The 119,454-nt window shown below is 50.5% G+C and overlaps 2 protein-coding genes across 4 annotated transcripts; one reads left to right on the top strand and one right to left on the bottom strand.

Moving 5' to 3' along the window:
- Positions 1–24,980: 24,980 nt before the first annotated feature.
- Pald1 (phosphatase domain containing paladin 1) lies at positions 24,981–86,245 on the top strand. 3 transcript variants are annotated; one of them, XM_041656494.1, is made up of 20 exons: positions 24,981–25,119; positions 51,139–51,352; positions 54,363–54,465; positions 55,901–56,080; positions 57,176–57,340; positions 58,197–58,357; positions 58,505–58,580; positions 59,337–59,488; positions 59,748–59,847; positions 59,999–60,103; positions 62,654–62,749; positions 63,109–63,237; positions 63,628–63,744; positions 63,828–63,983; positions 64,284–64,466; positions 65,476–65,616; positions 65,784–65,855; positions 69,793–69,933; positions 82,390–82,545; positions 84,752–86,245. In XM_041656494.1, exons 2-20 carry the CDS (start codon positions 51,168–51,170, stop codon positions 84,902–84,904), a joined length of 2,571 nt encoding a protein of 856 aa, XP_041512428.1. In that variant the 5' UTR covers positions 24,981–25,119; positions 51,139–51,167; the 3' UTR covers positions 84,905–86,245. The 3 variants fall into 3 exon arrangements, with proteins under 3 accessions (XP_041512428.1, XP_041512427.1, XP_041512430.1); XM_041656493.1 differs by lacking the exon at positions 24,981–25,119 and adding an exon at positions 25,355–25,457; XM_041656496.1 differs by lacking the exon at positions 24,981–25,119 and adding an exon at positions 42,135–42,154.
- Positions 86,246–98,357: 12,112 nt separating this feature from the next.
- Positions 98,358–105,184, bottom strand: Prf1 (perforin 1). Its single transcript, XM_041656334.1, has 3 exons — positions 105,144–105,184; positions 102,526–103,097; positions 98,358–99,948 (listed from the first exon to the last, which is right to left on the bottom strand). The coding sequence occupies exons 2-3, from the start codon at positions 103,059–103,061 to the stop codon at positions 98,820–98,822; spliced, it is 1,665 nt and encodes a 554-aa protein (XP_041512268.1). The 5' UTR covers positions 103,062–103,097; positions 105,144–105,184; the 3' UTR covers positions 98,358–98,819.
- Between the last annotated feature and the right edge of the window lie 14,270 nt (positions 105,185–119,454).

Below are 119,454 nucleotides of genomic sequence, written 5' to 3' on the forward strand. Positions count from 1 at the left end.
ACCTGCTACGAATTGTGCTTCGCTGAGCTGGAGGTGTTTTGGAGCCCTGGCTTCAAGCCCAGAATTACAACAATGGCTTCCCTACCTTGCCTCTTCTGGACCCCTGGCGGCCCTCTCCTTCTAGCTCATCCAAAAGCAGGTAGGGAGTGCTGGGGTGGGGGGCGGGGCTCTGTTCTGGGCACCAGGCCAGCCAGGGGTACAGCCTTCATTGGCAAGTACTGGGTACTGGGAATTTGCAAGAACAGAGGAAGGCCCATGGTGACAAATGTCAGTTTCAAATACCAAAGCGCCCTCCTGAGGAGCAGAGGAAGACCCAGCTACAGCTAATCCAGGTGTTTTGGGTGGTGACACAGGCTCTTCCCTGCTTGCTAGGGGAGTTTTCGAAGAGGAAAGGAAAATCTGGGGCCTGCTGGCTGTATCTCCTGCCAACAGTGGCAGGGCGCCCTGCGAGGTCTTAAGACCATTGCTCCATCTCACCTTGTCTGCCCAAGATGGAATTAAATGACTTGTGCTTTCTCAATCAGTCGTATATGTTTGCGCAGAATAAATATGTTATATCCATGAGGAGTGTAATTTATATTATTTATCTTAATGACTGAATCTTTTTTTTTCCACCACACAAATGACTGAATTCGTAGGAATGGAGTCATTAAGAAGAGAATCTTGGGAATGGAAAGATCCTAGGCTTTGTGTTCTCAAAAGGAAAGGCGGGATCAGAATTACCTTTTAAAGAAATGTAAATTCCTGTCCCAATGTCCGTCTGCCTCCTGTTTTCCACCGCTATTGCTGGCTTTCACCTTAGCTGCTCCCCACCCCCACCTTTTAAAGCTTCCAACTAGCATGTTAGCAGCTGGCTAACATTTACTGAACACCTACTACGTGCTGACGACTTTACACACTCTTTCACAGGCTGGGAGGTGAGCAGGTGTTAGGATGGGGCAGAGACTCCCTGGGGCCCGTAGACCTGCCTGATCTTGTTCTAACCAGCTGGACCGAGGCTCGGGTTGCAGGCTGCCGCAGGTCCTGATGCACATTCGCTGGCTTTTCCTGACCTCCCCACTCGATATCATTTGTCTGACCCAGGCATTTTGTTTTTCCCCAAGCGGTCTCATGTAGCCCAGGCTAGCCTTGAACTCATTTTGTAGCCGAGGATGACCTCAAAATTTTATCCTCTTGCCTCCACCTCCTAAGTATTCAGATTACATTTACAGGTGCCCTGGTTTACGTGGTACTGGGACTGAAGTCTCGCGTGAACTCGATAGGCACTGAGCTTCACTTCTAACCCCAACTTCAGACCCAGGGTACGGAGGAGCATCAAGTCTGGACTTGCCTGAGGGTGTTTGTTAAACCCAGGCCTCCACACTTCCCTCCGGACCTCGGAATTAGAATTCAGAGAGAGAGGGCGCGGCGATCTGCATATTCAACGAGCACCCCCAGTGGTTCTTATCTGAAGGTTTTGGAAACCTGGGTGGCCAGGTAACAGTTTGTAGGATGTGTCCCAAATAAAACAGCTGGAGAGATCTCCGCCTAAGCACTTAAAACTAAGCGCTTGAAGGGCTCTAAACTCCTTTGAAAGGATTATACATCTGGCTGGGTATTGCTGTTCTTGAGCAATGTTACTTGGTGGTGTTAGGAGCTCCTTCCCTGGGCAACAGACCCCTCTCCAAAGGCAGACAGCACTGGCAAGGTTACACAGTGAGATTTTGCCGTGTCTGGGTTTTATGGTCTTTTCTACCTTCAGCTAGAAGCGTCTCCTAATGGTTAAGCTTTTGGCCTTTGTGCTTCTTGCACTGTGTGGCACATAGGAAGTGTAAGAACTGAGTTGGAGGTGGTGGTGGTGTACACCTTTAATCCCAGCACCAGAGAGGGAGAGGAAGGCAGATCTCTGAGTATGAGGGCAGCCTGGTCTACAGAGTGAGTTCCAGGGCAGCCAAAGCTACACAGAGAAACCAAACAAACTGAGTTGAAGTTAATGATAGTAACAATGGCAAATTATTGAGAGGCATGTGCAATGCGCATTCTGCTAACTTTCATTGATTTCATTTCTACCCCGTGGCCAAGACATGGCAGGAAGGCAAAATGGAAGCTCGTGAGACTGGGATGTCCTGGCCCCAAAATACACAAGGGTGAGCCAGCGGGAGAGGAAGGTCACCTGCCACACACATCCATGTTTTAACTCTTGGTGCTTTCCCATAAGAGAGGTAAGAAAAGGAGGAGAAGGAGGAAAAAAAGCTGCTGGGGACTGGAGAGATGACTCAGCGGTTAAGAGCCCTGGCTGCTCTTCCAGAGGTCCTGAGTTCAATTCCCAGCACCCACATGGTGGCTTGCAACCATCTATAATGAGATCTGGTATCTTCTTCTGGTGTACAGGCATACAGACAGAACACTGTATACATAATAAATAAATAAATCTTAAAATTAAAAAAAAAAAAAAAAAGGAAAAGAAAGAGAAGGTGAGATGGCCCAGTGAGGAAAAGCATTTGCCACCAAACCTGGTGACCTGAGTTCCGTCCCTGTGACTCATATAGTGAAAGGAGTTTGACTCCTGAAGGTTGTCCTCTCCCGTGGCACAACACATAAATATATAAATAAATAAAAATAAATGTTTTTTTAAATTGTTTATAAATCTCTCTTTCTCTCTACCTCTCTCCCTCTGGTTTTTTTGAGACAGGGTTTCTTTGTGTAGTCCTGGCTGTCCTGGAACTCACAACCTAGACCAGGTTGGCCTTGAACTCACAGAGCTCTACCTGCAGCTGCCTCCTAAGTTTGTGCACTGCCATGCCCAGCCACATGAAAAAGAAAGTTATAGGGGATAAAAAGAAAAGAAAATGCAGTCAATATTTATAATCCTGGGGAATGGAGGCAGAAAAATTTTCAGTTCGAGGTTAGCCTCAGCTACATAGTAATTAAACTAAATGAAATAAATGAGATCATGTGTCACAAACAAACAAACAAAAACCAAAGAAACACTGTTGTGATGGTTATTCTTGGCTGCCAACTTGGTTAATATATCTGGAATGAACTGTAATACAGAAATGTGGAGGGCACACTTGTGATCCAGATCTTTTTTTTTTTTTTTTCCAGGCAGGGTTTCTCTGTATAGTTTTGGAGCCTGTCCTGGCACTTGCTCTGTAGACCAGGCTGGCCTCAAATTTACAAAGATCTGCCTGCCTCTGCCTTCCGAGTGCTGGGATTAGTAATCTAGATTTTGAGGCTGAAAGATACACCTTTAATCCAGGCCACACCTTCTGCTGGAAGCCTGTAGAAGGACGTGGAAGAAGGACAGGTTATTTCTTTACCTGCTTGCCTTGCCCTCGCCTTGCCTGTACACCCATTCCAGCTGAGACATCCAGCCTCCTCATGGGATTGAGCAGCCACTAGATTCTTGAACTTCCATTCACATTAGCCATTGTTGGACTGCAGCCTGTGAACCATTCCAATAAATTCCCACATATATATATATATATGTGGGAATTTATTGGGATGATATATATGAAGAGAGAGATTCATTCCATAAGTTCTGTGACTCTAGAGAACCCTGACCAATACAGTTGTGCAAATGTCTTGTAGTAAATGGTTTTTCTTAGACTTCCCAAGTCTTGCCCTCATGTGACCTGGGCTGCAGACAGAGCTCATTTCTTGTGTGTATTGGCCCCCAGCTGCCTGGGGATCTGGGCTTTCTCCTAGACTGTCTGACAAAGCTCGTCCATCTCCAACATTCTCTTGCTCCTCAGGAGGAGGACCCAGGTCTTCGCAGGCTCTTCAGGACACAGGCCAGTCAAGCCACCCTCCTCCCTTAATTAGGGGCATTAGTTAGTCCCAGGATTGTTTCCTGAGGCAGAGGGTGACACTCTCTCACTTCCCCAGACAGTCTGACCTGAATGATAACCTCAGAGGCCACACCGCTGGGGGTGGGGGGTGGGGGGGTGGGCAAAGTCTTTTCTCACAGCTGTCCTGGCTCTCTCCTGACTGGAGCACTAGGATTGCTCTAGGCCCCTTAAATCATTGAATAAATCTGGTCATCCCATGAGTTCACACCCTGTTAACCTAGACATGATTCTTTGGGAGTCAAAGACATGTTTACTATATATTGTTACTTTTTTGTTTGTTTTTAAGATTTGTTTTCATTTTATGAGTATAGTTGTTTTGCCTGCTTGTATATCTGTGTACCATATGTATGCCTGGGACCTTTGGAGTTCAGAATACTGGGTAAGATCCCTTGGAATTGGAGTCACTGGCAGTTGTGAGCTGCCACCTGGGTGCTGGGATCGAATCCAAGTCCTCTGGAAGAGCATGCAGTGCTCTTAACCTCTGAGCCAATGCCCTGGTTTTGGTTTTTTGAGACAAAATTTCTTCTACAAGAGACTGGTCTCAAACTTATTATGTAGCTGAGGTTGGTCTTGGATTCCTGATTCTTCTGCCCCCACCTTCCGAGTGCTGGGATTACAGGCACACAACAACAGTATTAGTGACCTTTACCTATCTGCCAAGTTGTTGTTGTTTTTGTTATGAGACAAGGTCTCCTCATGTATCCCTGGCTGGCCTGGAATCACTATATAGATCAGGCTGGCCTCAAACTCACATAGATCCACCTGCCTCCATTATGGACTAAAGATGGATGCCCCAATGTTACAGAAGAACTTTGGGTGACTGTCCAGGCGGCAAGATGTCTCTGTCGATTTTAGAGTTTTGGAAGTTGCTTACAATGCACTTCCTGTTAACTTAGGTAATAATATATCCTTCTGGGGTCTTTGGTGGAGTTGAAGACAGGTAGTTATAGTTACAGTTTTCCTTAGTTATGATAAAAGATAAATTAGATATGAAACTTTCCAGATACAAATAGACTAAATATTGTAATTCTTGCTTGATACAGGTTTTGCTATATGTAATTTTACTATGTTAAAGCTAAAATCTTCTTTTTTATTTAGACAGAAAAGAGGAGATGATGTGGGATTCCCCTCTGTATAAAACTGTGAATATGTTTTATTGGCCTATGGCAGGGCAGAATACAGCCAGGCTGGAAGAGATATATAGAGAGAGTAGGTGGAGTCAAGGAGACGCCATTTAGCTGCCAAAGGAGGAAGACACTGGGTCCTTATGGGTAAGCCACAGCCTCATGATGATACACAGATGAATAGAAATGGGTTAATTTAAGATATAAGAGTTAGTTAATAAGAAGCCTGAGCTAATAGGCCAAGCAGTAATGTAATTAATATAGTTTCTATGGCAGGGTAGCCGGAAAATGAATGCGCAGTCTCCGCCTACAGAACTCTTCATGGCTACCTCTGGACGACTGTTTGTATCAGCATGCAGAAGCCACAAGAAAGAATTCAATAGCGAGTTCTCTGTGAAGCTGAGAACATCTGCCTTCTTGCCGCACTCCAGCGCCTGGTGCAGCATTCAGTTACCGTTCTTGCCAGCTGACGCGATGGGCTCAGAAAGCAAGGCCCCAGAACGCTTGCCCTTTGGTTGTTTTCACTGCATCTCCTCAGTGAACCCCAACTCATCTAATAATACAGATGCAAAGTCCCCTCCAGGAGGTGGGGCTTAAAGCCTGTTAATACCACCTACTCAAGGCCTGGCTGGGCCACTCAGTGCGAGGCCCTGTCTCAAAATTTTTTTTTAAATATTTTTATTTATTATGTATACAATATTCTGTCTGCCTGTATGTCTGCAGGCCAGAAGAGGGCACCAGACCCCATTACAGTTGGCTGAGTCCCCATGTGGTTGCTGGGAATTGAACTCAGGACCTTTGGAAGAGTAGGCAATGCTCTTAACCTCTGAGCCATCATCTCTCCAGCCCCTGTCTCAAAATTTAAAGCAGAAAAAGGATTGGGGATGTGGATCAATAGTAGAGTGCTTGCTTAGCTTAGTGTGTGCGAGGACTTAGGGTCCCCCCAATACTGGGAGGACAGGCAGGAATAATCCTCTTCTCTCTACAGCCTCCAGCAATACAGTAAAGCTCCTAAATAAAACATTACCCAGCAAGCATGGCGGCAGGTGCCTTTAATCCCAGCATTCAGGAGGCCGACCCGGCAGATCTGAGTTCCAGGTCTGCCAGGTCTACACAGTCAGACCCTGTCTCAACAATACATACATGAGCCGGGCGACGGTGGCACACGCCTTTAATCCCAGCACTCCGGAGGCAGAGGAGTTAGAGGCCAGCCTGGTCTACAAGAACTAGTTCCAGGACCGCTAGGACTGTTACCCAGAGAAACCCTGTCTCAAAAAACCGAAAACCAAAGAAAACAAACACACAAAAACCAAACAAAACAAATCCACAAATGAGTGAAACAAGCATTGTGTAGCAGTTGCCCGTGTGTCCATGCCAGTAACCAGATGGAGTTCTCAAGAAACAGGACCATTTCTGACTCCTTTCTGTGACCTGAAATAGAGGAACTCCGTGAGTGGCAGTGGGGGGCGGGGCAGGGTCCCAACAAGTTTCTTGCCTGGCATGTTCAGTATGTCCCACCCATCTGTTTCCCACACCACTGCTCTGACACCCAGAGTGGAGGAGAGGTTCTATCTAGGCCCCTGCTGTGCTCAGGTGGCTCTTTGAGTTCTTGAGGTATTAACAGCTCCCGTGCTCCAGCCTGTAGCTCCCAGCCTCCTCTCCAGCCTCCCACCTCTCCCGAAGTGACACCTCAGAAACACCTGCTCTTTCCTGATGTTCACAGCTTCTTTTTTTTTTTTCCTGAAGATAACTTTGCCTCTTTATGTACACAAAACATTGCTGATGGGGACGCCAAGCAATGATCTCAGTTATTAAGAAGGCTGGCAAAGTGGGGAGGTGATCTGAGCCCACAAGTCCTTGAGACAAGCCTAGGTGACACAGTGAGACCTCTTGTCAAAATGAATACGTAGGGCTGAGGGCGCAGTTCAGTTGGTAAGAGCTCGCCTGTCCTACGTGAAGCCCTGGATTCAATCCCCAAGACCACTTCAACCAGGTTTAGTATGATCACAGCACTCAGGAGGTGGAAGTGTGTGGCTGAGAAGTTCAAGGTCATCCTCAGCTTACAAAGGGAATTCGAAACCAGCTTGGGTTCTGGTGAGCCCTGTCTTTATTAGTTAGTTGAATAAATAGGTGCAGTGGTTCACACCTGTAATTTCGGGACTTGGGAGGTTGAAACAGGAGGATCGTTATGAGTTCAAGGATGGCCTGAGAAACCTAGCAAGATTCTGCCTAAAAAAAACCAAAGTGAAGGCTAAAATAGATGTCTCCTATTAGTCCTTGGAAGTAATGGGACATTGACTTCCATATTATAGACAGAGAAACAGACTCAGAAGGCTTAACAGCTCACTTAAGGGAGAGTCCCTAAGTCCTCCAGAGTTGTAAACACAGGCCAGGTGCTGGCATGTCTCCACAGAGTCCCAGGGAGGCCTTCATTCATTCACCCCAGCTAAGGAACTTCCTGTATGCTAGCGTTCTCCTCATCATCTCCAGGGCACCTCCAGAGCAGAACTGAACTCATTTTGTATGTTGTCATTTGGTCATTTTCAACTGTCCCCTCTTCGGCCCCCCAGCCCAATTCATTAATAGCCCTTGGCCTACTTCCGTTACACATAAGGAATCAGGATGTGTTTGTTGAATGAATACATGTTACCCAATGCCTGCACTGGGGGTTGGCAGTGGGGAGACAAAATGGGAAAGGGTGAAGACTGGGCAGGTGCTTTTCAGTGCTGTGGCTGCCAACAGGACAGGAGCCACAGGCCACAACTCTCCTCACTCTTCCCTGCACACGACAGGGGACATCCATCGTGATATGCCAGTGTCTGGACTCATGGCTCATTACTGTGCCTTCTATAAACACCATTCACTCAGTGCCCACCTTTCAGGAGCCTAATGGAAGCTGTGTCCTGGACTGGGCTGACATCACCTTAGCCTGAGAGATTGGATGGAGCTGGTCCAGCCCTAGGACCCAAGCGGACCTTAAGTTCCTGAAACTCCTCATCCTGGGCCCTCTCCAGCAGGAGCCCAGCTGAGTGCTTCTCACAGGGTCAGGAGGTGAAACCTCCCTTGGCCTGGGAACCCTGGGGAGTGGAAGGATTCTGTGAAACAAACACCTAGACCACCAGGGGGAAGGCTTCTCCTCCCACTCTGGAGCTCCCCGAGATTCCCACAGTCTCTGTCTCCTGCTTCCCACCTCCTCTTGTCCCTGGGAGGAAGTCACCGTGCTGAGTCAGCTCTGAGCCCTGGGCGGAGAAATGCTTCCCTCCCGCTCTCTCTGGTGTCTGTGTGTCTGGGTAGGGGATGGAATAACAGCAGAACTGTTTTCTGGGTGCAGAGGTGCTGACTGTCCCCCAAAATACTTTACAGTAACAGAGTGGGAGGAGAAGAAAAGACTTGCTTCATTTTTACTTATGTGAATGAGTGAGTCTTGTATGTGGTATGTTCATGCGTGTCCAGGTGCCTGCAGCAGATCCCTTGGGGGTGAAATTATAGGCTGCTGTGAGTTGTGTGACATGGATGTGAGGCCTTGACCCAAGTCCTCTGCGAGAGCACCGAGCCAGTATTCTGGATTTCTCTGTGCAGCAATCCTGGCTGTCTTAGAACTCACTTTGTAGACCAGGCTGGCCTTGAACTCACAGACATCTCCCTGTCTCTGTCTCCTGAGTGCTACACCACCACTGCCTGGCTGATTTTTTTTTTTTTTTTAAAGCTGGTCCTGGGGATTGAACCAGTGTCTCACGAGTTCCAGTTTAGCACATTACTGCTGAGCTACTGCCCCAGTCCAGTAATTTTGTTTTTAAATTATTTCTATGTGTGTGTATATGTGTTTGGAGATGCGTGTGCTATGGTACAATCATGGTAGTCAGACGACAATTGGGAGGTAGAGGCAGGAGGATTGCTGCAAGTTTGAGGTCAACCAGGACTGCACAGCAAGATGCTATTCGAAAACAGACAAAAACAAAACAAAAAACCCAAAAAAATCAACCAACCAAAGAAATCAATAAAACTGGACATGGTAGCTCTTGTTTCTAATTCCAGCCCTTGGCAGACAGAGACAGGCTCACCACAAGTTCAAGGCCAGCTGGTCTCTATAGCAAGTCCCAGGACATTTAGGGCTCTCTCAAAAAAAAGAAGGAAAGAAAAAAAAGCCAGACAAAATTAAACAAACAAGTTCAAATAATTAAAAATGATGCTCTTTGTATGTGTGTTTATAATTCTGAAAGAAAAACATGGTTAGGAGAATATTTTGATCAAAGCTTAGAATATTTTGATCAGACCTTAAACCTCTAAGGTCTTTGGAAGGCTGTCTCATTTTGGGACTGCGGGGAAGATTTGTCTTTCTGAGAGTTTTGCTCTTTATCAGGTGAGGTGAGATGTGATATCTCTCTCTCTCTCTCTCTCTCTCTCTCTCTCTCTCTCTCACCCAGTAGATGTTTCTATGTTTCTATAGTTTTTTTTTTTTTTTTTTGGAAGGCTCACCGGCTGGGTAAGTCACGTGGGTTGTGGGCTGCTACTGGGAGCTCTTGTGTTCAGCTCCCTGACTCCAAAGCCTCACCTCAGGCAGGGAGAGAGCACTTGCAACTCAGGCTCCCAGAGCCCTCGCTCTGAAGACCATTGACCACAGGGGTCACAGGATCTCCCGGCAGGCGCAGCCCCCACTCACATCCATTCACATCAAAGGGCCCTGGACTTCAAAGGCATCTTGGAGAGGTGCGCATACCAAGCCAAGAATGCCGGGAAACCCAGGGGAGCTAATACGATTAACCAGAGGCTCTGGATGGGGCAGGAAGTACCTTAGAGAACAGCTAATTCCCTGGAAGTGAGAATTTATTCTCACCCCAACCACGCTAGGAGTCCTTTATTCTGGGACTGGTATCTGCTTCTGGATTCTTGGGGATTAGGGTGAGAGGGGGCTGTGCCAAATCTGCGTCCGTTCCAAGCGTGACTAAAGAAAAATTTGTGCTGTGGGGGCTCGCAGCTTTAAACCCAGAATTCAGAAGGCAGAGGCGGGAGGATCTCTGAGAGTTCAGGGCCAGCCTGGTCTAATGTAGCGAGCTCCAGGGAGTTATTATATACAGTCAAACTCTCACACAACAACAACGAAGTCCCGCTGTGTCAATTCCAAGTCAGATGCTTGGGACCCATGCCTCGTTCTCATCCTGACCCTTGTGAAAGGAAACAGTGCTCGCTGGAGGTGTACGTAAGAGGATTAAAAAAATGAAAGACAAAGCGGGTACCTTTAGTGGGGGGGGGGTGGCACCAACGTATGCCACTAAGAAAACACACCACCTGCAACAGAGTTAGCGGAAGAGTATTATTGGGGGAGGGAGAAAGCGAAAGAGCGAAAAGCTGTGTCAGATTGGGGACATGAGAGAGACATCCTAGAATCATAATACTTGGGAGGCAGAGACAGGAGAATCAGGAGTTCAGAGTTACCCCTGTCCACATAGCAAGTTCGAAGCCAGACTGAACCACATGAGACTTTGTTTAAAACACACACACACACCATACACCACACACACACAACACTAAGCTCTGTAGCCTGCAGCATAGATGAACCAAGGAGCCTTCCTCACAAGAAAAGGGGACGTAGCAGATGGCTTGTCACCTCCTGGCCCCGTGCCTCTTGTACCCTGTGCCTTTGACTTGGGACAGTTGCCTTGGCAACAGGTGACTGGCGTTGGCTGGAGCTCTTTGTTTTCTTTTTGAAGGGAGTGGGTTTCTGCCAAGGCCCAACCTCCTGTTGCTCAGCTGCCTGCCCCGCCACCCCTAGAGCCCATAATGGGGCATTGACCCTAAGAACTCAGATGGAGCCGGTCCTGAGTATACCCTGGGCAAGGTCCCTCACCCTTTCCTCCCCTGCCCCATGGTGCACCCCTCAAGGCTTCAGATTGTCCATGCACATAGTAGGTCTCTTTTGAATGTTTTTTTTGGGGGAGGGGACCAAAAAAAACCCAAATATTGAACTCCTTGTCACCCCAGGAGAGTGCGGTTTTGATGATACTCTGGTGACGGCCTACTCATTCATGCTAGTCAAGATGCTCTACTTCTGCATATGACGCTTTTTACTGTTTATTTTGAGGAGAAGAGTCTTACCAAGGTGCCTGAGTTGAGCTTTCAACTCACTCTATAGCCCAGGCTTGTCCTTAAACTAGTCATCTTTCTGCCTCATCCTGGAGAGTGGATGAGATGACAGGCCTGGACCACTAGAGGGCGCTGAATGCACGAATGGAATCTTACAGTTCCAGCTCCCTTAGTCCCTGCGTTTCATAGCTATTAGCTCAGGCCTCTGTAGCCCCTGCCTGGACCACTCTGAAGAACATTCCAGCACTCCAGAAGTTCACTGATGCCGCCTTAGCCAGTTTTATCCTTACACATGAGTGGGTGACCTTTCTCATGGTCTTGATTCTAGCAGTCCGCTGTATTGGAGTCTTCCACATCTGCCATCTGTGACTCTTCTATCACCATTCTGTGATTTTACATTTCAGATGCCCCTGTTCAGTAACTTTATTATTATTATTTTAAATCATTTTTAAACTCGCTATGTAGACCAGGTTGGCCTCCAACTCACAGAGATTCGCCTGCCTCTGCCACTTGAGTGCTGGCACTACAAGTGTACGCCTCCTTGCCCAGCCTTGTGTTTTTTTGACACCCGGTCTCATACAACCCAGGCTGGCCTCTGCTCTAGGTAGCTGAAACATCCGATAGTTGTGTGCATGCATTTTACAGTGGGAGAAACTGAGGGCCCCGAGAAGGCACCGCGTTCACCGCAGTTACCCGAAGAGTTAGTGGCTGAGTAGCGGGGCACACTCCTGGTTCACTGAGAAGTGGAAGAGAAGCCAGGCGGTGGTGACACACGCCTTTAATCCCAGCACTCAGGGGGCAGAGAGACAGGCGGATCTTTGTGAGTTCGCGGCCAGCTTGGTGTACAAGAGCTAGTTCCAGGACAGCCAGGGTTGTTATGTAGAGAAATCCTGCCTCAAACCGCCCCCCAAAGAATGAATGAATGAATGAAATGGAAGAGAAAGACCATCTAATAAACACGTACTCCAAGCTGACCTCCATCAACTATGTCATTTGCTGTGATCCTCGATGTAACTCAAGATAGGCCCTATTGTACCCTTTCTATAGATGAGGGGATGAGTATAAGAAACGGAATTACGGGCTACAGTCGCCTGCCTGTCAGACTCCAACGCAAGAGGCCCTACACAAGCTCACCCTGCATCCAAAGGAGGGGCTAAGGACCACACACCTGGCTTTAGAGGCCAGATGAAAAGGTAGGTTCGAGGTGGGCCCTGTAGGATGGGGTCCCTGAAGGATTGGAGAGCAGCAGGAGAGAAGGGTTGGCGCGCGCTGAAACGCCGCCAGGCTCCCACTGGCCTACCCATCCTGCCGAGGGGCAATCCCTGGGGCCCTGGTACCAGCTTTGAGGCCATACTGCTCTCGGCACCACCCCCACAGTCTAGCTCTGGTCTCTTGTGTTGGTGCTGAGATCAGGGTTTCTTGGCTTTCACGGGCCTGCCTCCGGCCCCAGGGTTGCTATGGGGGCAGCTGGGAGTGAGCAGCTGGAGGACTTTGAGAATCCCCCGGCTTTCCCACGCTGTGTGGGGTCTCCACCTCAGCCAGTCTGCCTGACTCAGAGCCAGCCCTCAGGACCCCTGGGGCTTCTTTTGAGGGAGGTTTTTTTCTTTTTTGACAATTATTTTCTCCCAATTTGTGGGTTGTCTTTTTTGTTTGTTTATTTCCAATTGTGGTAAAAGATGTGTAACAGGGCTGGAGGTGTAGCTCAGTGACAGAATGAACGATTTTGGGGGGATAGTAGGGGAGCTGAGATAGGATTTCTCCTAGGATCCCTGGCCGTCCCGGAACTTACTGGTGAACCAGGCTAGTCTTGAGCTCAGAGCTCTGCCTGCCTCTGCCTCCCTAGAGCTGGGATTAAAGGCCTGCACCACTGCACATGGCTGATGCTTTCCTATTTTTAATTTTGAAATTTTATTCTATTTGTGTGTGTGTGTGTGTGTGTGCACGTAATTTGTGTGTGTGTGAATCGGATGTCCTCTTCTGGCCTCTGTGGGCACCCGGAGGGTACACACACACGGTGTATAGGTATGTATACAGGCAGAACACCCATACATTTTTTTTAAAATCTCAGAAAGCTAGAAAAGCATTGTGATGTGGTAAAACAAACAAAGAAACAAAAACTAAGTAGAAAAGTGTAGACATGTATATAGTACACACACACACACACACACACACACACTAAAATGAAAGGGATTAGGCCAGGCACAGTGGCATGAGTCTTTATTTCTCTGAGTCAGTGGTTGCGCTGTGAGTTTGAGGCCAGCCAGTGCTGCACAGTGAGACCCTTGTATGTGTGGGGTTGGGGTGGGGTCTGGAGGGAGAATTGGACTAAAATAAAATAAAATAAAAATAAATCAATGGAAAAATTTAAGACAATAAAATAAAATAAAACAAAACATAAAGGCCAGTTCTGTAAGTATTTGTTGGCTGGTTTCTGACATAGAGTCTTACATGTAGCCTGGCACTTGCAGTTCTCCTCCCTCAGTTTTCTGAACGCTGGGATTGTAGGTGAATGCTACTAAGCGTGTGTGTGCACGCACACACACACACACACACACATTCTTTTTTTTTTTTTTTAAGACAGGGTCTCACTTTATAGCTTTAGCTGTCCTAGAACTCACTCTATAGATCAGACTGGCTTCCAGCTCACAGAGATCCGCTGCCTCTGACTCTCAATTGCTGGAATTAAAGGTGTGGGACACCACGCCCAGATATATATTGAGACAGGGTTTCCCATAGCCCCAACTGCCCTCAAACTGTCTTGTAACTGAGGATGACCTTGAACTTCTGATCCTCCACCTCTACCTCCCAAGTACTGGAATTAAAAGTGTCCATACATACTCATTTTTGTTCTGTTTTGGGGATTGATCCCAGCTCTTAGATAAGCACTCTACCAACCGAGCTACATCTATATCCCCAACCACCAACTAAGCATGTGTCTATTGAGACAGGATCTCACATTACCTGAGCTGACCTTGAACTTACTGTGTAGTTGAGAATGATCTCAAAATCCTGGCCCTCCTGCCTTTGTCGCTCAGCTGCTGGAATTACAGGTGTACACTTACATATCTGACTTCCAATAAGTATTATCTATCTATCTATCTATCTATCTGTCTATTTAATTTTGAGACAGGGTTTCTCTGTGTGGCCCTGACTGTCCTGGAACTGGCTCTGCAGACCAGGCTGGTTTTGAACTCACAGAGATCCGCCTGTCTCTGCCTCCGAGGGCTGGGATGAAAGGCATGTGCCACCACTGCCCGGCCCCTTCCAGTATTTTAACTGATTCATACAATAGCACTAACTGCATTTCTCAGGCTCGTCGCTGGCCATTGTCCAGAAGCCTATTGTCCTCTCAAATGGAAATCCCATAGGCATCATATGGGGAGACTTTGTAGGGTGGGGAGGTGGCCTAGGAGAGGAAGTGAGAGAACTTACCCTCTGCATGCCTATAAGGCCGCAGAGCAGGAAGCTCTCAGACCTGCTGGGGTTCCATCCCTCCTCCTAGGCTTCCTACTTGCAGGAACTTAGTGTTGTCCCCTCCCCAAATCAGAAGCTCACGGGGGGGGGGGTAACAGGTGACAGGCTGTGAGGCAGGTGAGGGGGGCTCAGAATCTAACCACGATTTCTTTCTTTCCTTTTTTTATATTTGTTTTTATTTTATGTACACACTTGTCTGTGTGAGGGTGGTCCCCTGGAACTGGAGTTATAGACAGTTGTGAGCTGCCCTGTAGGTGCTGGGAATTGAACTTGGGTCCTCTGGAAGAACAGTCAGTGCTTTTAACCATTGAGTCATCTCTCCAGCTCTCAACCACAATTTCTTAACGCAAAGTGTCAGTTAGGTGCAAAGTGAGAGCCAGCCCAGTTGAGTGGGAGGGGAGGGGTAGGGAGACAAAGGCCCCTTTCTTGACCATCTTGGGAAAGCATCCCACAGGGGAGGTAGGAAAAGAACTCAGAACTCAAGTTTCCCAAGGTTCCCACAGTTTTTAAAGCCAGGGTGTTTAGCTGGGGCGTCTGGGGGCGGGGCAGATATGGTATGGTATTGCTCAAATATTTGAAAGCTAATTTTCTGAGTGAGACTCCTGGCATTGGTGGTGCTGGTGGTGTGGTGTGTGAGAAAGAGAGAGAGGAGAGTTGGAAGTGGCTGTAAAATTCATTGAGAGGACAGATGAAAGCCATCTTGATATCTTCAGTCCTGCGGCAAAGAGGGCTGCTTTCCAGGGCATGAATTCCAGTCGCTAGGAGGAACCAAATCAGGCAGAATTTGTGTGGCTGAACATAAGGGCACCAGTGGACTGGGAGATGTGGGACAAATTCCTCAACTGGCTGTTATCTCAATTTATGCATTTGTATAATGAAGACAGTAATGGAGTTGGCCTTAAGATGGAAATGGCCACAATAAAGTAAGTCTACCACCCAGGGAAGGCAGGCACAGCATCTCAAGGGGATAGGGATTTTGAGATGATGTGGGGATACCTTCTCCAACTGTCCTCCTGGTCCAAGGTTCCATGGAAGTGGACCCCAGGGCCCATTCCAACAATGCCTCTAAGTCACCTGAAGTTTGTCACCTGCCATCAAATGGGTATCTGCCTCCTCCCCTCCTTTCATAACCAGAGTGGAGAAGAGCACAAGGCAAAGATGATCTTGTCTATTGCACAGATAAGCAATCTGAGGCCAGGTTCCCTGATCTGCCCAGCCTAGTTCCAGAGAGGCAGGGATTGGACTGGAACTTGGGCCTCTAGAAGCCTGGTCATGGCTCTTTCAAGCCTGGCCCCATTTCCCCCTCAGTGGAGGGAGGAGAGCTGAAGGCATGACTGAAAGGAAGGCAAAGATAGGTTCTGTTCCTCTGGAGCCCGGCTACGGAGCTCTCTTCCCTGACTTTGTCCCTAGAGGAGCCCAGGATCATCATGGAGCTGGAAGGGACAGTAGGTTCTCTCTCTCTCTCTCTCTCTCTCTCTCTCTCTCTCTCTCTCTCTCTCTCTCTCTGTGTGTGTGTGTGTGTGTGTGTGTATGTGGTGGTGGTGGGGGGTAGAGGAGTAGGCAGAGGCATGGGGAACTCACTGTGCCATGTTTTCCACATGTGCCTTTTCATGGAGGCCCCATGAGGCAAGATGTCCATTGTCTTCTTTCAGAAGACAGGGAAACTAAGGTTCAGGAGGTGAACTAACTGACCTGTTTCAGGGTGTCTTCACAATCCCTGCTCCCTGCTGGGGGGGGGGGGGAGAGGTGCAGTCAGAAGCCATGTGTCAGAACTGGGAAGCTCTCTGAGCTTTGGCCAGGGCAGCCTTAGGCTCAGAGGAGCTGGTGTAGTCCCTATCCCTTCCAGTGAATGCAAACCAACACACCTGGGGGGGGGGGGCGGGGGGCTGGTACTGGGGGAGGCGCTGTAATCCTCTTCAGGCTGTATCCAGCTTCTATAGCTTCGTCACACCATCCCCACCAACCCTGGAAGGGTACCCATGGCTTCTGGTAATGACCAAGACCAGAACTCCTGCTGACTCCTTCCTGCAGAACTGAGAGAGTGCCTATGGAGGTCTGCTTTGAAGACAGTATTCCAGCAGGGCCCTGGTGGCAGTGGATAGGAATGAGGGAAGGGGTTTGTAGTGCAACTGAGGTTGTCTGGGGGATGAACAGGCCTGGGAGTTGTCTCTGCCTCTGTGAGATGTCTGCAAGCTGGCAAAGCGGTAGGAAGCCTAGTCTCTTCAAGAACGTAGCTTCCAGTCATGGGACTGACTTGGGAAAGCCAGGTGTGTTGGGCCCATCCCTGTAATCCCAGCACCTGGGAGATGGAGGCAGGGGTGGTTAGCCTGGGCTCAAGAAGACTGTTTCTCAAAAGAAGGGAGAGGAGAGGAGAGGAGAGGAGAGGAGAGGAGAAAAGAGGAGAGGAGAGGACAGGAGAAAAGAGGAGAGAGATAGGGAGAGAGAGAGAGGGAGAGAGAAATTTCTGGTAATGATTTGCTGTTAACAGTCATGAAGGGAGTAGGTGATACCCCTCTAGGGAACTTAGTCTAGGGTCAAGGTCAAATCTGGTGGGACGCACTGGCTGCCCTCTTACACTCTGTTTTTGGGATGGTGTGTGTCACATCCCTCACAGTTTGATGTGGGGTCTGTGAGCTGCTGTGAGGTCTATGGTTGTTTTCAGACACTCCAACAGAAACCCCAATGGGAACTAGGCATGGTGGTGCAAGTCTGTAATCCTAGCACTTGGCAAGGGGAGGCAAGCGAATTGTTACAAGTTTGAGGCTCTCTGCCCTGACTCCAAAGACAGACAGACAACAACAACAGCAAAAAACAAATCAAAAATTAAAACCAAAAAACCTCTAAAACAAAAAACCCAAACAACTACAACAAAACAGACACACATACACTTCAAACCAATAGAAAGAGAAAAGGAAAGATTGCAAAGAAATTATGAAAGATAAAATTATATATATACATATAATATTTATACACACACGCACACACATATATATAATTCTGTTTTGTTTCAAGACAGGGTTCCTCTGTGTAGTCCTGGCTGTCCTGGAACTCATTGTAGACCAAAGTGGTCTTGAACTCAGAGACCCATCTGCCTCTGTGCTGGGATTAGGTGTGTACCATCATGCCCAGGCAAGACATGAATTTTTCGTTTGTTTGTTTTTAAGATTTGTTTATTTATTTATTTATCTATCAACTTTATGTATATGAGTGCTCTAACTGCATGTAATGCCAGAAGAAGGCATCAGATCTCACTATAGATGGTTGTGAGCCACCATGAGGTTGCTGGGATTTGAACTCAGGAAGAGCAGCCAGTTCTCTTAACCACTAAGCCACCTCTCCAGTCCAGAGATGAAATTTAAAAATATATTCTATTTTTTATGGGGATGTGTATGTGCCTGAGTGTATATCTGTGTACCGTGTGTGTGCGTAGGAGCCTGCAGAAGTCAAAAGAAGGTGTCCCCAAGGCATGGGGTTACAGGTCATCACGTGGGTGTTGGGAATCAAATCTGGATCTTATGCAAGAGGAGTAAGTGCTCTTAACCACTGGGAACCATCTCTCCAGCTCCCAGAGGCAAAAGCTTGACAGCCATCATATATGGACAATGGCCTGGAGAATTAATTATGTTGTTTTGCATCTGTACATATATGGAAATGATTAAAATTTAAAATGACTTAATAATTAAAATTTGTCATAAATGCATGAGGTAAAAATAGTTCATCTGCATGAAAGGAGTGTAAAAGGAAATCCTGATTCCTGCCCCCAGATGCAGCTCCCCTTCTAGGGCTTAACTGTCATGACATCCACTTCTGGAGCCTTCCAAAGGCTTACCGTGGCATATGCCTTTAATCCTAGCACTTAAGAGGCAGAGGCAGAAGCAGGCAGTTCTCTGTGAGTTCAAGGCCAGCCTGCCCTACAAATTGAGTTCCAGGACAGCCAGGGCTGATACACAGAGAAACCCTGTCTCAAAAAAACAAAATAAATAAATAGTAATGAAAAAAATTATGGGGTTGAACATGGTGGTATATGACTGTAGACACGCACACACATGCACACACACATATACATACATACACATATACATACATACACATATACATGCACACACACACACAAACATATATACCATATACCAGTGGTAGAGTGCTAATCTAGCATGCAGAAAGCCCTGGCTTTCTCCCAGCACTGCAGAGAACAAAAGTGTCATCCTGTGTACAGATGTTGTTTGTCTATACTGTTGGTGCTGTCCGTTGTGTTCCATAGTTAGTGTATGTAACTTCACACCTGACCCTTATCCCTGGATACGGTTATTTCCAAGCTTATTCCAGCCTCTAATCTATGTATGCAGCTGCCTGGGTGAGCTGGGCATGATCTGTAGTTGGGATCAGTTTCTCTACAGACAAGGCCTTGACCGCTTCCGGGATGCCACCACCACAGTCCACACCACCCTTGTCCCTGTCCCTGTCCACCTCCAGGCTTCGTTCCCACTCTAGAGATACTCCCCTCTCTACATCCATCTGCCTCCTGTTTTAAAATACCTGCATGTGGGCTGGAGAAGGCTCAGTGCTTAGGAGTTTTTATTGCTCTTCCACAAGATAGGAGTTTGGTTCCCAGAACCCATATCAGGTGACTCACAGCCTCCTGTACCTCTGCTCCAGGGGATCTGATACCTTCTTCTGGCCTCCTCAGATACCCGAATACATACACACACACACCTTAAGAAATAAAATAGCTGGACCAGAGAGATGGCTCAATGGTTAAGAATACAGACTACTTTTCCAGACGACCAGAGATAAATTACCAGCACCCACATCGTGATTCACAACTGTCTGTAACTTCAGCTTCAGGGCAATCAGTGTCCTCTCTGGCCTCTGAAGGCACCAGGCAGATACTTGGTATTTATACACACATGCAGACAAAACACTCATGCACATAAAATAAAATTTAAAAAATGAAATAAAATAACTACACATGTTCCGTGCTCAAGTTAGCCAGCCCATTAGCTCCCTGTCTGTAGACCCTTTCGTTTTCCAAACTCACGCCATGAAAGACTCTGACCAGCCTCGTTCATAGCAATTTGCAGGTTTGCAGCCACAGCCGTACATCTCTAGGCCCGTCTCTGGGGCAGAGGGTCTCTTCCTGTCTCATTTGGACACATACCGACTAAAGGTATGACAGCGTCTCTTCTAACTCCTTCTGATTGCTCTTTTCCGGCATTGGGGTTCTTTGAGGCTCGAGGGTCAGAGGCCCTGCTGGAATAACCAGCCCCCAAGTGTCAGTAAAGAGGCTGGGCGGCAGGGGGCTGAACCCAGCTGACCTTCCTAAGCTCCTGCCCAGGGTCCTGCATGTCTCAAGTTCCCAATGTCCTGGACAATGTCCATCCCCATAAGTCTGTGTTCCTCTGCCTCCCTGACATTTTTCAGGCAAGAAGAGACATTCATGGTGCCTTTGATTCAGGGAGATACCGTCCCCCTAGGAGTTCTGTTTCTAGAAATGGGGACTTTGTTACAAGAGTGCTCCTGGGAGGCAATGTCAGGCCTCCCTGGGTCCTGTGACCTCCTCCAGTTCCCTGCTTCCCCTGCAGTATCTTCATAAATGGCACCGCCATTCTTAGACATCCTTGGAAGCCTGGACTGGGCTGCTTGGAGACAACCAGGCAACAGAGCTGGGCTATTTAAGGGAGAGAATGGGTGGGAGGGAAGGAATGACAGTTCATTCAGGGATGGATGGTCTCTCTGCTGCAGGGTGATGGCCCCTCCCTGTGCCCATTATTCCTAGTGTCCAGGGACTGGGATTCTGCACTGAGGCCCAGCAGAAAGCCACTTGGAACCCTGCCTGACAGCAGCAGGGGCTGGACAGTTTTGCATGTTCTGAAGGGGTTTGGAGTGAGTGCCGGCTAGGGAACTCTGGAGGGGAGGGGGATGAATAACATGCCAGAGAACCTTCTAGTGCTGAAGACGACCACGACTCTTTCTGTTCAGAACTTCTTCTGAAAAAACAAAAGACAAAAACAAAATAATAATAATAATAAAGCTGGGCATGGTGGTGCACTCAGGAGGCAGAGGCCGTCGGAGCTCTGAGTTCGAGACCAGCCCGGTCTACAAAGTGAGTTCCAGGACAGCCAGCAACTCAGAGAGACACAGAGAGACCCTATCTCGAAAAAAACAAAACAGAACTTAAGCTGGACTTGCTGTTGGTTAAGGGATTTATATTTGCTTAGTCTCAGGATAATACCAGGGTAGGTATGGCTATTTTATAGATGTGGAAATGGTAACTTAGAGGAGTTAAATAGCCTGCCCGAAGTCACACAGATAAATGGCAGAAGCTGATTGAAAACTCAGACCTGTTTCCTGCAGATGACTGAACAAGTTACCCTCCACATTGCTGGAGCTGGCAGGGTCCTTGCAACCATCTTCTTCCGCTGAAGTCGGCCCAGAGAGCTGGGTGTCCTTGCTTGGCCAAGGTCATCCTCCTTGCTTTTCCATTACTCAGGTCCCATCCCTCCCTCACAGGAACAAATTGCTCAGAGATGACCAGTCAGTTTGTTGGATTATTCATCTCTCCCATAGGTGCTCAGGGTTAGGCATGGAGAAGATGCTTGAAGAACGATGCTGTACGCCTGGCATGGCAGGCTCTCTAGGTTCCATCCTGAGTATCACATAGCATGCTCATCCTCAGCTGTTATCCCAGTCATATGGAAGAAGATGCTGGAGGAGCTGAACTTCAGTGGTATCCTCAACAACACAGGGACTTTGAAGCCAGTCAGGGTGCCATTTTGTCAAAATAAATAAATAAATAAATAAATAAAAGATAAAAGTCAAACTACAAAACAAAACAAAAAAAGAGACAACCAGAAGAAAGTATTTACTCTGAGTCTTGGTTTTAAACATACTGAGGGTTTGGGGCTGTATCTCAGTAGTAGAGCCTTGCCTCACTCAAGGCCCTGGGATCCAGCCCCAGCATCAGAAAAGGAAAGAAATAAGTTGAATTTAAACTTTGAACACTTCAATTTAGGGGGTGGCCTACAGGTTGTGGTGCGAGTGTGAATTCTGGTGGTTCTGAGGCTGTCAGTCACTGACAGTACCTACAGTCCAGGGGACGTGCTTGGGTCCCACAGCGTTTCAGGGCTAGCACGAGGCACAGCCCAGAGCCCACAAACCTAGTGGGTGCACCAGGGAGGGAAACCAAGGAGGACTGGGCTTCTGAACTCAGCCAGGCGAAGCTCTGTGTCCTGTTATGTCCAGGCTGGGTTCTCGGTGTGAGCTCTGGTGGCAATAACAATGAGAGTGATGGTTGTCACCAGTGAGGGCTGGCACCCCTTTCATCCTCCAGGCGGTCTCAGGAAGCAAGAACTGCTGGAGACCTGTGGTGACTGGGAGGCAGGTTAGGTAATGTGGAAGGGGCGCCCAAGGCGCTCTCCAGGCCTGTGTCCTCCTGGTTCAAAGCCAGTGTCTTCTACACATGGACCGCTGCACATAGTAGGACTCGGTCATCTAGGGGTTGGATCCTGAGACAGGGCGAAGGGCCTGCGAGGGAAGTCACAGCAGCCTGTGACTGATTGGGTTGGGGGTCAGTAACTGTCCCAGAGATCACCACGCTTGGGGGAAGCTGCTGACACCTGCCCCGGAGTGCTGTGATAGTACTGTGGTCACCAAGAGCAAGGACAGGTTGACTTCATCATCTATGTCCTGTGTCCCCAGGCTTGCAGGGCCTGACAGAAGCTGAGAGGAACAGTGGGGCCTGCTTCTTATCCCTTGTCAAGTGTCACCTTTGGTTACGATTCAGGGCCCCTGCCTTCCGGACAGTCATTTGTGCCTGTCAGAAAACAACTTGCGGCTTGAGTGTTCCCACAAGGGAGGCTGAGTTCCCACAGCTTCTGCTCAAGGACTGGATGTGAGAGCTCTCTTTCTAGAGCGCTGAAACCTGGCTAGGGCTGAGTGGTCCTGGGGCCCCACAAGCTACCCTCCTGAGATGCTTTTACAGCAGCAGCTGGCTGACTGGGGTGCCGTGCTACATGTGTTCTATGTGCATTTTCATTCACGTGCATGCACAGACATGCATGTGCACACATGCACACTCACATGCATGTATACATACATACACACACTTGCATGCTCATACTCCCACTGAAGCCTTACACACACACACACACACACACACACACACACACACACACACACACGATACCTTCTTCACATCCCTGCAGAGGAGCAGCACAAGCCCTGGCTGTCCACATGTGTTCAACACAAATACATCTGTACAGGGCACCCTACTCCTTGGGTCTTTCAAGGTGTTACACAGTGTCTTATGTGGGTTGCTGGGGGTGTGGGGGTGTATCCTGAACCCTCTGCTTTCTCAGATTCCATTCTGTGACCCATGGGTCCTTTCTTAGGAGAACTGGATTTCGCTCTGAGCTTCTGGCTGGCATTGTAGACACTTACACAGTGGCTGAGAGGTTCCAGACTGGCTCAGCTGGAAGAGCCGTTTCTTGGTCCTTGATTTCTCCTGGGCCTGGAGAGAGTACAACGTGTCTGCTCGTGGTGCCCTAGGCTGTTCTGTGGCTTCTCTCCCCATCTCAGGCCCAAGTGGGGGGTCTTTCTGGTTCTCAAGGCCTGACTTTAGTTCTTGTGGCTCTCGGGATTTCCCTTGCTCCAGCCCATGGCTGAAGAGCTGAATTCTCAGAGCAGGAGCTTGGGTTGGGACTGGTAAGGCCTAAGGCTGGGCACTGAGGTTTGCACAGTCTGTGGCCTGTCCCTGAGGCACCTCCAAGTCTCTGAGTCCCTGCTCCTGAAGCCTTTCCACCGAGCTGTGAGGTTGTCGGTTAGAGTCAGAAGGCTTGTGATTACAGCTGTTTCTTTGCAGGCCTCCACACAGGGTTTCTCTGCTGGATTCAACAACAGTAGAGACGTGTGTGAGGGATGTATATTCACTAGGTGGAGATGTGCCAAGCATATGCTGGGGACCAAAGACAAGTCACACATGCTCTGACATTCCCAGGCACTGTCTTGAGGTAGACAGCCAAGGGTTCAGTTTCTTATGGACAGTGAGGGGCACTGTGCATGTTTGTGTATGTATGCATTCTATACTATGTGTTTGCACCAGCCTGGCTATGGGGCCTTGAGGGCACACGGTCCTGAAACATGTCCTCAGGCCTGTAGGGACACCATTTGGTACTTGGGGAGGGGGGACAGGACATGGAGCAGTGACAGAGAAGTGAGCAAGGATACTGTGACCAGGATGGAACCTGAGAGCATACCACACACTGTCCTTGGGTCTCAGGTCCCTAGTTCAATGACTCCCCAAATACCTCTCCCAAATGTGAAGACGGTGGAGATCAGAGAGCTTAGTTTACTTTCCTTGGGCCACAAAGCACAGCTTAGAAAGTGCAGGCTAATCTGAGCAAAGTTTGGCCGGAGTCAAGATGGGGTGTCCTTCTCAGGTGACTCTTCGGGCTTTCTCTTTCTTCTCTTTCTCACACACACTGGGAGGGCATGAGGGAGGCTGAAATAGAGGGCAGGTCATCCCTGGACCTCAGTTTCCCCATGCCTTCACATAGGGATAGTGAGGGCTGGGGATATTGGTAGAGTGCTTGCTTGCCTAGTATGCAGGGATACCTGGGTTTGATTCCCAGCATTGCAGAAGCCAGAACAATGGCACATGCCTATAATCCCAGAATTCAGGAGGAGGATCAGAATTTCCAGGTTATTCTTAGATAAATATGGAACAAGGGCAGTTTGGGATATATGAGACCCTGAGTCAAAACCGTTAGGAACAGTGATAGGTACCTTCTAAGATTAGACAGATGAGACACCACAACAGATGTGCTGGATATCTGGCCAGATCACCCTCAATGAATCCTTTTAGGGCTGTAAGTCCTCTGGCTTGACTGTGGAGGGAGGCCACAGTTGTCTTCATCCTGGTCACAACTTCCTGCCTAGTGCGCCAAGGACCCTTATAATTTTAGACTGGCCAAGGGAGGTAGAGGCAGGGCCTCCTGAGACAGAAGCAGAGGTGAGCAACCGCACTAAGGTGACTCCAGGCCAAGGGTCAGGTAGCCTGCCCAGGTCTGAACCCAGAGCTCATCAGAGCTACCCACCACTTGGAGGCATTGGGTAGGGGCAGTGGGGCCCCTCCTCTTTCAAAGACTGGGGGCTGTAGTTTTCCTAAGGCACCGTCAAACTAACAACCTGCTTTTAAAGGGGCCCCGTCCTTGGACATCTCGAGAGGCTGAAACCCAGAGACGTCAGTCCCCTATCTCAAGTTGCACAGGAGAAAGGCCTTTTCTGGAGCCCAGGTGTTCGGCACGGTCTGGAGAAGCAGAGAGGGCAGGTGGAAGCCAGGGACTACCGATATCTGGGGACCTGGAGTTGGTGAGGGGGTGTGGCGCCACCAGCCTGTGACGCTTTCTCCAGCCAAGGAGGTTGGAAGCCAGCCTTGGGTATCTTCCAGAAGGAGCGGAGCCGACAAGGAAAGAGGAACTGGCTTCGCGGGCAGTGTTTCCCGCCCCCGACTTTTTCTCCAGGAGCAAAAGACAGACGGAAGAAGCTGGCCCGGAACGGAGTTTTCTGGAAGTTGCCCTGAGGCCGGGGGATGCCTATAGGGACGCGGTGGGGTGAGTGTGTCTTTAAGTTTGCGCCCCCTCCCCGTGGGGCGGAGGCCGAAGCTGCGGCTGGACGGGCTGGGAAGAGAATGACGGGTCCCGCCCGGGCGTTGGGGTGGGGTGGGGAATCCGGATTCGGGGCGGGGCTCCGGGGTTGATCCGGGGTTTGGTGGCCGCAGGCTGATGGGGTCTGCCCTCCCTGGACTCTGCGGGAGCTGCCTCCGCCCCCGGATGGGCCGGGAGGGTGGGCGGAGCTAGCTGGAGCCCGCGCGGGCGCGCCCGCAGCTCGCCTCGGCGCCGGCAGTCCCCGGCCGCAAAGCGCGACGCTCCCCCGGGGCTGCGGCTACCAGGTAAGCAAGCGTGGGCTGTGCCGAGGGCAGATCGGGGTCCCTTGACTTGGGGCGGAGGCGTCCGGGATACCCAGGCCTGCCCCAGGCCGGCGCCACCGTGCTCTCCCAAAGCCCGTGCTGCTCCTGGGTCGAGCGCAGGTCAATCCCGGGTTCAGCTCTGTACCCTGGCTTTCCCCGGAGCGGAGACAACGTGGTCTGGCAATACCCTCTCCTCACTGCCGGGCCTGGAAGTCCTCCCTGCCAGCTGGACTTCCTAAGAAGTTAGGAGACATAACCGGATCGCGATCCTGTTATGGGGTCCCCGGACTTATTTTCTGGGCCCTTGAGGCCCAGGGACAAGGGAGCAAACTCAGGGGCCTGGCAGGCACAGGCTTTGATTCTCTGCTCTATTTGGTCTCTTCTGAGTCTGGGTGCGAGCGTGTGCACGCAGAGTGTGTGTTTTCATCTATCTGTGCATGTGTGGTGTGTGTCCATCTGTCCTCCTCTCATCAAGCTTCAGAGGAACCCCTGGAAGGACATGGACTCTTCTGAAAAGGTACAGCGCACGGGAGACTGACTGTTCCAGGCTCTTGTAGTGGCCAGAGTGCTCTTGTTTTGGAAGACAGACGCTGCAAAAGCCTCCCGGTCCGGGCAGGCTTGAGGCATCTCTGCTCTGGCAGCCACAGCCCCCGCCAGTCCTTGGCTGCTCTCAGCCAGTGGCAGAGCACCTGTGAGTTGTGGGCTCTGAGCCATACCCAGACAGTGTGGGAGGTGGGAGGACTTGGAAGGACTCTGTCCTCGCGTGGCTCTGCCCTGGAAGGGAAGACGAGACAGAAACACACTGGCCAGTTCTCCGATCGGGAGTTTGATAGCGGCCCTGAGCTGGTAGCAGTAGAAGAAAATGCCAAGAGGCTACTCATGGGAATTACAAAACACCAGTACTGCAAGGGTACTGGCTGGGCTGTCCTGAGACTTTGCACACAGATGTGTTTCAGGGTCCTGGTGGAGTCAGTCCTGCCCTCCTTGTTAGCGATACCAAATGAATCAGGACCTCTTTCCACCTCAGGGGCCGGCAAGTGTAGGAGGGCCTGCAAGACTTCCTGCTTCTGTGTGTCCACCCCCACCCCAGATTTTGTTTGCTTTGGGGGTCTAAGGACCCATTTGTTTTCTCCACTCAAATGGAGCACAGGTCTGGGGCTGCTCCTTACCGGAGGAAACCCTGACTTCCTTTTTGAAGAGCCTCCATCGTGGGGACTGGAGGGGAGGGTGGGAGGCCTTGGCCAGACGCGGTTTCCTGTGAGGGCAGACAGGCCTGAGGTGGCCCACTTTGCTCCTTTCTCCAGTATTGGAGTGGACAGGGTGAGGCCTGGGGCAACTCTGACCCTACCTGTGAGACCCTGCAGTGTCTGGGACTCTGCTCAGTCCCTATTGTCCCTTATAGACCTCTGCTTTCCTACAAGACTTTGGGGAGGTGGCAGTGTACCAGTGTCCAAGGCCTTGGTGCTGTCCTTCTAGTGAGAGCTTCTCAGTCACAGGTGGGAGGGCACATGTGGACCGTGTGCTCATAGTCAGGTGTATAACATCTGGGCAGACACAGGGAAGAACTGGGCATGTTTACCTGAGAACAGGCACAAAAAGTCATGGGCACCTGAGGGGACAGGTGTGTGTGAGCATGTCCTGGAGGACTAGCCACAGACACACTTATAGACAGGCTTGTCCTCCTGGGATTGCAGGTGTGTGAATGGCAGACAGGTGGGCTCACTGAAGAACAGACATGAATTGGAACGGACGTTTGTAGATAAAAGAACCTGGGTCTCAAGGTTCTCAAGTACCTAGGTAGACATGGAGCCAGCTGTGGCCCTCAGGGAAACACACATACTGGCCAGAGGCACCTGCTAATAAAGGCTAGCATCTTGATGGCTGCAGATGCTGAGGTGTGGTCCCAGGTGAATGTTGCTATGGGTATGGCAGCCTAGCCAGGCATCATCTTGTTTGGTGTGGAGGGACAGAATCTCAGGTGCTGGGTGGTGGTATGGCTTCTTTCCTTCTTCGTGTAGCCCAGGCTAGCTATGAACTCAAGGTGTAGCCAAGGATAGCCTTAGACTCCTGATCCTCCTGCCTCTACCTCCTGGATGCTAAGGTTCCAGGCATGCACAACCACCTCCAGTTTATAGGGTGCTGGGAATGGAATCTCGGGCCTCGTGCATCCTAGGCAAACACTACCAACTGAGACCCAGCCCCACTGTGGATTTATTTCTAGATCATTTTGGGGATGGTTAGAGGACCCCAAAGGATGCAGTGGTTTTACTCTGAAGGCCTGTCCCCTCAGGTACAGGTCTGAGTGTCTGCCTGGGACACCCGCAGAAGCTTCTTCAGCCTTTGGTGGCATTCTTTTGTCTCTCCGGGACTTTCATGATCCTCCCAGTTGCACTGTGCATTGCTTCAGCTGCTGCCTGCGCCAGAGTCTGGCTCATGGCTTCTCTGTTGAACTTAACTGAAATCCTTGCGCCTTCAGGCGGTTGCCTCTGTATACCACTGGGAAGTATGTGGAGGGTCTGGGATGAAAGCTGTTTCCCTTGACTTGGACAGAGCAGAGTCTCCCATGCTCTGATTGCTCTCTTGGCTCCTCTGCCCAGCCTGGCACCTTGGAGCCAGCCCTGACCCTGATACAGTGTGACACCGAATGCTTGCGTGACCTTCCATGGTTACTTAACATCTCAGTTGCCTCATCCTTAACCTCAGCTCCCTGGAGGGTTAAATGGGGGACAATTCATGGAAAGTTAGTGACCTTCCGTCAGACAGCAGGGGTGCAACCAGGACAGCCCAGAGACTCTCTGGCAAAGCAGGTGCTTGGCTAGGAGCCTGGGCAAGTAGGGCATGTAGGCACTGGGCACATCTCTGTTGGAAGTGGCAGCCCCCTCTGTCCTCCCTCTCTGCCCATAGCCCCTCCTCGTCCTAGGGTCCTCTGAAAAAGGGTCAGGAAGTGACAGGCTGGGCGTGTGGAGTCTTGGGCTTTCTGCCTGCTGGGCCTCTGGGAGGGGAGCCAGTGACTCGCTAAGAATAGCCCCAAATCATGGTTCTGGCCTCCCGGTGGGCAGCGTTGCCTCTCCCTGGCTCAGAGCAAAGCGCTTGGAGACAGGCTTTTCATGTTTCCTGTGGCCAGCATGGCATAGGGATGGGCCCGGGAGTGGGGAGCTGCAGGCCCTTCCCTGCAGCTGGCTCTGCCACTTTGCTCAGGCCTTTGTCTGGGACTTGGGAAAGAAAAAGCGAGTGACAGCCTTTGTCACTTGCAGGGCTTCCTCCACAGGGTGTCCTGATAGCCTCACACCTGACTGTCTTCCCTCGATTTAAAGAATACAGCTCTGTAGGGGCCTGTAGCAGAATTCCTGTCCAAGCTCTGTGACCCTCAACAGCACACTTCATGTCTCTGTGCCTTACTTTCCTTATGTAATAGGGTAAGAAAAGGGATTCTCCTGTAACACTCACAAGAGCATCAGTTGTGTTCGGAGATGACTGGAGAGTGTCTGGCTCACAGGACCTGTTAGGGGGACAGTGGGTGCTGTAGCCATCGTGATCACGTTTTCCAGGAGGGTGGCTGGTGACACCAGAGAAGCCAATGATTGCACCGTGTTCAGTGGGGGCAAGAGCCCGACGTCATTTTGATTTGGAGGCTTCCGTGTGGGTGTCATCTGAGGTACAGAGAATCTGACAGTGGGGAATACGGCTCTGCTGGTGAAGTTGGATCTTGTGCAGACACAAGGACTAAGTTCCATCACTAAAACCCTGCTTTATGGCTGCAGTCATGTGCAGTGCTGGGGGAGTGGAGACGAGGATCAGCGGGGCTTGCTAACTTGCCCACTAGCCAAACTGCTGAGAACCAGGTTCAGTGAGACACTGACTCAAAAAAACGTAAAATAGAGAGCGATTTAGGGAGACATCCAGCGTCAACCTTTGGCCTTCATGCATGGTCACGCATGTGTATGAACACCTGTGTGCATACACACAGATGAAGTCCAAGTATCTATATAGAAGTATAGATACACTATATAGATACAAGTATCTATATAGAAGTGGATTAGGTTCTAGTCACCTAGCAGGCAAGCAAGGCACACACATGAATTATACCACACACCACTGGGGCCCACTGTGTGTGTGTATGTTGTTGCTGCCTGTGGCTGGAGCCGGAGGGCACAGTTTGCCCCGGCAGTCAGTTGGCAGGCTTGGCAAAGATTAGATGACTACCCCAGCAGAAGTTCTGGTAGGGTGGAGGTGGAATGGCCCCAGCTGTTTTCCCTACTTTCTGTGGCATAGGCATCCAGTCTGGCCTGGAGCTGGGGCAACTCTCTGTAATAGACATGGGTGTCGAGCCTCACTGTGTGCCTTGGAGACCTGGGTAGGTCGCTGGGAGGAGCTCCGTGGGCTCCCAGCAGCTCTCTTCCCTAAGGAGAAAGCACTTGGAGCTGGAGGACTGTGGGCCTCCAGCGGGAGATTGGTGAATGTCCTGAGATGTCCCGGAACACTTGTTCCACTTAGCCCCGGCACCTGCCTCCAGGCGGTACCGCTCCTGGGCTTTCCCCGCCCCAAAAAGAGGACATGGACACTGGGATGTTTTGGAGGATTGTCTTTGGAAAGTACAGAGGGGAATTTCCTTTTTCCTGGACCAATAACCCCGCCACTGAGTTAACCCTTCTCTTGCTGGTCTCTAAGTGGCCAGTGGGTGTGAGCCCTTGGGCTGGCACTGGTAGTGATGGAGCGCTCCATCTTGGGATCCTTCTGCTTCTTTCCCAGGGTAACCCTCCACTAGCATCTCACTCCAGTGGTGGGACATAGGGGAGCTTCAAGCCAGCCATTGGTCTTCGGTGTGGGTTAGCTTTGCTCTGGCTTCCAGGTTTTCTGTCTGTCCTCGTGGCTATGGTCCCTGCAGGGGACTGGGGATGGTGGTACTTGTGGTCCTTTGGAGCCATCTATGAGTGTATCTTGGCCTGACTCACCCAAGACCTGTCAGTAGGCTCAGGGTTCCAGGTACCCATGACGAAGGGTCACCTGAGGACATCAGCTCTTGGGCTGTAGAGAAGTGTGGGGTAGGCTTCTCCTCCGTGGGTTCTGCGGGGAGTCCGCTTGGGTGATGGTCCTGTTGTCTGCTCCAAACACATGTTCTCATCTGCAGAATGGGCGGGAAACTTCTTCTCTGCCTGCTTTTAGAGATTGCACACATGCCCGCAGTGGTGGCGCACACCTTTAACACCAGCCCTTGGAGGGCAGAGGCAGGCAGATCTCTGTGAGTTCGAAGCTAGCCTGGTCTACCGAGTGAGTTCCAGGACAGCCAGGGCAACACAGCAAAATCCTGTGCCAAAAAAAGAAAGAAAGAAAGAAAGAAAGAAAGAAAGAAAGAAAGAGAAGCACTTTACTGATTGAGTTATCTCTCTAGTCTTGCCTTTTGTGTTTGTATTTATACCCCACACTCATGAGTGTGGGCATTTGTGTGAGTGTGTGTGTGTATCACAGGACAGCTGTGGATGTTGGTCTTTGGATTGTGCCTTGTTTGAGGCGGGGGCTCTTTGTTGACTAGTAACAACCCTTCTCACAGGAGAAGCACTGGGATTACAGATGTGCCTTGCAGTGTCTGGCTTTTTACATGGGTTCTGGGGATTTGAACTCAGGTCATCATCTTGTAGAACAACCACTTTACCAACTGAGCCATCTCTCTAGCTTCTTTCTCTTGGTTGTGTGTATGCGTGCGTGCGTTTTCCCGTATGTAAAAGCAAAGAACCTTTATTTTATACAAGTTTGCAAACTCGGTCTCTTTGTGTATCCAATGTATTAGAGTTATCGGAGAGCCCCGAGCTCAGTTAGAGTTAGCTCAGTTAGAGTTGGGTTTTTATAGTAGTAAATGTGAGGGGTGGTTTGTGTTTTTGAGGCAGAATGTCATTTCTATAGCTCAGGCTAGCTTGGAACTCATTAATTGCCCAGGTTGACCTTGAATGTTTGGCAATCCTCCTGCCTCAATCTTCCAAGTCCTGGGATTACAGGCATGAGCTACCACGTTTAGAAAAAAAATTGGTTAATCAATTCTTTTCTAATGACTTTTTTTTTTGTTTGTTTGTTTTTCGAGACAGGGTTTCTCTGTGGTTTTGGAGCCTGTCCTGGAACTAGCTCTTGTAGACCAGGCTGGTCTCGAACTCACAGAGATCCGTCTGCCTCTGCCTCCTGAGTGCTGGGATTAAAGGCTTGCGCCACCACCGCCCGGCTTTCTAATGACTTTTCCTTGAACATAAAATGAGCTGTTTTAGGATGCAAGAGATGGCTCAGTGGGTAAACGTGCTTGCTCCAGGCCTGACCAGGTATGAAGATAGACACTTTTGGCCTGCACACACTGCTTGGATGTGATCGTCCTGGAGGGGCTCAGCTGAAGCTGAGGGTCTGTGGATGTGCCCTCTTTAAGCTGGGTTCCCATCCCACTTCTTGTATCTGCAAATTGTGAAAAGGAATATGGCTCCACAGAGGGTAGTTGGTGGGGTGCACAGGAGAGCCTTGGGGTCTGTGAGGAGGAGCAGGTGCGAGATTTTCTCCAAGCACCAGAGACTGCCTACTTAGTCAGCTCTTTCTTAGGAGTGCTTGGTCGGGGCCTCAGCCCAGGAATGCTTTCTGGCATGTGTGTGGGTGGAGGGCTGGGCCCGTGTGCACCTCTGTAGGAAGCAGCCCAGCCCGCAAGGATATCACTACAAATCCCTGACAGGCTGTTCTGGGGACTCTGAATCTTTGTGCTCACTTCCTCCTTGAGACTGTCCAAGATGGGTAAACACAACCCTCACCCTTCTGCCTGTAAAGTTTTAATGTTCCCCTAATTTTATAGTTCAGTGTTGTGTCTTAACACTATTGTGTGAAATATTTCCCAGGTAGGTGTCCTGTGTTGGGATGTAGCTGCCTACTTACTCAGATGGGGTTGACTTGGAACTCAGGACACCAAAGGAGGATGGGAAAGAGAGTGGGCCTGGGAGGGAAACTGCCACTGAGGAGTCCCACAACTTAGCTCTGCTTCACCTGTGTTGCTGACATATACTAATACTGATTTCTTCTTCTTCTTCTTCTTCTTCTTCTTCTTCTTCTTCTTCTTCTTCTTCCTCTTCCTCTTCCTCTTCCTCTTCTTCCTCCTCCTCCTCCTCCTCCTCCTCCTCCTCTTCTTCTTCTTCTTCTTTTTTCGAGACAGGGTTTCTCTGTAGCTTTGGACGCTGTCCTGGAACTAGCTCTTGTAGACCAGGCTGGCCTCGAACTCACAGAAATCTGCCTGCCTCTGCCTCCTGAGTGATGGGATTAGAGGGTGCACCACCACTGCCCGGCCTTTCTTTCTTTCTTTCTTTTTTTTTTTTCAGACAAGATCTTGCTGTACAGCTCAGGCTGGCCCAAACGTTACTGTGATCCTCCTGTCTCAACCTCCTGAGTGCTGAGATTTTAGGCATGTGTCCTACACCTGGCTTGAGAGTAATTCACATGTCATTCAGTGCACCTGTCTGAGGTATTCAGCTCAGTGTCTTCTAGTCAGTATATTCACAGATGGTGCACCTGCCAATTATACAGCGTTTTCATGAACCCTGGAAGACACTGTCTTACTTAGGGTTTCCATTGCTGTGAAGAGACACCATGACCATGGCAACTCAAGGAAAACGTTTAATCAGGGAGGCTCTCTTACAGTTTCAGAGGTTCAGTCCATTATCACCATGGTGGGGAGCATGGTGGTGTGCAGGCAGACATGGTGCTGGCTACATCTTGATCAGGTGGCAGGAGGAAGTGGACTGTGACACTGGGAGGTATCTTGAGCATAAAGAAACCTTAAAGCCCGCCCCCAGGGTGACATACTTCCTCCAACAAGGCCACACCCACTCCAACAAAGCCACACCTCCTAATGGTGCCACTCCCTGAGCCAATCAAACTACCACAGATGTCCTGTACTATTAGTAGTATCTGCTCATCCCAACCCATGAGTCCACTGTCTCTATAGATTTTCTGATCCTGGACATTTCATATAACTGTAATCATACCATGTGTTTTTTTTTTTTCCTTTAAGATTGATTGATTTATGTATATGAGTGCTCTATCTGCATGTGCACCTTTATGCCAGAAGAGGGCATCAGATCCCACTATACGTGGTTGTGAGCCACCATATGGTTGCTGAGAATTGAACTCAAGACCTCTGGAAGAGCAGCCAGGGCTCTTAACCACTGAGCCATCTCTCCAGCCTCACCATGTATTTTTTTTCTTTTTGGTTTTTCGAGACAGGATTTCTCTGTGTAACAGTCCTGGCTGTTCTGGAACTTGCTTTATAGATCAAACTGACCTCGAACTCACTGAGATCCTCCTGCCTCTGCCTCAAGTGCTGGGATTACTGGGATTAAAGGCACGCGCCACCATGACCCAGCTGTGGTTTTTTTGTAGATTGATTTCCCCCACCCCTTGAGACAGAGTCTGATATAAATCAGACTGACCTTGACTTACTATGTAACAGAGGATGACCTTGAACTCTGTATTCTCCTGCCTCCATCTTTCAAGGGCTGGGATTATGGGCAAGTACCATCTTGTCCAGTTTTTGCCGCACTGGAGATCGAACCCAGGGCTTTATGTCTGTTAAGTTAACATTCTACTGAGCAAGTTGCATCCCAGCCCCAGATTCCTCCTTCAGAGAGACAGAGAAGTGCTTGTTGGTGTCCATTACCCACATTAGGGTGTAACTTCCATAGACATAATAGACCCAAGGGCCTGAGAACTCAGGTTTTATTTAACTTTGCTTTGAGTAGGGCTCAGTGGTGGAACGCTTGCCCATCATGCCCAAAGCCTTGGGTTCCACCCCAGCATCATCAAAAAGTAAACACCTATAAAAACAGGACTACTAAGGATGTTAGAAAGCCAGACACCTGCAGTGAGCCATGCTGGTGTGGGGAAGTGGGCTATTCTCAGTCTCAGAGGTTGCCTGTGCTGGCCTGCTGGCAGAACACTGGGGCTTTGGCCTCTCCTGCCATTGTCCCTGCTACCTGGACTGTGTTCAGACTACGCATATCAAGGACTTGGGGCTGGGTGTATGGACTGGGGTAACCAGACCTCCCAGCTCAGCTCACATTGCCCATGAGTGACTCTGTGTGTCTGTCTCAATAGGTCACCCTGAGCTCCTGGCAGGCCGGTTTGTTGGCTTGCCGATAAGGGCAGAATAATGGCCACTATTGAAGTCATGTGTAGCGGTTCTTCAGCCTGCTTCTTGTGGGAGTCAGGACTTGGCACAGCAGCCGCGGGCTTTGCCCAGGACGCACAGATGCTCTCCACTCTGCCAGCGTCCAGCCTGCTTGGAAACTTGGCCCTCTCAGTCAGGCACGGTCATGCTCCCGTGGGGGTGAGGTGCCCTGGTTCTCCCTCCCCGCTGCATGTTCTGACTTGAGCCGATCTTTCTTTGTGCTGTGTGTGATGCCGTCATGTGGCCTCCATGGAGGAGGAACTGGGCTCTCCACGTGGAAACAAACCCCCAGCCCAGATTGCACAGCAGTTCAAGATAGTCCCTATGATTAGGATGGTTTCTTTCTTTCTTCTTTTTTAGTGTGTATGAGGGTTTACCTGTGTGTATGTCTATGTACCATGTGTGTTTGTGGTGCTCATCCTGGATCCCTGGAATTGGAGTTACAGAAGGTTGTGAGCTGCCGTGTGGGCTCTCTGGGTCCTCCACGGGAGCAGTTTTTTTCTAACCAGTGGGCGTTGGACTAAAGCTCTCTTCTGTCTTCTGAGGACCCTGAGATGTCCAGGAGTGAATTGCTGGCTGGAATCCTTCTTTCACCAAGAAGGAAATTGAGGAGCTTCCAGAAGGCCTGCAACAGGAAGCAAAGTGTCAGTCTATCAGACTCCCTAGTCTTTGCCACCCCCACCCTGGCTGCAACTTCCAGGTCAAGCAGGAATTGGGGGGAGGGAGGAGACTGCTTCTGGGTTTTATGGTGTTAGACACGCCCACTCAGAAGTAATCTCCTCCCGCCTCCTCTGTCCCCTTTCTCTGGTCCCAGCAGGGCAGATGGTCAGGCTTGGGTTTGCCCTTGTCTTTGCGTGTTTGTCCGTCTGTCTGCCTGTCTTTCGACAAGTTCTCATGTAGCTCAGGCTGGCATCCGACTCACAGAGGCTGGCCTTGAACTTCCAGTCCTCCTCCTGTCTCTAGCTCTCGAGTTCTGTATGTATTCCATGCACCAGCAGGCCTGGTGTATATGGTGTTAAGGAATGAACCAGGGTTTTGAGCGTGCCATGCAAACACTCTGCCAGCATCCACAGCCGTTCTAGAACAGTCTTGTCTTCTCAACTAGAAACTCTGTGCCCATTAGACACCAACTCTTCAGTCTCTGGAAGCCACTGTCTTGCTTCCTGGCTCTGTGATGGACTAACTGCTATGGGGTCAGGGGGTGGGAGGGCAGGGCACAAAGTAGAGTCACATGTGTTTCTGGCTTATTCAAACAGCGCAGAATACTTAGGGTTCCTCCGTGTGGCAGAACCAGTCAGAATTTCCTTCCTTTTTTGGGCCCTAATCTTGTTTTGTTTGTGAGAGTATTGTTACTTAGCCCAGGCTGGCCTTGAACTCGGGATTCTCCTGCTCCTGCCTCTGTGTGACTATTCAGTTTTTTTAAAGATTTATTTTTATTTTATGTGTATGTATGTGCACTATGTATATGCCTGGTACTCATGAAGTTCAGAAAAGGGCATCAGGCCGGGCGGTGGTGGTGCACGCCTTTAATCCCAGCACTCGGGAGGCAGAGACAGGTGGATCTCTGTGAGTTCGAGACCAGCCTGGTCTACAAGAGTTAGTTCCGGGATAGGTTCCAAAGCTACAGAGAAACCCTGTTTCGAAAAATAAATAAAAAAAAAAAAGAAGAAAAGGGCATCAGATTCCCTGGAACTGGAACTGGTTACAGATGGTTGTGAGCCACCATGTGGGTACTGGGAATCTTATCTGGGTTCTTTGGAAGAGCAGCCAGGGCTCTTAACTGCTAAGCCATCTCTACAGTCCAATTTAACAAGTTTTGGGGGGGCATGTCATGTTTGAGGATTGAGTGAGGAGCCAGCACCGGAGAAGAGGATGACAGCTGCTGTGATTTATGGGGTGCCACCCCTTCCCTGTGAGCTCTCTGCTATTGTCACCTGACAGGAGAGAGACTGGCTCAGAGGCATTCATAACGTGGCCAATGTCACATTGCTGAGTCAGATTCTGATGCCAGGTCTACCTGACTGCACAGCCTGAACTCTGCATCCCTGACCCCAAAGCAGGCTGCTAGGTCCCTGCCTGGAACCCTTCTTGTCCCTTCTCCCATCCGGACATGGAGTCAACCGATGCCCATGGGGAGACAGTGTCTTTTCAGGCTCAGGTGCCCCTAGCTGGTACAGCTGCTGTGGAAACCCCTTCTTTGCAGCAGCCCCAGAGCCAGGCAGGGACTTGCAGCAGGTGGCCCTCAGAGCCCCCAGCACAAAAGTAGCAGGGAAGCCCAGTCCTGGGTGGCTATAATGCAGGATGTTCCCTCTTGGCAGGACTTTCCCTGAACAAACAGTGCCAGGAGCTTCAGGATGGTGGGGACAGATAAACAGGAAGAGGAGAAACCAAACCCCATCTTCCCGTGCAGCCTGGCGCCTCTCCCTGCTGCTCTCTTGGCCTAGAGTTAGGAAGGGCAGACGGGGGTCTGGGGACTGGGCTTAACCTGTCAGGTCCCTAGGGTCATGATTTGTCTCCATGAGTGGGGTGAACCTATATGAGGTGCCACTCGGGTCTGAATTTGGTGCCAGTGTTCATTGTCACTCAGCTGTGTTTGCTGGCCTGTGGGGCATAGGGGACAACAGCACAGTGGCAGGTGTGTATGGTGTGCTGGCTGTGGGCACACAGGTGGGTCTGGTAGGGGTCATCTCAGTCGGGCTAGGCATCATCATTATTTAAATTTTTTATTATTTATTTTTCTGTGTATGTATTAGTCAGGGTTCTCTGGGGGAAGAGAACTGATAGAATGAATCTGTGTCTATATCTCTTTATAAAGGAGACTTATTAGAACTACTTACAAGCTGTGGTCCGGCAAGTCTCCCAACAGAAAGTCCATGGTTTAGTGCCCAAGCACTTGGGGTCCACCTCCCACCCTCTACTCTAGTCCCAGGGACCATGGGATTTTTCTGAGAGTCTCTGCACAGTGCGGAACGCCCGTCTGTGTTGTTCCTTCTGGAAACAACACCTTTGTTTTCCTTTCCAGGCTCAGTTGCCTTGCCTCCTTCAGGAGCTGTCCTTTTTTTTTTTTTTTAAAGATTTATTTATTTATTTATTATGTATACAACATTCTGCCTCGATGTATGCCCGCACGCCAGAGGAGGGCGCCAGATCTCAGTACAGATGGTTGTGAGCCACCATGTGGTTGCTGGGAATTGAACTCAGGACCTCCGGAAGAGCAGTCAGTGCTCTTAACCTCTGAGCCATCTCTCCAGCCCAGGAGCTGTCCTTGATAGATAGTTAGCATCTCCCCTGCTGCAGCTCGGGGTAGTGGTAAAGGTGTTTGGAGACAGAGACTCTGGCCTCCTGTCAGCCTCTTTGCGCCTCAGTTTCCTCATCTGTGAACTGGGATGGCTAGGTGTCGAGGAAAGAAGAAAGCCTGACTTCTTCCCCTGTCTTGGTGTGAAGCTGACCAGGACTTGGAGATACATGGCCTTCTCAGGGTTAAGTCCCTTCCGTGCCAGAGACGGAAGCAGAGAGGACAGAGTGTGAAATGAAGTCACTTCCCTGCCCAGGGGGCTGCCCTGTGCTTGGCTTTTGCAGTAAATCCTATTTCCTCCTCGGCCTCCATGTGCCCACACACTCCCAGCTCCCATGACCCTGTGGGTCACTAGCAGGTGGGGGCTCCTGATGGAATGCTGGCCGGTCTTTCATCCGGCGAGTTCACTTCCTGTCTGAATAAGCCATCCACCTTTCCTGCCTGGAATTCCATCAGTGGGGTCCAAGGAAGCTGTGTGCCTGGTCTGGGGCTATATGTATATAGGCCTTTAGTGTGAGTAGAGGAAGCTGCATGGCTACCCTTGGGCCCCAAAATTTCTTCTGGGGAGCCTGGACTGCCTGTGTCAACAAGAACGCTGACCTGGTCAGGACAGCCCTGAATGACCTTGTTTAACTCTCAGTACCTTGCAGGAAATGGGGCACAGAGAAGCAAGGCTGTAGCCAGGCCTCTGGAGCAGGACATCCCTGGCAGAGAAGCCAAGTCTTGCTGGCTTCAGGGTCCCGGTTTTTCCTACAGGAAGCTGTTTATGAGTCTGTCCACGGTATTCAAGGGCGGGCCCACTTCTGGGGAAGGCACCAGAATATCTTTGGCTATAAAGTCGATACTGAACCATGGCTGCTCGTCCCAGTGGCCTTACAGTGTATGGGGTATGTCTGCGGTAGGAGAAAAGGAGAAAATAAGACTGGAAGCGTAGCTCTATGGAGAAGGTAAATTCCTTACCTTTGATGCATGATGCGAAGGGCTCATTCCCAAGCACCACAAAACCCAACCCAAACCAACCAACCAAAGAAAAAACCCTCAAGTAAATCAGAGAAGATAAAAGTGTTTGTAAAGAAGAGAAAAATCACCTGGGATATTCCTGCCTCCAGATACCAAGTCACTAAGAGCATTTTGAACTGTATCCTCGCAGGCGTGTGTTATGCCTGCACTCATGGTCCTTGTTTCAGTTTTCCAAGGCCCTTTTTCGTCTGCCCGTTTCTGCCTTTGCGTTCAGTGGGCTGTGAGCTGTAGCTTTGTTCAAGTGCGTGGAGAAGGCTCATCACTCCATTGATTTGTGGGTGGAAAGGGCTGTTTTAGTCACCTGGGGACAGTGATACTAGGTAAAGATATTACCAGCAGTACATTCCGTGTATTTATTGTAGATAGGGTCTCACTGTGTAGTGCTGGTTTCTTGGAACTCAAAAGGTAGACACTTTGAATCAGAGATCCACCTGCTTTTGCTTCCTGAGTGTTGTGAGTCCCAGGCAGCCATGGTATGGGCTGAAGGTTAGAGGGTAACTTTTTGGACTTGGTTTTTTTCTTTCTACCTTCTGGGTCCTGGGAACCAAACTTAGGTCATCAGGCTTGATGTCAAGTGCCTTTATCCACTGAGCCCAGTCGTTGGCCCAGGAGTAGATTCTTAGCCGTGAGCAGAGGGTCTGGAAACATTGGTGATCTTTCTCTGTTAAACCCTAATCCCACTCATGCTACATTTTGAATGGCTTTTTTTGTGACTTTGTAACATCAGGTGCAGGCCTTGGGGGAGGGGAACACTGGCTCACTAGGCGGGAAGACACTGACCCTACCCTCCACCCTGGAGATAGGGTCTCCCTATGGCTTTGAGCTCAAGAGCCATCGACCTGCGTCTCTCTCCTGAGTGCTGGGATTAAAAGTGTGCACCATCGCACCTGGCCGATCTTTTGAGGAAGGTTCTCGAGTAGCCCAGGCTGACCTTGGAATTCCCTGGGTAGCCAAGGATGGCCTTGGACTTTGGGTCCTCCTGGCTCCACCCTGCAAGTTCCAGACCTGGACCGCCACACACAGTTTAAGCGATCTTGGGTATTGAACTTGGGACCCTTAGGTATGCTAGGCAAGCATTCTGCCTGTTGAGTCACATCCTCAGCCTATCAATTGCTGTAAATATTGCATTTATCACCTGAGTAATTGTTATGCTTTGAGAACCTGTGCCAGTCTGGTGTTTCCTATTGAGCTCTGACTTTATAAGTGGCCGTAAACCCACTCGCTCCCCTCCCTTTTGAGAACTACACTGTTTTTTTTTCTCAAGTGAAAATGCGCTCTTTGGACCAAACAGATCAGTTTAACTCTGGCTCCTAATCGGCTCTGGTACGCTATTCTTCCAGACTGCTCTCACACCGGGGTGAGCAGCTGAACGGGGTCAGCACACAGTTACTGAAAAGCTGTGCCTCCAGGTGACTTGCACTGTGTCATCTTAGATACGGGTGTGTGTGGTCACAGTGAGAACACAGGCCAGTCCGTGTGGGGCACTGGCTTGCTCCACGCCATGGCTGTGGCATCTTTACCCACCGTGGCTTTTGCTCCACAAAATACCATTCCATCAAGCAACATGCTGTCGCGTGTGTTCCCATCTGGGCGACCTGGAATGAAGATATTGGGGCCCCTGGACCCTGAGAAGCATGCTTACAGAATTGCAGTCCGTTGACAGGTGCCTGTGTCTGTGCCGTCTTGGTGGCCACTGTACATCACCCGTTCCTATTTTTTTCCCCCTTCAGATTTACTGGTCTAATTTCAGTAGCAATTCAGACATTTTTCTAGCCCATCATCTTCGTGTGTGTTCGTGTGTGTTTGTATATGGATGGGGTATACTTGTATGCCAGTCAGAGGTCGGCATAGGGTGGGTGTCTTTTTCGATTGCTCTCACTGATTGAGTTAGTCTGTCGGGCTAGCAACCTCCAGGGATCTGTGTCTCAATATCCCTGGCGCTGGTCTTAAAAAATCCTAAAAACCAGGCTTTTTGATGTGGATGCTAGGCAATGAACTTGGGTCCCCTTGCTGTGCAGCCAGCACTCTACCCACTGTACTGTGTCCCCAGTGGGTTATAATTTTTATATTGTCCCCTAACAACCCAGATAGAGCATATTATACTGTCTGGTGTTAAAAATTCATGTTTTGGTTAGTTGGGGTTGTGGTAGTTTCAATGTAATTGGCCCCCATAAACTCATTGGGAGTGGCACTGTTAGGAGGTGTGACTTTGTTGGAGGAAGTGTGTCATTGTGGAGGTGGGCTTTGAGTTCTTCTCTATGCTCAAGCCACACCCAATGGCTTAGACCACTTCCTGTTGCCTGGGAGTCAAGATATAGGACTCTCAGCTTCTTCAGCAGTGCCTTGCCTGTCTGCACACTGCCATGTCCCACCATGATGATAATGGACTAAGCCTCTGAAACTGTAAGCCACCCAATTAAATGCTTTCCTCTATAAGAAATACCATGGTTGTGATGTGTCTTCACAGCAGTAGAGACCCTAAGACAGAGGTGATGCAAACATGTAATCCCAGCATTTAGTAGTAGAGGCAGGAGGATTAGGCATTTAAGGTCATCTTTGGGTACATAGTGAGTTCAAGGACAGCCAAAGACCCTTTTTTTTTTTTCAAATCAGGACTGAGGAGATGATTCGTTGGGTAAGATGCTTGCTATTGCTGATATGAGGACTGTAATTTGAGTCCCCAGTACTCAATGCTGGGTGGCTGGGCTGCCTGCTTGGAAGACAGAGTCAGGGAGACTCTCTGGAAAAAGGCTGGCTAACTAGACTGGTTAAACCAGGAGCTCTGGGTTCAACCGACAGACCCTGAGTCAGTGACTACAGTGGAGATTGGGCGCTCTGAGTTCAATTGATAGACCCTGAGCCAGTGAATACAGTGGAGATCAGGAGCTCTGAGTTCTGCTGACACACCCTGAATCAGTCAACACAGAAGAGGGTGAGTGAGGAAAATCCCTTATGTCACTATATGCACACATGTGCACATAGACAGTCACACTTAACCACACACACAGACTTTTGAAAACAATAAAAACCAAAGTGAAACAAAATATCCCCTCCCTAGATACAAACACACAAAAGACGGCAACAAAACATTAGCTTGAACTTTCAAATAACCGCCCGGAGCCTGACAATGTTTCTGGTGTGCATGTGGAGGGTGCAGCTTGGCCATTTTTCTTGCTCTGCTGAGAGGTAGGAGGGCATGACTCAGGAGAAGAGGCCCAAGGGTCTCAGGCAGCTGCTGATCTGCATGGGTTGGGTGTGCTCTCAGATGGGATATCTACCCCTCTGGTGTCAAAGCCTCTGGACTCTGTGTTCCTTCCTCGCCGTCCTTCTCAACTGTGTGCGATTCAGGGCTGAGCATACCTCTCTGCCTGTCATTTTTAATGAGTAGTTACATGTGGTGACCCTCTGTGGTACAGGCACTGTGTTCCCCACCCTGGGCTAAAACTGCATCTTTCTTATCCTGTTAATTCGTTAATTCTCACGGGAGGCTCCTATGAGTCCAAACTTCTGTTCTGTGTTCCCTTTCTGTGCAAAGCCCTGGCCAGACCCTGAAGGCTAACCCCAGCCCCTGCCTACAGAGACTTGGGGGACCCCTTGGGAGAGGACAGAAAGCTTCCCTCAGTCTGGAATGGAGCGGGGGTGCTGGGCAGGAAGATGTGGAATGAGTGAGAGCAAGCAGGCTGGAGGAGGTCCTGTGTCGGGCCTGTCAGCAGAGAGGCCACCCACCAGTGACCGGGATTTCCAAGACTCTGTTCCTGCCTTGCAGTAGGACGTTCCTCTGCGCCATATTTCTGTTATTGATGCTCTGCGAAGGCCTGTTGATGTGGCTGTTCCTGGGACAGTGAATAGTGCCTGTGTTGGTGTCTTGATGCAGCGTGGGTGCTGGGATCCATAGGTAGGTGGAGGCAGCTGGGCTGGCTCAGGGAAGTTCTTCCTTGAGTCTCCCCGAAGTCTTTAGATGGGAGTCTGTTCTCGCTGCTTGCTGGAAACAGGTGTGTATCCCATAAACGGGTCTTCCCTAGTTCTGGGCAGGCAAGCAAATAATGAGAGAGGTGCAGGGGACAGGTGGGTAGGAGTGGCCCCATTCTGCTGCCCACTGTTGGAGTGCGGGTGAGTCTCTGGCCACCAATGGGTCTCAATTTCCTCCTCTGTAAACAGAAAACAGAATGGAGTCTGAAAAGCACCTTTGGCTCCAGTTCTAAGGTACACACTAGTGCCTAAGGGAGAGCCTGACTCTACTGTGCGTGTTTACACGCGTTCATGTTTGTGCCTGTGTTAGGAGTTGAGGGGTAAGGCCTGGGAAGGAAGGGGACAATCTGCACCCCTGCTCTAGGGATAGGCCTGAGTGTGTGTGTGTGTGTGTGTGTGTGTACATGTATGTTGTGTGCGGGAACTAGAGCCAATCTTGGGTATTGCTCTTCATCCATGCCTACTTTTTGTAATAGTTAACAATATTGACTTACACTGGGAGGTGGTTGTGCACACCTTTTGATCTCAGTGCTTGGGAGGCAGAGGCAGGCAGAATTCTGTGAGTTCGAGGCTACCCTGGTCTACAGAACAAGTTCCAGGACAGCCAGGACTACACAGAGGGACCCTGTCTCAAAAAACAGACAAAACAAAACAACAACAAATTGACATGTGTGTGTGTGTGTGTGTGTGTGTGTGTGTCTGAAACATCTTCCCAGTGGTCCCTCCCACCCTGAAAGCTTTATGATTCCACTCCAGCCCTTTGGTCCCCCAGCAGGGGAACCCTGTAGCTTGGTGACTTCCCTGTATTTGTTCTAAAGCTGGGACAGATGTTTCCTGCAGCTGGCCACTCACTCAGCCACTGTCCTCAAGATGGATCAGCCTATTTTTAGCTCTATTGTTAAGGCCTGGGCATCTGCTTCCAGGAGCATGTGGGAGGCTGTGGCTCTGGAAAGGACACCCCCCCCCCCGACCCCCGCCCATCATGCTCTGCCTCCTGGACTTCCTTTGAGAAGTGAAGAGGCTTCTCAGACACTGAGCTCTGCCCGTTGGTTTGTTCCACCTGCTGAATGGGACTACAGTCCTCTGTTCCTCATTGCTCTGGAGCCATAAGAAATACTTTGAAACTCGTCTTATCAGGGGTTCAAGCCGGTGGGCTGCTGTATTAGAAACACCAAATTGGCTGTGTCTGGGTGGGAGGTGTGGACTGCAGGGCTTCTTAAAGGTGCTGGAACATGGGCTGAGAGTGGCAAGGCTCGGGGCATTTTCTAGTGGCTCTGGGTGGATGGGGTGGAGGGAGCGAGTGCAGGGTGGCATTCCTTGTGTGGAGCCCAAGAGTACGACGGCACAGAAGCAAGGAAGAGTGTGTGTTCTGAGAGGCAAGCACTCTGCTCACTGAGCCACTGTCCGAGCCCTGGAAGGGGTGTTTTCAATGCTAGACAAGGGAGGCCACAGGGTTGGGAGGAGTGGGAACAGATGCTGGGGGCCCAGTTGCTGGAGTCACAAGTGGAGCTTGAGAGTAAGTTGCTGCTGGCCCTCTGAGGTGGCCCCCAGGTGGCCTTCAGGAAAGTGGGCGGGTGCTGACCTCATGGGTCCCCAAGAGAGTCTAGATTTCTGCTGACCCTAAAGAATCTAGACTGTCTCCGCCCTGCTGTCTGAGGTCTCCAGGTAGTTGGTTCCTTCCAATGCTCAGGGGTGCTGCAGAGGACAGAAGCCAAGGGAGCAGATGGTTTGCTGGAGTCCCCTGCTCCACTGGGAAACTGCACTGCTTACTACTAGTTCTGTCTGGAGTGGACCGGCTTGGCTGGGGGCCTCTCTCTCCCTAGTGACCGCTTTTTTCCTTGTGGGGACTCTCATGACTTACAAGGGTTCCTGGAGGAACGAAGAGGCACTCTGCAGCAGGGGACATGATACCTACTCAGAACTTTCTAGACCCTGCAGTTGGTGGTGGAGATTAACTGATGGTAGGTTCATGTCTATGTCTCTCTAGTTTCCCCCCAAATCCTGGGGTGTGTATGTGTTGGGGGGCAGGTCACGTGTTCTGTGATTGCCCTCTGCTGTGACTCCTTCCACCTCAAACCCTGAGAACAGACTCACAGTCTACAGCGCAGCCTGTTCACCAGCAGGGGAGGTTGACATTCCTGTGACCATCTGGTCTGTGGTCACTGAGGGTCCAAGCCTAAAAATAACAGGACACATTAGTCAGGATTAGACTTGTCTGTAAGTCATAGGAAAAGCCAAATAACAGGAGTTTATACAAGATGGAAGTTTATTTCCCTGTCCCTGTCCAAGCCCAGGGCTTTGTAGATCACGCCTGCTGTGGTGGCTCTCCTCCATGGTTTCTTCAGAACCTTGGCTGGCCTTTGTTCCTGGGTTGCGGCTTCACGAGCTCTAGGCTCAACATGGCTGCAAAATGTCTGCTGTCATCTGTGTCCTGGGGTCACAAGATGGAAGAAAGGAGGAGAAGCTCTCATAGGGAAGGATTCTGGAACTTGGCCTGTGATGCTGTCCCTTACATCCTGTTAGCTAGACTTTAGTCACATGGCACAGGTATCTAAAGATCTTGGTCCTGGGTAGCATTGTGGTTAAGTAGTCATTCCTGCCCTGGGGGAGGAAGGCATTCTGGGGATTTAAAATAATTTAAACATATTATGTATTAGAGAGAGAGAGAGAGAGCATGAACCGCAGGACACAGACAGCATACCCGTGGAGGTCAAAGGACGAATAGTAGTAGTTTTTCTGCTTTACTGTGTGACTCCCGGGACTCCAACTTGGGTCCTCAGACTTGGCAACAGGTGCCTTTATCCCTTGAATCGTCTCATTGGCCTGACCTTGGATGTTTTGTTCAGATTTAAGGCTGAGTTTAGGCTGAGAACCTGAGTGGAAGGCTCAGGGTGTGCAGGGTTTCCCACGGTCTCCCAGGCAGGTCAGTCTTGCTTTTGAGGACTAGGGAGCCACGGTCCATGGCTTGGGCCCAGAAAGACCTCTAGCTGAGCATGAACTTAGGTTTGCTTGTTTATTTGTTTTTAGATTTATTTTGTTTTGTACGTGTGTTGCTTGCATGTATGCCTGGGGACCCCAGAAGTCATAAGGGGGTGTTGAATCGTTTGGAGCTAGAGTTACAGATGATTGTGAGTCACCCTGTGGGTGCTGAGACCTGAACCTGGGTCCTCTGCAAGAACAGTAAGTGCTCTTAACCACTGGGCTCTCTCTCTACTCCCTGCCTGTGAAATTTTGATCGTTCTGCCTCCATTGACCAAATGTTGGGGTTACAAGTGTGTCTCACCATGCCTGTTTTTTTTTTTTTTTTTTTTTTTTTTTTTTTTTTTTGAGGAGGGGGTGGTTCAAGACAGAGTGTCTCTGTGTAGTCGTGGCTATCCTGGAACTAGCTGTGTAGGCCAGGCTGGTCTTGAACTCACAGAGTTGTGAGTCAGATCCGCCTGCCTCTGCCTCCCGAGTGCTGGGATTAAAGGTGTGCATCACCACTACCGGGTGCATACCTGGTTTATATAGGGTTGGGGATGGAACCCGGAGTTTTCACAAAGCTCTAGGTTCAACTCCACAATATCATAAAAAAAAAAAACAACAAAAAACAAAACGAGACAAGTTAGGAGGTAGTAAAGGGGAACCCTCGGAAGGTTTCATTTAGTTTCCAGTGGATACTGTCCTCGTTTTAAATCTACAGGACACGAGCGAGGGATTCCAGGTGCAGGACAGACAGGATACTCCCGTTACTAAACTGAGTCATCTGGGGAGCCCCTCTTTGCCTGATCCATTGTTGCTCTGTATGGGACCTTCTAGGCCTCCTTGTTGGTCAGTGGAAAGTCCACAGGGCTGTAGTAGTGGTCTTCCACAGGGTGACAGTCCTGGCTGGACCCAGAGCTGGAAGAGCTGGTGCAGTAGGGAGGCGCCATGACCTGTACCCAGCCTTGAAACACTTACTGCAATTACACTTACAGTAATTATACTTGACACTCTTACCGTGATTACACTTAAAAAAATTTCCTGAAGGAACCAGGTTAGGTGTGGGAAATTTAACAGCAATACACAAGTAAAAAGGAAAATCCGAGCCCTGACTTGCACTGTTGATGTTGAAGTGAGGTTCCAGTGTTTTGTGTCTGCTTGTCGCCAGATGCTAGCCTTGGCTATCCATGTCAGTGGCCAGTCTGGCAGGGTAGGCAGTGATGGGTGCCTGCTCTGAGCTGATTCCTTCTGGGAGCAGTTTGGTCTTCTTCTCCTTCTTTGAAGTAGGCAGCTGATCCTGAGTCAGGGAAGATGTGGGCTGGCTCCTGTTGGAAATGGTGAGAAGCAACTTCTGTGATGCTCTGCAGAGGCTGTGAAAGTTGAGAGACAGAGGCGTGAGTACAGTCGGGGAGCCTTCCTGCAGGAGCTGGCCATCTGTGGGTAGCACGTTGGGGAGCGTGTTGTGGGAGGGGCACCTTCCACCCTGGCCCCTGGTTGCAGGGACTTGGTGCATAGTGCTCACTGATCAAGACGGCTCAGTTTGCTTTGCTGATGTCTGCTAGCCCAGGTGCTGTTCTGGACAAACCAGGACCACTCTGTCCTCAAAGGTGCCAACTGAGCTCCCCGTGTAGCTCCCAGCCCCTACACCCTGCCTTTGTTAAGATTCTGCCCTTGTCTTTTCTAGATTGTCATGCACTGCCATGAGGTAACCAAAGTTGGTCTTTGGGGCATGCTTGTTTCTTTTCGTTGTATGACATTTGTGACTCTGTTGTGGCGACTTGCCTTGCGCCTTGTCACTGCTGCTGAATGCGTCCCCGTGGCACAGATCTACAGTATTTGGTTCCACGGTCGTCAGCTGATGGTTGTTAGTAGTGGTCTCAGACCCTGGCCATGTGAGTCCTGAGGCTGTGAGGAGCCGTCCCTCAGCCTTGTTCTCTGGGAGAGCCTGTTAAGTAGGAATGTTGAGTCATGTGGTGGTCATGTGCTTACCTTGGTCTGAAACTTCAGGACCAAGGCTTGTGATGGCTCATGATTTTCATCCCAGTGCTCGATGGGGCAAGGCTGAGGTAGGAGATGACCATGGACTTGGACTACATACTGAGTTCCTGGCCAGCCAGCGCTACATAACAAGACCTTGTCCAATAAATAAATAAATAAATATCAATCAAACAAACAAAATGACAGAACTGTTTTTTGAAGTAGCCACAGGACTTCACTTGGCCTGCTGTGTGAGAGCCTGGGAATTGCAAGGCCTTGGTTATTTAGGCTTTGAATTTTTTTTTTTTTAAGATTTATTTATTTCTTATGTATACAACATTCTGCCTCCATGTATGCCCACACGCCAGAAGAGGGCACCAGATCTCATTACAGATGGTTGTGAGCCACCATGTGGTTGCTGGGAATTGAACTCAGAACCTCTGGAAGAGCAGCCAGTGCTCTTAACCACTGAGCCATCTCTCCAGCCCTAGGCTTTGAAAATTTGCCACCGAAGATGAGTGAGCGGTGTCATCTTGTGTGCTTGCTTGGATGCATTCACGTCCTCATGTCTCTTGCCCGTCTTTAAGCACTTCTTGTGTGTGTGTAAACTTCATACTGAGCCGTGGGGTTTAGCATCTCTTTGGTAGATCAAGATTAAACAGGTAAAACATGACCAGTTCCTGTTGGCACCCCTCCACCGTGTGCTTCTGCCGCTCCACTGGCCAAGAAACAATGGTGGCAACCCATCATTGACTGAAACCACCGGATCTGTAGACCAGAGTGAACCTGTCCGTTTTGTGAGTTGATTACCCCAGGTGTTTTGTGAACCTGGCATACAGCAGGTTGTTTACCTGCCTGTGCTAGTGGACTGCCTCAAGAGCTTTGCTTCGTCCCACGCTCTGATTCTCCACCTCCACGACGAGTCTCGGGAGCCCACTCACAGAGCTGCCATGCTGACTGTGGTCGTCAGCAGTGGTCTGGTTATCAATACCACCGACCTTAGCAACCTCCAGATCCTCTGTGTAATAGGATGTCTACCCATTCTAAAGGTCCGATCAGTTTTCACAGGATGCTACCCACCCTAGTTGCTTGTTCTGCCAGCGGTGCACATCTGCATTATCTGCTGCCTGTCCTTGCAGGCTACCAGCTGGGGCCTGTCATTGTCTATGAGTCCAAGGCAAAGGAGGGGTAGAGGCAGCCTGTCCTGTGGGAATGGGCCTGGACTTGGCCTGTGGCAGCTGTGGCCGGCAGTGGATTCGTGCCCGCTTCCCTTCTTTCCTATGTGTTCCTTTCTTGGAGCTGTTTCCACTCACATTCCTTTGGCCCAGGCTGCTGGGAGGAGGCCTGGGAAACTTCAGTGTGGAGCCTGGCAGCTGGAGGGGCCGGTGAAGAAGAGAGAGAGTTCTCTCCCTGTGGCCCATCAGCTGGGGTCCACGGAGCATCCCCACTTTGTGAGCCACCTGATTTCCTCCGTGAGAATATAAAGGTTCCTTCTTTGTGTCTTTGTGGGGTGGGGGATTGAGCCGTGTATCAAGAGCCAGTGAGATGGCCTCTTAAACACAGGTGTGGGGCAGTCACCGGGACTCTCATGAGGATGCCGAGACGGAAGAAAAGAGGGGGCCTTCTCTGTATGGGATCAGAACTGTGAGTAGCTGGAGAAGGTTCTAGAAGGGCAGAGGAGATGGTCAGTTTCTCTCTGAGTCTCCAGGGCAAGAGATATCTGGGGAAGGATTCCCTGTCTACAGTGTTGGGAGGCATAGGGATAGTCTGTGGGCGCTGTGAGCGCTAAGTCAGGTCTAGAAACTGTGGACTGACTTGCCTGCCTTTGTGCTGACCACATCACTCCACTGTTCACATTGCTGGGTGCCACTGCAGCGGTTTCAGGGTGCAGTGGAGCTGAGGCACAGGAGGAGTGTTTCGTCAGAGCGGACAGTACCCATGATTTGCAGCTGGGCGAGTTACCATGTCTTAGGCTACATGCTGGGCTATCTCCCAAGTGTAAAAGGATGTGGGGAGCTACCAGGATCCCCCCACCCATAGTAATACCTGTGCCACATATGGTCCCTGTGGCCACGGAGTTCCTACAAACTCCCATGATCCTCTCTGCCGCGTCTGCCGCTCTCTGTGGAACACCCAGCCTCGTTCTTCCCAGCCGATCCCGAGCCTCATGCTACCCTCCAGATCTTCATCCGTAGGCCTTGAACTTTAACCTCAGGCTGGCAAGACCCGTTTCCTTCAAATCCAGGATGCCTGGCTCTCTGTGGGTGCGGAAGCGCTGCCCCCCTCACACAGGGTGACGATGCTGATTGGATGTTGGCTTCTGTGGCTACTGTTCTCTTTGAGCGTTTTATCTGATGGCAGCTCACCTAGTTTGGATGTCTCTGGCCTAGTTCTAGGAGACTCATGGGTAGAATGTCTTCCTGTGTGTCTGCCTTAGCGCAGTGGCACGGAGGAAGTGAATACGGCTTTGGTGCAGGGGCCCCGCGTGGGCCCCGCAGCTCGTTCCCATCCCAGCCCTCTCTGCCCAGCGTTATCTCTTACGCTCTGAGCCTAGCAGTCCTGAACCACCGTCACCTCTGTGGACAGCTATCCTTTCCTGAGTGTACCCCATGTCACCCTGTGATAGGTGCTCTATAGCTGAGTAGCCCCTCAGCACTTCTTCTTCTTCTTTTTTTAAATTATTTTCCTGAACATGTTTAGTTTTTTAAAAAAATTTATTTATTTTTATGTACATGGGTATTTAGCCTACATGTATGTGTCTGTGTGCCACTGGTGTGTATGGTGCCTATAGAAGCCAGAAAGAGGGTATATAGTCCCCTGGAATTGTAGTTAGATAGTTGTGAGCTGCTCTGTGGTTCAGGGAATTGAACCTGGGTCCTCTGGAAGAGCAGCCAGTGCTCTCAACCTCCGAGCCATCTCTCCAGCCCTTCTTAGCAGTTCTGTGCACTTCTGGGTAGCCTGCTCTTCCTTGTGCCCTCTGGGGTCCTGATTTGGTTTCCCAGGCCCCTTTCCTATCTCGTCTGCTTGACTTCATTTTCCTCCTCCGAGCACACAAGGGGACAGAGATAGACCCAGGAGGCCCTGGAAGAAGCCTCTTTCTCTAAGTAGCTGTAGCTGGTCCTTACGTTTCTCTGTGTGGAACTCTCCCACGGCACCAGCAGAGGAAGGCAGGTGCCCCTGAGAGTCTGTGTCTGCAGCCACGGTGGAGATGGCCTCTTCTTGGGTTTCCCTCCCATCTGAGCTGTGTGCCCTCTTATCTGCAGATCTGGGGTCCTGAGGCCACCGGCAGACTATGGGTACAACGGCAAGCACAGCCCAGCAGACAGTCTCGGCTGGCTCCTCCTTAGAGGGCCTGCAGGGCAGCAGTACCATGGATGGGAGGCATTCGCTCAGTGTGCAGTCCTTCCACACCACAAGCTTGCACAACAGCAAGGCCAAGTCCATCATCCCCAATAAGGTGGCCCCTGTCGTGATTACGTGAGTATCTGGGAACGTGTGGCCATGTTCCTGGAAGACATGGCCTTGGGGAGTGGGCGACGTGCATGCACTCAATGCTGACAGACTGCTTCCAGTTTTGTGAATAAAAACACCAAGTCTCACCCAGAGAGGTTAAGAAGTATTTCTGGAATTACACAGCAAGCAGGTCGTAGGACTGAGTCTTTTGTGAGTCTCCGAGGCTGGGTTGCTTACCTATCTATGTGTATGGTGCCAGAAGCCTGGGCAAGGAAGACTGGCCAAAGGAATGTCTTTTTTATTTTTATTTATTTTTTATTTTTTTTAAAAAAGAAAACAAACTATCCTTTTTTCATTATACATACCAATCCAAGTTCCTACTCCCTCCCTTTTTCCATTCCCTCTGCTTAACCCCCCACCCACTCCACAGAGAGGGTAAGGCACATTGCTTTGGGGAAGGTCCAAGGTCCTCCCTACTATGTCTAGACTGAGCAAGGTATTCATCAAAAGAGAATAGGTTTCCAAAAGCCAGTACATGCAGTAGGGATAAATCCTGGTGCCACTGCCAGTGGCCCCTCCGTCTGCCCCAGGCATGCGACTGTCAGCCGCATTCAGAGGGACTAGTTTGGACCTATGCTTGTTCCTTCCCAGTCCGGTTGAAGTTGGGGAGCTCCCGTTAGCTCTGTTGACTAGGAACATCCTTTTTATACCCCCCCCCCCCTTTATAAAAGACAGAATCTCGCTGTATACCCTGAGGTGGCCTAGGACTTGCCATGTAGACCCGGCTGTCCTTAAGAACACACCTGCCTCTGTCTCCCGAGTGTTGGGATTTAAGGTGGGCATCTCGATGCCCCACAGTAGCTGGGTTTTTTCAGGGCCTTGGTCTGGAAAGCTGGCAGCTCCTTCTCCGTGCTCCAGATGGGGCCTTCAGGAACACTGAGTGAGGGGGCAGAAGTTCGCTGTTGTTAGCATGTTTTCAGCAACCTGGACACACAGCATCCAGGAGGGCCGGGAAGGATGGATATTTGTGTGTGGATGAGGGAGTGGGTACTTCTGGGAGCTGGAGACAGAAGAATGCAGGGACCCTGGGCATGTCTCCCGGGGAACCAGAAGCTCATTGTTCATCTCCTGATACCTGTCCCCCACCATGCTTTCTCATATCCGGGCCTTTCTGGATTGCAGGAAGAAGGACACGGGGCTCGAAGTGTTAAAGATGTTCCACACATGGGTTTGGCAGAGGCCTGGGGGATGGGCTGCTATGTGAAGAAGTCCATGGGTGGAGTGGTCAGGCCACTAGCCTTGGGGCTTGGCAGAAAAGCAGTAATTACCATAAGTTATTGTGTTTGGGATGAAGGCAGGAAAGAAATGTCAGGCGAAAGTGACTTGACGGACAAGAAAGTTAGTTTGGGTTGCTGGGTGGTGTGCACACCTTTAATCCCAGCCTTGCAGAGGCAGAGGCAAGTTGGTCTCTGTAAGTTCAAGGCCACCATGGAAAGAGAGAGAGAGAGAGAGAGAGAGAGAGAGGAAGAAAAAGAAGAAGAGGAGGAGGAGGAGGAGGAAAAAGAGAGAAGAGAAAGGAAGGAAGGAAGGAAGGAAGGAAGGAAAGGAAGGAAGTCTATTTGGACATTGAAGGCAGCCTTGGGAGAAGCAGGTCTGGAGCCTGGGCTCTGCCTCCTTCTTCCTTCTCTGGACCTCAGTTTCCTCATCAACATAATCAGAGATGACGGGAAATGTGGAACTGGGTGTTGTGGCTGTGTTATGGCTACCTGAAAATGCCCAGCAGGAAGGGGCCGTGCTTGCAGCCCTCCTTGGGTTGCAGTGTTTGAGGTGGAAAGGACCTTACAGATCATCCAGTAGAGGCACCAGCTGACTGCATCATGCAGACCAAATCTGGCCCTTCACCTGCTGATGTAAATAAAGTTTTATTGGCCCACTGTTAGGTCTGGCCCCTTGTACAACACTTGTTGATACCTGCTTCAGTGGCAGGATTGTCAGGCTGGTGCAAGACCCACAAAGCCAGAAATGTTTGTTTTTGGTCCTTTGTGGGAAAGATTTGCAGAGCCCTGGTCACAGCAGATAGATAGGAAAACTGCGTTAGGTAGGAAAATGGGTTTCAGGAAGGCAGAGGGTGTGCCACTGTGAAGTGTTAAAAGGTGGAGGCAGAGCAGGAGCCAGGTCTGCATTTTGCCCACTACTTTCCTGCAGGCAGCTGTTTTGTATGGAGCCCTTAGCACGAGAGCCCGAGCTCTAGCAGGCAGATCTGGTGCACTGGTACCGTGGTGCCATGGCTTTGTCTTGAGTCCACAGTCACCCTGCCTTAGTCATTGTGCCTTTACCTAGCTGTCTACAGAAATCACTATGGGCTTCTTTAAGCAGCTGGTGTGTGTCCAGGCCTATTGTGAGTGATAATAAGGTCCTATGAATCAGAAGACCCGAAAAGAGCCAGGGGAGGGACTTACCCTTAGATCTTGTGGGCTGAACTGCTCTGGGCTCTAGGATTGGAGGTGTGGGGCCTGTTCCGCTTGTGGCCTGAGGAGTGGGCCATCCTATGGCAATGTCTTAATCAGGGTCCAGATTGTACCCTAACAGTATTGCCCATACAGAATACTCGAATCAAGACCCATTTGGGTGTCCAGGCTGGTATGGCAGACTGTGACCATCTGGGCTCCTTCAGTGTCGTACCACATCAGCATGTACCTCTGTCTTTTGGGACAACTGTTCTACTTCTGCCAGGGAAAAAAACAAGGCACACTAGAGGCATTTCCCTTTGGGAGTGGCCTGAATTTGCCCCGCCTCCCCCGCCATCTCATTGGCCAGAACTTAATCCAGTCCCGCAGCTAGCTGCAAGGGAGGCTGGGAAATGTAGTCTGCAATAGGGGTAGCCCTGGGTCTCAGTCTCAGTTCTGCTGTTCTGTGTGTGAGGATGAAGGGCAGCTGCATGGGTAGGGGTGAGATGGCCTTGCTGCGGGTTCTGGTCACAGTGTAAGGGACCAACAAAGGTTGTCTGACTCAGTTTTCACTGTGCCTCTTCCAGGTACAACTGCAAGGAGGAGTTCCAGATCCATGATGAGCTGCTCAAGGCCCATTACCGGATGGGCAGGCTCTCAGATGCCACCCCTGAGCACTACCTAGTGCAGGTGAGGGCAACCCTACCTACCCCACCCCACCCCACCCACTTACCCCCTCCTCTGCTGCTTCTCCACTTCCACCTTCTCTCACTCTTTCTCAGTCTCTCAGTCCTTTGGAACTCAAGGTGCATTCATACTCTAGGCAAGCGTTCTACCACTGAGCCATGCCCGCAGTTCCTCACTGATGGTTCTAATGCCCACAGCCCCTCACTGGTGGTTCTAGGTGAGCATTCTACCACTGAGCCAGGCCACAGCCCCTCACTGATGGTTCTAGGCCAGCATTCTTCTGCTGAGCCATGCCCGCAGCTCCTTACTGGTGGTTCTAGGCGAGCATTCTACCACTGAGCCATGCCCGCAGTCCCTCAGTTCTTCTTACTACTCCTGTAGCCCACTCTCCCTTCAGGGGTCCTAGCCCCGACTCTAACTCCTACTCCCCCTCCCTGTCCTATCTGGTGTTCTCCATCTTTTAGACCAGTTGTTCTCTACCTTCCTAATGCTATGACCCTTTAATACAGTTCCTCATGTTATGGTGACCCCCCCACCCATAAAATGATTTTGTTGCTACTTCAGAACTGTAATTTTGTTACTGTTATGAATCGTAATGTAAATATTTTTGGAGATAGAGGCATGCCAAAGGGGTCTCTACCCATAGGTTGAGAACCGCTGTTTTAGACTCTAAAAGAGTTAAACACTCTAGAATTTAGAGTGTTAGAACTTATTAGGTTTAGCTCCTTTTTGTTCCTTCCCATCCCCTCCATGTCTCATGGGGGTAAAAGTTTTAAAATCTGTTGTCTGGTACTGTTGTCCCATGAGCAGTGGTGAGAGCCGTGTAGGACCAACTAGATACTGGGTGACTGCCTGGCTGTGCCGTAATCATTGTGGGAGTTTCTGGCTTGCTTGGGAATACAGGTCTCACTCCTTGTCAGTCAGGCAAGGGTCACAGGAGATGACCCAGCATTCTGGTTTGCCCAGGAATGAACTCTTGACCAGGCAGTATTTTGGTCTTTTTTTCTGTGGGCACTGGGTCATTTCACCCAAGTCTAGAGTCCTTGCAACTAGTGGGACTCTAGGGGGGAGCTGGCCTAGTTACCCTATGGCTCAATCCAGACATGACCCTCTTTCCACAAGCCTTGGGGTGTCGTCCTCCAGGGGAGCTACAGACCTTCTTTGGAGCCAGTTTTGGCTTGCAGTTCCAATCTGCTTTCCTTAAGGCCTGGCTGACCCCAAGGGCACTTTCTATACGAAGCCTTCTTTGTTTTCCTGAGCCAAATACTGTTGCCATCACAGATGTCTGTCCCATGAACCTGCAAGCAACTTGAGAGCAGAACCACGTCCCCACTTCCACCCTAGTCCTCCTGCCCTGTTCCCTAGAGCCCACGAGAGAGTTCTACATGAGGAAAAACCCTTGTATCCTGGATTGACTTGCTGTGATTCTCTCTGCCAGGGGCGCTATTTCTTGGTGCGTGACGTTACCGAGAAGATGGACATGCTGGGAACCTTGGGGAGCTGTGGGGCTCCCAACTTCCGGCAGGTGCGGGGTGGGCTCCCCGTGTTTGGCATGGGACAGCCCAGCCTCTTAGGATTCAGGAGGGTCCTGCAGAAACTCCAGAAGGATGGGCACAAGGTGAGCTTTCTATGTCCCATGCTGGCCCTCGACGGCAAGAGGTGACTTCTGAGACTACTTGGGGCTGGGGAAGGGAGTGTGCCTGGGCTAGCTAGGCCTCGCCCTTCAGGCAAAAACTGGAGAGGTTTATTGCATTGTCCTTTTGGTGGTGGTGGTGGTGGGGGGAGTGCCCAAGGTCAGAAGCCTCTTGAGAGCCTTGGAGGAAATGAGAGGTGACCAGAGAGCCACTTTCCAACTCCAGAGACTGCCACGTGATGGTCTTGGCTGACACCTAAATCTATCAACTTTCTGAGGAAGGGCCCCATTTTACAGAGCAGGAAACTGAGGTCCTGAGGGAGAATGTGGCTTGTTTAAGGTCACACAGCTCTTGTGCAGCGCTTGAAGGCTCAGACCCCGGCAATTAGACCCCAAGCTCCTGCTTTCAAATGCTTCCTCTTACCTGCCTGAAGGAGGGGGGAGAAGGCCAAGGGGTTGTTCCAATCCTAGGCTCTTCAGCTGTGGCAGTGACTGTATTGGCCTGGGATGAGGTTGAGTGGCAGAGTGAACAAGAATGGCGTGTGTGTGTGTGTGTGTGTGCATGTCCTGTCTTTTCAGCTTGACCCTGGCGATGGCTCTGCTGTAGCTCAGCCAATGGCTGACTGCTTGGTGGAGAGCATTCTAGCCTTTCTTCAGCCGGTCTTTAGCAGACAACTGGTTTACCCAGGACTCTGTGTTAGGTATTGTGGGCTTGTGGAAAGAGCCAGAATGTGATGCGGCCTGGGTGATGTGTAGTCCACCCAGAGAGAAAAGACAGACCTGCTGGCGTGTTAATAGGTTAAAATGTGGCAGAACTTGCCTGGGAGACTGAAGAGACAGTTGCTCTGAGAGGAGAATGGGTTCCTGCTGATTGAGGAGAATTGGCAGGCAGGTGGCAATTAGACAGAACTTTAGTAATAAACTGAATGGATTCCTGTTGATGGGACTGGTCTAGTGCTCCACCCCTCATCCCCCCACTCCCCCATCCCCCATGAGGGAGGAACTATCTGGGCAAAGGCCTAGAGGTTGCACAGGGGACTGATATCCGTGCAGCACAGGGGCAATGGCTTCTCTCAACAGGAGTGTATCATGTTCTGTGTGCGGGAGGAGCCTGTGCTGTTCTTGCGTGCCGAGGAGGACTTCGTGTCTTACACACCTCGAGACAAGGAGAGCCTTCATGAGAACCTCAGGGTTCCTGGGCCGGGGATCAAGGCTGAGAGCCTGGAGCTGGCCATCCGGAAAGAGGTGAGGGCCTGTGGGGTGGCCACGTGCTGAGAGCTTTTCTCCCTCGCTGGCCTCAGATGTCTGAGTGGAGACTCCAGTCTGTTCTCCAGACATGCCCCTGAAACCATTCTGGGTGTGGGAGCCACTCAGCCTTTGCTGGCCCGCACTCCCCAGCTTTCGTGCCCTGCTTGGGTGAGTGGCTGGTTGCACCATTGACCTCTTGTTCCAAGCTGGCCTATTTCTGTCCCTCTCTCACCACGCTCCTCCTTTACTCACCAGTCCTGGTGTAGGGAGGGGTCTGGTCTGGTAAGAAGAGATCGAGGGTAGGAGGCCCAAGGCTGAAGTTGGGCTACTCACTGGTCATGTGTGGCACTATGGAGTCGCTTGCTGGGCCTGTCTCCGAGATTCCAGGGCCACCTCTTCTCTCCCAACCGCGTCTTGGTGTGGGGCTCTGAGATGATTGACACACCAGAGAGGTGTATGAGAGGAACATAGGGGGTCACCATGCTTTAGAGATAGATGGCTATGAGGAAGTCCAGGCCTTGCCCGGGACTAGCCTCTCCTTACCTCTCTTACTTCTGCTTCAGCTGACTGAGCCTCATCCTGGCTAGGTAGCTAACCGCATTTCCACTGCTCCGTGGGCAGAGCCCTCCAACTGACCTCCATGGTGGTCATGATCAGTCCACACAGGTCTGGCTGCCCTCAGGCCTGATCCCTGTAGGCAGGGCAGAGTGCCTCTGGCCACGTGGCTCCCTCTTGAAGGACAAGAAGCCTATGTGTAGCCTCCACGTGGCCTGGTCCCCAGATCGTGGAGGGGCAATCAAGGAGGCTTAGGAAGCTCAGGTCATATCCCTCTGATTCTTGCATTTCATTCTAGATCCACGACTTCGCCCAGCTGAGAGAGAACACGTACCATGTGTACCACAACACAGAGGACCTGCGTGGGGAGCCGCACACCGTGACCATCCGAGGTGAGGATGATGTGCACGTGACCGAGGAAGTGTATAAGCGGCCACTGTTCCTGCAGCCTACCTACAGGTATCCGGAGCTGATGTCCTCTCTGGGCTGGCTCTCCAGCTGCTACCTCAGTTTCCCCATCTGCACATCAGGCCTGTGCTTGGGGATGAGGGCTTGAGCTGCTCCCCAAGGTCATTGCCCGGCTCATGGGCTGTTCTCTTCCGGCAGATATCATCGTCTTCCCCTGCCAGAGCAAGGGGCACCCCTGGAAGCCCAGTTCGATGCCTTTGTCAGTGTCCTCCGGGTAAGTGGGACTGAGGGGAGGGACTTCTGGGAGTGGTAAGTAGGAACAGGTGTCACTTATTGGTCTCCATGGAGATGCTCAGGGTGAGTGTGACCTCTGGCTATCTCTGTGGAAGGTTCGATCTATGATGTATATAGGGTCCAATATGTTAGGGTGTGGGGTGGCGTCTGTGTCCTTACGTGTGCATAGATGCATCCTTCTGCTGTGTGTGTACATGTGTCTGTGTGCACACACGCACCTGAGTACACATGCCGCAATTCTCTAGTACCAGAGTCCAAAACTGATGCCTGGAGGACCTGGTTCTAGCCATGGCTTGACTGCGCACTCGCTTCCCTCCTGTCTAGACCTCCTTCTTCCCTTTTTCAGTCAAGCTCGAGATTCTTGTCCCACAGGCTTGTTTGCTGATTTACTGGGCATGGGGGGGGGGGGCTTTCTGTCCCATCCCATTTTGGGACATTTGTATTACATGGGGAAGGGCGTCAGGTCAACGTAGGGCCTGGGACCCTGAGAGTAGCTCCTATTCCAGACCCCATGAGATTCCTGGCCTGTTCTCTGAGTTCCCCTGAGGCTGGGCAGGGGCAGGACCTGAGGCCCTGGGAGCAGATGGATCAGATCTGGCCGCAGACTTGACATCAGAGGCTGCGCTACTTTTCTAACCCTGGCTTGCTGCAGATGTCATGAGCCTGACTGGGGCCTCAGCCTCAGGGTTTTCCCATCACACACTTGCCTGACGGTCGTTCACGTTCCCTCCTGCAGGAGACCCCCGGCCTTCTGCGGCTCCGAGATAACCACGGGCCTCCCCCTGCTCTCCTGTTCAGCTGCCAGTCAGGTGTAGGCAGGACCAACGTGGGCATGGTCCTGGGTACCCTCGTGCTGTTCCACTGCAATAGAACCACCTCCCAGCCAGAGTGAGTGGCAGGGGTTGGGAGGCCAGGAGAGAAGAGTGCAAAGCCACCTCTGGGATGATGGGGCCACATCCAGAAGGCATCATTGCCTCATTTGCCACAGATTTGCTTGGTGCCCTGGAGAGGCACTGGACCCTTCTGAGCCTTCATTCCCCCTATGAAATTCAGAAGGATCCTGCAATCTGATGCTTCCCGGTGGCTGGTGGGTGGCAGAGGGTTGTGTGGTTGTTCCTCACCACACTCCTGACTCTCACCTTGTCAGGGCCGCCTCCCTGTTGACCAAACCCCTACCCATGGAGCAGTTTCAGGTGATCCAAGATTTCATTCACACGGTGCCCCAGGGAAGGAAGATGGTAGAGGAGGTGAGCAAGGGGCTGGGCCAGCACAGCGCTGGTGGTGGGTAATGGGGCGGTTGCTCCTGTCACTGGAGTGTGTGTGGGGGTCTCTTTTTCCCTCACACCCCTTCTCTCTGACCGTCCTCCCTGATTCTCTGTCCCCCTGTTCTGGCTCTAGGTGGACCGAGCGGTCACTGCCTGTGCAGAGTTGCACGACCTGAAGGAAGAGGTCCTAAGAAACCAGAAGAAGCTAGAAAGCATTAGGCCAGAGAGCCCCGCGCAGGTGAGGCGACGAGGAGCATGCTGGACTCTGCTTGGGACTGGGAGTTTTCACTGCTGTTTCTCAGTGGTTTCTAGAGGGGGTGGGGTGGGCAGCTGGACCAGCGGGAAGGCCGAGGAAGAGGAAGTTTATTTTTTCTGAGCAGGTCTCTTGGCTGCAGAATAAACAGCATGGACAGAGGGGCCTGCTGAGACCTCTGGACACGGATGTTTCCCAGATCATCACTTTAGTCAGCTTTATGTGAGAGTGATGAAGAACTCGAGGCTGAGACAGTCAGCTCGTAAAAAGGGCAGGCTAGCCAGGAGCGGTGCAGGCTAGCCAGGAGCGGTGCAGGCTAGCCAGGAGCAGTGCAGGCTGGTGATCTGCACATTGCTGCTGAGGCAGGGGACTGAGTTCAAGGGCAGCCTGGGCTGGATGGTGTGTTCCAGGTCAGCAGAGAGAGAAGAGGTAGTGAGAAGGAGGGAGGGGGGAAGAGAGAGAGGGAGGGGAGAGGCAGTGCCTGTGGTTCTGTCTTCTGGCCAGCACATTATGGTGGGAAAACACTTTTCACATCACAGCCAGGGAACAAAAAGATAGGAAGAGGCAGCCAGCATCCCACAGCCCCCTTTTAGAGAACATCTCTAGTGACCTAAAGAGCTATTGCTAGTCCCTGCCCCTTCACGAACCTGTCACCTTCCCACAGCGTCACCCCAGGATCCAGCCTTTAATTCAGGGATCTCTGGGGTACTTTGGGGATTCATACAGGAGCTCTTCCTACAAAGGAAACGACTGGACCTTCCCTGGGAAGAGCGGGCTGTGTCCATCCCGCAGCTTCAGGAGCAGGGCTGCGCTGGCTCGCAGCCCCGTTCCTAGTTCCGGGGAGAAAAGGAGACCGACAGTGTTTGTGTTCAGTGTACGGAAAGAATCTAAGCCCTTACAATTTTTTCCTTCTTTAACACTTAAAAAAAAAAAAGTCCTTGAGAGCTGTGTTTCCATGGTGGGAAAACTGAGGAATTAGAAACAGGAGAAGCAGTGGCACCTTGCACTGATCGCTGCCTGAGCATGCTCTTTAACTGTGTTTGCGATTCTCTACGCAGCTGCCCCTAGTTTTAATGTGAATCCTTGCATTTTATCATTGAGAAGATTTTTAATGGCTCTGTCACGTAAACTAGTGGCCAGGTCAACCTGCATTGGCTTGTTAAGTAAGAATGAGGTCTCCCAATCCATCTGCCTGGTCATGGTCCTGGTGTCACTTACAGAGGTGTGGACTTGGGCATCTGCTTTGCACCTTCAGCCTTCATTGCCCTCTTTGTGAAGTGGGGCAAGGGATGAAAATTAGCTGGTAGGACAATTGGGGTCATGTGAGGGAAAATGCATGGGCTAAATGTCACCTGCCACTGTCACCAGACAGGCCCCAGTTGTTGACACCCCTGTCCTGTAATTGCTTTTGTCTGGAGCAGCTTCTTCTCTCTTTAACAGTATCTGGATTCCCCTCTTGCCTCTGCGGTGGGGGTCATCAGAGCCCAGCATTATCCCCTAGTCTAGACCAGGGGTCAAGGGTCATCAGAACTTGGCTCAGAGCCCAGGGCTCATGCTCCATCTCTGTCTCCCTGGCATCGTCTTATGGTTGACTCATATGTCACAGGCAGAGCTATCACGCTGCCTTGGTAACCTAGAGGGGTAAGACTGAGACTGTGCCCCCACCCCCACGCTGCCCATCTAGCCTACTCACTCTAGCTTTCTATAGAAAAAGCTGCGTAGCCCCTGGAGGTGCAGATTCCCAGAGATAAGGATGGGGTCCAGGTTTACTGTAGGCGCTGACTCTTCTTTCAGGCGCCAATTCAATTCAGATCTCACTTGCCTTCTAGGTTACTGACCTGGCTGGTGACGTTTGAGGGTCAGGAGGTGGAACTCATGGGCTCTTTTGGATACCCCAATGCCTGGGGGAGTTGGGACCCGAGTCAGAAAGAGGGAGTCCTGTCATTTGTCAGCTGGGTGACTTGGAGGAAGTTGCTCTGTTATTTGGAATTTCTGTTTTCTGCCTGTGAATTAGGGGTAGCAATAGGCCCCAGGAGTGTCACATCTGTGTGTGTGTGTGTTCTTTTTTTTTTTTTTTTTAAGTTTTTGGGACAGGGTTTCTCTCTGTATCCCTGGGTGTCCTGGAACTCACTCTATAGACCAGGCTGGCCTTGACCTCACAGAGATCCGCCTGCTTCTGCCTCCCGAGTGCTGGGATTAAAAGTGTGCATCATCACCCCTTTTTCGACACAGGAGAAATGGAACATGGGGAGTTATGTTGTCTACTCCTCATCCTTGTCCCCTCTCCCAGGGCTGGGAACCGGCCTGGAGAGGCAGCAACTGCAACAGAGCCATCCTTTCCCTGTGTGGTCACCACAGAGTTCAGTACTACAGATAGACTACAGCTAATAGGATAGACATGTGGAAGGACTTCCAGCCTGGCAGAACTGTCATGGAGCTAGAGAGTGCCTCCTGGAATCTTCTACTCTTCTATACCCAGCTGAGGGGCAGCTCCATGTTTGACGTGTCCTTTCTCCCTCCCCCGTCTATCCTTAGGAAAGTGGTATCCAGCATGCTGTCCAGCAGAGGGCGCTGCGGAGCTTGGAGCTATACTTCTACCTGATCCTATTTAACTACTATCTGCATGAGCAGGTGGGGCTGAGGGAGCGCCAGTCCTCCCACCCCAGCAACAGGGACCCCATGGGATGTGGAATAGAGTGGTATTGTGTGTGTTGGTCCCTGAGGAAGGTTGGGAGAGTCAAGAAGGGGTCCAGGTGGATGTTGTTTCTGCCCCCATCGCCCCGTTCCCATGTCCCCTTTCCCTTCCCAGCCCAGGCCTAGACTATCTTGGTCAGGGCAGCAACCATCCTCTTCCTCCCTCACCTACTTGTTCTCCTCCCCATGGACCACAATGATACTTTTTGGGGCTCCCTTTTCCATGGATAGGCGGGGAGAGTTCAAGATGGCCCCACATCCCTCAACGCCCCATCTCTCTTGGCCTCGGGCTGCAGTACCCCCTGGCCTTCGCCCTCAGTTTCGGTCGATGGCTGTGCATCCACCCTGAGCTGTACCGTCTGCCCGTGCTGCTGAGTTCAGTGGGGCCCATGGCCCCGGGGGACCTGATCGCCAAGGGCTCCCTGGTAAGTGGCTGTGTATCTGTGGAGTGGGCTGGGCCAAGGAGTTCTAGGTTCCTGCAGGGCTGGGGAAGTGTGGCCAGGGGGCTGGTAGGCTCCTCCTGTGAGCAGAATGTGCCGTGTTCAGGCGCCATGTTCCAGCTAGTGTTTTAGCTCCTTCTTCTTCGTCTCAAAGCCCAGGGTTTTGACACAGTATCACACTGAACTGTAGGACGTCTGAGCTAGATTTCTCTGGAGGGTACCTGTCATCACATCCCTGCCAGGGCACTAAGAAGGCTGCAGGTGTCCAGCCATGCATGCCCTACACCCAGTAGAACGCTGTTCCCATCTCACTTGCCCACAGAGGCTGGATCTGGTTGGTAACTGTGAACTGCAGGTTTGCCATCCTCCCTACAGGAAGCTGATGATCTTGTTTCCCCGGATGAGCTCGGCACTGTCAGAGAGATGGACGTAGCCAACTTCCGGCGTGTACCTCGCATGCCTATCTATGGCACCGCCCAGCCCAGTGCCAAGGTGCCCGCCGCTCCCAAGCTCAGGTCCAAACATGGGGACGGGGGAAAGGCTAGCCCTGGCCCTGACAGCCCCTTGTCCCCCAGGCCCTAGGCGGCATCCTGGCCTACCTGTCTGATGCCAAGAGAAAGCTACGGCAGGTGGTCTGGATCAACCTGAGGGAGGAGGTTGTATTGGAGTGTGATGGGTACATACATAGCCTGTGGCCACCAGGACCGACCCTGGCCCCTGAGCAGCTGGAGGTAGGGTTTCTGGCTTTTCACACGGTCCGCGTGGGTGGCACTTGGGAGAGAAGTGGGATGAGGGAGAGAGCCAGAGGGCCTGCACTCCTCTTGTGTGAATGGAGGAGTGGGGCCCAGGAGCAGATGATTCGGGCAGCTGCTGGTGCCCGTGTTTCCATGTCCCCATTCTCCTGTGGCTTTTCTGCCTTTGGGGTGGTTCTGCCCTGAGGTTGGCAAGGCAGCATTAGTTATGGCTTCCGCAGGTTCCTGCCTCTCTGGCCTGTCTCAGTGGCCTCTATCCCATGTCCTACTCCTGTCCAGGCCCTGGAGACCCAACTGAAGGCCCACCTGAGTGCTCCTGCTCCCAACACGAAGAACCCTACCACTCCCAGGTTCCAGAAGTGCCTGACCACGCAGGAGGTCTTCAGCCAGCACCGGGGGACCTGCCTTGGCCTTACCTACCACCGCATTCCCGTGCCAGACTTCTGCGCCCCCCAGGAGGAGGTGAGGGGCCAGACCTCTGGGGACCAGATGTCTCTTCTTCTTCCTTGGCCTGGGAAAAGCAGTTCAACTCTAATGGGGCCAGGGGATTGTCTAATGGGCTCCACATGTGGCCTCAGAAGCATGTTCCCATCTTTGTGTGTGCGCGTGTGTGCATGCATGCAAACTCATGTGCCCATTGCATGTGTATCCTACCTGCATATGCTTTGTGTGGTGGGGCCAGTGTGCGCATCATATGTGCAGGCATGTGTACCATGTGTTACAGGGGAGGGAGTGTGCTCACGTGCCTGTTGGAAGGATATATGATGAACGGTGCCCTGGTGGTGTGGGGTGTAGGTTCCCACGGAGTTCATGGCATCTGTCTTGTGTTTGTGGGCTGTGTGGAGATGCTGTATCTGTGGGGGCGGGTGTGCTCATGGAGAAAACCCTGTGGAATCCGGCTGTGTGACTGAGGTGGTGTTCATGTGGCAGATGTATGTTTGCAGCCGTCTGTGCGGTTTGTCTTTCAGGTGCTGGTACGTCTGTAGGCTGTGTGTGTCTGGCACATGCGACCTGTGGATGTCCCTGTGATGGTGTCAGGGCTGTTGCTTTTGCCCAGCTCTCTGTGGGCTCTCAGCCGGTGGAGTGCTGCCCCCTGGTGGCTGCTCTCTAAGTGTTCGAATGAGCTCAGGCAGGACCTGGTTCTCAGGCAGAGCGACTGGGTACCGGGCCAGAAAACACCTGTGTGTGACCCGTCAGGTGGAGGACTGGCAGAGTCCCAGAAGTGTGTTGCATCTGCTCATATGCCCAGTCCTGGGTGCCTGGGATGGGCACATACACAAGAATACAGCTTTTCACATACGTGTGGTCTTGTATGTAACCTAGTGAACTGTGTGTGACATGGACAAGGTTAGGTGTATGATGGGGCACATGGGGCCAGAAAACTGGGGTTACCACTTGGATGGAGGTCACCAATGTAAGTCTGGACAGTCGGTGACACCCCTGGACTCAGATTGTGATCTTGTCACTTCAGGACTTTGACCGACTGCTTGAGGCCCTGCGGGCTGCTCTCACCAAGGACCCAGGCACAGGCTTCGTCTTCAGCTGCCTTAGTGGCCAGGGCAGGACCACGACTGCCATGGTGGTGGCCGTGCTGACCTGCTGGCACATTGGGGTAGGTGTGGCCTTCTGGGCGAGGTCAGACATCATCCCAGGCAAGGGTGGGGACTGGAGGGGCAGAGGTCATGCCTGATGTAGTCCTGGGATCCTCCCAGCAGGGATTCTGGGGGTGGGGAAAGGATCGAAGAGGGGGGTGCTCCATCCAGCTCTGTCATCCCTCAGGGCTGCCCTGAGGTGGGCGAGGAGGAACTAGTGAGTGTGCCTGATGCCAAGTTCACCAAGGGCGAGTTTCAGGTGGGTATGCCCTCTGGGAATCTGGGGGTGCTATGCAGACTGGAGTCTTAGTTCCTGCTGACAGCATCGTGGGGGTGGGGCTGACTTTCTGCTTCCCAGACAGACAGACTATGGCTCAGAACAGTTTGTTTCTTGAGCTTCTTCAAATGGCCATAGTGGATGGGTGCTGGACCCTTCCCTACGTGGCCAGGGTACTGGGTTCCTCATGGTGTTGTTGATAACTACCTCACAATTTTCTTTCTTTTCTTTTTTTCTTTTTCTTTTTTTTGTTTTTTTGTTTTTTGGAGACAGGGTTTCACTGTGGCTTTGGAGCCTGTCCTGGAACTAGCTCTGTAGACCAGGCTGGTCTCGAACTCACAGAGATCCACCTGCCTCTGCCTCCCGAGTGCTGGGATTAAAGGCGTGCGCCACCATTGCCCGGCTCGCACAGTTTCTTGAGACTAAGCTGTGGTTGTGGCCCCATGCAGGGCCGCAGCCTATTGTGTCTATTGAAGCCTATTCTTGCTTCAGCTCAGAGCCCCAGGCCGGGCAGCCATTAACATTTCAGATCCAGTCATCGCGTATCATGCACCTACCACACGCCATGTGTCGTATCAGACTGTGCACCTACCACACGCCATGTGTCGTATCAGACTGTGCACCCGCCACACGCCATGTGTCATGTCAGACTGTGCACTCGCCACACGCCATGTGTCGTATCAGACCGTGCACCCGCCACACGCCATGTGTCATGTCAGACTGTGCACCCGCCACACGCCATGTGTCATGTCAGACTGTGCACCCGCCACACGCCATGTGTCATGTCAGACTGTGCACCCGCCACACGCCATGTGTCATGTCAGACTGTGCACCCGCCACACACCATGTGTCGTGTCAGACTGTGCACTCGCCACACGCCATGTGTCGTATCAGACTGTGCACCCGCCACACGCCATGTGTCGTATCAGACTGTGCACCCGCCACACGCCATGTGTCGTATCAGACTGTGCACCCGCCACACGCCATGTGTCGTATCAGACCGTGATACCATTTTGCATACTTGACCTATAACTGAGTGGCTGGCATTATATTAGTTCCTGTCTACCTGGTAACTGTACCACATACTTGCCACTTGTCCTGTTGGCAGTCCTACTGCCTTGAACTCTGCTTAAGAGAGGTCCAGAATGCCAATCACTAGTGCCTCCAGGCCTTTGGACGTGCTCCTCTTTAGACAACTTCTTTCTTTTATGGTAAATGCTTAGATTCTTATATACTAACAAAAATCAAGTTCGGGGCCTGTCTAGTCTACATAGTAACTTTCAGCTCAGCTAGGGCTACACAGTGAAACCTTGTTTCAAATAAATAAGTGTAGCTCAGTGGTGAAGTGTTTGCCCGGCATGTTCAAGGCCCTGGACTGGATCCTTACCACTGCAACAAACAAGACAGAGTGCGTGTTGAGCATGTACGAAGTCCTGGGCTTAAGCTCAGCATCACATCCTGGGTGGGAGTGGTGGCTCATGCCTGTAATCCAACTTTTGAGTGGTAGAGGCAGGAGGATCAGGAGTTCAAGATCATTCTCTGCTCCACAGTGAGTTTGAGGACTGCTTGGAACATGTGAAGATCCTGTCTCAAAAAGCCGGCAGGGGGCCGGGGCAGTTAGATGGTTTAGTGGATAGAATGCTTGTCCAACAGTTAAAAAATAAAGATATAAGAAAGCTTCGTAAGGAACTTTACCTGTGCTTTTGATAGACTCTGAGCATTTCAAACCATTAGTGCTTCCTGTGGTTACTGGCATTGTCTCCCAGCTTTCCCATCATCTCCCTGGCTCTCCCATCGTCTCCCTGGCTCTCTCATTGTCTCTCCAGCGCTCCCAACAGCTTCCTGACTCTCCCATTGTCTCCCCAGCTGTCCCATCATCTCCCATTGTCTCTCTGGCTCTTCCATCATCTCCCCGGTTCTCCCATTTATCTTCCTGGCTCCCCCATTGTCTCTCTAACTCTCCCATCATCTACCTGGCTCTTCCATCATTTCCCCATCTCCCCGACTCTCCCACTATCTCCCTGGCTCTCCAACAATCTTTCCAACTCTCCGCTGTCTCCTCAGCTCTCCCACCATCTCCCAGTCTCTCCCACTGGTTCTCCGGCTCTCCCATCACCTCCCCAGCTCTCCCGTCATCTCTCTGACCCTCCTTGTCAGTGTTATGTGTGTCTTATGCTGTAGGAACCTGGCTTTCCCAGGCCTCCTGTTAATGTGCTGTGAAAGACTGAGGATTCGTGTCTGTTTCATTAAACTGTGACTGTGACAGGCAGGGTGATGTGACAGTTGGAAGTATTTGATACCTACTTTTTATTATTTATTTATTTATTTATTTTTTAAAAATATTTATTTATTTATTATGTATACAATATTCTGTCTGTGTGTATGTCTGCAGGCCAGAAGAGGGCACCAGACCTCATTACAGATGGTTGTGAGCCACCATGTGGTTGCTGGGCATTGAACTCAGGACCTTTGGAAGAGCAGGCAATGCTCTTAACCACTGAGCCATCTCTCCAGCCCCTGATACCTACTTTTTAAAAAGTGGTTTTTTGTGTGTTTGTTTTGGACAGGGTCTCACTATGTAGCTCAGCTGTTCTGGAATTCACTCTGTAGACCAGGTTGGTCTTGAATTCAGAGATCTGCCTGCCTCTGCCTCCTGAGTGCAGGGACTTCAGTTATGCACTATTATGCCTGGCAAAAGGTTTTATTTTTAATTATGTGTACCTGTTGTGAGGGTTTGTCCACGTTAGTGTAGGTGCTCGTAGAGGCCAGAAGAGGGCGCTGGGTTCCCTGGAACTGGAGTTGCAGGCTGTTGCGAGGCATCTGAGGCACTAATCTCAGGTCCTCTACAAGAGCAGTACGAGCTCTTCACAGTGAGCCCTCTCTTTACCCTGGTATCCTCTGTTAAAAATTATTTTTGTCAACTTTGGGTGTGATCCCTCATGAACTGGCTGCTGCTGCTGCTGCTTCTTCTTCTTCCTTCTTCTTCTTCTTCTTCTTCTATTATTATTATTATTGTTATCATTATTATTATTATTATTATTATTATTATTATTATTATTATTATTATTATTTGAGACACGGTCTCCCTGGCCTGGGGCTCTCCAGTTCAGCTAGACTGACTAATTGATGAGCCCCAAGGATTTACTTGTCTCTGCTCCCTTCCCTCTGCTATCGCTAAAGATACAGACATGTGCCTGGCTTTTATGTAGGCACTTGGAATAGAACTCTGGTCTTCAGTCTTGAGCAGCAAGTTCTTTACCAGCTGAACTGTCTCCCCAGACCCTTGATGTTCTCTTCAGGATAGAAAGTCAATGAAATGAACAAAAAAGATGAATACATTTGGCTTATTAGATTTTTTCTTTTCTTTTTTTTTTTAAAAAAAAGCTTCTTAGATTTTCTGATATGTTTGTTAAGAATGGTGGGTACAAGGGCTCATTGTACAAGTGTGAGGACTTGAGTTCCAACAGTCAGACCTACATAAAAACCAGGCATGGCTATGTGCGCGTGTAACCTCAGCACTGCACAAGGCAGAGAAGAGCGTCCGAGGGGCTTGCTGGAAGCCAGCCTAAGCCCAGGTTCAGTGAGAGACCCTGTCTCAAAGTAATAAGGTGGAGAGAGCAGGACACTCAGCATCCTTCAGTGGCCTCCATATGTGCACAGGTCCATGCATCTGTACACACATGCACTCATCTATCACATATGTTCACACGCATCACACATACTCAGCAATAATATATGCATTGAAATGTACATGTGTAGACCCTCAGAACAACTCAGAGAATCTTGCTTATGAATGAAAAAAAATGCGGATGTGGGACCTGAGCAATAGATACCACATCCCCTTACTGCCCCAAGTCTGAGGGTGCAGGGCTGAGGATCCCCCTGGCTTTCCGTCCACTCACCCCTCCTCTGGCCCCAGGTGGTGATGGAGGTGGTCCAACTGCTGCCTGACGGCCACCATGTGAAGAAGGAGGTGGACGCGGCCCTGGACACCGTCAGTGAGACCATGACGCCAATGCACTACCACCTTCGGGAGATCATTATCTGCACCTACAGACAGGTGAGCCCCATCCCGCTAGGCTCCTGGCTCTGCAGGATGGGCTGTGGCTCACGCGGTGGGGGTGAGGATGAGGTCGGTGGTGCAGGTCCAGTGGGCCTCCCTGCCCTACCCCTTTTGGTCACTTTCCCACCTCCTAGAAGGGAGTGTGAACCTGGAAACACAAATGTCAGCAGCCCCAAGCTACACCCACCTGATCTGGGCTAACATACATGTTAGAAGCCTGCTGTGAGGGGCCAAGTAAAGAGGAACACTTGAGACCCCTGTGGGGTGGGACACGATTGTAGTGTGTGATCCAGGGGTCCCAGAGGCCAAGCAGAATGGCAGGTAGGTGGCAATATGACTGATAGTCGGCAGGGACAGTGTTCCGTACTGCATGGTGTGGCTGCTATACCCCAGGACAGGTGTGTCTACACTGCCTGGGGTATGGGTCTGGTCCCCAGTTAGTTTTTTTTTTTTTTTAACTCTACTCAGTTAAATATTGTTTTATTTTACATATTTTACTTGTGTGCCCACAGCAGGAGTGTGGGGGTCGGCGAGGCCTTGTAGGAGCTGGTTCTCTCCTTCCACTGTGTGGGGCCCTGGAGAAAGGATTGAGGTGGTCAGCCTTGGTGGCAGTCGCTTTTACCCTCCGAGCCGTATTGCCAGTCCTCCCCAATTATTTTTTAATAACTCAATAAGTAGTAAAGGAAGGGTCTTTAGAGTGGTTCAGATTTAATGTGTGAATCCTGGGCTTTCAATATTTAGAAAGAATATGCCCTCGAGTCTACCTTGGTCCCCCTTCTCTGCCTGTCATAGGACTTGAGGGCTGGGCAGGTGATGGATTTGGGAGTGTGGGAACTGGGTTGGTCACGTGGCCAGGGATCCCTGCTTCTCCCCCTGGAAGCTGGGTAGGTGCAGTGCCGCATGGTACCAAGAGGTGGCAGCATATGCCACGTCTGGGTGATTTCAGGGCAGCTTCTGCCTGGGTCTGTCTGGCCACTTGTTCAGACTCAAGCTGGGGGCTCAAGACCAGAATGCTCCAGAACAGCCTTGATTTGGGGCCATGGGGGTTAGACCCTGACTGGGTCAGAGGGTCAGCCCCTGTGTGGAGGAAGGTTAGGCGTGTGGGGTAAGCCTGGGGAAAAGTTCAGACTAAGAGGTTGCTTTCCACTCTTGGGGAGGAGACCTTGGATCAGGAGCCCCATCCCAGGGTCCCTGCAGGGGCCAGAAGCTAGAAGCAGTTATTCACAAGTCTGGCCACAAGGTAGCCCCAGGGAGCTAAGTTAGGGTAAATCCTCTCTGTCACCTCCTGTTGAACCCAGGGCCTCACTATGGGTACTCTGTCTCTGAACTACAAAAGAAATCGCGTGTGTGTGTGTGTGTGTGTGTGTGTGTGTGTGTGTACATGCCATGCACATGTGGAGGACAGAGAACTGTTTTCTAAGTTTCATGGGAATTGCATGCAAGTTGTTGCCTTTACCCGCTCAGACATCTTGCCCAGATCCTGTTATTTATTTATTTACTGTTAGTGTGTGTATAATGAAGAGGGGTGTGTGACGGCGAGGTTGTGAGGGTCAGAGGTTCTCTCCTTCTACCTTTATGTGGGATCTGGGCATTGAAGTTGGGTCATCAGGCTTATATCGCCAGTGTTTTTCCTGGCCAAGCCACCCTTCTGGATCCTTCCACCTTATTTTGAGGTGGGGTCTTTTGCTTGCTGGATGGCCCTGCGCTTTGAAGGATTCTCCTGTCCCTATCCTCCATCCTGCTGTAGAAATACTGGGATTATAGGCAAGAGCTACTATATGTGGCTTTCTTTGGGTTCTGGGGTTTCAAACTCAGGACTTCAACGCTTGTATGCGGGTACCTTCCCATCTGATCCATCTTCCCGGCCCCTAGGACACATTCTGTAAGTGCTTCGTGACCACCTCAGGCGCAACTGTGGCTTGGGGGCCTGGCCGGCCGCCAATACAATGCAGAAATATGTGGCCTATATAATATTGCCCCACAGAGGTGAGTGGGGAGCTTTTAGCCTCTGGTGGTTGAGGTTCCTTCTAGAGTCCAGCTTGGTTTGCTTGTGACCCGTGTATGAGTCTAGCTTTTAAAATTTGCCTGAGTGAGTCCAGGGCACAGCCAAGGCCGACAGCTGAGGGGTCTCCTGCCTCATTACCTCAGGCTCCCTTGTAGACTGCTGGGTGTGTCCCACAGTCTCTGGATGTTCCATCTCTCTGAGACAATAGTACTTATGGCTTGGAATTGGAACGACATGGGGCCTGGGCCATACCAGGGCTTTGCTCTGTTGTAACCAAGCTTACAGAGATGTGGTTCACATACTGCCTGGTGCATGAGTTGAATAGACTGGTCCGTGGTTGCCATTGCAACAGGGAGTTAGAGCATGGTTAGGGCCACAGAAGGAAAGCTCACAGTCTTGGCTGTCAGTCCCCGGCCAACGACAGCTCTGTATTTTCTGTTGAGTCTTTCTGAGTTTACTTGTTTATTTACAGAGACATCAGTGTGTTAAACACGTCTCATAATAATGGAATGATGTATTATGGGCAGTGACATGTGTAATACATCTCATCATAATGGAGTGATGTATTGTCTATAGATATTTCTCTCTCTCTCTGACAGGGTTTCATTATGGAAGCTCTGACTGGCTTGGAACTCACTATGTAGACCAGCTTGGCCTTGAACTCACAGAGATCCACCTGCCTCTACCTCTTGAGTGCTGGGATTAAAGGCATGAGCACCTGGCTTTTTCTTTCATTTTGAGACAGAGTTTTCCTTATTCTGGGCTGGCATTGAGTTCCACATGTGTCTGAGAATGACCTTGAAGTTCTGACCCTCCTGTCTCTACTTCCCTAGTATTGGGGTGTACACGGTTGCTTCTTCTTTATGCAGTACTGGAGATGGAACCTAGGGCTTGGTGCTTGCCGTACAGATGCTCTCCCAGAGAAGCCACATGCGCAAGCCCTGGCATGTGCTCTCCTTTGTCTTGACAGTATGACTCTGTGTGTGTGTGTGTGTGTGTGTGTTGTTTATGACTGTGTGTGTGTTTATGACTGTGTGTGTGTGTGTTTATGACTGTGTGTGTATGTGTGTTTATGACTGTGGGGGGGGGGGTCAACCCCAGACTGGCTTTGACTCTGCTCTCACACCACAATCATCCACAGAGCCCTTTGTGACATTATAAAATGTAAGGAGAGCCAGGGGATCTGGTATCCCCTTCTGTCCTCTGTGGTACCCACACATATGGCATAGACCCCCCCCCCCCCGACACACAGGCAAGTAAAAAAATAGAGCTTTAAAGAAATGAAGAAACAGAAGGTTTAAACCTCAACTGTCATCTGAACTGTTGGCATTTTCTAACAAAAGGGCTCTCTAGTGACCAGGAAGTAGAAAGTCTGTCTGCTCTGATTTCTCGTGGCCCTGAGGTTTGAGGATGGCAGCCTTTGGAGACTTTCATGTTCCCTCTGTTAGCAAGAAGGGCAGTCCTTCCTCCAGGTCCTCTGCATGTCTCGTTCTGGAAAGGCTTGGGGCTTGTGTTCTGCCTGAGATCACGGTGGGCTGAGCTGCCCCCGAGATGGTTTAGATGCTTCGTGCAGAAGACTAGATCTACACACGCTCGGGGGCTTTGGCCAGTTCTACACATGCTCGAGGAAGGAGGGTTTCTGCGTTGTCTCTCTGAGCTGTGTGTGAAATGTTCCACTGTCTGTACTGTGAAGATACCCGTGATCAGAGTGGACGGAGGGGTCGGCTCTGCTCAGTGGACACGCATAGAACCAGTTCTGTGAAGAGGTGAAGGAGCCGGAAGCTCCTTCTGGGCGACAGGCGGAAGATGGGGATGTAGATGCTGGAAGGAGCTGTGCTCTGCCTGTCACCGCTCATGTCCGCAGCTGCCAGGCTGGAGCTGTGCTCCTTTAAGGGGCAGTGTTTGGAAGTCCTCAGGGGCTACACACATAGGGCTGGGCTGGATCCTAGGACGTGCTCAGCAGAGGGGAGGACCCTGAGGATGCGTCTTCGGACCAGTGTCCTGTAATGTTCCTCCTAGCTTCAGAACATCCTCAGCTTACAGTGTGTGTTCACAGACGAAGCTGAGGTACGTGTCATGGGCCACACAGGTCCTATGTGAGTTAGTGGCAGAGCAGGGATGGGAGGCAAAGGTCTGTACTCCAGTCTCGTGCGCCTCCCTACTCTACACTGCCTTTGAGCCCAGGGTGTCTCGATGGCTGTGGGGGAGGCTTGCTGAGGCTCTAAAATGGGGGGGGGGGCATTTCTTCCCCAATTCACCCCATGGATTATCTCCTAGAAACTGGCAGTCAGGTCTTTCCTTCAGTATATAGGGGTTCAGTTAAGCCCCTGCCCTCTGGTTTCAAACTGGAGGTCCTCAGCAGGCCTCTCCTGGATCCAGTGGGCCATGTGGGGTGGGGGTGGGGGATGCTGCTCAGCTGTGGATGGAAATGGGCCCAGGCTCCATCTGGGACGTGCCCCCTCCGTCAGCCTCACCGCCTGGGAATGTCCTGGTCAGCATTCTCTCCATTTCAAATTCTCCCTGGACATTTTCTCTCCGTTCTCAAGTCCTCCCAGCAGAACCCAGCCTTGAGAGTATGACGCTCCCAACAGCATGTGGTAACTTGGCTCTTGCCTCTCGCCCTCCAGAGCCCGTCTTTCCCAGCCCCCTGCCTGCTTCAGCAGTTGACTTACGCGGTAATCAGAAGCTGTTAGGAACACATGGCTGGTATTTGGCATCGGTGCTGCTTTTGGCAATAAAGTGACTCCACCGCCCTGGAGAAGTGGGGAAATGGGAGGTCCCTGCTCTCTCCTGGAGCAGGAAGAGACATTCTATGTGTGAACCTCCATGTGTGATATGAGCTTGAACAGCTAGGAAGCCTGTGTGCAGTCTCTTGTTAGAGGTGGCATGATAGATTACGGCATGTCCAAAACGGCCTGGAGGTCCAGAGGGGCTCCCCTTGTTTACTGAGCTGCAGTGATCTCTATCTATCTGTCTATCTATCTATCTATCTATCTATCTATCTATCTATCATTTATTTTTATTTTATGTGCACTGGTGTCTTGCCTGCATGTATGTCTGTGTGAGGGTGCCAGATCCCCTGGAACTGGAGTTACAGACAGTGGTGAACTGCCACGTGGGTGCTGGGAATTGAACCTGGATCTTCTGGAAGAGCAGCTAGTGCTCTTGACCGCTGAACCATGGCTCCAGCTCCCTTATTCTGGTCTTCACTCGTGCTCGCCTTTTTTCACAGGTGGGCTTATGTAGGCTTTGAGTAATCACCGGGGTTGTATTCGCGCATCTGAGGCTAGGCTCACCTGATGTGTACTCACTTACCTGTCCTTTGCGGACTCTGAGTCAGACCAAAAAGGAAGCCTGTGCCAGGCTGTGTGCAAGATGAAAAGAGGCACACACTTGCCTATCTCTGCCCGTGGGCAGTTTGTGGTGATGACCGAGGGCCCTTCATCCCATTGTGGCTGATGTTGTGCAGTATATGCCAGGTGGGAGCACCCGAGGCCTTCTGGGAAAGTCTTGCCTTTCCCTGCCTCCACCTGCCTCCACCTGCCTCAGTAGCCTGGCCTTGGAGGCACAGTTCACAGCAACACCTCTGTTTTCCAGAGCAACTGTGGGGCTCTGTGTGTGTGTGTGTGTGTGTGTGTGTGTGTGTGTCTCCACCTGCCTCAGTAGCCTGGCCTTGAGGCACAGTTCACAGCAACGCCTCTGTTTTCCAGAGCAACTGTGAGGCTCTCTGTGTGTGTGTGTGTGTGTGTGTGTGTGTGTGTGTGTGTCTCCACCTGCCTCAGTAGCCTGGCCTTGAGGCACAGTTCACAGCAACGCCTCTGTTTTCCAGAGCAACTGTGAGGCTCTGTGTGTGTGTGTGTGTGTGTGTGTGTGTGTGTGTGTGTGTGTGTCTCCACCTGCCTCAGTAGCCTGGCCTTGAGGCACAGTTCACAGCAACACCTCTGTTTTCCAGAGCAACTGTGAGGCTCTGTGTGTGTGTGTGTGTGTGTGTGTGTGTCTCCACCTGCCTCAGTAGCCTGGCCTTGAGGCACAGTTCACAGCAACGCCTCTGTTTTCCAGAGCAACTGTGAGGCTCTGTGTGTGTGTGTGTGTGTGTGTGTGTGTGTGTGTGTGTGTCTCCACCTGCCTCAGTAGCCTGGCCTTGGAGGCACAGTTCACAGCAACGCCTCTGTTTTCCAGAGCAACTGTGAGGCTCTGTGTGTGTGTGTGTGTGTGTGTGTGTGTGTGCCTCCACCTGCCTCAGTAGCCTGGCCTTGAGGCACAGTTCACAGCAACACCTCTGTTTTCCAGAGCAACTGTGAGGCTCTGTGTGTGTGTGTGTGTGTGTGTGTGTGTGTCTCCACCTGCCTCAGTAGCCTGGCCTTGGAGGCACAGTTCACAGCAACGCCTCTGTTTTCCAGAGCAACTGTGAGGCTCTGTGTGTGTGTGTGTGTGTGTGTGTGTGTCTCCACCTGCCTCAGTAGCCTGGCCTTGAGGCACAGTTCACAGCAACGCCTCTGTTTTCCAGAGCAACTGTGAGGCTGTGTGTGTGTGTGTGTGTGTGTGTGTTAGCCCGAGTTTGAGTACCTGGACGTGTGTGTGTGTGTGTGTGTGCGCGTGTGTGTGTGATAGCCGGAGTTTGATTCCCTGGACCTCCATCTAGGAAGGAGATGACAGATTCCCTCCAGTTGTCTTCTGACCTACACACAGGCACACAAATATATATAAAATGCTTCACATGGAAAAAGAAAGGAAATAAGGTCTCTTGAGATGAGCCACTTCATGAGGTTGGGGTGGAGATGAGGCAGCTGGGATCAGTATGAGAAGTCCAGGCCCTACTGAGGTTTTCCAGTGTGGCCACCGCCCACAGGTTGACCCACCTGTGAATCTGTTGTTTCCTTTTGGACTTGGGGAGGGAAAAATATTTCCGACAGAAACCAAGGTCAGACTCTAGAGGAAGCCCTGCTAGAAGCATTAATTCCAGCAAGCATTTGCCTTGGCTGGTTTCAGTCGTCTCCTCCTCCTCCTTCTTCTTCCTCTTCCTCTTCTTCCTCCTCCTTCTTTTCTTTCTTTTTGTTTTATGAGACAGAATTTTTTTGTGTAGCTCTGGCTGTCTTGGAACTAGCTCTGTAGACCATGTTGGCCTCGAACTCACAGAGATCCACCTGCCTCTGCCTCCCCAGTGCTGGGATTAAAGGCGTGCGCCACCACCACCCAGTGCTGCAGTCATTCTTACTGTTGTGTTTTTAAACAGTCTACCGTGCTTTCTGCCTTCCATCTGGGAAGAGTCTGAGAAAAAGCTGAGGTAGAGGTGGCTGCAGCTGCCCTTTGCTTTCTGAAGGATGCTTTAAAGAGACCACACTGCTTTATCTGAGTTCCCTGAGAACTCAGCACTTGGCCATTCCCGTCCTCAGAAAGGTAAGGAAGTCAGGGAAAGTTTTATTAGACCCATTTTACTGAAGAAGAAACTGAGGCCTGAGGAGGATTTGTACTTGACTGGAAGCGGGTCCAGAACTTTATCTTCTACTTTGTCCTAGCCTCCTTTTCCTCCATGATGGCATTCAGGACCCAGGGGACAATTTCATGGTATCAGAAAGAGGAAGGGTTATAGAGGAAGCCATGGCTGCTTCTGCGCGTGCCGTGTGCTGTCTTGGTTATGTAGAATAGACCTAGCAAACAGGAGCTGCCAGGAGGCGGAGAGATCAGCTCAGTGCCCCAAGGACTAAAGTCATTTCCTAAGAAAAACAGAAAGTGAGATGGTTCAGGCTCAGGCGCTGAGCCCTGATGGGTCTCAGCCGCTCTAAGCCTCTCTAAGAGCCTCACTGTCCCTGGAGACCTCATTTCAGTAGGTAATGAGTCTCTAGGGCCCCGCCCTGTAATTAGAGTAGCCTCAGAATGTCACGAGCGCCGTGACAGGAGGAAGGGCTGCTTCCTAAGGCAGTTCACGGCCAGCTCAGAATAGAGCCAGTGAAACTGGTGCAGCCGGGTAGAGCTTGCGTGCACGTGTACGTGAGTGTGAGCATTTGTGTGTTCATGAGTGTGTTTCCGTTGTGTCTCTAGGGCCCCTGTCGGCAGCCGACCCTCATTTCCCTTCCTTCCCATGGTTGCTGACTGAGCTGGAAACTTTTCGGCCCTACAAGGGACCTCCGTGCTGTGCCTGGCATGGTATTTGTGTACCACTGGACTTAGAAGTCCTAGGGTCAACTCCAGCATCTAGCCCTGACATCGTCTCCCTGGGACCTGCCCCTGAGCTGTCTCTGCTTGTAGCTCTCACTCTCTGGGGAGTGCTCAGTTCATTCCACAGCCCAGCTCCCAGGACCCTGCCGGGCACAGTAGGGCTCTGCAGTGTCCGGTGAGTGGGCGGTAGATGGCAGGTGGAATAAATATTTGCCTAAATAGGAAAAGCTGTCTGTTCACGTCCCTTCTGGCTCTTAGTCTCCTGGGATGGTCTTCCAGGACAAGCCATTCTTCTCCAGTGATGGAAAGGGTCCTGGGGCATGGAGGTGGGCCAGGAAGGGACTGTCACTGGGATAGGGTGGCTGGGAGCAGTTGACAAGGGGAGGGCAGCCTCTGGAAGTGTGTTGAAGGGGAGCCAGTGGGATTTCCTGGTTGAGATGCAAATCAAGGAAAGGAGGATTGGCTGTGCAGCCAGAGTTTAGCTCCTGTCCCTGGAAGGAGGCAATTGCCACTAAGATGGCCAACTTGTGGGGGTGAGTGATTTCAGGAGGACATGGGTGATGAGTTGGGGTACCTGACAGATATCCATTGAAATGTTGTCCAGGCATCTGAGGGCATATATGTGTGTGTGTGTGTGTGTGTTGGGCGAGTGGGTGTCCCAACTTCTTTCTAGAATCTAGATTCTTAAAGCTACTGGAAACCGCCTCAGGAGGAGACTTCAGGGAGGGTACTCACTGACCAGTCAGAGGCTTGCTGCATCCCAGGCTCTAATGCAGACCTTTTGGAGTAGGGACAGAGAGATCGAAAACTGTTGGCAACCTCCGCCCACCCTAGGCTTCTTAGTCCCGTCTCCATAAAGCAATTAGAAACCCTGCCTTAATGAATTGGTTTGGCCTGAGAGCAAGGAGGCCGGGGAAAGGGAGGCTGTAGAGCCTGGACTGCTAAGAGCAGGCTGTGGAGAGGGGCTTGTCCTGAGCCTGGGGGACAAGTTGACTATGGCTAGGCTAGGTAGAGAGGAAGGGCAATGCGGACAGAAGGAACAGAGTGGGTGAAGGCACAGAAGTCAGCCTCACATTTAATCCTGGTGACCCAGCAAAGAGCTGCCAGACAGCCATACTGACAGAGCGAGACCTACATCCATGCCAGACAGGTCAGAGGTGACAGGTCAGAGGTGAAGCCTGTGGTCCCCGCAGCCCTGGTGTTTCTCCCGGGCTCCCTTTATTTTAGGTTTCAGTCCCAAAGGGTCCAGGAAGCCTTTGTCCAGGTTCATGGAAGCTAATGACAGCCTGGCCTGCCGGACCATTTAAAAACAGCTCGGCTACTTTTATGCACTGGAGGTGGCCGGGTGCCCGCTCCCGGAACTGGGCCAGCATGGACTGCCTTTAAGGAAACTGGGCTGTGACAGGCAGATGGACCGTTGTCTCAAATCACAGCCCTGTGGCCAGAGGCAGGATGTGTCCATGGGAACCTCTGGGGGTGTCAGGCAGCATCTTCACACAGTGTCTGGATTTAGAGATAATTCTACCCTTGGTGGTAAGGAGAACGATGTCCTTTGCCCTTCGCCGGATGTACCTCAGACCTCATTCTTGCCGGTGTCTTGGGACAGTGCTGGTATGGTGTGGCCGTGCCAGGTGAGGTGGGACATTTCTCCTGAGCCTCGGTTGGAAGCAGTTTAAAATGGCTTTTCCAAAGAGCACTGTGGGTGACTCCTGTCCTCCTGAACACACTCCAGGGTCCAGAGGAGACTGGAGAAGAGAGGCAGACTGAGGGATGGGGCTACCTGACCCATGCAGTGTGCACCAGCTCACCAGACAATGCCACTGTGTTGGCCACATGCTTCTCATTTAAGTAAACTATTTTTTTTTCTTTTCCCTAACATCCACTGCCTATAAGCAAAATTGGTGTTTTTTGGAGCACATGATGTTAATCCTTAAAATAGTATGTGACCTGCTTCCTGCCCTATGTGTTCTGCCGCAGCTGCTCTGGCCCTTGGTCTTGGCTTCTGCCGAGCTCTGAGCCCGCGTCTAGCTTCTCTTCCTTCTTCTGTGATAAGAACCCCCTGACCAAGGCACTTAAGGGGGAAAGGTTCTGATTGGCTTACAGTTCCAGGATGCAGTCCTCCACTGTGAGGGTCTGAAGCAGCTGGTATCAGCCATCACACCCATCACACTGACAGTCAAGAGCAGTGAGCATTGAGTTAACGCATTGCATTGCTTGGCCAGCTCTCTCTCCCCTCACTCATCTCAGGGCATAGCCCTTGATACAGTGCTGCCAACATTCAGAGTGGGTTATCCCGCCTCAGCTAACTCAATTAAGAAATGTTCTCATGGTCATGCCCACAGGCCAACCTAATCTAGACAGCTCCTCACTGAGGCTATTTCCAGGTGATTCTACATTGTGTCGAGTTGGCAATGATCAAAACTAACCCACCTGTCTTCCCCTGTTGCTAACCTGACTGTCCAAGCTGCCCCCTTTTCTACGCTGAGGCCACACCTCCCTCCTGATCCCAGCTTGTCTCCCTGCTGCCTCCTGCCTCTTCTTCCTCACACACTACGGGTCACTTTCCTCTTATTGCCCTTCCCCCTCCTTTCCTGACACAGCCACTAAGCTGCTTTGTAGCCACTGGAGCCTCCCAGGGGGCAGGGCAGGTGGATTCACCTTTGTGGCTTCAGATCTATTTAGTCAGACTGCAACCATGGGGTGAGCCTCGCTGTCTTCCAGGGATCCAGGGCAGTGTCCCTGACCTCAAGCCCTTTCTGGTACCACTTTCTCCCTTGCGTCCCTCCCCAGGGTCTCCGGCTTTGCCAGTTACCTCCCCTCGTATGTTCCCAAAGCAGGCCCTCTCCAGCTGTGAGTTTTAGGGTGCTGGGCTGGGTCGCGTCTGGCGTGGGGGTGACCCTGGAGTTTTCCCAGAGTATGTAGGCCGGCACTGTGTGTGTTCATGGAAGGGCTTCCATCTGCAGCCCAGCTGTTGGGAGAGAAGCCTTCCCTGGCCCCTTGGGGCTGGCTGTGCCCGCCCACAGATAACGCTGTCACTTGAAGGATATTCCATGCCACACATTATTCCCCCTGGATCAGAGAGCTGCAGTAGGCCTGGGTGGAGGCCCCAGGATGTGAGGATCGGATAGTACGGGTCTGGGTGGCCTTCTCCCTCTGGGACTCCTTCCCATAGCTGTGTGGGCAGACTGGGATATGGGGACAGACCACCCTACAGGGGCAAGGCTGACTGCGTGTCCCAGATCTTATGATTGTCCCTGGCGTGTTTCCCCGCTGAGGAGAGCCTTGAAAGCATTCCCTTTTTAATGTCCTCTTTCTCTTGAGCATGTGTCTTCCACAGTGTCTTCCTCCAACAGGCTACTGGCACTAGCCAACCGTCAGTGACTTCCGGTGCTGAATTGCATGGTGCTCACACCCCACCTCTCTGAGACCCTCATTGGCCGATCTGGGATGAACCCCAGGTGCTTGCATTTTAAGGTTCCATGTGGTTCTCATGAGCAGTGAGGCTGTGAACCCCATGGGTAGGATTAATTAATGTCCTACATGACACTGGTGGCATTCTCTCTCCTCCCAGGCTAGCAGGCCACATCTCCCACACAGATTTGTCACTGTCTCTTACCTTGTCCCTGTCCCCACTGGTGCACATTCTCACTGTCAGGCCCATGAGGGTCCTCACTGCCCATCCAGACTCCCATCTTCCCTAGGGAACTTCCCATCCATCAGCTCTGCCGTCTCCTTTTCTCCAGCCTGTGACCTGGTACCATTTCCAGAGACGGGCGCCTGACAGGAGCTTGCTAAAGTGAGAGGTCCCGCGCTCTACCCACCTGGGGCTAGAGGCTGCGGCAGAGCTCTCTGCCATTGGCCCCCTGCCAGGTCATAATCAGAGCCCTGTGTGCCTCCATGGGGATGCTAGGGGACTGGGAGAGAGGAGCCAGACCTGGGAGACTGGGAACCATGTTGATAGGAGTCGGCAACAGGGTCCTTCTAGGGGACTCCAGGCTGGGCATCTCACCCTCTGTACCTTAGATGTCCCCAGCTTTCCAGCAGACAATCTGACTTTGGAGCAGCATGATCTTCAGGGAGGAAGTACAGCCCTTCTCAGTAGGAAATGGGTTCAAGACACTGTCCCCCCCCACCAGGAATTGGTCCCCCATGGGACTCCTCTACAGCCAAGCCAGGCAGCACCCCAGGCCCTGCCACTGAAGCCACTCTGCTTGGTGCTCAGGCAGTGTGTGAGTATGGAGATGCGTCAGACAATAGGTCTCCTTGCTGACACCATCCTCCTTGTCCTGCAGGCGAAGGCCACCAAAGAGGCGCAGGAGGCTCGGAGGCTGCAGTTACGGAGCCTGCAGTACCTGGAGCGGTACATCTACCTGATTCTCTTTAATGCTTACCTCCGCCTGGAGAAGGCCAGCTCCTGGCAGAGGCCCTTCAGCACCTGGATGCGGGAGGTGAGAGAGGACGCTGAAGCTGACAGGCCTGCCTGGGGTTGGTGGGTAAGGTGGGCTGTATCTCTCCCCTGGTCCCTGAGTACGCTCTGTAAGGACTCCGGTGACAAGCTCCCCCCATGGAACGGGGAGGGTCTTACTCTCCTGGGAGACTGTGTCCCACTCAGTGGTTGTGTCCCTTGCCCGGTGTCTTCACCATGCAGACAGCTGGTAAGTGTGACTACTGAGTCGATGAATGGATGGAGGAGGGAGAGATGGGGATGAGAAGGGCAGCCTGCCAGCTGGGAGCTTGCTCTGTGTATCTCATGGCCAATACTCCTGGATGCCTGAACACTTTGGTTCATTGTTCTGTTCAATTTCCATCTATACCCTATAAAGTCCAAGGGTAAGGTTGTCAGTCCTGATCCTGTCTCCTTCCACCCATGACCTTGGATAAGGTGACCCGTCTTGTGAGTCAGCTGTCCTCAGCACTAGAATAGTGACAATAGCTGGGCGGTGGTGGTGCAGGTCTTTAATCCCAGCACTCGGGAGGCAGAAGCAGGCGGATCTCTGTGAGTTCGAGGCCAGCCTGATCTACAAGAGCTAGTTCGAGGACAGGCTCCAAAGCTATAGAGAAACCTTGTCTCGAAAAACAAAAAACAAAACAAACAAAACAAAACAAAAAAATAGTGACAATAGTGTTGGCATTGTCGGGGAAGGTGGTAAGGACTCCGTGACATACGTGTGTGTAGTGTTTCTTCGAGACCTGGCAAGACCCAGGTGGGCTTCAGGTCAGAGGGGTCTTGCAGAGGTTCAGAGACTTCCTTACGGTTGTCACGGGAGCTGGTCATTGGCTCCTCCCTTCCTGGGTTCCCTGAGATCGATCCCTCTTTGACTTCCAAACCCACCTGGCACGTGCTGGCCGAAAGAGAGAGGAAAGCAGCCTATAATTACCGCTCAGCCAGGAAGCTAGCCCTGTCCACCCCACCATCCAGTGGCCGCATCCTAATCTGGATTCGAGTTCACAGCTCCCAGGATGCGAGTGGGTGGAGGGCAGGAACCAGGAACTCAGTCAGAGTGGGTACAGGACGGGCCTCAGGGTGGGATGGAAGCGTGTTCAGAATCCCAGGGAATAGCCAGCGATGTGGGGATGCGGGCTGCCTGGGATGCGTCTTGGGGCCGGTCTCAGGTGTCCTGTGGGAGGCACGCATAATGAATCTCTGCACTGGAGGGTGAGTGTTGAGTCAGAAGATGATGAGGGCCATGTTGAGCAGCTTGGTGAGCAGGCCTAAGCTTGGCTTCCCTCGTTGAGCCCTGGAGTAGAATGTAGGTGGGGGAGTCTCATGTAGCCCAGGCTGGCTCTAAACTCACTGTGTGACTGAGGATGACCTTGAACTTCTGACCTTGCTGCCTCCACCTTCCTGGCATTACAGGGCTTTACCACCATGCCAAGTTGGTTTATGCATTGCTGGGGCTCAAATCCAAGGGCTTTATGCTTGCCAAGCAAGCGCTCTACCAGCAGCTGCATCCCCAGCCTGGGGACAAAGACACTCTCTGCTTGAGTTCTGCTTAGACAGAGAAACCGAGGGCCAGGACTTCTTCCGCTCTCCAGCTGCTTCTAGGACTTGATGCGGAAGGATGTTGAGGGAGAGCTGCTGGTGGTTTAGGCAGGAGCGTGACTGTGACCCAGGCAACTTCAGCCACTCTTCTGGAAGGACAGAGCTGGGGCGAGGGTACCTGGGGACAGCAAGAGCATCATCTCTTTACTCCAGGTGGAGTTGTCCCCAAGAAGATGTAGGAGATGGTTGGAGTCTGGGGCTAAGTGTCAGTCCTCTATGTTAAGTGTTCAGCACAGAGAAAGCCAAGCTGCCTGGGCTAAAGGGAAGGGCGGCTGTCTGCTCTAGCATCCACACTGCTTCTGCATCCGCCCTGACCAGATGTGGTTTGCTGGAGTGGCCAGGCCAGTGCTGCCGAGGTCTCCCAGGCATGCCACATGTACTTGCACAGGCTGCTCCATGCAGTCCCAGGAGAGAAGACTGCCAGTGATCCTCTTAATAAGGTGGTTAGAGATGGATGTGCAGACTTGTGGTAACCGCTGAACTGGCTGAGGGCAGCTCTGGGCCCCAGACTCAGGTGCCTCAGAGCTCAGCAAGGGGAGGCTGGTATGAGGAAAGTAGGCGTGTTGATGCCTCACTCCCCTGAAGTTCTGCCCCATCTCTGCCCTCTCCAGGTGGCAACCAAAGCTGGCATCTACGAGATCCTCAACCAGCTAGGCTTCCCCGAGCTGGAAAGCACAGAGGACCAGCCCCTGTCGAGGCTCCGCCACCGCTGGCAGGAGCGGAGCCGAGACCCAGAGCCCTGTGACGCTGGGGCCTTCCTGTAGGCCACCGTCTTGCTCCTTGCCAGGCAGACTGGGGGCCTGAGGTTCTCACTGCTTCAGATGAACACTTGCCAGCTTCCTGGAGAGATAGATTAAGGGGCTGAGAGCCTTCAGAAGGAGGTTTTTGTTGGGTGTATAGACGGCACAGCCATTCTCTGTAAACCCTTGGGGTGTGTAATGGCCTCTGGCGAGGCCCAGCATGTGTACCTCACTGACCAGCAGGGAGTGCGCTCCCCACACAGCCAGTCACCACCGCTGTCTTCTTCTCACAGTTGGTCATCAGACTGCCTAGGTGGGCAGCAGGCTGGCCATGTTTGCTTTTTCACTTCCTTCCTCCGGCTGGCTTGCTCTTGCTTCTCAGTCTTTCAGCCTAAGCAGCTGCCTGAGGTAGGCGAGGGGGATGAACTGGGCAGGTCCATGTTAAAGGCAGCTCTGCCCAGCTCCTCCTGGCTCATGAGTATTGCCAGCCCAGAAGACAAGGAGGATGGCTCCATCTCTCTTGTCTTCCTTTCCCCCCTTCCTTCTCTAGGCTGGCAGAGGTAGAAGTTCCCGGGAGTTGGAAACATCAGGGAGATCTTCCCAGTGTGGGGAAAGAGCCTGTGGAGGCCAATGAGGGAGTGAGGAGGGGGATCAAAGCTGACTCTTGGGAGAGACTCGTGGACGGTGGAGGGTGGGACAGGCCTGTGGCTTGTCGGGCCTCAGATTCCAGGCCCACCCTTGCCAGGATCCCCGAGCTGCTTCCTCGGACCCGGCTGAGTTATGAGCGGTATTGTTCACACAGGAAGAAGGTGCGCATGGAGGGCTGTGTTTGGTGAGTCCTGGCTGGGATTGCAGTTTGTCACATACAGCGGTTGCACACCTGGGAGCCTGGTTACCTGTCTGACTCTCTGGGGACAGGGATGAGTCCCTGGGCTCCTGTCCTTCAGCAGGAAGATGGAAGGACCTGTCAGCTGTTAGCTATGATACTCAAAGAGGCCAAAATTGTTTCCAGCCAGGGGAAGTAGTGACCCTCTTCGCCGACTTATTTTGCGAGCTGCTGTATGTCTGTTCACGGCCTCTCAGGTTTGCTGGTGTCTGTTTTCTGCGTGTCTGTTATTTTCAGAGAAGTAGCCATGGAGTCAGAGGCCAGAGGGGGCCCCTTCACACTCTCATGCTTGGCACTGACTGGGAGATATGCTGGGACCACTGGCAGATCACTGTACCTCCCTGCCTCAGTTTCCCCATCTGTAAAATGGGAGAATAATACTTGCCTACCTACCTCACAGGGATGTTGTGAGGAATACTTTATGTTTTTTTTTGTTTTTGTTTTTTGTACAGAGCTTTGGAGCATTAAAAACAGTATAAACATGCAACGTGTTACGCTGATTGATCTTTACTGTGAGGCAGACATAATGGAAGCCCTGAGGATAAGTGGGTCCCCTGTTCCTCTAGGGAAAGGGTGGATGTGGGGTGAAAGCCCTTGTTACTGGCACTCCTGATGTTTAGAGGCTGTAGGTATGACAGACGCCACTTCCTCTGTCTCATCAGTCACACCTTACCGTCCTGTACTGGACGTCCTAGATGGTCATGCGGATTCCTGCTTGAACAATGCTATCAACCATCAATCAAGACCGTGTACCACAGACTTGTCCTCAGGCCAGTGTGGGGCACTTCCTCACTTAAGCTTCCCTCTTCCCAAGCGACCCTAGCTTGTGTCAAGTTGGCATGAGATTAGGCAGCACAGCATCTGTACACACGTACACACAGCATCTGTACACACGTACATACAGCATCTGTACACACGTACCCACAGCATCTGTACACACGTACACACAGCATCTGTACACACGTACACACAGCATCTGTACACACGTACACACAGCATCTGTACACACGTACCCAGAGGGTGCCAGGACTAGCTTCATGATGAAGCAGGGCTGGAGGTTTCACTACCCACTTTAAGAAAGAAAATTGCTCAAATTGGGTTGGGGCCTGTCAAGGAGGACAGACCTCAGTCCCCACGTCCTCTGCAGATACCCAAGGGTCCTGCACCCCCCCCCCAGCACTTTTCTCCTGTCCTTTTCATTTATGCCGTTTTGGTTTGAATGTCAAATATCCCCTATAGGCCCATGTGTTTGAACACTGTCTCCAGCCTGTGGCACTGTGTCTGAAGTTTGCAGAACTTTGGAAAATGGAGCCTCACTGGAGGAAGTGCACCACTGGAGGAAGTGCACCACTGCAGGAAGTGCACCACTGCAGGAAGTGCACCACTGTAGGAAGTGCACCACTGTAGGAAGTGCACCACTGCAGGAAGTGCACCACTGGAGGAAGTGCACCACTGTAGGAAGTGCACCACTGTAGGAAGTGCACCACTGCAGGAAGTGCACCACTGCAGGAAGTGCACCACTGGAAGAAGTGCACAGCTGAAGAAAGTGCACCATTGCAGGAAGTGTCCTACTGGGAAGTGCGCCGCTGGAGGGAGCGTCCTACTGGGAGAAGGCCTTGAGGTTTTGGTAGCCTGGTCCTGCTTCTTGTCCGTTTTCAGCTTCCTGGCTCTTAACTTGGAGTGAGTAGTTTCTACTGCTCCACTGGTCACTGTGTTGGGCTTCATCTCTCTTAAACCATGAGCCTAAACAACCCTCTTTAAGTTGCTTCATGTCAAGTATTTGTCACAACAAGGAGAAAAATAATGCATACATAGAATCACTAGAAAAATAATGCATACATAGAATCACTAGAAAAATGATATGTACGTAGAATCACTGGGTTTGGGTTTTCTGAGGCAGCCCCTATACCGGATTCCGTGAAGCTGTGTTAATTTTCTGTTATCACCCATGTGTTCCTTTCTCCACACCCCACACACCAGGTTATCTCTCGTCTCTGTGACAGTTGCCATCCTGACAGCTGCTAGGTGACATTTCCCTGTGTTGTGAGACTCCCTCCCCTGGAGAGATGTAAACCATATGTGATTACAGAGCACAGGAAAGAGGTGGCCTGCAGGATCTAGGGTGACCCCAAAGCAGCTGCCCTGCAAAGTCTCACCCCAGCACGGATGTTGGCTTCTCTACAGCCTCTTAGATGAAGCCCTTGCTTGTGTTCACCTTCCTGGACCTGTATACTCTAGCACCTCCCAAGCCCCGAGAACACACGTGGTTGTGGTAGAACTGCCTACAAAATGGTTGTGAGGAACAGCTGGAACCTCAGGTGAAGGTCCAGTTAGTGTCCCCCCCCCCCCATGAGGGAACATCAACAGCCGGCAGCCCTTTATAATGGACACTTACAATCAGGTGGTTTGGACCTTGAGATTTCTGTCCGGTGCTCCCGTGTGGGTCTCTGTCTCTGTCTCCTTTCATCGCCTGATGAAGGTTAATATTCCTGAGGATGCCTATGTGTTTGTCTTTGGATTCACCTTATTTAGCTTCTCTAGGAACATGAATTATAGGCTCAATGTCCTTTATTTATGGCTAGAAACCAAATATGAGTGAGTACATCCCATGTTCCTCTTTTTGGGTCTGGCTTACCTCACTCAGGATAGTGTTTTCTAGGTCCAAATCAGGAGCAGAAGGAGACGGAGCACGAGCAAGGAACTCAGGACCACGAGGGGTGCACCCACACACTAAGACAATGGGGATGTTCTATTGGGATCTCACCAAGGCCAGCTGGCCTACGTCTGAAAAAGCATGGGATAAATCCGGACTAGCTGAACATAGCGGACAATGAGGAATACTGAGAATTCAAGAACAATTGCAGTGGGTTTTTGATCCTACTGCACGTACTGGCTTTGTGGGAGCCTATGCAGTTTGGGTGCTCACCTTACGAGACCTCGATGGAGGTGGGCAGTCCTTGGGCTTCCCACAGGTCAGGGAACCCTGATTGCTCTTCGAGCAGATGAGGGGGGGGGCCTTGATCGGGGGAGGGGGAGGGAAATGGGAAGCGGTTGTGGGGACGAGGCAGAAATCCTTAATAAATAAATAAATTTAAAAAATAAAAAAAAACAATCAGGTGGTTTTAGTTTAAGGCTCCCTAGAGGCCAGTGATATGAACCAATATTCTATCTACTCATCAGTTGGCTCATGCATACTCGCATACACACACATAGACATAAAAGTTGGAGGTGATGTAGGTGGGTCTTCTTTCTATGTGTTGCTTTCATTGATTAATTAATAAAGAAACTGCTTGGCCTGATAGGTGAGAACATAGGTGGGTGGAGTAGACAGAACAGAATGCTGGGAAGAAGGGAAGTGAGGAAGATGTCATAGCTCTTCTCTCCGAGATAGATGCAGATTAAGATCTTTCCTGGTAAGCCACCACTTTGTGGTGCTACACAGATTACTAAATATGGGTTAAAGCAAGATGTGAGAGTTAGCCAATAAGAGGCTGGAACTAATGGGCCAGGCAGTGTTTAAAAGAATACAGTTTCCGTGTAATTATTTTGGGTAAAGCTAGCTGGTGGCTGGAGCCAGGTGGCGGGAAGCTGCCCTCAGCTCCTTCTACACAGAGGAGAGAGGGGTGGGACTTAGCAACCGGTTAAGGTGTAACCTGAGCCATCACAATGGTCCAGGATGGCTAATGTTGAGACTGAGTTGTGACCCTCCCCAGTCTTCTGTTTCAGCATCTCCAAGTGTCATCTGTGCTCTTGGGGTCTAGGGTGGCCTTTCTCTGCCTCTGCTTAGTAAAAGTGACCACTTGGTGGGTGTCCAACTTCATACATTACAGGTGCGAGTCAGTGCTAGTTCCCAGCTAGAGCTCGTGGGCTCCACTCCTCCCTGAAATCTTAAATGAGGACTGCTCAAGGACTGGGGAATGGTTATCCTATGGAGGGGACACTGTGGAGTCTTTAGCAGTCAAGGTTGACAACCAGGTTGACAAACCCTGAGTTTGAAGATGCCAGAGCCAGTCTGGACATTTATCAGATAAGGGGATGCCCGCTTTGCTGGGTTTCCATACCCACCTTTTAGTTGTCCCCCTTTTGCCTGTGAGCAGTCTGCAGCGACAGTGAGTGCCATTCCCTGCCTTGGTTACCACTGTCTCTTTAAGTCTCTGAAACATGTTCCTGCTAGGGACTGGGGATGTGGGAATCTGTGCCACCAAATAAAACTCCACGTGCCGGAAATGCCAGAACTATAGAAGCAGAGACAGGAAGATCAAGAGTTCCGTGTGTATAGTGAGACCTTGCCCTACAGAAGGAAAGAAGGGGAGCTCTTAAGCCCTGTGGCAAGCTGGGGTGATTCAGGGTGGGAACTGAGGGGAACAACTGACTTAGAAAAGCGTCCATTAGGCTCTTGAGGTTCTGACCCGATGCTGGTCAAAGCCCTGTGCATTTTCAAGCGGTCCCCTCCACGCCCAAAGTGCTTTCCTCTGGAGCCGCAATGATGACACTGGCCTTTGAAGTGTCTTTACACAGCCTCTGTGTAGAGTCTTACCTCCCCCCACATCACCACAATGAACTCGGCTGGGCAGGCCTAACCACCGTCTACCTGGAAGTGACATCATGCTCGCTCTGAGCTCCGTGGAGCAGTCCCAACCCGCTTCTTCCCCCTCCCCCATCCTGTCTCTCCCCATCCCCAGCCAGCTTAGGAAGCACTGTTTCCCCTTTCCCTGGTGAGCAGGGAGGCTGTAGTCTTTTAGTCTGATAAGGAAAACAATAACAACAACAAGAAAGCAAAACCGAGGGCCTTTGTTTACCTTACTGTAATTTTCTGGCAAGGTTGGAACATTCTCTCATTTGTTTATTTATCCGCTGTGTTTGACTCTTAGGGAGTTACCCAGTTTCCGCTGCTTTTGTTAAAGTGGTAGGCAGGACTTGGTAATGTGACCGTTTCCTGGATAGGTGGATGATTGGCAGTCCTTTTTGTCCCCACCCAAGGCATCATACATCCTAGGCAAGCACTCCGCCACTGAGCTAAGTCCTCAGACCCTTAGGTTTTCATTTTGGTTTTGTGTTTTGAGACAGTCTTTCTGCATAGCCCAGAAGGTAGTAGTCCGGGCTGTCCTTGAACCCACATTCTTCCTACCTCAGCTTCCTCAGTGCTGAGATGAAGGTGTATACCAGCCTTCCCTGCAAGTTATTTTTTTCAAGTTCATATTTTTTTTCCTTCTTCCTTTCTCCCTCTCCCCACTTTTCCTTCTCTTTCTTTCTTTTGAGACAAAGTCTCAGGCTGTGGAGTTGAGGCTGGCCTTGAACTCCTGAACCTCCTCCTGCCTCTGTTTTCCAAATGCTGGAATTAACAGGTGTGAACCATCATACCTGGTTTCTTTTAATGTAGTGATATTGGAACAAACATGATAATGGAACAGAGTTTTCAGTGTTGATCATTGCTGCATTCCTAGATAAATATTGTTCGGCCTTTTTTATTTTTATTTTATTGTATGCATATCAGTGTTTTGCTTGCGTGTCTGTCTGTCTGAGGGTGTCAGATCTTGGAGCTACAGACAGTTGTTAGCTGCCATGTGGGTGCTGGGAATTGAACCTATGTCCTCTAGAAGAACAGCCAGTGCTCTTAACAGCTGAGCCATCTCTCCAGTGCCCGGTGGTATATATACTTTCTGTTTATTTGTTTGTTTGTTTTTTTTTTTTTTGTGACAAGAGTTTCTCCATGTAGTCCTAGCTGTCCTGGAACTAGCTCTGTAGACCAGGCTGGCCTCAGACTCATAGAGATCTACCTGCTGCCTTTCAAGTTCTGGGATTAAAGGCGTGCGCCACTGTGTGTGCCTTGCTGCATTTTGATTTCTTCAGAAAGTTATGTAGGGCTAACAAAATGGCTCAGCAGGTAAAGACCCTTGTCACAAAGCCCTATGACCTGAGGCTAGAGGGAAGTGTGGTTCAACAGACCACAGTGGCTGGTGTTGGTAAAACTCGGAGACCCTAACACCTGATCGCTTATTTCAGGCATATTTAAACACAGCACGATTTGGAAAAGAGTTTCCTGGTGATAAGCTCAATCCCTTGTTCACAACAAAGCTCAAGGCATGGTTCGATTAAACTTCTTTGTAAAGTACAAATGAGGACTTCCACAGAGATAACCTCCATAGATTAACTGAGGAAACTGCTGAAGGTAAACAGTGCTCTGGATTTGACGGACGCCAGGCTGTTAGCCACTTCCGTTCCCAGGCATCTGGGTGGAAAACAGGTTGTACACCTCCCCTTTGAAGAGACCACCCCGCGTGTTTAACTTTCCTGGTTTCCCTGGTGCTTCTCTTTGCGCACAAGGACCTACAGGCTTCCTTTTGAGACAGCATCCAGCCTGGCCTAGGTCTTACCATAGAGCCTAGGCTGTCTTGACATGTCATGATAGTCTTCTGAAGACTGCGTTCCTTGGCTCAGCTTCCGGAGGGCTGGAATTCTCAGACTGTGTCATTATACCTGATACAGACGGTCTCTTGTCCAGGTTTGTTAAGAAGGCAGCAAATGGTGCTTTTAGAAGGAGTTGGTGAGACTAGGCGAGAAATGAGTCCTTCCAGCTTCTCAAACAGAGCCTTTCTGGAATGTTCAGCTACATAGCTGAAGGTGACAAGAGTAACTAAAACTAACCTCTTCTACCCTGAGCAGGGCCACAGCTCCTGTAGAGCACAGTAAGAGTCATCTCACTGCTCCTGGCTCCCAGACCAATTCCCATGCTTGCCTAATAAGTGTGTGTGGTCAGAATGATTTTTGAAGCATTTGATTCATCTTTTTCTTTTTCTTTTCTTTTCTTTTTTAAAATGAAAGGTGTTTCAAGACAGGGTTTCTCTGTGTAGCCCTGGCTGTCCTAGAACTCACTCTGTAGACCATGCTGGCCGTGAACTCAGAGATCTGCCTCCTCTTCCTCCTGAGTGCTGGCATTAAAGGCATGTGCCACCATGCCTGGCTGCATTTTGATTTCTTAAGGAAGTTATGTAGGGCTGGCAAGACAGCTCAGCAGGCAAAGGCCCTTGGAAGCCGAATGACCTGAACTTGATCCCTGAGACCCTATGAGGTGGAGAGAAACTGTCCCTGCAAGTTCTTCCGTGAGTTCCATCCGCAGAGTAATTTTTAAAAAGTTGTGTAACTCCCCACCAACCAGCTGACCCCCTCGATTGGTTCCGCAGAGACTGTTTTTGTTGTGTGCTAAAAATTATAAACAGATGTGTGTTTACACTGCCAGTTACAGCGTAACCCCGGCCTCTCTGCTCTGCCCAGTTTGCTATGCTCATGGTGAGGAGGGGAGCCCAGGCTGGACACCTGTCCCAGGGCCACTCAGGGGCTATTTGCTGCTGTCACTGTGGGCAGGACCCTCTTAGCAATTACCCTGAGCCCAGGGAGTTCTGGGATTGAAGGGAGGGTCTGACTGTTGAGGAGGGGCCTCTGACTGGTCTATGTGGGCTAGAGCGAGCTGCCCTCCTTCCTGCCAGAGGGAGCCTCACCAGAACTGAGGGGTCAGTGGCAGCGGAGGTGGCCTACCAGATAGAATCCTCTGTTTAGACTGGACCTCACTCTTGTGGGGAGGGTATAGGGAAAGGTGGGGAAGGAGCCGGAGTTCCCATCCATCTGTGGGGGCTCTCCATGCACCTGTGTCTCCCGCTGATGGGAGGGATTGTGGCTAAGGGAAACTGTTTAGTAAACCCCCATGTGAGCAACCGTTCTGCTCTGAGGCATGAATCTAACAAAGAGCAACAAGCTTCGACACAGAACACTGATGTTCTAGCATCCTTACCCAGCCACAAACGGAATGGCATTTTGATCCAACACAGACACAGAACATAAGACCGCAGAATTCCTCAAGCACACTGAGTACCCCAGCACAGAGCAAATGACAGAACGAACAACAGGGGAGAGGATAGAGGTTTCTAGAGCTGGGGTTACGGTTGTTTAGTGGCCTCTTGTGAGGGACTGTCCTCTGAATCAAGCAACCTTAAACTTGGGGAGTTCAACACTGCCCCCTGATTATCGCAGTTGGGCTTGTTGACTGTCTATATCCCCTCATGGATGTGTCGGGAGGGTCATGAGACCAGCATCTGAGATCGCTACCACCAGCGGCTACCTGCTGCCCGCCATATGCAGCTCTGCCTTAATTGCATGCAGGTTGGAGAGAGGTTAAACAACTACAGAGAAGCCCTCATCTTTGTTGGGTGAGGCCTGATAGGTGGGTATAGGACCTACACCCCTGTAAGTAGCCCCTTATCTATGCTCTGTAAAGAAGCCCAATAAACTCAGTTACCCAGAGTAGGCTTCAGAGAACTGTGTCTTGGTTTGTCCTTGGTACCTTAGGAGAGGGGGTAGATGTGGCTTGCATTCCCCCCACCCCAGTGAAGGAATTTTAGCATCGTGGACACAGTACTGTTTTGAGGAGGGTGAAAAAAAATTTGGGATCTGCTTGGGGGTGACAGTTATGCAATATTGTGAACTCACTGGATACCACTGGGTGGCACAATATTACCTTGTATATGCTTTATCACGTTTTAGGAAATTGGAATGGCAGGGTGGCATGGGCACCTTGCTTTTGCCTTTTGATGGGTTAGCTGCAGCCAGTGATGGTACTAGAAGCTCATGGAGTATATGAAAAAGAGCCCCAGGGATGCTGTGCATAAAAACTATTAAGAGAAAAGCTGGGCAGTGGTGGTGCACACCTTTAATCCCAACACTTGGGAGGCAGAGGCAGGCAGATCTCTGAGTTCAAGGCCAGCCTTGTCTACAGGGAGAGTTCTGGGACAGCAGGGGATACTTAAGAGAAACCCTGTCTCAAGAAAACAAAAGCAGGGCCTGGCGGTGGTGGCGCACGCCTTTAATCCCAGCACTAGGGAGGCAGAGGCAGGCGGATCTCTGTGAGTTCGAGACCAGCCTGGTCTACAGAGCTAGTTCCAGGACAGGCTCCAAAGCCACAGAGAAACCCTGTCTTGAAAAACCAAAAAAAAAAAAAAAAAAAAAGAAAACAAAACAAAAACACACACACAAAACTGTAAGTGAACTTCTGAGGTCTCATGGTGTCTGTAAAAGTGAGGGGGAAAGCCATGACTTGACTTTATGGGTGACCACATTTCTGTGATGGGGAGACGAGTATCTACCTCGCTAGGCTGCTGAGAAGGTCCGAGATGTTGAAACCCACCCTGTGCCTAAAACTCCACAGTCCTCAGGGGAGGCCACGTGGGAGGGAAGGGGAAGGGGAAGGAAGAGGGCAGGGAAGGGAGCGAGGGCCCTCTTCTCACTCTCTGACTTAGAAAAACATTTTACAAAATGCATTCATATGGTGTCCTAGAACCCACCCTGGGGAGGGATAGATAGACACGGGTGGGGACAATGGCCATGCTTGCTCACTTATTGCCTTCTGCCCTGTGCAGGGCCCTGAGAAAACTTCCTGGAGCCCAGTGGGACTGAGTTCTGAGAGCAGTGAGGGACAGGGAGAAGAGGTTGTCCTCCTTATTTCATGGTCACAGGGAGGCTGGGGTTCCCATAGAAAAGCCCAAGGTACAGCCAGAAAGCTGACATCACTTTTCTTTTAAGACAAAAACCAAGAACCAGATGTTGGGGAGACTAACAGTGAGTCCAGATGTGTCACTGAGTCCCCACAGTGAATAACAAAGTCTGGTTATAGCCTGCAGAAGGACAGCAGCTGTTCCGGTCTGGGCTAGCTGGAGGACTAGCCTCTGGGGAGAGAGATGCAGAAGGATTCAGGTGTCTTCCAGTCCCAGGATGGTGGTGCCTCAGGATCCCCACCATGCAGACTGAGACGGTGACACTGAGGACCATCAGGGTGAGACAACTGGAATCATAGTGGAGACCCTTTGAGTCCCAAAGCTAAGCAGAAATCTTTGTTTTAGCCTCTTTGCAGCACAGCTGGGGACACCTGGGGTTGGAGGAGCAGTCTCACGTGGTTTTCAGTGTGTTTAAGAGAGTCTATAGGGCTGGGTCTCAGCAGAGGGGAGAGTGGAGGTTTTTTTATTTGTATGAGTCACTCCTTGATTGTTTTCCATGGTCCTTCCTGTGGTTGAGGCTTGTCTCTGTGCAAGTAGCCCAAATCCTAACCTCTCATGAGACTTTCACCATGCATGACTTTGGCCCCCAGCAACTCAGACACAGCCCATCACTGGCACCTACTTGGTGCCAGGACTGTCCTTCTCTGGACAGCTGTAAGTGGAAGTCAACCCCCAAAGAAACTTACTAGGCAGCTTGGGGACTGAAGGGGGCCCGATAACAAACTGGAGGCAACCTCACCCACTCTGGGTCAGGTGCACCTCAGTTTGGTGTGCTTTCCTGGTGGTTCCTAACAGTCTCTAACTCCAGTTTCAGAGGATCTAATACTGTTTTCTGGCCTCTGTGGGCATCAGGCATGTATGTGGTGCACAGACTTACTTGTGAGCAAGACACTCATACACATAAAATAAAAATGGAAGGTGCATGTTTGTATGTATTCGTGTGTGTGTGCATGTGTTGGCATGTGCATGTATGAGTGCACGTGTGTGTGCATGCATGTGTGCTTGTATGTGTATGAGTATGTATGTGTGCATATATGCATGTGCATGTATGTGTGTCTGTGTATATGTGTGTATGCATGTGTACAGCACATATGCATGCATGTATGTATGTGTAGATGTGTTATGTGTGTATGTGTACGTGTATATGCACATTTATGCATGCCTGTGTGCTTGTGTATGTATGTGTGGTATGCTTGTATGTGTGTTTGTATGTGTGCATGTAGAGGCCATCTGTGGGGGGAGCCTATGTAGAAGTTACTTCTCTGTGTGTATTTATTTGTATGTATGTGTATGAATGTGTAGAAGCCTGAGTTTTGGTGTCATTTTCAGAAACAAGATCCACTTCCTTGAGACAGTTTCTTACTGGCCCGAAGTTCACCATTGGGCTGAAATGGCTGGCCAGCAAGACTCAGGAATTCCCCTGTCTCTGCCTCGCCAGCACTGGGCTTAATGACAAGGGTAGCATTTTTGTCTGGCTTCTGGGACCTGAGCTCAGGGCTTCATCCTTTCCAGGTAAGCACTTTACCAATATATGTATCTTTCCCAACCTGAAGGAAAGGTTTTAAATAGACAATGATGTGGTCAATGTGTTCAAGGTCATCCTTGGCTACAGATCAAATCTGAAGCCAGACTGGACTACGGGAGACCCTATCTCAAAATGTAAATAGTGGGCTAGCAAGATGACTCACTAAGAACCGAGGCGCAGTTCCCAGCACCCACATGGTGGCTCACGACTGTCCTTAACTCCAGTTCTAGGGGATCTGGCATTCTCTTCTGGCCTCTATAGACATCTGAAGGCAAAACATTTATAGACATAATATAAAAATAATAAATCTTTGGAAAGTACAAATAAACTCTCTCCTGTGCCCTTGGCCTCTCAACATGGTATCCAGGGTAGAGTGCCAGACCCAGACACCTAGCTGTCTTATTGCTACCATTAACTTCTTTGACCACAATTAAATTCTTTGTTGGACAACAAAACAAGGAGGAAATAAAAAATCCTCCCAAAACTCTATTCAAATAACAGCCCTCCTTTCCCTCTGACCTCAGTTTCTCTATATGTGAGACCAGGAGAGCTAGCAGATGACCTTTCAGAGTTCATGACCTCTCTCTGGGGATCCCTGCTATGATCCTACAAAAGCTGGTAGCCCCCTTCAAGCAGTCCTTAGGAAAGAGAAAAGCACAGATTATCCTTTGAGAGAAACTGAGGCAGGCTAAAGGACCTGCTGAGTGAATCCCGTCCCTCCTCAGTCCTGCAGATCGGTTTTCTCAGTGGAGTTTGGCTACAACCACCCTTTATTTTCATTCAGGGCCGCAGGTAGTGGGTGTCATGTATCAAGCTGTCAAGCTGTGGTCTCATTCGTGTGTGGCTGAGACCGGAAACATGTAAGAACAGTGGTTTCCATGGCTTCTAGACCCTTCTGCTCCTCCTGCTTGCTGGGGATTTAGGGTCACTGCAATGTCAAAGATTGGGGTTTGAGTCTTTGGGTCTCACACGTACCTCATAGTTAATTTTGTTGGGGGTCTGTGTGGTTTGTCCAAGCCCCTCAGATTACAAACAGCCATGCATTGCCAAGTCCTGCTATAGCGCCCATACTGCAGCAAAGCTTGCCTGTACGCCATGGCTTGTGTCCCAAGCACATGAAACAAAGAGGGCATCGCTTGATAACAGATCCTGACATGCTGGTTGAGCAGCTTGAACTTAGGAGACTCTCGGACCACCCTGTTAAGAACCACTCCTTCCCCCATGGTGTGAAGTAGGGGAGAACTTACTGACCTGTGCAGATGGATTCTCTTGGAAGCTGAGGTTTCTGGTGAGCAGCCCTGGGCTGGTGACAGCCTGTGTGCGAGCGCGCGTTCACACACACAAACACACACACACACACACACACACACACACTTTGTCTTATAGTCTGCCAGGCTGGGGCTCCTGGTTACTTTAAAAAGTGAGAAGAGGGGACTGGAGAGATGACTCGTGGTTAGGAGCACCGACTGCTCTGCCACCAGCATGCTTACCATCAGATCATATTTATTGGCCCTCTATCAAACTATATTCTTGATTTGTCAGGAGCAGAACGAGGGACAAAAGGCACACAGGAATCGGGGCACAGAGGTCCTCTCAAACAAACGATCTTGCTGTGTCAAGGAGGGAGGGTCTTAAAGTTCGGCGGAGACAGCCTGTTGGCCATCTGCTGGGTTCCTGGCCACTGTTTGTGGTGTGCAGCAGTAGGACTTGGTGACAGCGGAGGACTGAGGCAGTGTGGACAGGGAGGGTCAGGGAAGCTCTAGTTCAAGTCTTAGTCTCTGCTGCATATTAAGCCATTGTGAATCCCCCTGGGCGAATTCAGTTGAGCACTTCAGGGTGCGCTATTTTGCTATTTGGTTTTTTGTGTGTGTGAGACAGGGTTTTCCTCCGTATATCTATGCCTCCCAAGGGATTAAAGGCCTATGCCACTATGCCCGGCTCACAAGGCATGCTGCTTTTTGTTTGTTTGTTTGTTTGTTTGTTTTTTTACCACACAGCCCCACTGCGGTTTCCTGGAGGATCTCCTAGGTAGCTCACGGGGGCATACTCCAGGCAGGTCTGTCCAGTCAGGTGGATTAAACAGTCGACTTTATAGTGGAATGTAATACTGCCATGGTTCAGGTTACAGGTCGTCACATGGTTACCAGCCTTGGGAGACCTGTCACAAGAACCAAGAAGGTCATCGTCCCAGCCATTGTCAGCATCCCAGACCTGTACCCTCAGGGGTCCGCCTGTGGCCAGGAGCACATCCCCGAAGTCCAGCTTGTCAGTCCACTTGGGGTGGTTATTGTTCCACACTGTGCTGGTCCTCAGCTCCTGGCCGCCAAAGAAGACCTTCACATAGGCGTCAGAGGCTGTAATGTAGTCTCCCCACAGATCCTTTGCCTGGAAATTGGTCACCAGCAGGCGGGCCAAGCCCCTCTGGCGTGGACAGCAGTCCTGGTTGGTGGTCTTCGAGTTGTGGCATACGCATTGGCATGAGTCCCGTGTGTTCCTATGCTGGCCTACCCTACAGGGTCGGTTACAGTTCTGCCAACGAGCCCTGCCTACCACATAATGGCTGATAGCCTGTCTCAGTGCCTCCCGCCTCGGGTCCACATCTTCCACCAGCACGTGCAGGGACTCCAGGCTGTAATCCACTAGCCCAGGGCTGCTGACCAGCGAGGTTATCCAGGTTGAGAACTGTTCGGGGGTAGCCTGGTTTCCGAAGAGCAGGTCTTGCGTGGAATCGAGGTGGCCGCCGACCACGTCGACTTGACGCTCTCGGTAGGCCTGGTGGAAAGAGGTGGTCATCTTGTGCTGTTTCTTCTTCTCCTCGCAGGCTTTGTACTCACTGGAGGCACTGGCCTGGGCACCAATGCTGACCTGGGCCTCCACGTTCAGGCAGTCTCCTACCTCGTCAGCGGTGAGCCCTTCCAGGGTCAGCTGACATGTGCGCAGGGCTGTGAGGACGGAGACACGGCCACCTAGGTTCATAGCCGTAATAAAGTGGGTACCGTAGGACGAGATGAGCCTGTCATAAGCATCCTTCGTGGAGGTGTTGAAGTTGGGGGGAAGCCTCCTGATTGCTCTTCTGAAATCGGGGTGCAGTGGGGGTTTTTGGACCAGGCGAAAACTGTGGGGGGAGCAGAGCGTTAAAGTAGTCTAGTGGGTGGCATTTCCCTGGCTCAGTTCAACCTTCAAGGCCCCTCCCCCATACATACACAGAGATATGAAAGTAGAATGGGGCTATATGGTACTAGTTGGGAAATGGGAGGGGTTAGCAGGAGCTGGGATAAGAAATAATGTGATTAAAATATATACATGTAATGAAACCCATTGTTATTTAAAATTAATATATGCTATCTAAAAACATAAAGTGTGTATACGTGGGATGTTGTGCAAACTGTAATTTATCTCAATAACAAAAACCCAGAGTCAGATATTGGGGTAAATGCTGAAAGATCAGAGAAGTAAAGGAGTCAGTCACTAGAGAGACTTTTTACCTCTACCGAATCCTCAGATCAAAGTAGGCAGATCCTGTCTCCGGGAATCCTCAGACTGCGTGCTATGAGCACCTGTCTCTTCCGCCTTAGATTCCTCTCTCTGCCCAACCATATCACTCCTGTCTCTACCTCTCCAGTGTTGGGATTAAAGGCATGTGACTCCCAAGTGCTGGGATTAAAGGTGTGAGCCATCACCACCCGGCTCTGTTTCTCTCTCTCTCTCTCCCTCTCTCTCTCTCTCTCTCTCTCTCTCTCTCTCTCTCTCTCGGTTTTTAGAGACAGGGTTTCACTGTAGTTTTTAGAGCCTGTCCTGGAACTAGCTCTTGTAGACCAGGCTGGCCTCGAACTCACAGAGATCCGCCTGCCTCTGCCTCCCGAGTGCTGGGATTAAAGGTGTGAGCCGCCACCACCTGGCTCTGTTTCTCTTTTAGACTGAATCAATCTTGTGTAGCCCAGGGTGGCCTTGAACTCACAGAGATCTGCCTGCCTCTGCCTCCTGAGTGCTGGGATTTAAAGTGTGTGCCACCACTCCCTGACCTCTATGGCTAACTAGTAGCTTAGCTCTGCATTCTGATCTTCAGGCAAGCTTTATGTGTTAGAACATAAACAAAATATTACCACAGTGGAGTAAGGGTTAGAGTGTCTCAATGGGTAAACTTTGTTGCTGGGCCTGCCAACCTGTGTTTGGTCCCCAGAACCCACACAGTAGAAACAGAGAAAAGACACTTTCACAGGCTGTTTCCCGATCTCCACACGCTTGCTGTGACACACAGATGCACAAGCTAAATAAGTACAGACATAAATCAATGAAATAGAAATAGTTTTTAAAAGCCCGAGAAACCAGTGCAGAAGACGTGGAGTCACTGTATCCATGCAGTGAGGAGGAAGGACACACCCAGGTTTCCTGTCTCTGTCCTTACCCAGGAAGGACACCATGGGAGGCTGACCATGCCTGGGAGAGAGGGCTTAGGCGCTCCCTGCCTGTACGTAAATGTCACCAAGCTTGGGCTCAGGAACAGTCTCACTTCCATCCCGTTTTTCTCCAGATGTGGGTGCTCATAAATAGAGGAGGCCTTTCATGAATGGATGGATACATGCATACATACATACATACATCCATGATTGATAGATACATAGATACGTAGATGGTAGATAGATAGATACATAGATGATAGATAGATACATAGATGATAGATAGATAGATAGAAAGATTATAGATAGATACATAGATGATAGATACATAGATGGTAGATAGATATATAGATGATAGATAGATGATAGGTAGATAGATAGATTATAGATAGATACATAGATAGATACATAGATGGTAGATAGATACATAGATAGATAGATTATAGATAGATTATAGATAGATACATAGATGATAGATAGATAGATAGATAGATAGATAGATAGATAGATAGACAGATAGACAGGCAGGCAGGTAGACAGGGCTGTAGGATCTGTAATCTAAGGATGAGTGCCCTGTAGTTTTGTTGGCAACATAGAATCGTCTGAGTCCCAGTGAGGGACTCTCTAGATCAGGCTGGCCTGTGGGCATGCCTGTGGGGGATTGTCTGGACTGCTCAACTGATGTGGGAAGAAGACCCAGCTTGAAAGTGGGCAGCACTGATTCCTATTTTTGGGCCCTGGACTGTATACGAATAGAGGAAGGTAACTGAGTAGTAAGCATGAATGCATGCATTTCTCTCTGCTCTTGACTGTGGGTATCACGTGACCAGCTGCTCCAAGTTCCTGCCGCCTTGACATCATGTAATAATGGACTGTGACCTGGAAGTGGGGCTAAAACAAGCCCTCTCTTCTTAGCTTCTCCTTGGTCAGGACATTTTATCACAGCAACAGAAATGAATCTGGAGCAGTGGTTCTAAACTTGGGGGTCACGACCCCACAGGGGGTGTGTCACATAGCAGATATTTAAAGCACAATTCATAACAATAACAAATTACAGTTATGATGTAGCAACTAAATAATTTTATGGTTGGGGTCAGCACAACATAAGGAACCATGTTAAAGGGTCATAGCATGAGGAAGGTTGAGAGCCACTGGTCTAGAACAGTCAGGATTTAGTGTCCTTCTGTGAAGCTGTCTGTAGACTCTATGCTGCTGTTTCAGAGCTCCCAGACCCCTGAAGGGTCCCACTACTCTTCCGGCTCCTCTCTCCCACTGCGCGCTGCCCCAGCTCTTACCTGTACAGGTGACACTCCACTGTATCAGAATTAAAGCTGTACTGGTCCTGATGGGTCTTCTCTGTTGCAAAGTTGGCTACCTGGGAGTGGGAACCAGCCATGGACACGCGCATGCTTGCCTCGGGCTTGGGGTTCACATCCAGCCCCACACGCCAGTCATTATTGATGTTAGCAGCTGCATCCCGGGCCACACCCTCCGTCGAGCTGACTTTGGCTGTGGCCACTTTACGCTGGCAGCCTGAGCTGTGAGGCCGCCAGTGGGCAATGGCCAGAGGCAGGCGTTGTATAGCATCTTTCTGCAGAGCATTTTTACAGAGAGTACAAGTACGGTCAGGCCTCAGGAAATTCATTGTGTTCACTGGGAAGGAGCCGGAGCGGCGGAGGGTGGTCACGTCCACACCTTCCCCAGCCAACCATGCCCCTGGCACGAACTTGCGCTTCTCCTTGCATTCCGACCGAGGGGCAGTGTAGCAGGGAGCGGGGATAGGTGGTGGCAGCAGCAGGAAAAGGCCCAGGAGGAACAAGTGAGTGGCCATGGAGCTGTGGGTACAGCTGCCGTGAACTCTGGAAAGCTGTGGAAACAAGGATGAAGGATGCTGACCTCACACACTACTAGGGATCGTCAGGGAGAGAGACTGAAATAACTCTTTAGTGACTGCATGCCAGAGCTGGCCTCGTCCATTGTGCAGAGAGGCCCAGAAAGGTTAAACGTATAGCCCAGAGTCACACAGCCAGGAGGAGCCCCGTGCTGAGATTTTACTATCTCAGACCTAGTGGGAATCAAGATTGATGACTCTGACCCTGGGCAATGGATGGGGTGTGGGGAGATGGCTCCCACTGTAAGAAGGGGCAAAGCATCTATAATAGGTTTAGGCTTTAGAGAAGTTTTCTACCCACAACAGGGTGCCTTTTCCTACCGGATTCCGCTCTCCTGTCCCGGGGATGGACCCCAGAGCCTCATGCACGGTAGGCAAGTGCTCTGCCTCTGAGCCACACTTTACCTCTTTATTTATTTATTTATTTATTTTGAGACAAGGTATCGTTAAGTTGTTCAGGGTGACTTTGAAGTCCCTTTGTAGCCCAGACTCTATGCTCTAGAGGAGCTAGGATCTTATGCCTGTGGTCCCAGGCAGGGCTCCTAGCTAATCCTTGCTCTCTGTTTCTAATTGTAGCGCTCACTTCTGTCTCTCCTTGCAGTGCGCTCCCTTCCCCTCCCTGCACTTCCCATTTGCCTCCTGGAAGGGCACTAGCTCCAATGCTACAGTGAACAATGGCTGCCCTGTGTCTGCGCCCTTGGCTCTCCTGTGAGGGGCTTTGAAGTGTGCCTTCCCCTGCTCAGGTTTCCTGTCTTGACATTCCCCACCAAGTTCTTTGTACTTGGACTAATGGGAGGGACAGACACCTATTTGTTGCCAACTACTGGGCAACAATCACCTGGATTGTTGATCAACAATCAACTAGAAGGTTCTTCCTTGCTTTGAGATGGGTTAGGGGCCCACTTTTGATTCCCAGTCTAGCTCCGTTCCACTTCAACAGTTCTTAGCCCATGGATCACGACCATTGGAAAATGTGTTTCTGATGGTCCTAGAAACTGAGACACTGCTCAGGAGCAAAACTGCAGTTATGAAGTCACAGCGATAGACCTGTTGCTCTATCTCCTTCCAGGGCCCTCAGAGATCATTTTCCTCCACTGTCTGCCATGTGCAGCAGGTTCTTAGGCGAGGGAGTGGGTGCAGAAGTGTCTCTCACACCTAGCTGCAGGCTTTCATGCCCTACCCAAAAGCAGTGACTTGGAGGCGGAGTTCAGGTGACATGTGGGACTGAGAGACAGACAGGCAAAAGGGAATCCTGTCAAGCTTTCTGGTCATCCTGCTTAGGTGACCAGAATGCTCCTGACACTGATCCAGGTTCATCAATTCCCTTCTGGAACTCATTGTATTGTTAGATAGTCTGTCTACAGGATTTTGCTTCTCCCTCCCCTCCCCTCCCCTCCCTTCCCCTCCCCTCCCCTCCCTTTCCCTTTTCCCTCTTCCCTTCCCTCTTCCCTCCCTTCCCCTCCCCTTTTCTTCCCATCTCCTTCCTTCCCCTTTCTTGCATCTTTTGTGACAGGATCTCGCTGCCTTCCTGATGGTAGAATCATAGGTGTACCTCACACCAGGAGACCCATTTCCATATTATAAAGACTCTCACTGGGGACTGGAGAGATGGCTCAGCGGTTAAGAGCACTGGCTGCTCTTCCAGAAGTCCTGAGTTCAATTCCCAGCCATCACATGGTGGCTCATAACCATCTGTCATCAGATCTGGTGCCTTCTTCTGGTATGCAGACATATAGGCAGGCAGAATACTGTTTACATAATAAATAAATAAATCTTGAGAAAAAAAAGGAAAACTGCCAGGACTTGAAATAGCCTTTGAGACTGTGGACAGTCTTCATTTACACACGAGCCCAGAGTGGGCACAAGGCCGATGAAGGAGTTAGTGACCAACCTGAAGGCTTTCGGAGACCCAGGGCTCACGTTTTATGGTCCTAGCACTGCTGGCTCCTTCGGGCTCTGCCTCCCAATTCTCTTTCCCAGTTTATCCCAGCCCCTCTGCTTCCCACCCTTCCTCTCCCGTACCTGAAGTCCCACAGAGATGCTGCAGTACAGGGGACACCCGCACTCCCGATGAACGCCTTTGAAATGGTGCTGCGGTCCCCAGGCAGGCCCACCCTAGTCACCGTCACATCACTACTGCTTCCTGCCCTGCCCCCAGACTGTGGTCACAGGTCCCCACCAGCACCCACCCTGTTGTCACCTCGTCATCCGGTCTATGACAGCCTTCAGGAAGTCAGCTGTGAAGGCCAGGGCTTCATCTGCCAGGCAGAGGTGTTGGGGTGTGGGACTCTGGTGCGGACCAGCAGGCTGACCATTCTCTGCTTCTGCTCTGAGTGTATAAGATGCAAGGAGCTGTCAGTCGGTGAGCGTGGCCTGGGCTCGAGTGGCCTCTTCCTGTCTCAGCTCCTCATCCAAACCTCTCGCCACGTCCTGGGAGAAGGGACATGAAGATGAGGGGCAGTGTTCAGAATCAGGCTGGATTGTCACTCATTCTCAGTACATGTGACTTTCCCCTCCTCCCTGGGTGTGGGGAAGAGATGTTCACAGCTGGTGCCCACTTCCTGTCCATACCTACATCCCAGCCCTGCACCAGGTTTGAGCAAGCTAGTACTGTTGAGAGCTAGGAAGGAATGAGAAACTGTTGCCCACTCTGCCTTGCTGAGGTTAGAGTGGGGTGATTTCCATGGGTGGGGTGACTCACAGGCACCTTCTGGGGGCAAAAACAAAATCATACTGGTTATGAGGTAGGTAAAAGTGGGTGAGGGGGGCTAGTTCTCAGCACCTCCAAGTGCGTACGTGCTGGGAACAAGTAGCCACAGACCCCAGCCACATGGTCACATCTCGCCCTGGCTTATACCGTCTTCTCAAAACCTGGCCTCCTCTTCTGTTACTCTCCAAGAAATGGTACCTGCCTTGTCCCATGCTGGTATTCTACCCAAGTGGCCTGGCCAGGAAGCCAAAGCTTGGAGGTATTTAGTCCCCAGCCATGCTGGAAGGACAATGGGAAAGGCATAGATACCCGTAAAAAGCTTACAGGAAAAGTCCGGACTCAAAACAGGCTCTCTCTAGCTCAGATACACTGGAAACCCACTCTCGGCAGTAGTTTTTAGCCTCTTTATAGTCCTAAATTTGCTCATCTATGAAATCGAAGGGAGGGTGCTGGGCATGCGAAAGGCCCCGTGTCTTTACCTTCAGTACTATAGTCATTATCCTTGTTATTATCATGATCACCACTATCATCACTATTATATCACCATAATCATGATCGCAACTCCATTATCATCACCACCATCTTCATCAAATAAGCAGTATCATCTTCACTATCATCATATCAATGACATCACCAGCCCATCATCTATATCATCACCAACACCACCATCACCACCATCATCACCACCATCATCACCATCACCATAATCACCATCATCACCATCATTATCATTACCGTCATCACCATCACCACTACCACCATCACCACCATCATCACCATCACCATAATCACCATCATCACCATCACCACTACCACCATCACCACCACCAGCAGCACCACCACCATCATCACCATCATCACCATCACCATCATCATCACCACCATCATCATCACCATCATGCCACCATCACATTACCACCACCGTAATCATCAGGAAACCTTTGTCTTATTAAGAATCCTTTTAGCCGGGACTGGAGAGATGGCTCAGTGACAACGAGCACTGGTTGCTCTTACAGAGGACCCAGATTCAATCCCCAGCACGCAATGGCAACTCAAGTATGTAACTCCAGTCCCAGGGTTTCTGACACCCTCACACAGACATAGATGCAGGCAAAACACCAATGAACACAAAACAAAAATAAATTATATATGTGTGTGTGTGTGTATTTTTAAAAAATAATCCTAGCAAATGACAAGATGTGGGTGTCAAAGGTTCCCCTTGGGGGTGTCCTTTAGAGAGCCACGATGACGCCAATGCTTCTGACAGGTCTGGACTGGCAGACTTGGTGAGAGTTATCTTGTCTGTTGACATGTGCAGCGTACAGCTTTCCCTCGGAGATACCAGTTTTGACTGTATTGCGATGTAATTCTCCGCTCTACACACACCCGTTGAACATATCTGACCCCATGATTTTTTGCTACGCTCAGAGGGCTGTCCATCTACCACCACAGCAGACTTTAGAATATTCTTACCACTCTCCAAAAAAAAAAAAAAAAAAATCCCTGCGCTCACTCGCTGGAGAGCATCTTGTTTTCCCTTAACACGAACCTAGTCTGTATCTCTGGATTTTCCTGTTTTCTTACTGCTTTGAGTGTTTTTTCTTTAGACTACTGTCATCTGGGAAGGGGGACCTCAGTGGAGGAAAGGCCCCCATCAGATTGCCTGTAGACAAGTGTGACGTGCTTTTTCTCAATTAGTGATCAATGTGGGAGGGCCCAGCCCACTGTGGGTGGTGACATCCTTGGGCTGGTGGTCTTGAGTTGTATTAAAAAAGCAGACTGAGCAAGCCATGAGGAGCGAGCCAGTCAACAGCCCTCCTCCGTGGTCTTGGCTTCGGCTCCTGCCTCCAGGTTCCTGCCTTGAGTTCTTGCCTTGATGTCCCTCAGCCAACTGTGACACTGGATATGTAAGCCAAATAGACCCATTCCTCTCTGCTACTTTTGGCCGTGGTTTTTGTCACAGCAACTGAAACCCAACTAGGACATTGATTTTCACTTAAATGGAATCATGCAATATGACTGTTTCTGTCTGGCTTATTTTGCTCGATAGCTTCAAGCTTCACGAGTGCTGGGGCATGTGTCAGCCTTTCCACGGCGGAATAATATATGACCGTATGGGCATACCACATTTGTTCAGCTATGCCTCAGTGGATGCTCATATTTTCCCACTTAACTCATTATTATGAACCCTGCTGCTCTGAGTATTTCGGAACAGATTTCTTTGTTTGAACACATGTCTTCGTTCCCTTCAGTGTATGCCTAGGAGTGGAATTGCACAGTTATGCGGTAGCTCCCATTTTAATCGTGTGGGAACTGTTTTCCCAAGTGGCTAAAGCATTTTCCATTCTCACTCGCGCTGTGTGAGGGCTCCGGCTTCCCCACCGTATTTCCCACCCTTGTGATTGTCTGACTGTGCTACCCTAGCAGGTTTGAAGAGATCACTCACTGTGCTTTCGATTTTGATTTCCCTAATGGTGGTTGATAATGTTAGACCTCAAACCTGGGGTGAATAGCTGAGATGCCTAGTTAAGGAGTCAAAGCAGATCCTGGCTGCCAGGCTCTCTCTGCATCCCTCAGTCTTTACCTGTTACAGAGCCCTCTCAGTTGGGATATGCCACTCCCTATCCTAAACGTCTTCAGCCTATGGGCTGGGCTGCCCTCCCCACAGCTGGCCTTCTCTATATAATCCAACCATTTAGGTTACCTGGTCCTTTTGTCTACTCTCTTTTGGTTCTCCTTGCTGCTGTACCTGGTTCCCCTCTCTCCCATCCCCCCCCCACATGGCCCAGCTCAGTCTGGTCATTTCCACCCTGGACTCCTTCAGATGTCCCTGACTCTGGCTATGCTTCTCCCTAATATCTATAATAAACGTTCTTCTCCACCACACCTAGGAGCAGTCATGTTCTTTCCTTTCTTATTGATTTATTTTTCTATTCATTTAAGAGATGTGTGCTTCCATCATGGGTCACTTGTTTATATTCTTCGGAAAACTGCTTTTCAAATCCTTTGCCCAGTTTTGAACTGATTTTTTTTATTACTGAGTTGTGATACCACTTTATATATATGGATCCTAGACCCTTCAGAGATACACCATTGGCCAGGACCCAGCAGGTCATTCTTCAGTGACAGGTTTCTGAGAGGAGGGACCAGGGGATCAGAAAATAAAGAAGATAGCAGAGTTTGGGATCAGGAGGTCTTGCCCAAGGTTTGTCTCATACCAAGCAAGTTTATTAAGAAGTGCAGCGTCTTGTATTTGGCTTGTAGGGGGAATATGGGGCAGAGTCAGCATTAAGCTGTCCTACAGTGGGGTAAAGTCAGCAGGAAGATAACCAAGCAATGTTGCACAAAGGGAACACAGGCTATCTCAAGTGCACACAGTGACCTAGGGAAAGATAACCGAGCCTCTTCAAGGAGGAAACGCCAGGTTACCAGGAACTGAAATCTTAACTCTTCCGAGGCTCTGCCCAGCCTCAGGCTGGACCTTGCCAAGTCTGCACCCAGCAAGGACCCAGAAGCAGAGTTCCCTTAGTCCTTCCATCACGTACTCTGAGATAGCCTCAGTCAGCCTGGCTACCAACACATGGTTTGCAAATATTTCATTTCTGAGTCTTTTTTTTTTTATGATCTCCTTTTCTTTCTTTCCTTCACTCCTTCCCCACTTTCCTTTTTGCTGTACTAGGAGTTAAATCAGGGCTTCCCATGCTGGGCAAGTGCTCTTCCGCTAACTCTATCCTCAACCTTCCCTTTGAGCTTCCTTTTTTTTTAAACAAACTTGGGGGCTGCAGGCACCATATGCACACAGTGCACTTACAGACACACAGGCAGGCAAAACATCCAGACGTATAAAACAGAAAAAGAATGTGAGCGTAAAAAAATTTGGGGGGATTTATTTACTTTTTAAATTTTATGTGTATGGGTGTTTTGCCTGCACGTATCTGTGCATATTTGCATGCAATGGCTGTGGTGTCAGATCCCCTGGGACTGGAGTTACAGACAGTCGCAAGCTGCCATGTGAGTGGTGGGAATGGAACCGAGGTTCTCTGGGAGAGAGGCCTGTGCTCTTAAATCACTGAGCCGTCTCCCCAGCTCCCAAGCTGGCTCTGAACTCATGTTAAAGCTCAGGGTTCTGCCAAAGATTCATGAGTAGCTGGGATTATGAGTCTACACCCTTAGGACCACTTTCCTCCTCCCTCCCTCCCTCCCTCCTTCCTTTTTTCCTTTCTTCTTTCTTTTTTTTCCTTTCTTTTTTTTCCAAAACAGGGTTTCCCTCTGTAGACCAGGCTGGCCTTGAACTTATAGAGATCCACCTGCTTCTGTCTTCTGAATGCTAAATTCCAAATGCTGTCCAGCTTTTGGTTTACTTTCCTTTCTTGTCTTTTGCTTTTCTTCTTGCTATCTAGTATCAGTTTTGGCAAATGACATTTCTAATGGAAAATTTCAGGCCCATGGGCTTGTTATTTATAGTATGGTACCTCTATCTTTAAAGCATAGCTCTCTGAGTTAGTAGTATGGTATTCTATTTTATTTTTAGAAGGAATCTCATTGTGTAGTCCTGGCTAGCCTGGGACTTAATATGCAGAGCAGGCTTCTCAAATGCACATAGATCCAACTGACTCTGCATCCTGAGTGCTGAGACTATGGCCTGTGCCACCGTACCTGGCTTGGTCGTGCTTTTTAAAGGATTTTTTTCTGAAGATTTTTAGATGCTGTATAATGTTAAGACCCTGTTCTTAATTTATTAATCACCCCTGTAGGGAGGCATTTTTCTACTTTGTTAATAGTTTTCCTTATCTATTTTCTTCTCCTTTTCTATATTATTTAGTCTTCTATTGATCTTTTTCCTAAGTTCTTTAGAAACACTCATTAATTTTCAACCTTCTTTTAGGAAGCACTGAAGCATTTTCTTACATATATTTTACTATTTACTTCCATATTTTAATTAATTATTTTTTTAAAGACTTATTTATTTATTATGTATACAGTATTCTGTCTGTCTGTTTGCAGGCCCAAAGAGGGCACCAGATCTCATTACTGATGGTTGTGAGCCACCATGTGGTTGCTGGGAATTGAACTCAGGACCTCAGGAAGAGCAGTCAGTGCTCTTAACCTCTGAGCCATCACTCCAGCCCCCTTTTTTAATCAATTATTTAACTTTAATTGTATGGGTGTTTTGCCTGTATGTGCACCACATACGCATCTGGTGCCCACGGAGACCAGAAGAGGGCATCAGATTCCCTATGTGTTAAACTGTGACCAGGAAGTAGGGGCTGCCATTGAGATTCTAGATGTCTTAGTTACGGTTTCCATTGCTGTGAAGAAATACCATGACCATAGCAACTCTTATAAAGGATAACATTTCATTGGGGTGGCTCGCTTACAGTTTCAGAGGTTTAGTCTGTTATCATCATGGTGGGACATGGCAGTGTGCAGGCAGACATGGTGCTGGAGAAGCAGCTGAGAGTCCTATATCTTGCAGGCAACAGGAAGTGGTCTGAGACCCTGAGTAGTGTCTTGCGCATATATGAGACCTCAGATCCCACCTCCACAGTGACACACTTCCTCCAACAAGACCACACCTACTCCCACAAGGTCATACCCCCTAATAGCACCACTCCCTTTGGGGACCACGTCTTTCAAACCACCACACCGGGGTATTGTAGGGTGTGGTACATCTGCCAAGGAAAGCTGCAGGTACTTGGTAGAGCCAGGGTAAGACAAAGCATACGGAGACCGCGGACAAATGTCATGGGTTAAATGAAAAATTTTCATAAGCTCATATGTTCGAACCCTTTTATTGCAAGAGGCTGCTGAGACTACTGGCCATAAGCCCTAGCTGGCAGATGTAGGGCAATTGGGTCACAGCTAGCATGTTAGGATGTAGCTTCATTCTGCCCGTCACGACGTGAGGTGCTCCACCCACATCCCTGCTGCTGTGTAGCCGCCCCGTCATGCCTTCCTGGCCCGCATGGATGGTAACCCCGAAGACTATGAGTCAAAAGAAATCCTGCTCCTGGATCTTCAGTCTGTGTCCTGAGGGGCCCTCCTATGTCTGTCACGGTCTGTCAGACAGCCCCTCTGTGCTCAGACAACCCACCCCTGTCCAGTCACTGCTCACGATTCCCGTCCGCTTTAAGGGAATAGGAGTGGGGAGAAGTAAGACCCAGGCAATTAAAGTCTCCTTGGCGGGGCCAGGGGTGGGGGGAAGGGGGTATAATGGAAAAAGGAAGCACAGTTGGCCTGTAGTGAGAAGTCAGGAATAAGGGTCCCTCCGAGCTAATGAAGCTGTCAGTGGGAGCTGAGATGGAAACCACCTGCTCAAATGTCACCCTCCCCCACTCCTTTTTTAAAGACAGGGACTCACTATGTAGCTCTGGTTAGCTTGGAATTTTCAGAGGTCCACCTGTCTCAGTCTCCTGAGTGCTGGGATTAAAGAGGTGACACAACCCACTACTCAGAACCACCCTAGGGCCCTGGAAGTGAATGCAGCAGGCTTGTGTGTTAGTGAGTGCAAAACTGAACGGCTCACTCGGGAGCTAAAAGAATGAGAGGTTTATCACTTGCAGCAAGCAATGTGTGCCCTGAGTTATTTGCTCTCTGGGGGGGAAACAAAGAAAACACCAGAAATTCTATGCATATCCATATAAGAAAGTCAAAGCAGGGGCAGGCATACTTCTGAGCACGCTCAGTTTAAAGTTCCTACAAAGCCACCTTCCAACAGGAAAGATAGCTGACACATTCCTGAGCATGCTCGGTTGCAAGTCCTAGACCATGTGCTCAGAGAGGAAGTATGGCAGATATGAATGCTACCGGGCATGCTCAGCTCAGTATTATAACGAGCCAAGTTTATTTCAGGTTGCCTAAAAAGAATGAGTCAGAGTGACGTAGTGACCTTAGACGTTCCTTGTAAGTTTTTCCAAAGAGTTTTTTCACTGAAACAAAAACGACGACTTTGGAAATAAGTTCATCGCCATTTAAAGAGCAGTAGGTTCTCCCCTCAAGCCAGTGCAGGAGTTTGCCTAACTTAGCAGCGAACACCAGCGCTGATGGAGAGTTCAGGATGGTCCAAACTGAGCCCAGCTGGTCAGAGGGCTGTTGAAACCCAAAGCAGGGTTGGTACCTCTCCCACAGATGGGCTGCTAGACCTCAATTACTGACATTTCTTCCTGAGATCTTAGGTTCAGGTTTTTGAACACTGATAACATATGCCTTTCACTACAGAAGCCAGTCTCTGGGAACGGAATGGGTGAGTCTTCCTTCCTTGCCCGGTCAGTATGCAGGGTGAGGTCATAGGGCGCTTGACCTACAGGGAGGACATATCTCTAGCTGCTCTCTGGACAGTGGGGCTGGGCGTCTTACCCATTTATTTTGGAAGACTCAGTTGAGGTCAGCTCCTCTGAGCCAGAGGAAACTGCTCTTGGCCAGTTGCCGTGGGCTGCAGGACTGCATAGCTCAGGGGTGCTGGCTTTGCCTCTTGTACCATACAATCTTGAGGTCATTTTTAGCTCCATCCAGATTTGGGTCTTCGCACTGTCCTTTAGTTCTCCATGCGCTTCACCCTCTGGAGACCTCATCTCTCTGCGGCTCTGTGCGGAGCTCCACCTAAGGCAGAAGCCCAGCTCTACTGGCCCGAAAGTAGCCAGCTGGTGACCGAATCAGGGGCCCTGGGAGGAACTTCTGACCCGGTTCCCACCCTACCACCTCCCAGCTTCCCCATGCTGACTTGGCTAATTGAGCTGGACATCTTGCCAAAAACAGCCCTGAGGCCTGGGAGCCAAACTCTGGGGCTGCTGGAGGGCCCAGCTGGGTTCAGCTGCTAGGACTTAAAAAAGAACAACAGCACCGTGGCTGGAGGGTGACTAATAGTGGCGGCTCCAGGTGTCATGTCAATTGTCAGAGAAGATGATGGATCGCTTACCCCGGGTTCTCAAGACTCCTCCCTGAAGGCTGATAGCCTTACTCACTTTTCAAGCTGACTGCAGGGCCCGATTCTGACTTTCTCAGTGCTCCACGGTGTTCCCTGCAATCTTCCTGCAGTGTGGTCAAGTTCAGGTGTGGTGGCAGGGCATGCACTCTAAGGCTAAACCTCTCTCCCTGCAGGGTGGAGAAGCTCACAGTTTGGTGATAAAGGTCAGGTTGAATGCTTGCAAATCTGACAAGAGAGTGAGAACTGTGTTCTTTGGAGTCTCAAGAGCTGCCTCCAAGTCCCAACGAGCTGTGTGCCCTTACATTGGGTATGTAAGCTTCTCCGGACCTCAGGTCGCCCTGTTTCTGAAATGAGGACACTATCCTTGCCACCAGAGTGCCATGGAAAAGTCAGCAACATCATTTTAACCCAACGTTGGACGAGTTATCCTTGACTGACTCACACACAGCCTGTCCTGCCTGCTAGGTGCTGGTCTGTGCAGAATGGGCTCTTTCGGGTCTTGGCATTGTACTTCAATTCTCTGTGCACTTTGCTCTCTGGAGACCTCATCTTCTTATGACTCTGTGCTGAGCTCCACCAAAGGCAGGAGCTCAGCTCTACTGGCCCAAAAGTAGGCAGCGGGTGACTGAATCAAGGGCCAGGCAGTGGTAGCACACACCGTTAGTCCCAGTACTCAGGAGGGAGAGGCAGGCAGATTTCTGTGAGTTCAAGGCCAGCCCAGTCCTACAGAACAAGTTCCAGGGCAGCCAGACACATAGAAACCCTGTCTCGAAAAACCAAAAACCAAAAGAACAAAACAAAATAAAAAGCAAGCAAACAAACAAACAAAAAGCAAATAATACATTTACTTTTTTTTCAGATAGGCTTTTGTTAGAAGCCCAGTATAGCTTTGAACTCTCAATCCTCTGCCTCTGTTTCCTAAGTGCTGGGGTCACAGCACAGGCCCTGCTGATCTCGATAAACAGCAACAACAAAACAGAAATGTGTGAGAGAGGCGAGTGTGGTGCTGCTCTGCATGTACTTCCAGCTTCCCAGGAAGCTGAGGCAGGAGGATCACATATGCCCAGAAGTCTACAAGCTTGCCTGGAAAAGAAGAGGGAAGAAAAGCATAGTTCTTTAAACTAGGAGAATTCTGCAAGTCTGTAATCCTGGCCTGAGTTAGCAAGATCTTAAACTCTTATAGGGAAAATGTTAGGTATCATATACAAAAATCAGGTTATCTGCCTCCTGCTAGGTCCCAAGCAGATGCACATTCGAGTCCTTAGAACCGCCTTCCTACTATGCAATCGGGGAGCAGAGTGGGGAGGACTGACGTCTAATGGGGATTCCACAATACTTTACAAGGTGCTAGGCACACAGCAGGTGCTCAATGAACATCCCTGTCCCCTAAAATGGCGGGATGTTGGGTAGTGGTAGGTGCTCACCTCTTAAAGAACACATAGATGACACCTTGGGACCGCTGATATTTGAGATGAGGCTTGCAAAAGCTCTGACCAAATCGAAAGCAAAGATTTCCAGGTATCTGCACGACTTGGCTTGACAGGGTACTCATCCTGGAAATGACCCAATGTTTCCTCCAGCCAGACTACCACTGAATGGTTGTCACAAGGAGGGCTTCTCAGTCATTCAGGGCTTTCAGTTTCTAAGACTAAAGAGGAAATTGAGACCCAGTGTCATTCCATCTGATGGCTTCTGCTCCCTGGTTCTCACAGAGCCGGACTGATGGCTGGTGGGACTCCGTTCTCCCCTCCCCCCCCCCCCCGCCACCACTGTGCTCTCTCTCTTTTCTTCTTTTAAAAATTTATTTATGGGGCTGGAGAGATGGCTCAGAGGTTAAGAGCACTGACTGCTCTTCCAGAGGTCCTGAGTTCAATTCCCAGCAACCACATGGTGGCTCACAGCCATCTATAATGAGATCTGGTGCCCTCTTCTGGCATGTAAGCATACATGGAAGGAATGGTGTATACATAATAAATAAATAAATCTTAAAAAAAAAATTTATTTATTTGTTTGCCTACTCTATATAGAAAGCTCCTGGCCTTGAACTCCCAGAGACCATCCTGCCTCTGCTCCCGAGCACTGATATTAAATGTGTATGTCACCCCGCCTGTCCTCTGTCTTTTCTCTACAGCAAGTGGCATTTCTAGTCTCATTGCCACAAAGCTCTGTGTTCCATGTCAAGCACCTCATAAAATGGCCATGAGGCAGGAGGATCAGAAGTTCAAAGTCATCCTTGTCCAAATAACAAGTTCAAGGCTAGCCTGGGCTACGTGAGATCCAACCTCAAATAAAACAAAAGAAGACAATACTTTAGGTCAAGGCCTCAGGGTATGGCTTCTGGTATGAACACTTGCCTAGCATTCATGATGCCCTGGGCTCAACCTCTACACTGCAAAATCAAAACAAGTGGATTTTTTGTGCTAACTGGGAAATGGCGAGAAATGACTTTTAGGGATTTTGGGGTCCACCAAACTCATGGTGTTTTGTGTTTTGCTTTGCTATTGTGCTTTGAAATTTTCATTTGTGTGTGGATGTGTTCCTGTGTGGCCATGTGGAAACCAGAAATCAACCTCTGGTGTCATTCATGAAGAACCATTCAACTTTTCGAGTTAGTCTCTCTCACTGGTACCTGGGGCTTGCTGATTTGGCTAGCTTGGCTCTTCGGCGGGGGGGGGGGGGGGGGGGGGCACACACTTCCTGTCTCTGTGTCTTCATCCTCAGAAGTACAAAGTTTACATGGGTGCCGGTGATCAAACTCAGGTTTGCCATTCCCTGGCCCTGATTTTGTTTTTTAAAGGAGTCAGAGGCGCTGTCTGTCAGCTATGGATGCTGACTAAGAGATGATGTGTGGGGTTTGCTTTAAATAGCTTGGGTGTGGAGGCTAGCACTGATGTGATACTGGCCGTGTGATTGTAACGATAGAGCTGGGTACTGAGAAAATGAGGAGGTCTTCGTACTATTCTACCTTCATTTACATACGTGTGTATTTCTGAGTAATAAAGCAAAAGGTCAATAAGAAAGCGTCCCCCTCTCCCACTGAGCCTGGTCACTACTGCATCTGGGGCAGTGCAGTCATTTTGTGACAAAGAGGGGACAAGCCTGAAGATGAGACTAAGCATCAAGTAAGGCAGCACGGAAGAAGAGCTTTAAAATATAATATATAAGTGGTTTTGTGCATCTACACGATATCTAGGCTCAATAATTGAGGGGATGCTTGACGTGTGTCCTGAGTCTGGCTTATTTCCTTTCTTATGGTGATCTCCAGTTCATTCAGCTTTCCTGCAAATGACGTAAGTACTTTCTTCTTCGTGGCTGAATGAATTTCTGTGGCGTATATGAACCACATTTTTTTTTTTATTAATCTGCTGATGGACACATGGGCTGATTTCACAATGAGTGGAATCATTTTGAGGTGGTAGATTCACCAGCTCAAGAACTGGTTTACTTTTAGATTTCTTCTTTAGTTGTTGATTTGTTTATGTGTTTTATGTGTGTGTGTGTGTGGGTGGGTGGGTGCATATTGGGCACACTCAGGGACAACTTCCCACCTTCTGCTGTGAGGATTCTGGGACTAAGCTTAGATTGTCAGGATTGAGGGCAAGTCCCTTCACCTGGCTAGTCATTTTACTAGCCTGGAATTCCTTTTCATGAGATGCTAATTAACATTAAAAAACAATTATTTGGCTACAGGTACTCTTAATTGTTCTAGAAAAAGGAGCAACATCGAGGCCTGACCCTTCTTCGATGAGGGGTGCCACCATGGCATCTGAAAGGGCACCAAGGTGGGAAGAAAAGCTTGGAGGAAACCGATGGACTCTCTCAGGGCTCCAGGAAGCACCAGAAGATGCTATTTTTTGCTTCCCCACTGGCCTCTGGGGAAGAGGATGTCCACATCCCAATCACAGACCTTATAGTTTCTGGGGCGGAAATCACAGAACCAGAGCTGGGAAGGACAGCTGTCCTTTCTGGCCTCCAGCCCACAGGGATAAGGAGACTTCCTTTCTCTGAGCCCCCCAACACCAAGCAACCGTGCCACGCAACGATTACACACAGGGTGCAAACAGCGCTGTTTCTAGCTGACCTCACGGCCCAGCTGCTCTCGGGGGATGTCCTCCGTTCTGTAATGCAAGACCAGTCACTGTGGTTAGCTGAACCCAGCCGGGTCTCCTAGATACGGACATTAGACAGTTGCCAAAAATGTGCGGAGGAAACGCTGGGGAAGAACAAGGAGGATGTGGAAAAAGGCCACAAGGCACGGATCTCTCCTTGTCCTCTGGATGCTCACAGAGTTCTGCCTGGGGCCACTGGGGCTCAGCTATGCTCCAGCCCAGGCATCAGAGATTGGGATAACCGAAATCTGGTAGCCAGGATGAGTGGCAGGTCACAAAACTGTTTATTCTCAGTCCTAATTGGCTCCATTTTTTAAGATCTTGTAGCTCGGGAATAGAACACTTGCTTAGCATTCATGAGACCCTGATTCCGTGCCCAGCACTACAGAAAAATCTAAGCACAACAAATATAACGTAAGCTCTCAGCTCTTACCCAGGACCACTCTGAGCCACTTATGGTTGATTCAGCCAAAGTGAAAGGACAAAGGGTTTGGAATTCCTCCTCCCTCTGCCCAAGAGTTAGGGTCTTGCAGGGGTAAAAGCCAGTGATTGTCAAATATGGAACCTTACTGCAGAATGGGCTTACTCCTGTGCTTAGTTAGAATGCAGGTTCTCAGGCTCTACCCCAGGCCTGCTGGATCTTACAGTTGAACTGTAACCCTTAAATTTGAGCAAATATCAGAAGCTCCCATAGCATGCTAGCTGCTGGGCTCACTCTCTCAGTTTCTGATCCAGCAGGTCTGGGGTAGAGCCTGAGAACTTGCATTCTAACTAAGCACAGGAGTAAGCCCATTCTGCAGTAAGGTTCCATATTTGACAATCACTGGCTTTTACTCCTGCAAGTCCCTGACTCTCGGGCAGAGGGAGGAGGAATTCCAAACCCTTTGTCCTTTCACTTTGGCTGAAACAACCATAAGTGGCTCAGAGTGGTCCTGGGTAAGAGCTGAGAGCTTACGTTATATTTGTTGTGCTTAGATTTTTCTGTAGTGCTGGGCACGGAGTCAGGGTCTCATGAATGCTAAGCAAGTGTTCTATCCCCGAGCTACAATCTCAGCCCCTTTGGGCAGGAGGACAGGGAGCTCAGAGCCTTAGAGGGTTAGATGCTCTGAATGACCTTACTGTGCCGTCTTGAAAAGTTATCTATCCTCTTCTGGGCCTCAATTTGTGCCCCTGTAAAATAAGCAATTGACACATTTCTGTATGTATTATTGTCTTCATTAGGGCTGTTGCTGCTGCAATGAAACCATGTGCCCAAAGCTATTGGGGGGGGGGGGCGGTTATTTGGCTCTATCACTGAAGGAAGCCAAGACAGAAACTCAAGCAAGGCAGGAACCTGGAGGCAGAAACGGATGTAGGGGCCATGGAGGGGTGCTGCTTACTGGCTTACTCCTCATGACTTGCTCAGCCTGCTTTCTTATAGGATCCAGGACCACCAGCCCAGGGGTGGTCGCACCCACCATGGGCCAGGCCCTCCCCATTAATCACTAATTAAGAAAAAGCTCTACAAAAAAGACAAGATCTCCTGAGTAAATTGGGAACATGGGGACCTTGGGGGAGGACAGAAGTGGGGAGGGGAGAGGCAGGGAGGGG

The sequence above is a fragment of the Microtus oregoni genome, unplaced genomic scaffold (assembly GCF_018167655.1).
Source record: "Microtus oregoni isolate MIOR12 unplaced genomic scaffold, Mior012 000007F_ref0000211, whole genome shotgun sequence".
NCBI lineage: Eukaryota > Metazoa > Chordata > Mammalia > Rodentia > Cricetidae > Microtus > Microtus oregoni.

Coding starts and splice junctions, on each gene's coding strand:
- Prf1 (XM_041656334.1), bottom strand. CDS start 103,061: ATGGCCACTCACTTGTTCCTCCTGGGCCTTTTCCTGCTGCTGCCACCA. Junction 99,949..102,525: donor GTGGAGTGTCACCTGTACAG/GTAAGAGCTGGG, acceptor CTCCCCCCACAG/TTTTCGCCTGGTCCAAAAAC.
- Pald1 (XM_041656494.1), top strand. CDS start 51,168: ATGGGTACAACGGCAAGCACAGCCCAGCAGACAGTCTCGGCTGGCTCC. Junction 51,353..54,362: donor GTGGCCCCTGTCGTGATTAC/GTGAGTATCTGG, acceptor TGCCTCTTCCAG/GTACAACTGCAAGGAGGAGT. Junction 57,341..58,196: donor AGCTGGCCATCCGGAAAGAG/GTGAGGGCCTGT, acceptor ATTTCATTCTAG/ATCCACGACTTCGCCCAGCT.